This window comes from Haliotis rufescens, unplaced genomic scaffold (assembly GCF_023055435.1).
Source record: "Haliotis rufescens isolate VD_foot unplaced genomic scaffold, xgHalRufe1.0.p SCAF_5, whole genome shotgun sequence".
NCBI lineage: Eukaryota > Metazoa > Mollusca > Gastropoda > Lepetellida > Haliotidae > Haliotis > Haliotis rufescens.
In genome coordinates, this window is record NW_025964223.1 from 2844835 (window position 1) to 2989013 (window position 144179).

At 39.8% G+C, this 144179-nt stretch overlaps 4 protein-coding genes and 1 long non-coding RNA gene across 11 annotated transcripts; 2 read left to right on the forward strand and 3 right to left on the reverse strand.

Moving 5' to 3' along the window:
- The first annotated feature begins 2550 nt into the window (after positions 1-2550).
- LOC124133521 lies at positions 2551-6199 on the forward strand. Its single transcript, XR_006860954.2, has 2 exons — positions 2551-3042; positions 3102-6199. It is a non-coding gene; the product is annotated as an uncharacterized LOC124133521 (long non-coding RNA).
- Positions 6200-7509: 1310 nt separating this feature from the next.
- LOC124133522 (DNA-directed RNA polymerases I, II, and III subunit RPABC2-like) lies at positions 7510-14402 on the reverse strand. The gene is made up of 5 exons (XM_046497929.1): positions 14295-14402; positions 11581-11644; positions 9656-9789; positions 8547-8618; positions 7510-7886 (listed from the first exon to the last, which is right to left on the reverse strand). The coding sequence occupies exons 1-5, from the start codon at positions 14324-14326 to the stop codon at positions 7796-7798; spliced, it is 393 nt and encodes a 130-aa protein (XP_046353885.1). The 5' UTR covers positions 14327-14402; the 3' UTR covers positions 7510-7795.
- Positions 14403-18222: 3820 nt separating this feature from the next.
- LOC124133523 (serine/threonine-protein phosphatase 6 regulatory subunit 3-like) lies at positions 18223-60177 on the reverse strand. Of its 6 annotated transcripts, none has more exons than XM_046497935.2 (27): positions 59863-60177; positions 56197-56263; positions 54899-54978; positions 52097-52183; positions 51380-51566; positions 50624-50761; positions 48060-48125; positions 47240-47352; positions 46669-46782; positions 44809-44938; positions 43941-44099; positions 43334-43459; positions 42842-42906; positions 41782-41900; positions 41052-41137; positions 39943-40032; positions 38078-38157; positions 36964-37024; positions 36431-36561; positions 35859-35983; positions 34794-34953; positions 34437-34507; positions 33634-33820; positions 32411-32527; positions 31628-31678; positions 25516-25671; positions 18223-24742 (listed from the first exon to the last, which is right to left on the reverse strand). In XM_046497935.2, the coding sequence occupies exons 2-27, from the start codon at positions 56254-56256 to the stop codon at positions 24661-24663; spliced, it is 2841 nt and encodes a 946-aa protein (XP_046353891.2). In that variant the 5' UTR covers positions 56257-56263; positions 59863-60177; the 3' UTR covers positions 18223-24660. The 6 variants fall into 6 exon arrangements, with proteins under 6 accessions (XP_046353891.2, XP_046353889.2, XP_046353888.2 ...); XM_046497933.2 differs by having other exon boundaries at positions 38078-38175; XM_046497932.2 differs by having other exon boundaries at positions 51380-51587.
- A 5874-nt stretch (positions 60178-66051) lies between these two features.
- On the reverse strand, positions 66052-69189 carry LOC125372997 (translation initiation factor IF-2-like). Its single transcript, XM_048383778.1, has 2 exons — positions 69165-69189; positions 66052-67046 (listed from the first exon to the last, which is right to left on the reverse strand). The coding sequence occupies exons 1-2, from the start codon at positions 69187-69189 to the stop codon at positions 66052-66054; spliced, it is 1020 nt and encodes a 339-aa protein (XP_048239735.1).
- Positions 69190-80899: 11710 nt separating this feature from the next.
- Positions 80900-114236, forward strand: LOC124133525 (SIN3-HDAC complex-associated factor-like). Of its 2 annotated transcripts, none has more exons than XM_046497937.2 (5): positions 80900-81184; positions 82318-82572; positions 101744-101903; positions 104493-104667; positions 105582-114236. In XM_046497937.2, exons 2-5 carry the CDS (start codon positions 82345-82347, stop codon positions 105904-105906), a joined length of 888 nt encoding a protein of 295 aa, XP_046353893.1. In that variant the 5' UTR covers positions 80900-81184; positions 82318-82344; the 3' UTR covers positions 105907-114236. The 2 variants fall into 2 exon arrangements, with proteins under 2 accessions (XP_046353893.1, XP_046353892.1); XM_046497936.2 differs by lacking the exon at positions 80900-81184 and adding an exon at positions 81789-81933.
- Positions 114237-144179: the final 29943 nt, after the last annotated feature.

Consider the following 144179-nt stretch of genomic DNA (forward strand, 5'->3'; position numbering starts at 1 on the left):
CTGGTCCAGGCTCGATTATTTACACACTGAAGTCATATAGCTGGAATATTGCTGAGTGCAGCGTTAAACACAAACAAACAAATTATCCGGACAGCTAATTTTGATAGTTTCATTCAAAACTGACTCAAGTTAAGCCATGGTGGTGAATGGGTCCTGGGCCCCCGTTCCACAAAGCAATCTTAGCGCTAAGGTGATCGTAACTCCCATACTTTAACACTGGCTAACGATAGTCATAGCGCTAAGATCACTTTGTGGAAAGGGTCCCTGGGTATTTATCATGATAGATACTGGACAGTGGATGATCAAGGGTGTTATCCATCATTGATGGGGCACGGGCGACCCAGTCATGTAAGTGTCACAATTTGATGTGAAGAGTTACGTCCCTTAGACGTGCCAGAAACCTATGATCCTGATGGGTTCAAATTTTACATTTGCCTAGATTATATGGTCAGATTAGTCAGCACCATACCCATGCTCATGGGTTTCACCAATTTGTAAATGTCAAAGAGTACTGTTCCAAGTGGCATTAAACCAAACTCCCTCATTCTCACTTGTCAACTTTAAGTCATTTGTTTCAACAAGAATGTTCTCTTATCAACTGTTTCAGCATCTCGGTAACAACATGTTTAGTCACACGTGTCAGGAGCTAGACTTGGGCAGTCTCCATGTTGTTATCATATCACATAAGTAATGTGTCAGAGCTGTAAACAAACAAACAAACAATTATAATTTTAAACATTGTTTTGGGAGGTTTTCATGCATTCGGAACACACCAAGGAAGCGCAAAAAATATACCTCAGATTTTTTATTTTATCTTTTACTTCATATAAGAAACAGACTGGTTCCAGTCTAGTCTAATTCAAACACATCAGGGACGTGTGGCTAACTACTAGTCTCATGTTTTATCACATCTTTTTGTCCTAGATATTTTGAGAATGTGAAATAATAGTCTCTGATAGAATACTGATTCTGTGTTAAAATGTATTGACATTCTATCTGCTACGTAGTCGGGTGTGCTTTGCAAGAATCTTCATTCAGTGTTGAGGCAATGAGTAGTAAACATTATCTAGAAAGCAAATGAAAATGTGTACCGGTAATGATTTCTTTCAAACAACATCTTTCACAGAAGACTGTTTTAATATAATTGAACGTCAAACCCACCCACCCACACCCCTATAATAAGCGACCAGTCCCTAAGTTATTTCTTCACATGTTCACCGCGTCTCAGGCACTACAATTCACTGTGCAGAGTTGCCTCCCTTAGGCATAAAGATCATAATGGGTTCACGTCTCGGTCTGCCTGGATTTTGTTTCTAGGTTTGTCCTGTGCTCGTGGTCACCGAAGTGGTAAATGTCTTCCTCCCACATGACACTGACATACAGTGATATAACTGAAATACTGTTCAAAGAGGAATTACAAACTCCCACTTTCAAGTCTTGTGTCACTAGTACACCCCACATATACACGGTTGCTGTTTTGTAGATAGGCATTTCTAGTCCTCCACCATGTCCTGCTTTGCCAATCACATCATATAGATTTGAAAATTTATTGAAATTTCACAAATCACAGAAATATTTATGTTTAAGTAAATTGATGAAGCTTAGATTGTGGCATTAAGATTTGTTGTTAAAATGGTAAAAAATAGATTTGTTCATAAGAAAAATGTTTAGTTTTCAGTTAGTCTTTTCATGATATAATCAGATGTTATTTGATGTAATATTTTGGTAAAATCATTCATGTTTTTGTATTCTGCCATTAGTTTTGTGATGATACAGGGTTCACTATATTCACACTGCACAGATACTCAGGATGAAAGCATTGAGTCTTTGTGTGGACAGCTTGGAGTGGAATGTTTTGTCAGCACCAGGTTTCTGAGACCTGCATCACTTTGGGCTTACCGCTCACATTAAGCTGACATGCCGTGATATGACTGAAATACTGTTAAAAGCAGCAGTAAACCCAACTCACTCACTGAAGTGGAATCTGAGGGTAAGGGGACTAGCGGAAATGAAAATTCACAGTGGTGTTGCCATCAATTACGATGGCTTCAACTTGCAGTAGAGCAAATAAACCCTGCAGTCTCATCTCCAAGTTAACTTTTTGCCCCTGGGGGGATTCTGGGAGAAATTCCCAAACCTCATTCTGGCCTCCCTTTGGGATGCAGGGCATAACAGGCCCCCAGTACACAGCAGTACACGATGCTAGACACCCATGTAGATTCAAGGGCAGAATAGATCCCCTGTTCCCTTATCTTGCCTTGCATGTGGATTCAAGGGCAGAATAGGTCCCCACTACACAGTAACCACCATACTTGACAACCATGTGGATTCAAGGACAGAATAGATCCCCTGTTCCCTTATCTTGCCTTGCATGTGGATTCAAGGACAGAATAGGTCCCCTGTTCCCCTATCTTGCCTTGCATGTGGATTCAAGGGCAGAATAGATCCCCTGTTCCCCTATCTTGCCTTGCATGTGGATTCAAGGGCAGAATAGATCCCCTGTTCCCTTATCTTGCCTTGCATGTGGATTCAAGGACAGAATAGGTCCCCAGTTCACAGTAAGCACCATGATTGACAACCATGTGGATTCAAGGACAGAATAGATCCCCTGTTCCCTTATCTTGCCTTGCATGTGGATTCAAGGACAGAATAGGTCCCCTGTTCCCCTATCTTGCCTTGCATGTGGATTCAAGGGCAGAATAGATCCCCTGTTCCCCTATCTTGCCTTGCATGTGGATTCAAGGGCAGAATAGATCCCCTGTTCCCTTATCTTGCCTTGCATGTGGATTCAAGGACAGAATAGGTCCCCAGTTCACAGTAACCACCATACTTGACAACCATGTACACATGCTAGAACCCCATGTGGATTCAAGGGCAGAATAGGTCCCCTGTTCCCTTATCTTGCCTTGCATGTGGATTCAAGGACAGAATAGGTCCCCACTACACAGTAACCACCATGATTGACAACCATGTGGATTCAAGGACAGAATAGATCCCCTGTTCCCTTATCTTGCCTTGCATGTGGATTCAAGGACAGAATAGGTCCCCACTACACAGTAACCACCATGATTGACAACCATGTGGATTCAAGGGCAGAATAGGTCCCCTGTTCCCTTATCTTGCCTTGCATGTGGATTCAAGGACAGAATAGGTCCCCACTACACAGTAACCACCATGATTGACAACCATGTGGATTCAAGGGCAGAATAAGCCCCCAGTCAGTGAACCATGCTTATCCTACAAGCTGAGGATTGGGTCATTACTAGGGTCATGTGTAACCCTGCTGACAGCTGTCCTGTTATCCCGGCTGTGTGGAGTATTTGCTTTCAGAAGGATTTCCATCTCCATTCACTCACTCACTCACTCACTCACTCACTCACTCACTGGTTTATTGACTGATTGCAACCTGTACCACAATAATTCAATACTGACCCCTGCTGTTATCATAAAATGTCATATCCAATGTTTGTTTGCATCCATGAGCGTCTTTGAATTGCATTGAATTGAGTTGTTATGATGTTTAAAAGTGATGATAATCCAAAGCGTTGATGCAGTCAGTAAAAACAGTGAATGGGAATAACACCTTTAAATGCAATATTCCTTGATCAAGGATGGAGTTATCGAAAAATATTTTGATTGTAATCATGTTTCTTAACTTTAATAAGCCAGTTGTGAGCTCTGTGGCTACGTTAATACCAGGATGGCCACATTCCACAGTGGAGGGGAGTCAGTTTGTCTGTTATGCCAGACCCACCAATCCCAGCTGAAATAGGAAGTTGCGTATGCTTGTCCTAAGAGGTGACTAAACGATTGTGGTCAGGTATGGAGGCTTTGTTGAGTATGTCATCAGGGTCATCAACAACATGGGATGTTGCTGATTTGAATGGCGTCTTCGTCTGGTCAAGTCTTGATTATTCCGATTCCACCATGTTGCTGCGAGTACTGAATACAGGTATTCCTATACTTAGCGGATCACATTGGCCAAACAGGCTTACCGTATTGATGTATCTAGCTTCTTGCTCCTGTGAGCAATAAGTTCGTTTTCATGGCTATAGGGAACTAGGCAAGCCCACCCAGTGGTTAGAATTCACAATGCAGACTTGCATCTGTTGCAGTGTGCCATGAACCGTCACAAACCAGGAACTAGAGGCGATGAATTCACAATGCAAGCTTGCATCTCTTGCAGTGTGCCATGAACCGTCACAAACCAGGAACTAGAGGCGATGAATTCACAATGCAGACTTGCATCTCTTGCAGTGTGCCATGAACCGTCACAAACCAGGAACTAGAGGCGATGAATTCACAATGCAGACTTGCATCTGTTGCAGTGTGCCATGAACCGTCACAAACCAGGAACTAGAGGCGATGAATTCACAATGCAGACTTGCATCTGTTGCAGTGTGCCATGAACCGTCACAAACCAGGAACTAGAGGCGATGAATTCACAATGCAGACTTGCATCTCTTGCCGTGTGCCATGAACCATCACAAACCAGGAACTAGAGGCGATGAATTCACAATACAGACTTGCATCTCTTGCAGTGTGCCATGAACCGTCACAAACCAGGAACTAGAGGCGATGAATTCACAATGCAGACTTGCATCTCTTGCAGTGTGCCATGAACCGTCACAAACCAGCAGTTTGAGGCGGTGAATTCACAATGCAGACTTACATCTCTTGCAGTGTGCCATGAACCGTCACAAACCAGGAACTAGAGGCGATGAATTCACAATGCAGACTTGCATCTCTTGCAGTGTGCCATGAACTGTCACAAACCAGCAGTTTGAGGCGATGAATTCACAATGCAGACTTGCATCTCTTGCAGTGTGCCATGAACCGTCACAAACCAGGAACTAGAGGCGATGAATTCACAATGCAGACTTGCATCTCTTGCAGTGTGCCATGAACTGTCACAAACCAGGAACTAGAGGCGATGAATTCACAATGCAGACTTGCATCTCTTGCAGTGTGCCATGAACTGTTCGCTGGAGACCAAGGTGCGACCCAGTCATGACTGTAGGTCTACCAGCTGTCATTGCTAGTGTATCACAGAAGTAGAGTGGATACATCTGGGTGCTCAGCTATAGTGTCTGGTTTCTCTGACCTAGATTTGATAACTAACGGTACCTTTGTACAGCTGAAATACCGGCACTGCTTCAGTGTCAGTCACAAGTCTATATCCTTAACCACTATCCAAGGCCTAGTGAGATTTCTGTATGGCATGTACACTTACTTATTAAAACCTCAAATCTTTTACAAAATCCTTCAGGCTGGAACTGTTGTAACATTTGACCGACCAGAACTTACATTGACAGTCAATAACTTCTACTGAACAAATGTTATGTGTTATTTCATGAACACAAGTAAGGGACGTTGATCTTGATTACATTCAAATGTTTGTGAACCACAATTTCATGGATTCCGAGTATTCAGGTGATAAGCAAAGTCCCGAAAACATCACTCATCAACATTGTAAAGACAAAGTGTTATAGGTTAGTTTCCGTAGCACTCTTTCTGGACATAAACAGCTGAGGCGTCACTATGGTATGCTATGACATCACGACCTACGCCATTTGCTTCCCTGGCAATTGAATCAGCCACAAAGCACATCCATGTGAGTAGAAAGCTATGAAAAAATTATCCTTTCTCCTAAATAGTAATCAAATGCAGTATTTACTATAGTCATGTCGCAATACTAAATGCCATTTGTTGTTTTTTAAATTTGGTACATGACTTATCAAGAATTGTATTCAAAAACAGTGAAAAGTCTGCTAATATGATTGTGGCATACTCCAGTCATCTTACAATTGCAGGTGATCAAGTGCATGTGTTTAGTTCAGGCACCCTGTCATTGTACATTATACAGGTACAGCATCGTAGGCTGCTTGGAGAAGTTTTAATTCCTTAATCCTCGTGAAGTCACTTGGGATCCTAAATTCCTTTGTTAGTAACTGGCGATATCAGTGTGAAATTGGGATGCCGATTTGATGTGAATCTATGAGAAATATTTCTATTTTTCCTATCTATTTATTACTATGTGTAATATGTTATTGCTAGGAATAACTGACGTTTCCCGTGAGAATGAACCTCCAAGAATATGTTGTTGTGTAATAACTGTGTGAATTGTGGGGGCTAACCCACGTTATGTACATATGCTTTTTTTAAAAGCAGAAAAAAATAAAAAGTGTATAATATGTCAGTGACCTTGTTGTCCTTGATTCATTCAAGATGATGGAGAAGATCATTCTTGGGGATTTCCAGCAGTCTGCCGTATCAAAGCTAGACGTGAGTGAGTGAGTTTAACGCTGCTTTTAGCAGTATTCCAGTCATATCACAGCATTTCAGCTTAATGTGGGAGGAAAGCCTGAGGTGATGCAGGTCTCAGACATTTACCACTTCGGAGAAACCCATGAGCACGGGTATGGTGCTGACAAACCTAGAAACATAATCGTAGGTTTCTGGCGTGCCTAAGGGACGCAACTCTGCACAGTGAATCGCAGCACCTTAGACGACTGAGCCGCCGGTGGCCCCAGCTAGACTGGATAGTTTAAAAATAATCAAATAAAGCCTTATCACCAAAGTACTTCTCATACACAGATGAGGGTAAGACTTCATTCAGGTACATCTTCTCCAGGCAATGGACTGACTGTAAAAGTCAGTTTCCACCCTTGCCGAACTAGGCTGGAATTCCGGAGTAACAGTTTGGCTGGACTAACAAGTCCATGCATGGTCCAATCAAAATTGCATAACAAATAGACATCCGGTTTGTAAACATGGATTTCCTTGCACAAATTTCTGTCGACTGCAGGATTTGCAAAGCATGTTTACTGTGTATTTGACAGATATTTTCCAAGTCTGTCATGTTTTTAATCAAGGTGCTCAAATGATTTGATGCATTTCGTGAGGTGAGACCCGTTTATTACAACACAGATCTTTATTTTGGATCAGATTGTCTTGACTGGGTAACGCCATTTTGTTGGAAGCAAATGCAAGTTATATGAGAGGTGGAATCTGATTGGTTAATAGAAGGGCCATAACATAACTCATTATACCCACTGGTAGTGCTACCATCAAACCTGGAAATCCCAGCCTAGTTTGGCAAGGGTGGAAACTGGACTTTAGTAGTCCCTTGCCTCGGGAAGATGAAGTACTGCCAACACAGCTGGGACTAAGTCTTTCACCAAAGTTTTGTTTGTCAATTAATGCTGCACTCAGCAGTATTCCAGCAGTCTGTAAATACTCGGGTTTGGACTGGACAATCCAGTGATTGACATGAGCTGCGATCTGCGAAATTGGGATACGATGACATGCATCAACCAAGTCAGCGAGCCTGACCGCTCGATCCTGTAAGTCGCCTCTTTAGACAAGCATTGACTTCATCAAAGTACTACTAACACAACTGAGATTAAGTCCTCCACCAAAATACTTCTCATACACAGCTGAGGGTAAGACTTCCAGTCAGGTACGACTTGCAAAGAGCTGAGATTATACATAGTATACAACTACCTATTGGAGTTATTCTGTTTTATTACATAAAATTGATGATGAATTACATGATACTTAATGAAAATGGGTAAAAATGGTAAGACACATAATGCGTACCAAATCCATCTATCAAAGACATTTGACGACACTGATCCACTTCTGATCTTTGTCCTGAGGAAACAAAATCCACTGAATACAATGTTTGTGAAATGATACAGCTTAGATCAGAGATGAGTCTGTCATCATCATGTCCCCTTCTTCAGCAAATGTCGCTGTTCCTGCTGCTACCAGTAACACAGAGTTCACATGATCACTCTGTCATGATAAGTTCATCCAAAGCCCAATCTTCGTAGCTTCCATCTGGTAAATATCGGCGGATGATAAAGGGGATTTTTCTGGCCCTGAAATACCAAAAAGTGAGAGAGTGAGTGAATCTGTTTACTGCTGCAGGAAATATGCAGGTTTTGGCCATGCATACCATGGCATACCATTTGTTTGTTGTTTAATGCTGTTCTTAGCAATATTCCAGCTATAGGACGGCAGTCTGTAAAGAATCAAGTCAGGATCAGACAGTTTAGTGATTGACATACTGAGCATCGATCCATGCAATTGGGATTCGATGAAATACATCAACCAAGTCTTTTGGTATGACGTGGCCGAGGATTAAGCCCTGGACCTTCCGCTGTCTGGGCAGACCCTTTAACACTAGACCACGGAGGCTGTCCATTAGCTTGACATCATGTGGACTCAATCCTTCTTGGTGCCTAGCATATTCTTAAGTGAGTGAGTTCAGCTTTATGTCACTTTGAACAGTACTTCAGTCATACAACAGCATGTCAGCTGAAGGAAAGCCCTAAGAGACACACATCACAACATTTAACCTACATACAAGGGTATGGCACCAACAATCCAAGGACCATTAATGATTAAATCAGGATAAATCCCAAAATAGCTGATCCTGGCAACCAAAAAGGGAAGCAACCATGTACAGCAAATAGAGGCACCATAAACAACTGCGCCTTTTACACCATCTATCCTGCAAGCCTGGTGAAGCTACTCACTTGAGTTCCTTCATGGCGATCATAAGAGGATCGGTCTCTCCCTCCAGTTCCACCATCACAGGGGCACACATGCTGGAACACAATCAGACAATGAGTCAGTATAGTTTTATGCCACTTTTAGCAACATTCCAGCAATATCATGGAGGGGGACACCAGAAATGGGCATTACACGTTGTACCCATGTGGTGAATCGAACCCTGGTCTTCAGCGTGACGAGCGAACGCATTAACCACTAGGCCACCCCACCACCCCCAGACAATGATATCAGGGACACACATGCTGAAACACAAACGGACAAGTACATCATGCTGTCACACAGAAAATCAAAGATTACTACACCAGGGGCACACATGGTGAAACGTCCTACAATAATATCAGAGGCACACATGGTGAAACACAATCAGTCACTAAGGACGAGATCAAAAGTTTGATGCCGGATCAAAATCTTAATTCCTTAAGTTTCAAGACATACCCACCTCCTTCCCCAAAAAAATTAATACTTAAAATGTTGTATTTAATGACAACTCCTAACAGCATATGAATAAAAATAGGATTGCATTGGTCCATTAAACATCAGTGGGGTTTGTTTATTCAAAAGTAACAATTAGTGGATCCTGTCATAGATAAGGGATGCTACTCTGCATAGTGAATTGTAGTGCCCTCCAACAAATTAATAAATCATGTAGCGGCCAAAAATGTCCGAATCCTGTGATGGGATTTGAACTACGGATCTTCTGATACGAGGTCAGAAGCCATGTCCACATGACCAAAGAGATCCACATCCTGCTACACAATGATGCTTGTTGAAACACAGGGACACACATGCGGAATCTGCATCCCAGGTGTACTATTTGTGTTAAGGTGTAGAATGTAGATTTTATGAGACTGTGGCTATGAACGAGTCATGGATTGCACCCAAGACACAGCACAGCATCATAAAGGATGCAACAGTGCAAGAGCTACCCATGGTACCGATGCTGCACAACGGCATTGTTGATGACCTAAGTCAGGCCTGAGGTGCTTCCATTCCATTTGACTGCAAAACACTGACCTTGGTTAGTTAGCCAACTGCATAGTATCTGAAAATCCCATGCTTATTCTAAACTTACGCTATTTGTAAAGCTCTTGTTCCAAGAATCCTTGCCCTCTCGTATTTTGTCAAATATCGTGAGGTGATTCTCTTCATTGGTTCAACCTGACGAGGGGTGTCACTCGGCAAGACTTCTATCTGCTCTTGCCCAACCTGAAAACAACAGTACAACCTATACCAGACTTCAAAATGTTCAGTAGTAACAGTATCCACTAGAGTCATCAGGCTTCACTGACGTCGCGATGCATCACACATTTACACCTGGTGCTGACATGGCTACTCATGTACTGATTCATGGTTCAAACATGTTAAAGGTGGACTTCGCTTAGGTTAATTAGCAGGCCTACCAAGTTTGAACTGGGTCATTCAAACAACACTTTGCCGGTCTACCTTTATGTCTCATGTTTGAGATCAATCTACCAACCAATGATACCCTAATCATGTACACATATCTCACTTCTATAGATTCTATAGAAGGCAAGAATTATAACGTGTGAATATTAGGGCTGGGACGGGTAACTCGGGTAGGTACTGAGAAGGACCCGGGTACCCACAGGACAACCCAGACCCGTGGTAAGTCATGTGATATATTGTTTAATGACAAAAATTATCAAGAACTCTATGGTTACACTACAAGTCACTAATGTTCGCATTTTTTTCTAACTGTGCACCCGTCCCTTCCGATTTTTCATATGGTTGAATAAAGAAATAACTTAATTCAACTTCAGTGTATGAATGACCAGGTTGTTTAATACGTGTATCTAAATAGGTTTTGCCAGGGCTATGCTAAAAATGTTCCCAATCGGACATTTTGAGACATCTCTTGAGACCTACAGTGGGTACCCGGGTAGGATCGGGTAATAGAACGGTGGGTACCCGGGTAGTAAATTTGGACTCGTCTCAGCCCTAGTGAATATACACCACACAATCATGTGACATTTCAACCTGTAATGATTGTCAAAAAGAAGTATTAACGAAGTTCTACGATAACACGACATTACTAATCAGTATTACCTTACCACCTATGACAAAACAAAATGCTGTATCTGATTTACACTATTAGAACTGGACTAAATTTTCTTGTCATGTTAGATAAACACTAGTGCTGTTCGGTTCACATGCGTTTTTGGTGAATCGAATCGTATGCATGCATCAATTGAATTTGTTATTTGTAGTCACTAGAATCGAATATTTATAAATATGCAGTCATGTGCATTTACATACTCTGACCCTTAAAATATCCATAAGAACATATTATATGCATAGATTTCTTCAAAGACAACACTCTTTTATATTAAATTTGACAGATTGTGGTCACTGGTCATTGTTGCATTTGAGCAGATACTAGTTCCTGGATAAGTGCAGTATATAAATGTATAATATATTAATAATAAACAAACCATGTTAAATAGTTTAATTTGTTTTTGTTTCACTGAATATCATAAATAACACATCAACTGCTGACTTGTTATTGTATTTGTGAGTAAATATTCGTAATCATTATCCTATATTCATGACACAAATCGTAATCGCGCCATAGTGTATTCGTTGCAGCCCCAGTAAACACAGACAGTTGACATCGGTAACCCCTTGTTAGCCATGAAACTTTGAAATTTTATACAAAAATGATGCAAATCAAGTATTGTGAAACGTATCAATATGCAGGGTAGGGATATCGTGACACACTTAGTATCCACAGTTTTCAGGAAAACTAGTTTAGTAATTTTCCAGCAATATTATGATGGGGACACCAGAAATGGGCTTTACACATACCCCTGTGTGAATCGAATTTTGGTCTTCTGTGAGACGAGCAAAGGTTTTAACCACTAGGCTAACCCACTGACCTCCCCCACCCCCACCCCACCAAGCTTCATAAATTAATGGGGTTATTGCCCCAGAAAGTGTAGCAGAACTACCATATTTACACAAGTGTACAATAATTACCTCGGCATTCTCGGGTTCGTCCAGGACCTCATCATCATCCAGGTCATCAGGACCTTCATCAAAGCTGCAATCACACATAAAGTTAGCTATTATTTCAGCATAGAAAATCAAGACATAAAACATAAGTGAAAAAGTTCCAGTAAAATAATTTCTCAGCAACATTCCATGTGGAAAGTGTGACGGTCACCATGTTGGGGCGCTGGATGTGTATTACTGTGGACAGATATTACGAAATTATGCAAAGGCACCTAAACACATGCTAAAGGGATGTAACTATGAACTATCCATACCAACCATGGTCTTTTAGAGAAACAAATTACTTTACAATCAGGGGAACATTTCGAAGGTTATATTTGATATTTTAAATCACTTTATATTCCACACGTAAACATGGTAAACAAATAATATTGTCACCATAACTGGGCTGGTCATATATATCTACATTTGTATTAAATTATGCTGGAATAACCCACCAAGGAAGAGCCAAGTACTTGGCTGATTATTCAACACTTCAAACACCTGTTAGCAATGTTAGGACTAACCAAGTTTCCTTTACAGTGTACATTGTTAAATCGTTCATCATATGCACTGAAATACCAGTGGCTTACTAGACAAAGGCCGACCAGGTCAAACGGGCCCCCGGTGTGTTACCGTGATGACTGTCACTCCCGGACAGATCAGGAGGCATCACATGTATGTCTTGTGATACATATCCTTGGTAGAAATAACCGCAGTTTACTAGTACACCGCTTATACTGCACACCATAAATTAGAAACTATTTAGTTATGGGTAATGATAAAAATATGGCCGTGATCCAACAATAATGGTCATGAGAGTGTGTCCAAAATTCAGAATAACGCGAAAATAGAGTCTGGGAGTAGCGCACTTTACCGGGCGCACTGTTTCAGATCCAATTAGCGCTATGGGGGCTCAAACGCACTTCCCCAGCTCATCGTCTTGGCTAATTCATGAGTTAATTAGCCGACGCTCTACCACTGGACCACGAGCGCTATCACATGTAATCAGTGCTTGTTTAACGGGTCATTAGCACCCCATCAACACACATGCGTAATTCAGTAAACAATGAATTGTGCATTCGTGTGACGTCACAGTCCGCTCTCCCATTCATCTTTTCTTGAAACCACACCCGCCATTGTTTATGTAAACCTGACCGACAAATCGGATTAACTGGATTAACGCTTGAAAAGGTAAGAATTTATGGCTAACCCTTGCCATAAGCAAGCTAACACTTGCCATAAGCAAGCTAACCAAAAGGACAGAAAAGGGGTGTTGGATCGTAAAGACATGTAAGTTTCCCTAAGACCGAAAAGGAGTGTTGGATCCTGAAGCGAGAGTCACTGGACAGTGAGGCACGGTAACAAGGGTGCAGGCTAAAATGGCACCTCAGAAAAACGTCACCGATTTCTCTGGCGAAAACTGCACCGCATTTGGCGAAAACAGCTACTATGTGTTGGGCGAAAACGGCACCTCTATTTTTAATAACGATAACGATTTTTGTGGTAATATATATGTTTTATTTACATGGTATTTGATGTATAGAGTACATCTGAAGCCGTAATGTGAATTTCCGATAGGTTTGGTACTCTCATTTCTTCAGTATCTTCTGACTGGAAACTGACATCAAAGTTACCGATCACCTCTTCAATGACGGGAGCAACGCATTTCACACAGCGGAAAGGGAAGTCTTCTTCAGTCTGGCAATTTCTCTTTAATTGTCCGGTTCCACATACACAATGGGTCCACTTGTCACAGTTATCACAGGATACAGCATGTTGATTTTTTCTGACATTCGTCTCGCATGCAACACATCAAAAGGCCATTGTGAATAATTGTGATCTGACAGCACCATGTTTGGCCTCTTAAATACAGTTTCAGCTTAAATTGAGTAAAAGTACTTAAAACTTCAAAGCGTATAGTGTTTTCACAATAAGTTAAGCTAAGTTGGATTATAGTTGGAGCAGAGGCTAATATCTAATGTAAACTTGTTTTAACATCTCACAATTATTGGCCTTTGCAAGTTACAATGTAAGTTTAATATCATTTATTTGACCAAGGTAAAAAATAAATAAGGTGCCGTTTTCGCTCGAGTCGAGGTGCCGTTTTCGCCAATCGGTGCCGTTTTCGCTATAACCCCGGTAACAATATAGCGAGACTGCGGTCACACTATAGCACGGTAATTGAGCGGATGGTAGAGCTCAGGCTGTGCCTGGTAAACTGCGTTGTGGCCTTAGAGTCTGACAGTAGTCCAAATGAGGTACATATGCCGATCTGTTTAACCAGAACAAACTTATTTTTTGACCATGTTGAATGTTGATGCTTCGTCTGCGAAATGCGTTGATGGCGTAATCACTCTTACACAGGATGTGAAATACATAACCCTTCTATCACAGAGAACTATCGATAAACGTGGAAAGGTTATGAACCCGATATTGATTCAGTATTACTGTCATTATCAGCTGGTCATAAGCATGATACGCTTTCATTCATTCTAAACACGTGTTTCGATTCATAAACAATCATTGATACGCAATAACACAATTCTTGCATGTTTGGAAGGACATACCGGTATTTCTAGAATTATGACTAATACAAAACGACCCCCTTACATAAAATACAACCTTAGATGTACCAAAACTTGGTTACTCGTAACCAACACGAGATAATATAGCAAAATACAACAATATTTTCTTACTCTTCGCCATCGAAATCCCCATCGTCGGCCATGTTGACAGCAAGTGCCGTCTATCGGCGTTGTGACAGGTTATCTTCCCTTGTTTTACCCCCGCCTGGCCGTCTTTTGGCGTCACCGTTCATGCCGTTCGTGATTGGAGAACCATTATTTCTCGCGTTAACAAGAACTTCGAGAACAATTATTTATCGCGCTGACAAGAACATGGTAGAAGAACAATCTGATTCTTGAAATGTTAGAACCATTCATTGTCACCAGAGAATGTAATGTAAACGGGAAGGCTTAGTCAACTCGTTCACAACTTCTTTGGCTGACACGTTCACACCGACTCCGACATCGACTCGGAGATAAGCAAAAATAACCAATATTAAATCAGTTTCAACTTTAAATTTAAGTATTACTTTTAAAAACGAATTATATGGGGGTTTTCATCTTTGTTTGCGTGTTTTGTTGCTTTTTATTTCGTTGTTTGTTTTGTTTTGTTTTGTTTAGGTTTGTTTTGTTTTTTGTTGTTGTTTTAGTGGTTTGTTTATTTGTTTGTTTGTTGTTTGTTTTTTTTGGTTTTTTTTGGGGGGGTGCAACATAATTATACACTGAATTTGATAAGAAATTAATTTCTTTGTTTGAGTTTCCAGAAATATACATTGAGTGAGTATTGGAGTAGAAGATCTGATGTTACTGAGATTGTTGATCATAGCTGCGTAAGGGCCAACCGATCTTTGTTGTGATCGGGTCAGCCAAAAATTTCGAACGGGTCAGACTGCGTACAATCAATGTGTACAGGCAACGTGTTTGCCTCTTCGTCGTGTTTCATCTTTCAGAAAATATCAGCCTCTGACTTCCACACAAAACATTCCGACAGACACGCAGCACTCGCTAACAAACATTCACGTGTATTTCCGAAGACAACACGTACAATAGCACTAATCTCGAACGCGCTAAACCCAATTTCACCTCACCTTATTCAGCCCACGTGGGGATTCCGGGTAAGAATATGGGTCCCCAGCAACGTATGTTTGTAAGGGGCGATGAAATGAATCGGGTGGTCAGGCGCGTTGATGAGGAGGATTGCATCCAAATTGCGTGGATCGATGCTCATGATGTAAGTCACTGGATTATCTGGTCCAGACTCGATTATTTAGCTGGAATCATGCTGTAGGAGGTTTTGTTCGTCGTGCATTTATGAAACAAGCCGAATGGCGTTCCTGTTGCACGCGCACCAATATACCAACAGTCAGTGTCTTTTGGTCCCATGACGAAGCAATAAGCGCCCTTCCAGTTGAAAGGTGAAACTATGTGACTGTTATAAGTGGCAAGTCTAGGCATCGAATAACACAAGAATAAACATTGTAAGTGGCAGTATAGAAATTGTTGTGAATACGTTATCGTCTCACAGGATTGTCTAGTCCAACAGCTGATTAGCTTGTCAAGACGAGATTGTTTACAGTCCGTATGTCCGGAGGACTGCAGTGCGGCATCAGGCAACTAACATTTAGGTTATTTATGCAGATTGTGAGTGGCTGGTGCTACTGGTAGGGCAGGACATGCGTACCCTTTTCGCGAACACCTGGTATCATCAGCAATTTTCAAGGACCCATTCATTTAATTTTCACCGCTGTTTCTTCTTTGACTCCCATTGAATCTGAGTCTGCAGAGAATTACGACTGATTATATTCTCTGGCGTTGATGTAAAATTGTGAAGTAATTGTCGATGGCAGCAAATGATTGAAGTACCAGTAAAATATCCAGTGCTGGAAGCGACAGCCAGTGTTTGGATACATGCCCTTTGAACATGGCAGGCTTGGTCGTACAAGTTTCGGGATGGTGGTTTCGAGAGAGACGACTGTACCTATCTAAAAGCAACACAGGTCCTTCATCGACCTGACTTTCGTCTTATCTACATAGATCCCGGCTAGAAATGAATGCCGTAACAGGCGACTATGCTTGTCGGTGACTAACGGGTGGTCAGGCCTGTCAATTGCGTGGATCGATGCTCATGATGTCAATCACTGGATTGCCTGGTTCAGACACGATTATTTACAGACCTTCGTCATATAGCTGGATTATTGCTGAGTGCGGCGTTAAATAACGAACAAAATCTGATCTACTTGCCAAGTGCGGATTGGATATCTATTTGAAAACACCGAATTCCTGCCAGCTTCCAACAATATTCTGGAATCAAGAGAACGGAGAGGGACCCGTTTCAAGACATTCAACAGGGAGATTATTCAGAGTGAGTGATTGAGTTTTGTTTTACGCCGCTTTTAGCAATATTCAAGCAATATCAGGGCGGGGGACACCAGAAATGGGCTTCACACATTGTACCCATGTCGGGAATCGAACCGGTCCTCGGCGGGACTAGCGAACGCTTTAACCACTAGGCTGCCCGACCGCCCCGAGATTATTCTGAATAATCGTGAGTGGGGTTTGAAAATGGCCACAAACCCATAGTCAAAACGGCCACAAAAAAGTCATAAGGGCCACAACAAGTCAAAACGGCCACAACAAAGAATAATAATAATGTGAGCAGGATGTGTACAGAGTATATACATGTTAGATGAATACCCAATGTGAGCAGAACACAGCAACAAGAAGAAATCTTCGCGGCCTGGAGATTATACTATCGGGGCTTCTTAATACATGCGCGTCAAACCAAGGACCAAGGGTTTACATGTGTTTATGGGAGGTGTAGTTAGTGCTGAAGATCTGTGTATATACAATTTATTTGGTCAGATCTGAGTTATGAACTGTTATATAATGTATTTAATACAACTAATGTGCCACAATACTTGAGTTAGTCTTTCTTATTTTATGGGTGGCCGTTATGACTTTTTTAGTTGTGGTTGTTTTGACATTTTTCTGTGGCTGTTTTGTGTTTACCTTTTGAGGCCGTTCTGACAAGGGGCCGTTTTGACCCGCTCCCCGTTAGTGCACTTATCGGAATATTCTGAATATAGAATATTCTGGGACCCGTTGCTTGTTTGACCCAGTGTGTTTTGTTTACTGTTAACCTAAAACTGTGTATAAATATAATTTATTGATTATACATTGATCTTGTGTGGTCATTTACTGATTTCACAATGTAGTTCTCTGGAACTGATTTCTGGGTTAACCTTTGAATTGGAAATCACCTCGTAACAACATACAAAGGCCCAAAAAGCGTCCTTCGTTGTGTGGCTATCTGAAGTCGATACACAAGGATAGGAGTTACGATAGTACGATGTAGCGCAGAGGTTCTGTGGGCCCTGGTTATATAGATATATAACACATAATGGTTTTGATTTCGGCAAATCCACCCTGGTTGAATGTTTTTAATTCCAACAAGAAGCAAATGACACATCTACACTATAAAGATATCTCGAACAGTTTTCGAGTTCTGCTCCGGAAATGATACCCATTGTTTCTATTCAGTTCTGAGACTAAAGCTAACTTTGTTTGGGCGGGGATAAAATCAAATGGTAAACAAACTGCCGTTTTCTTGGTGGTCAGTATCTCCAAACATCTGTCTGCACTCACGTGGTTGGTAAACACTGGAGCTCTGATGGGCACTAGATGTGTACAATCCTGGGCATATTCACTTACTGACTATGTTTGATTCACAACACTCGACTCAGTAAGTTCAAGATCAAGTTTAAAAAATTAATTTTACATTCTTTGAGAATAAGAACTGGTAAGGGCTGTTTCAATGTTCATCTGGTCGAAGTCATTGTCAGGACGTTTTGTCTTAATTTTCAAGTACACCAAGTATATGATGTGTGATGACTCAGAACCTGAATGATACAAGCACAAATACTGTAAATATAATGCCTGCGAGCCAGCAGGGCTAGTGGCCTTCATTTCACTATCCCTTCAAACTCGTCAAACTATGCGAAAGCTGACCTGACTTTGCAGCATTTGGGCAAAAAAGGCTTACAAAAGAACAGAATTCGAATCAATTTTTATAATTTATTTATAAATACTGTCAATCAACAGCCTTTGTCTCTGTATCTCACACCCTGCACTGTTAGGGAATACACAAATGATTCTGTACACAAAGTCATTGTCCACAAACTACGAAGTGTTTTTCATGCAGCACTGTGAGAGTATGCCTCTACCTTCACCCTAAAATACACATCTCTTCACATAGAAAATTAGTTATTATGACTTACAATGAACTTACTGTGAACCACTGTACACCTCTGTACAGTATTTTAATATATATGTATCTATACAATATCATTAATCTGCATACATTAACAACAGCAGGGCTCGGGATGCGATTCACCTGGGCAAGGTAGAAAGTTCATTAACTGCATATCCTAGGTCTGAATGTGTCACCATGGAGACAGCTTCAGTCTTCATCATAAAATAGATATATAGCTTGTGAGTCAAAACGAAAATGTAAAGCAACTATGTTTTGGCACATATCAATGTACGTTATAGGCCTAATACATTTCCATAAACACAGATATGTCTCCAATCAAATCAATTATACATTTGTACATCTGGAATATTTACATCTAAAAATCACATTATCTAAAAGGTTTAAGTTTCCCACTGGATGGGAAACAAGCTTCTAAAAATACTATGACAGAATGTTGATCTGTGGATGGGGGAGCACTGGGCTTTAGGATGGAAGGGGACTTGGTGGACAAAGATGTAAAATGAACCATAAATTTTCAACTTTGCATCTATTGATCAACACAAATAAAATTGCATGTTACGCTTCACTTCCAGTAAAGCTATAAGCTTAGATTTTTATTTAATCAACTTGAATATTTAGTCTGAAATGCTGAAGTTTGTATTGTAGCATTACAGGAAGGTTTGGTCCCTATTTCAAGGTCAAAACTAAAATCGCTCACCACAAAATTATTACCATGTTGGACTAATACTTTGGCCTAATTTTATACTACTCAACTATGGTACTCTATGAACAACACTTCAAAAGAATATATTCTTGAATGAAGACCCACATTCTTGTAATTTGATTAGAAACTCGATAAGTAAAACATATAATAGAAACTACTTGTAACCTTACACAAAAATCCCTCAATGGTCATACAGCAGCTCATAAATGCACATCACACTTGGAATAGCAGCTCAGGGAAACAGAAGCATCTAAGGACAAACCTACACAAACTGGATCAGGTAACCGATTAATGTTGTATCCAAAATCAGACATGTTATAAGGACAGATCAGTTTCAGAATTGACAATATTTCATTTTTAGATATTCTTTGAGGTCAACAAAACTAGTGTGTGTATGGACTCTGCACAAATACATACAGGAGTGATGGGGACGTCATGAATGACAAAACAACAAACACTGAACAACAGCAGACAAAACAACACATCAATAAGGAGGGACAGGCCCCCATAATCTACAGCAGGTACTGGATCCATTGTGGCTATTTTGACGGACAGATTTCATAGGGAGAAGATCTAGGCAATCAGGTTCATCACTTAATACAGAATCAAAATACATGACTAGTCCATCTCAATGGTAAATGATATGGATTGATACTGAAGTCAAGATTCTTTCTGCCTTATTCCGGGGGTCCATGAGCAGATCTACTTCATCCAGCACACTTCAATTTCAAATCTTGTTATCGCCCATGGAGTGTGATCCTTAAAGGCAAATGAAGCCACATAAATTAGCTACTTCTGAGAAATGGTATGCTTCCATTGCAAATCAGAATCATTATGAAACGCAAATACTTCACAGGATCTTAACAATGTGGCAGTATCTGTGATATATTCTTTCCATTCATATTTTGAATTTCACAAATGACAACACCCAAAACAGATCAGAACGTGATTTCTCTACATATCCCCCCTGTAAATTGTCACATCAAGATCATAGCCAAGTAAACTTAGCAGGCAGTTTGATTTGTATCAAGTTATGATATAACAACATCCACAATGACATTCACAAGTTAACTGAACAAACTAAAAACTGTCTGTGTAATCGTTTAATGCATACAAGTTGCTGATTCTGTGAAGTCCTTATCAGCACATGTTACCGAGGAATGAGTTAGGTTAGCAAACGGCCTGAGACAGCCATGAGGATGCAATTACCGGTATACACATGTGAACTTACAAAGATTTCACTGGAGATCAAACTTCAATGATGCTTCTTATCGGAACAATTTGAGCATTGTATTCAAAGTCACAAAAATGTCTGATGCTGTTAATACATTAAATTGCTTCCCCCAGTGAAATGATTTAATGAGTATTTCCGTATCGGTTGTTTTACAAGATATCTGCGTTTTGAACACTGAGAAACATTCATAGATTTAGTGATGATATTTAAGGTACATTCCACTTCCAGTAATCTACAGAATAATCTAGACCTACTTCAGTGAACATGTTTATTGGGGATATAGAATAATAATGCCAGGAACAAAGTAGGCCACTAGCCCATGACTAGTCAAAAAAAAAGGATCCAAAGACTACTTATCTCTATCCTATCAATGCATAAAAATGCTCATCAAACTGAATTGTGAGATGGTAAAGACATTTTTGTCAGTCCTAGATTTGTTCACTGGCTATGTGCCGGAACACATTGAATGATGACAATAATTCACCCATTCAGCACATCTTTAGGCTAAGTACAACCATAGTACATACAGTACAACTCTGACTATGAGTAACTATTTCTATGCCAGAGCTACAAGCCTGGATAGGACCTCAATAACGCCTAGAATATTCAACCACTGTATTCCACTTGCAGTTTACGCCATGAACGGAACAAAAGAAAGACCTTCCCTTCTTGACATGTATTTATGGAAAGTAATTGGTATTGGAATATATTTCACAAGCATTTGCATCCTTCATAAACCCTATGTATTACATTTAACAGTTGCCTGTGAAACTGTTCCAGAGTGAAGTGTTCAATAAGATGTTTCTAGATGGTGTCGAAATTGTTCCTACTTGGCAGTGCAATCAGGGAACATAAGAGATATGTTCTTGTCAGCATTCTTGGGTGATTGACAGCATAGTTAAGACAACTGCACAGTGAATTCTGTGAGGTAGTAAACTATATGGGATGTATGACTTGATCCCTACTAGCACAACATCAATGGCAAGCTGGACCTGAAGAGGTTCACAAAAGCAAGAAAAGAATCAGTTCAAGTACAGTTATTGCCATGTTCCTTGAAGGCTAAACGGAAATTACAATAACATCAGCAAAGATTCATTTTCACATTTTAATATTAGCCATTTCTATTTTTGATATTATTTCCAAACAATATTAAACATTATCCCATACCATGTGCATGATGCTCTTCTACAGTGTGTTAGGACAACAATGTTTCAACGTGAGCTCGGGGTGGTCATTAAACATTACATTCTCTTCAAAACACATCAAGATGAATTAATTACATCGTTGTGAACCTTTTACGCTCACGTTACACTTCCTCCTTTTCACATACAATAGTGTAGTAAGAACAAATAGCCAATTGGTAGGTCATTGGAAAGCAAAGTGATACACATGTAGTGATTAAACTGCAATGCTTACAGTAATGGATGACAATGCTGTTAGAAAGCACCTTGGGGTATTTCGGTTGCTAGTTGTGGTTCCAGATGGCACTTCTACAGAAAAGCCTTCAAAGAGTGCATCAAGTCTGCAAGATGGTGATGCGCACATATAACCAAGATCCCATTTCAAAGAGCAATCACAGCTAATGTCTCAAGTCACTCTTAAGTCTAGCTGAGACAGCTTCATGAAACAGGCTTTTAGCATGAACAGAATTCAACTGAAAGTTTTATCACAATACATACGTAAAACTGGCAAGGATTCTTGTGTAGGAGCTACAGTAAAGAAAGAATGGAAAGACAGACATCTCCATGTAAACAATTCCCATCAATTACGGTAGCTACACACAGTCTCACCATTCAGGATTGACTATTACATGCCTTATAAGGGCAAGATTTCTTGCTTGTACAAAATGCACTGATTTGTATATAACAGTATGTACAAGTATCACAAAACAATTACCTAGTTAGTGTTCCACTGGAAACTTGCAAATTTGTTAGGATAATGTAAGTAATGTATTTTACATAAACTCTCCTTCTAAAACTTAGTAATATTTACAACATTATACAGATCAGCACTTGCATGATAAATGATTATCTATGAGCAGAGTGAGGGCATTGGTATAAAATACTTCAAAATCAAATTATCTAAGAAGATTCAAAGGCACAGAAACATTTTTCGAAGTATGTGCCAAAGTCTGTGGACATGAATATTCAGAACAAAACTTACAGCAATATTCCAGATTCATAAATAGGAAAAAATGAACAGGAGTAATCCATATATCTAAGATCCATAAGTAGTTTTGTGAAAAAAAGGAGAAGGAAAAACAGGTCTAGTCACGATAACAGGTCATGGCAATAATTTCAAAATTTGCCACTTGATCATTTGTTATAATTTGGTAAATGCTGTTCAACAAATACATTAGTTCCAGTTTTCACAGACAATGATTGGAATTACAAATGTAACTTACAGGAAAACTTGAGGGAAAATAAATGAGATTATGATGGACTGGTTACATTTCCAACATTGCAAATACAAACTTATTACATATACATCATTTGGTATCTTGTGAACATGTGCCTTATATACTGTTTAAACACAATAAATAAATTAGGAACATAAGTTTCTTAAAATATTGCTAGTTTGTGTGCAAAGGGAAGACTGTCTACCAAGTGAAAATTAAAACATGTGCCGGAGAATACAAAATGGAAATACGAGATCATGATTTAAGCATAACAAATATTTCTTCATCAAGAAAGAAATTTCACACCTTTATGAAAATTACCATCTTGAGCTGACTGACAATTACTGAGCATTATTGAATACAACACAAAAGTACAGACCATGAATGTCTCCATAATGTACATATTATTTATTTTCAATTACAGTGAAAAAATAATAGAGTTGTCTCCCCTAACACAGGCATGTGACTTGAGTCTTGGTGTTGACAAAAATCACGAAAATAAAATGTCTATCTGATACAATGTAAAATATTATCACAATTCAACTGCCCTCACAAAAAAATTACGTTAGAGATTGAGTGCCGTTTCTAAAATTCTAAAGGCATTATGGCAATTATGATTCATGAAGTGAATTAAATAGAATATTAAAATATACATGTCCTTATAAACGATGGATTACCCTTTGCTACCACTATCGATTAATGCATCTTCGGAGCACATAAATTCACTGTCAACAGAACATATGGCAATAAATAGGTGACACACATAACAAATTTGACCTTTCCATGTGTGTAAGTTTGTTTGTCAAGAAGCATACAAATACACAATATGGCTGTGGAAATCAGAATCACAAAACCTTCGTAAAGATAAACTTTCTGATATGATTTGACAAAAGGTTCCGTACAGATAACAAATATCAGCTACATTTTGATTTAATTGAAACCGTAGTAGATCCCCACCTAAAGTTAGGGAAATCAAGTATGCATACCATTTCTAAATACATGGGAAAAGAATCCGAAACCACTTGCATAAGCAGTAGAATGTGTTGTTCCATACACAGAAGTTGTACAGACTGGGGAACCAATTACAAAAAGCCAATCATTCAATCAAGATGATTTGCAAGAATTAATATCATTGATATGCATATTGGGAGTGCTCTAAATGTGCATAAATTGGCAGAACATAGTGAATATAAATTTACCAGTGACAAGCATTTTTGTAAAAAATCCATTCAGAACATTTTGTTTATAACGATGCTGACTTAGTGTGGTAGGTAAACACCACTAGGTCTGCCAGTGCTGAGTGCATCAACCAAGGTTGGTATAGAAGGGTAACTCTTGGACTGTGATTTTGCTGTGGTCTCGCCCCTGCCGATGCTGAGTTCCTGCATCTGCAGCAGGGAGGTCTGTTTATCATATCTAAAAAGCACCATGACAGCGTCGTGGCAGTCCTCCCTCCATCCACGCATTCTTGTTACACATTCATTCACTCTCTCACTCACATACATTGTGGCAGATGCTAGTCTTGGATGTCAACTGAAGACCAACAAATATCTGCATCTCTCGCTAGCACAACTAAAACATCACAGGAATCGCAAGTGCTGTATGCCCATCTGTAATCATACCGACGACGCCAACAAAGTTTTATCTGGAGGTTAAAATCAGAGTCCTTTGAGCTGGCCATTTGTCAATGAGGGGTCTACAAGAGTCGTCGCATGGTCATTTGGGTGGGAATCGGGACACACACTGGCTTGCCATTATGGACAAGATTAAAACTGTTAAAAGCCTGGCTGCTATCACAGGCATCCCTGTTTTTGATAAGGCATTATATACAGAAGCAGCTGCCTCATAGCATGTGTTCGTTTCCTTATTTATCTAACTTGGGCCACAGACTCAAACTGGGCCGTTGGGTACACTGGAAGATGAATCGGGCACACCTTTGTTATAGTTCTCTAGGGCTTCTTTGGCCATTGCTCTGCAAAAAAAAGAGAAAAGATGTTATTTAAGGCTCACTCTGATCATGTCATATTTATCAGGGCTACACACATCAAAACAATTCAATTTAGTTTAGTCACAATTATTTCGTTTGTTTCAATGCCGTATTCATAAATTTGTAACAAAAAAATTCATTGACCATGTCAACAACTGATAATAATGCCCCTAAAAACTATCAATGTTCACTTATCATGCTATGTTAATTAGAATATGACCTGTTAAACATATCTGCAACCACTCCCTGAAATAGAATTGTACTATGGGCCTGTGTCCTTTCAATGTGGAATAAAACTTATCCTTGTCCTTAAATATTCAAGTCATATGAAAATGTCTAGTAAATAAGAATTTGGATCAGACAATCCAGTGATTGATATTTTGAGCAATGTCCCATGCCGTTGATGTACGATGACACGTTATAACCAAATCTCTTGCGATCATAATTCTATATTTTGTTTCCTTCATTCTTTCTGATCTTTTTTCCTTTTTGATCTTTTACACAATTCAGATTGACTAAAACAGATTACGCTTATTACACAGAGTAAGTCTCAAGCTTGGTACTATAGTCACTAAGGTAACCTCCCAGCAAGTTGTTAGCTCAAAACATCATTTCCAGATGGATGGATGGATGCACAGCCAAGTTGCCACCTGTCATCTTAGATAGGTAATGGAACAACCCAGGTAGGGAATAATGTAACATCATATTAGGCTGTATCTTATTTAGTGTGTCAGATTTCTTAACTTCAACAATCATACCTTGCCTCCTCAACTTTTGTGTCTACATTATCTGTGCTTGGCTCTTGTGTGGGCCCGTTACCCTGCACCTCGTCTGTGGCTGGGGGTTGTGTGGCACTAGGGGGAGATGGGGAGGATGGAGTGGGGGACTTGATCAAACCAGAGGTTGCCAGGAAGCTGCAAGTAAACAATTTCAAGAAGGTTAAATGTTGCACAGAACTTCTACTTCAAAACATCTTACAACAAAGCCTACCCGTGGATGTTGGGTTGGTACGTAAGCTGAATATACACATAAACACAGTTTAACATGTACTATGGAGTCACATGACATTCTATAACAAATCGGTACTGTCTGTGTAATTCAGAGAACAACATATTTCTCTCTTCTTACTGTTCAAGACTCAGGACCAATGATTCTAATAATGGATCTATCAACACATGCAAAAATGTACAAATACTAATCATGCCTTCAAACTCAATCACAGACCATGAACAATATTGACAAGAACATTTCAAAAACAAATAAAACATCTTCACACCAAGGTTTTATACAAACAGGGATGAACGCTTTAAAAGAAATGCAAAAAAAATGGAAATACCATTAATAACATATCTTTGACAAAAGAATTGTTGGTAAACTAGATAAATATATTCAATCAAAACTTAATCTGGACAAGACAAGACAAGGTGTCAGGTCACCTGTTTTTGTTGTTGCACACTTAGGCGTAATGAACTTACTGCCCATCCCTCAAAGGCAAAACACTTACTGTCATACAAAAGTAGGTAAATACTGTTTTCAGCCAGAGTCAGCAACACTGAAGCTACGTCATGGCAGCAAGCAAACAGCCAGTGTGGATCAGACAAACCAGTGATTGATAGCATGAGCAACAAGCCAAATTATCAGGGTACCAAAACACGCAAGCACTTAAGTCACACGTTGTAACTACACTTAGAGTGAGTGAGTTGGATTTAACACCGCTTTTAACAGTATTCCAGTTATGTCGTGGCGTGTCAGCTTAATGTGGGAGGAAAGCCCAAAGTGATGCAGGTCTCAGACGTTTTCCACTTCAGGAAACCCACGAGCAAGGGTATGGTGCTGACATAGAAACATAATCGGGGCAAACTGGGATTCGAACCCACAATCATAGGTTTCTAGCGTGCCCAAGGGACACAACTCTGAAGTGGGAATCGCAGCGCCTTAGACGACTGGGCCACCCGTGCCCCCAACTGCACCTAGAGAGCTAATATAGGGTACTTGAGTCACAGTCTCAATTGGTTTGTAAAACAGTCAGTCATGATTCCTAAAGATTCATAATAGCAATATGACTGAGGACTGGTTACAAGGTCCAACCAGGTTCAAACACTTAGCACTGCCACTAACAGGGATGCAACTTAACCCAAAACATCTACTAACACTAATAGTGATAACATATATAGGCACACCCTGAACAACCAGAAATTATACTAGCCCTCAGGTACCTTTAACATTTGACAAAAGGACTCAGGCTAGTGGCAAGGTGCATCCCTGCACTTAATACTTCTTGGGACACAACAATCAGAAAATATACTGCTTCCAAGTCATGCCACACCAGTGCAGATATCTCATTATATTCATATTAAATGCACAGTAAGCTCTGACATCTAGCTCAAAACCACCACAGATGCACAGCTCACTTTCAACTAGTTTCTACATTGCTCATTCTTCAACTAAACACTGTACAACAGCCCATGCAAAAACACATACATTGATTTACTTTCACTTCACTAAAACACAGAACATGCTTTAGAAGTTTTTGCATTAGTTTTCAATATTCCTTATTATCCACATGAATACATCAACATTATTGAAACAATCATAGTATTCCACCATGTTATGCTATGACTAGGGCAGATTTCACTCCACTTAATTGCAGACATTTCCATATTGGAAAATGCAAAAATAGGCACTCTCCAAATGAGACACAGGGTTGTGTATCAAAACAAAAGCCATGATTACAATATCATTATGCCAATTCAGAATTTAACTACACACTGATCCACTGCCAAATGTATAGCTGTAAGCTGCAATTTGAATACTTATGTTGATAACATATTTTCCATTGGATTCTTAACTAACTTCTCAAGTACTATAAAAATATTCATAGGCTTGGCTCAATCTCTACAGTACTACAACAGTTGGAAGATCCGTGCTCGACTTGTCAGACCTGTTTGTAAATGATGTTTCACATTTCAGTTGTCCAAGACAAAAAATCTCAACACGCTACAACGAAATATTGCTTCTCAATGCTGTCCAGTTTTATCCCAAACTTTTATAAATTGTCTATTCATGTATAGTACATATGTTCCTTATGACTGATTTCCAAGGTGTGCAATTTGTGCACAGCAACTGGCACAACCAATCTTGGGCATAAGCATTTGTAGTATGTCATACTCGATTATCCAGAGTGTTTGAAAAATCTCCATTCTTAAGATAAATACCAGTATGCTCAAATGACAATACTAAAAATAGCCCTCTAATCAAATGTTACGTTCTTTAAGGATTGAAATATGAGGTAATGATATCACTATTCAACTTGTTGCATACCTTCTCAACTACATCTGGCAACATACTGCTCAGAAGGATTTTCTGTCATAATACTCGTGCAAACAATTTTTTCAAACTCAAGTTCTTTTATTACCAACTTCAGGGTTCATTTACTCTACCAAGGTGCTGACTTGAACGTAGATCGAAGCCAAATTCTCCCTTAGAAAAGTTATTTTGGTAGGTTGTTGAGAAGCTGATGAGCCAGAGAATCTTTTGTTTTAGTTAAGAAAGGTTGGTTGGTTGGTTTGTTGTTAAATGCCGCACTCAGCAATGTTCCAGCTATATGATGGCGGTCTGTAAATAATTAAGTCTGGACCAGACAATACAGTGATTGATATCATTAGCATCGATCCACGCAATTGGGATTAATGACATGCATCAACCAAGTCAGCGAACCTGACCAACCGATCCCGTTTACAACAAGCATAGTCACCTTTTACGACAAGCACAGTCACCTTTTACGGCAAGCAGTCACCTTTTACGGCAAGCACAGTCACCTTTTATGACAAGCATGGGTTGCTGAAGACCTATTCTAACCCGGATCTTCACAGGTCACGTAAGAAATGAATAGAGATGGTGAGAAAGTGACATCCCAAACAAACTATGGTGGTAAGTAGATCCAGGATTTGCCCTGATAAAATGGAGATAGAATACACTAGTAAATCAAGTATGTCATGCTAATCCTTGACAAGTAACCTTAAACTCTGGACAAAAACAATAGTTGCCAGACTTCAAGTTCAAAGTTAATTTTTACCTCTGAGCCTGATTATCACACTTATGACAAAACAAAACAAAACAAATAAATCAGTCATTTTCCCTGCCTGACCCTGACAATGAAACATGTATCATATTTGCCATTATAAGCAAGATCTATTATTAACATTATACATTTTTCAGAGACAGAAATGTTGATGAACCTAAAACATTTTTGATAAATTACAAGGCAACCATAAATGTTTGGTCAAAGCTTGATGACAAATATTACACGTAGCCACTAGTACTCCAAACAGTGTACTGCATTGATACCTTGTAAACATTTCATTAAGAATATCCCTGTCACAATTAATAAAATGACAAATAAATATAAAGAAATAAAAACGTAATAATTTCTCGCCCAACCAATCCTTTCATGATTTAATCTTGCCCTGCTCACAGACTAAAGTCTGCTGCAAATGTCACCAAATATTCCAGCACAGGTATTAGAATTTTCCCCAAGTCATGCTATATCTGATATTACTAATAGTACGGCTTAATTGCTGACTTGTATTTCACTGATAACAAGACCAAGAAGAATCAACAGGTGATGACATATGGTCCCAGTCTGGTGCAATTCGGAAATTGAGCATGGCTACTTATTCAACAGTTTTGGAGTTCTGCTCCAGAAACTAGCCCTATCCTCATTTTCAGTAAAGTCCAACTTGTTGTCATGGCAAACAAAAAAGAAGAAGAGATAAAAGAGAAATCCCGAATCATCAAAAGGCACCAGTTCCCCACTAGACTGATCTGTATAGCAAGTTTCAACAAGAAATATCTAACGGTTTCTGAGTTCTAACCTGGTAACACAAAACAACTTGTTTTCATCATGAAAAATCACCAAAACAAAACGAAAGAAACAGAAAAAACAAACATCCCAACTCAACAAAAGGCACCAGTTCACCACTCGACTGGTGTGTATAGTAAGTTTCATCTGGAAATATTCAACGGTTTGGGAGTCTGCTCGAGAAATAAGCACTACCCTCATTTTCAGTTAAAGTATAACTTCTTGCCATGGGAAAAAATAATAATAAGAGAAATCCCAAATCATGAAAAGGTTCCAGTTACCCACTAGTCTGATCTATATAGAATGTCTTAACAAGAAATAGTTAACAGTTTAGGAGTTCTCCTCTGGAAACCGAAAACAGACGACATGGGGATTGCCATATCCCCCATTTTTTCAAGCCGGGGGATAACAAAGAGGAAGAGGCCTTAATGTTTAGTTTTACAGTATTGGCTTGAACACAATGTAAACATAAAATGTTAAAATACCTGTGATTACAGGAAGAAAATCCTAATTTTGAACAAAATAATCATTCTTCTTCAGCCTCCCTCACAAATTTGCCTTCCAAGGGTACTTGTCTGGTATATTAGAAAAATCTGTCTATTTCTTTTAAACTGAGGATCTAATAACATTCATATTTTGACCACCGACCTCAAAGACTTTCCGAGAAAAATCTAAAACAACCAAACACATTTTTGAAGACAGAACTGACTAAAATCTGATCTGTCTTTCACAGGGAACACTTAACTTGTCAGGGATCAAGTACTGTACGCACAAGTTAATAAAGTTAGTATTATCTTTCTGTACCCTGTGAAATGATAACATATCAGTATTAGTCACAAAAGAACCATGAATGATGAAACATACAACCATGAATGACACGAAGCGCCGTCATAAAGGCATGACAGCACTCGGTTGAACACGTGAAGCTTAATGATATGCTCGTCAGAAAACAGGTCTCTGGATTATCCGAGCTGGCATCGAGTCAATCGATTATTGTCTGTGAAACTAAGCATAATAGTCACAGTCCAATCAGCATTAGAAATTGGCACTAGTCCTTCCAAACTGCCCAATAGTTAAAGTATCATAAGGACTAGTAGAAATTTGCCATTTTTATGGGTTTTGCTCTATGTTATCACAAAGACTAGTGGACTAAAACTATTAGTTTCTAACACTGTCCATGTTCAAAACTAAGGATGTCCTTTAAGTTTGCTGTAATTGAAATTTCAAAATTCTTTACATTAAACATTTGGGTTATGACAAACCTTTTACCTTCATTCTACCTTCAAAATACTCTTTCATCATGTTCAGTTAAACACAAATATCATAGAAATTCCAAAAGATTTCTCAAAGTGTCAAGACCTGAGTGAATTTCATAAACGGATCTAAATATGAGGTAAATAAATAATGACACTACTCTTCTTTCAGTCACAGCTGGAAATATTTACAGAAAGATGGGTCCTTGACCTACATCTAATGAGCAACCACAAAGCTATGACTCTAGTAAGGCAATGACCTCAAGACCAGCTCTGTAATCACATTCAACATGTTCACCGTAGAGCATCCACATCACAACCTTGATGATCCAGTATATATCTCCAATCTATCATGATAAATACACTGGACAATCCACATAGCCTTGTGTTGAGCCCCCTTCCAATAACACAACGTTAGAGACAGTGGATCATTGTCCAGGGTATTTACACAGTCAAATGGAAATATAATACCATGGAAAATCTAGGATGCTCACATCCAAGATGATACCAACACCGTAACAACATATGAAAGCCTGGCACTAAATAGTTCAAGAAAGGTATTAGAAATGTGCAGTTCATGCTAAATGTCCTCTTGTTAAGTTGGTCAATGTCTTCAGCGCTTCATGAGCAGCCACAGTATGCAAAGTGCAAAATTAGATGCTTGGTATAAGATTACCACACTGTAGGTACACTAAATAAGAGAAGCACTGGTGAATGAGCAGTGTCACCGACGACGACCATGAGAGCTGGACTCACTTATAGTTTGCATTCAGGTTGTCTTCTTCTTCAGATATTTCATTTTTTCTCCTTGACAGGCAGGTAGAAAAAGAAACGGTCCTTTCATATTGTGAAAAGTACAGGAATTGGTGGTGCAGAGGAAACTCCAAATGGATATTTCATTTTGCACTTGCAGAAAAATATGATACAGGCCTCAGAGATATCTCAGCATTACAAGAGTAACTCCAATTGTTCAACAAGGACTTATGATAGTCGATGCATGATTTATTTCTTTTTTTAAACCTAGGTCCATTTGCACAGATTACTATATCACATATAAGTTCAAACTGCAAACTAGGACATTCCCACAACTTTGTGCAAATAGACCTAAAGGATTTGCATGAGAATAGTTATTTCGAAGAATCAGCTGGAATACACTGAAATAACGTTTTTGTTTTCCTCCAGTTACAGCTTAAAAATTGTTTTAGAAACTATCACCTTTTACTGTCAAAAGGATATGAAAGCATTCAAAGAATTCCACATAATTAATCTGATCATATTCTATTATCAAAATAACAATCTCTGCAAATGACAATACAGAATGAAACAACGAAAATCGAAGAACTTGAATAAATCTTAATTTGATGCTACAACATTTTCAATGTGAACTAGATGATGTATGAAACTAATGATTCCTGTTATTTCGACACAATGTAAAATCATCTTCTTGAGTTACGTATGACAAGGACATCATCTAAACATCAGCATGAGCATACAGAACACTTACTAATACAGTAATGTACAGACAGTTACAATAATTACCTATCATCTTGTTTGCTCTTGTCCAGACTTGATTCTTCAGATATCACCTTATTGGGTGTGGGTTTGGAAGTTTCTTCAGGCCGAACACTTTCTTCAATATTATTTTCACGTGGGGGACTGCAAGAAACAAACAAAATTTAGCTTTCGGTATTAAAGAAGAAAAAGCATCAAAGGAAAAAAGAGGTCACGTCATTGTGAATGAGGGATAAAGTCTTCTGCTACTTTTCACAATATTCCAGCAATGACTGGGGCGGAGTGGGCGAACGGTCAAAAGCGCCATGCTAGCAAGCGCCAGGTGCTGAGATCGTATCCTGCCAGTGACGGTTGTTATTCAGCCTTGGGACAACAATGTTTACAGGCCTCTACAGTGTTGTCACTACCCCTAGTGTACAGTACGTGCACCCTGTGCACTCAAAAGAACCCACTTGTCCGATTGTAGATGACCAGATGGTGAAACATGAATACGTACATACACCCAAAACATGTGTGGTGTCACCCTGGGCAAGTGACTTAGTTCAAATGTGCCTCTGTTCACCGAGCAGGGAATGGGTACCCGACATGGGAGGTGGATGTAAAAACCTAGTGCCTCTGGGCAGATTGGGTTGTATACACCCTAGGGAGTTGAGAATGATAATTGGAATGCAAACGGATCCACTGGTCGGGGAACAAATAAAATCGCATTTGAGCAGATACTAGTACCTGGATATATGCGGTATAAATGTGTAGTTTAATTTTATTAAATATGACTGAGGAGGTCATTAAGAATGAGCTTGTATTGTTGCTTAATGCTGTACTCAGCAACTCAATCAATCGGGATCAGACAATGCAATGATTGATACTTTGCACAACAATCCCGACAGTGGTGTACTATGACATGCAAACCAACAAATAACCAAGCTACTTGATCGAAAAAGTTCCCTTTTATGACCTTATGTTGCTGGGGACAGATTCTAATCCCTATAGGGAAAACAGTCTTTTACTCATATTATTGGAAAAAATTCTTCAGCATGACAAATGAATTCAGTAACCACTCGCTGCCTAACCAGTCCCAAAACTTTATTGAAGTGGGACGATGCTCCACTGTTGCCACATCCACTCTGGACATCATGATTAGTGCATGGTGTAAATAAATCAGCCATTTGCTTAGAGTCATGAAGGGTGACAAGCAGAAGCAAGACAAAGAAAAGGAATCTGTCAACTTGTGCTGAGGGACTTTCACCTACCTTGTTGAAGGCGGAGGGGGCGGATTGTCCTGAGAGATATCGGATGATTGTGGTGATTGAGAAGTAGCAATAGGAGTTGAAGATTTGGTATCTGTTTTCTCCTCCTCATTCTCCACATCCTCAAGGTCAAGGTCAGTGTGTGGCGATTTCAGGGCAGATTCAAGGTCGCTTCCCCCTTGAGGCACCACTAGATAGTTAAAGGATATATCTTAAGATAAATGGAATTCTCCAAGTGCATGGTCTCAATAGTCAAAAACCTTAAAGTCTCAGTATTAGAGAGCTTTAAACTACCTTAGAAGACACTATGCTTCACAAATGAGATATTTGTTTGCAGTTATGTCAGTTATATCACAGTGTGTCAGCTTAATGTGGGAGGAAAGCCCAAAGTGATGCAGGTCTCAGACGTTTACCACTTCGTTGAAACCCTTAAGCACGGGTATGGTGCTAACCAACCTAGGAACATAATCGGTGGCAAGTTTTGTTTTCACGAGTTAGTATGATGTTTTGATGTACAAGGCAAAGTCATAGCTTGGATTAGCAATCCTTATTTTTCACTGGTAAGATTGGACAAGCAGCCTTTGCCAGTGTAACTTGGCCGCACTGACATGCAATGTATGACTATCGTCTGTACTTGATACATTTGCGTAGTCATTTCAAAAGTCATAGTGGGGGTGCTGACCTATATCCGGTGTTGGCCAATACCAGCTTATATACTGTATTTTCAAAGAAAATTTACATTTGACCATAAGAAACAAAAATCAATACATTTTTCACTGTACTTAATTTGAAATTTGATCACTAACCATAAGCACTACCTCTTGTGTTTTCTGATGTATCCATGGCAACTGGAGAAGAACTTCTTGGATTTACAGGTCTGAAATCAAGCAACATTTTAAATAATAAAGGTCCAAATTATTAGGTATTGAAACATACTCCCCATGAAATAGGATCCTTACCAAGTCCCACCTTTCACAAGGTCAACTATTATACTGGCAGAATTACACAGATCAGAAAGCCAGTGAGAAAATGTTGTTTAACCCCACAAAACACTATTCCTGATATATCAAAGTGGCTCAACCAACAGAACTTTGTGACGCCTGTTCGAGATATGAGAATGGTGTTCAATTTGCATATCAAAATAATAAAAATGGTGTCCATACTCTTTGTATTGACGTTGCACACTGGAAAAGTCTGCCCAATTGTCTCCATTGGCTTCTGCTGGTTTGGCTGGCTGTGCCCATCTGTCCTGACTCCAGGAAGCACCTGTCTCCATAGCATCACCAGACTCCATCGGCACATCATCAAAGTTAGCCCAGCCAGCTGCACACAGAGACAAGCAGTCGTGGTTAAGTTCAAATATTACGACATAATGAACAGCAACAGTTTCCGGCTCCTCTACCTTCAAATCTTAAAACAGCTTATATACCAACGCGAGTGAGTAAGTGAGTTGAGATTAATGCCATTTTGAACAGTATTCCAGTTATATCACAGCGTGTCGTCTTAATATGGGAGAAAAGCCCAAATTGATGCAGGTCTCAGATGTTTACCACCTTGGTGAAACCCACGAGGACGGGTATGATATACAAGACATAATCGGGATGATTTGAACCAAAGATCATAGGTTTCTTATGTGCCCAAGGGACCCAACTCTGCAGAGCTAACTGCGGCATCTCAGACAACAGGTACACCCGTGTCCCCTATTTATCATAGTGAGCATTAATTAAATGATTATTTCTATGAAGCATTTTTGCAACCCAATGAACAGTGTTTACTGTCATTACTATGAAACCATCACCTTTGATCTACACTTCAACAAAACTTGTGAAGTAAACATTTAATGGTTATTGCTTGCAAATAAAATGTTTATCTTTATTCGATATCCCATTAGAAACACCATACAAACTTGGAGAGTTTTAATTAATCAGCAAGTAAATGTGACAGGAAACCTGTGTCATAAGGATTAGAATGTTACAATATATTTTTGGAATTAGTGAGCGTGTGACCACTGTTTGACACTGCAGTCAGCAATATTCCAGCTAATCAGCAGTTAACCTTGCCTGGAGCAGGTAAACCATTGGTGGACAGTATGATCACCATCCCATGATGTCAAGGTATGATGACACAATCAGCCAATCAGATAATGACCACTAAAATGTCCGGATAATAAATTAGCCCTAGAATAGTCGCCCTTTAATTTATGATCACATATATTAACATAAAATTACCATCAACATCCATTTTCTCTGCTTGTTGGCACTGAGTGATCCTCTGTGGTGAGTTGATCTCTTCCTCGCTGTCTGTGCTATCCTCCTCGGAACTATCGTGGCGGGCTGTCTCCCCTGACAACCTACTGAAATGCATACAGAAGTTGAGCATGTCCTTCAGTGAGTAACAGTGGCTACTGCATACCACCGTCAGCAATATATCCGACCTTGCACGCTTACTGTATATTCTCTCACAATTAAGATACTGAGAACCACATGCGATGAAGATGTGCAGGGACGCATTTGTGAAAAGTGGGCACCACCCATGCAAGGGACAATCCCAACATGTTGTACAGGCAGCAAATACCAAGCTGTGTCCATGTGCATGATACGCCGACATGTGACAGCACAACTATCACCTCTGCAACTGTTTGGACCGTGACACTTATTCATATTCATACATCACTTACGAACCAAGAAATGGTGAACTGATGCAGCATATTAATAATATAATGGAGATAAAATACACTGGATAATTGGGGATGATCAACCCCCAAACATGGCCACTTTCTTGTACAAGGAAGAACTCTGACCTTGATCTGTTTTGCTGAGCAGTCTTATCGAAAGAAATAGGTTTCTCTTCCCAGATGTCCTCCTCACTGTCGTCATCAAACTGCTGGATCTTCTCCTGGGCAGCCTGCTCAAACATGGTGGAACTCGGATGCTGCAACAGGTTAAGTCAGGTGATTACTGCTCAGCCATGAGTAGTGTGATGGACGACAGACAGAAGAGGCATTGACTATATCCCACACCCCACCCCAACACACACACTACTACTGAAAATGATGCCAAGAGCTAGTAGACTAAAATGCTTTTGGTACAGACTACATAGGAAGTGTCTTTGATACCATGTCTACTATGCATGCTTAATGGTATCATTCAAGGGAAACTTTAATATCAACAGTGCAATTTTTTCCCATCCTCTTTCAAAAATTAATTTATTCAGATGTCTACATAGTGTTGCATTATATTAATAAGGGTTAATTCTTAACACTGACGGTTCTCACAAAGGAATTAGTTTCCAGGTGATTTATACGTTCTCTAGAGACAAGAATGTCAATCATACCGTTTCTTCATTTGCCCGAATATTGAAATCTATACTCGATATTCTCTCGTTGAACGGTGAACTGAAAGGCATAAAAGGAAATGTGTTATTTATCCTGAAATGTCTTCACACAAGCAACCTTTGCTCTATCCCCATACAGATCGATTGTGATGAATGAATACAAAGAACAGAAAATGATAATGAATGATGAGGGCAACATTTAATCCAAAAATGACTGATTGAAACCTTTGCCTTCAATATCGTTTTTTTTAATTTAGATTGAAAACGATTTTCCTTCCTTGGAAAGAAGGGGACAGACCTTCACACTTATTTCTGAAAAGATTTTGGACATAAAAAAACAGCTTACAGCATGTGTGGAAGAGAATACAACACAATATGCAATCTTGAAGGAAAATACCCAAAATCTCCTTAAAACTAAGTGGTACTCCACAAACGAAGGAAGAAAAATATGAGCAGACGGATGAAATTAGACTAAAAAAGGGCTAACTCTTGCATCTGCTAATAAACTGTTGATCTCTTTACAGAGTTCATGACATCTCATAAATTTAAAAAAAAAAAATTAAAACGCTTAAATCAATACACATGTATGCTCAAAGCGCAACAAAGGGATGTCATTTGAAATTAGTCAATTGAAAAGATAGGTCTTAGCTGACATTTGACCTGTACAAGGGAAGGCGAGAACATAGTTCCAATGCTGTACGTGACCGAATGACTGACATCCAAATGTGTTCAATGTTGAACTTAGGAACTTCAAGCTTGTACTGAGAACTTGACCTAAGGGATCTTGCTGGGCAGAACTCTCATTATCTTTTCTAATCATCATCATTTGAAGAGAGACATCTCAACAATCAGATCACAGTCAGCGTACTCAGATGATAACCAACTTTCTTAAAGAACCAAGATATTGGAGTCGAAATCTGACCAAAACACCAGCAAACCCATTTCCACAAGAAGCTCACTGATTCCCAGATATCAACATCCTAAAAAGAACCTTGCCCAAATCCAACGCCTTAAGGACTAACGCACAACAACATGTAAGTTATAAACGACGACACAAGCTTACCTAGTGCGCCATCAATCAAGGCATGCACACTAGAAATGGATGTCTACTTACTCAATCTTTTCCTCCTGTTCTATCAATTCCTCTTCATTAAAGCCAAACTGGTCTATGAAGTTGCTTGTCATCTGTTGCAGCTGGTAATCAGAGAAGGCCTGATGAATAAACCAGGCAATGAAGGTGTCAACAGCAAATAAAGACCGACCATCTGGTGGCAGCCTCTGCACTACAACACTGCAGCAGCCAACTAAAGCAACTCCACTACACACACAAAGCACCCACATTTACAAACACCAACAACAAAATCAAATTACTATTCAGGCATGAGAACAGAAATCAGAGTTTGGGTGTAAAACAATAATACTAAGAATACAAATAAAAATCAACAAGAAGACAGTCATCAATGTCCCCTGCAATGGTAAATATTTGTCGTAAAAACATCAACTAGTTATATATATATACTATATTTCAAACTATGAAAAGATGCCAGTACACCACTATATCTATGTGCCAGTTTAGTGAAGAAATATTGTACGGTTTTCAAGATCTACTCCAGAAACAACATCTTGTACGTACGGACTGACAAGTGTCCATTTTAATATGCCCCGCAAAATATGCTGCGTTGGATAAAAATTAGCAAATTTCCCATGCACAATTTCACCATGGGAGATTCAGGGCCCTGTTCTCCTATCATGCCACTATGAATGTCATAAGTCAATGTTAACGTACGGGAGTTACAATCCCCTTAGCGCTATGATTGATTTATGGAATACAGCCATGGATTTCATAAATAGGGATTATTATCCCTATTGTTTTAATTTAACTATGGTTAAGGGTTGGGTTCACCTAATGTTTTTTTTACAAAAGAGTTTTTGAGCCAATGACCCCTTTCCCTGAACAATGACAGTGGCCGAAGGCTTGTATCGGCTGTCCACACAGTCTCCTGGGAATAGTAAAATGATTCATAGAAACGCATCTAACTTGCTTTCAAGGTGTCAAAATTTGATAATGTGTTATATACTCGAGTATAAATATATACTATTTCACCATAGTTTTGTCTGTATCAGTGTCACATATACATGACCAGGATTTGACCTCTATTTGAACAGTGTATCCCATGCATTGCATCAGCCAATGTGATGTATTTTCCATTGAAAAGTAAATCCAATGCAGTGCCCAACAATTACTGACACAGCTCACTCCATTCCCCCCTCCACATTTTCCCTCCATCTAATCATCAGAGTAATATACATGCATAGATATTCAGAGCCATGCAATTCAATGCATGCATTTTTCATTACATCCGAGAGATGCCAATAGAATGCATAAGTTTCCTCTTCAATCAATTCCCAACTAGTCTTGCTGAAACTACACATTGCCATTTCAGGAGTTCCATGTGAAGTTTCAACAGAACACACTACTATATTGCTACGATATTGCTTACTGTAAACAGTTAATAGAAATATACATTTATTAAACATGCAGTTGAAACAAGGACACTTTAAATAAACAAATGGTCTGTTTAATCTCTACAATAGCTACAGGCAGAAGCTGGTGCAACAGCAAACTAAACAAATTAGCTTGTTGGGGAAAAAAAAGAAGACATTTATCTACGAACTGAAAATCCTCTACAAAAATTAAAACAAAACTTGACACCATTTACCGGTTTTAACAAGTTCAACTACTTGGCATTTCATGAAAAGATAATTAATAAACAGAAAATCTGAATATGATGGAAACTTGATATGTATTATTGTTAACTTTCATAAAAAATTCAATAATGTGCAATTTAGCTTGCAAAATGCAGATTGATTGCAAAATATTAAATTTAGCAAAAATAACATAACACTGATTCAGTTGTTGAGTATTACTCTTAGCAATGTTCTTGTGAACTACAGTAAGAAGTTCAGTGTAAACTTTACCTGTTGCATGGCAGTGTCCTGAGGGAAAGGAATGTCTTTGAAATCACCATCGTCTTCTTCACTGCTGGAAGCTAATGGGTGACCTCGTATCTGGAAATACAAATTGTATGTGAAAACTTGCATCTCCCAACCTTGAGCAACAGTCTAAGATGTGCGCACACGCATCACTCAGGGTACATGGGGTTTTATGAGTCCAGCGACAGGTTTTATACGGCTCGCTTCCGGGTCGTGGTATAGAACCTAATGAGGACAGAAAAAACAACCCATGTACCCTGAGTGATCCTGCTACAACGAATTTATCTTACCCACATGTTTTAATATGACATTGTAAAATAATTCAAATAAATTCCAAATCGATAGAAAACAGCTGCTTGATTGAGCTGAGGTTAGATTGCACTATGTGACATCAACTGGCTCGGAAAAAGCATGGGTCTTTTTGCTTGAAGTGGGGCATAAAGGATTGATTCCGTCTCTCAGAAATGCATGTGCAGCCTGTAGTGATCGTGGCAGGGTATAAAAGATTTACTCCCCCGCTGAGAAATTTATTTCCTTTCAAGGCAGACTACACAGTATTTGATCAAGATCAATTGGACAAATGCTGATACTCTTGTTTCGTTTAATGCGAGGCAGCAATATTTAAGCAGCATCATGGCAAAAAATCCAGTCTGGACCAGACATCCAGTGATTGAAGGCATGACCAACACTCCACATCATTCTCCATTGGGCAACATATCCTGTGTTTTTCTGATAAAAATGAGTTTGTTCTTTCGTAGATGGTGAAGAGTGTTTGAGGTTTGCTGCTGTAGCATTTGAATGAAGGGTCAATTGTAAACTAACATTAGTGAAAGACAAGCACCCTTTGACCTTCACGCTTAATATCGAACACTGCCGAACTAAACAACATAAATCAAACATTAAGATATCAGCTTTTCTCAGTTTTCACTGTTCACTGGCAGGATGAGCTTGCCTAACTCAAGCGTAATGCAACTTGAACAAGTGTCGGTGGTGTGTTATTCACTGGTTCTCGGCATCTCACATTAGTTTGAATTCTTAGATAATTCCCTGGATACCCTACAAGATTATACCATCATAAAGAACATCATGTTTACCAATTCTACTGTGTTCTTCTTATTTATTTCTGCTAACGTCCCCGACACAAATCTTTCCCACCTTTGTCGACAATCTTCTGGTGTTTCTGAAAAGATCATCAAATACAGTCAGAATTATCACAGTCCATTTGTAAATAAAATGGTCAGTTAAGTAAGATTTGACATTGTGACTGCCTAATCAGACTATATCTTTATATATGTAAGTGATAAGGTTTTTTGTTGCTTTTAGCAATATTCCAGTAATATCATGACAGGGGGCAAGTGGGCTTCACACATTGTACCCAAGTGGGGAATCAAACCCTATCTCCAGCTTCAACCGCTAGGCTACCAAACGGCCCCCATTGTGTAATCATGATAATATGAGTAATAAAACATGATATTCAACACGCTCGACAAACAACATGTTTTAATCTGGCAGACTGTAAATGATCAAGTCTGGACCAGACAATCCATTCATTGATATTATCAACAATAATCCATGCTGTCAGGGTGCATTGACACACCATCAACAAAGTCACTGAATCTGACCACCTGAGCCATTTAGTAACGTACTACAAACAGCACATATTGCTTGGGGCCATTTCTAACCCACAATAACCCACATTTGTGGGACATTACTTACTGTAAATGTATAAATGAAATGTACAAATCAGCTAGGGTCCTTAAGGTGAAAAGTTGAATAACACAAAGATATTTAAGAAGACAAGGAAAAAGTCAAAATACAACTCACCATTAAAACAATCTTTGACAAATTCTGCATTTTCTCCCTTTTCTAAACTTGATACTAGTGTGTTAGCCATTTTTGTTAAATGTCCCATAAAACCTCGCCTTCTACCGCCTTCTCGGGCTCTGCAAACATGAAATATACCATGTTTATGGATGTTCATCAAATCCTACTCAACTCAAAAACTATCATGCCAGAACACTTGCACATCACATTTCATAAATTTCACATATACAAAGAAGAAAATTCTTAATCATAACAAGACCATGATAAAAAAAAGTTTCAAAACATCTTGCAGGTCACTCAAAGTCAACACATTCTTAGAAGATTAGAAGATTGTTTACCAAGTTGTATTTTATTATTATTGTCAGATAAAACTTTGGTATCATGACTACTTCCATGAATGTCAGGGTTGTCTGGATTGAACAGAAAAGTTATCTACCCTTGCCTAAACTATCTCACCATGGGGCTGAGTGAGGAACGAAAAAGAAAAAATGTAACAAGAAAAGAAACAAGAGGACTAAGTCCTCGATATTCAAAGGATATTCGCAATGTTAAATAGTTGTTGTTAATATGTCAACTAGTTATATATATATATTGTTGCCATGGGAACTCATATCAATTGTCAAAAAATCTGAAACTATCAAAAAGCACCAGTTCACCACTAGACCTGTCTGTGTCAAGTAAGGTGAAGAAACATTATAACCTTTTCAAAATCTGCTCCAGAAACAAGCACTACCCCCATTTCCAGCGTAAGTTAAAGTTTTAGCAAACAGAAACTGTCGAAAATCCTAAACTATCAAAAGGCACCAGTTCACACCTAGACTTATCTATGCGCCTTGTTTGGTGAAGAAAACTTCTACGGTTTTCAAGATCTGCTCCAAAAACGACATCTTACATGGACAGACTGACGGTGTCTATTTTAATACCCCTCGCAAAACACGCCAGGATATTTATAAAATTTGCTTCGTTTGAGAATCATTTTTCCAATGGCTTCTTTACCCAGCTGATCAGAATTTTGGTCTACCTCTTACTGACTGACCCCTCAATGGTTTCTTATACTCACTGTTGTTGCTCATTTTCTTCCCACTCATCAAGTAATCTCTGAATTATTTTACAATCTGAAAATAGCTGTAAAAACAAAGACATTCAATTAACTCAATTGTATTTGGTTATACCTTTACATTTGACATTTCAATTACAAATATACATTTGCAAAACATTAACACAATATCAATGCTCATATAATAACAAAAAGAATAAAAATGACAGTAATGCTAAATATCTTTGGGCTTTTTTGTATCATATTTTGGGACGGCCCAAAAGATCAATAATCAGAATTATAGTTGATTGGAAGAAATAATAACGGTTATCGATATGAAAATGTTGTCATCAACAATAACTTACATAAACTATTGTGATTACATAAAGATAAGATTTACCCTAACAGACTTGTTAGTGTCAATCATGCCAATTGTCAACGACGGAAAGCAACAGGTTTTGTCAAATCCCCACATGGTAAATATCTGACAAATAAGATAGAACATATTTCACTCACTTGAACTAAGAGAGGATTTTCTTTCTTGTTTTCCACTTCTACAGGAACGTTATTGAGTATTGTGTTAATACACTGCTCCACTTGCGTGTGTAAGAAATTGTTCCACACATACTTAAAATAGAGATCCTGCAAAAAAAACCGTTTAGTGCTGTCAACCTACAGATGAAAGACAAGTAACATATAAAATAGTCTGATGCTAAAGGATCCCTAGGTAGAATAGTTTCAAACTTTCAGCAAGTTATTCTTATGTTATTGGTCCAGTTTTATGCCTTACTGGGGTTTGGTAGCCTGAGACAGGTAAATTTATCTTGAAATATATCTCCAATTCTCAAGTAACATTTTCTCCAAAAACATTTGTTGAAACAAATTAGTATTTCATATGTAAACATTACAACAACAACAATAAACAACCTTTATCGAAAAGTAATAACCTCAAGGATTTGCAAGAGAGCTGTCAATTATATGAGCAAAAAACTTACACAGCCTTGAAAATGTTTTAAAAAAAGCTTACATTGTAAGTATTCAATAGTTTGTAAAGATCATGCCTGGTATCGCAACCTTACCATGCTCATAAATAGTTTGTCATGTCACAACTAATCCTTCTTACCAGTAGAATTCTCGTGGTCCCGAGATTGGCTAGTTCTACATTGACAGAGTGTGTGTTTGTGGATACAAGAGCTGTGACCAGTTTGGCTATCTGGAGACGTGTGTTGCCGAGTGGGGGTTCAAGTGTCCCACACGTTGTTGGCATTGCACAGAAACGTTGCTGCAAGGAAATTATAGTTAGTTGAATTAAACATGCTTTCCACAGTATTTTAGTCATAGCATAGGGTGTCAGCTTGATGTTGGAGGAAAGCCAGAAGTGATGTAGTTCTGACATGTTTATCACTTCAGTGAAATCCTCAAGCACAGGTATGGCCCTGACAAACTAAAAACATAACCAGAGCAAATCTTGGATTCAAAACCATGATACCGTATTCGACGTAATAAGCGCCCAGGGCACTCTCAAAATTAGAAATAGGGGGCTCTTATTAGAATAGTAATGTTTTTAGCCTGAAATGTTTATATACAACAGATATATTTTTCCAGAATTGAATTGCCCATAATTAAGGGTGCATATAACACACGAGTGCGTATTATACACGAATAAATAAGTCTTGTGTACATTGATCAATCGAAAGGGGTGTTAATTGGGATTGTTCACTAGCCAATATATTAACAAATATCGCCGTGGGCGCTTATTACGTCGAATACAGTAATTGGTTTCTGCAGGCCAAAGGGAAACAACTCTCGACAACAAATTGCAGCGAGTTTTACAGCTAAATTTGACACATGTTGGCTCAATGCTTACTGGCCACAATAAACCTCTGCAAAACTTCAGCAGGCCTTCCAATTAGGAATATACTGAAGGCTTGCATTGTTTTGAATTCATTAATATTGAATGGTAGGAAAACACAAATCTCAATATACGTTACCTTTGGAGGCTCTAGCAAGAGTTGGTGAAAGTCTTTTAACCTTGGACTTATTGCTGCTAGCACACTGTTGACTCCCTGAGTGAGACGTTCGGTGTCAAAAGCGGCCATGTGTTCAGCTGCTCCCTCGGTCCTACCAGTCACATTAAGAAACATTTTACTCATCAGACTATAATTTTATAATGTGAGGTTTACACAATATACTGGACGAGAGGTCAGTCAAATGACAGCGAAACTGGAGTTTGTAAGTGTATGAATGACACATTTCGATGTTCATACGTTTTTCACGAGGCTGTATTCTTGAAATGATGGACTACTTCCACGTTACGTGTTACAGCTGGTTGTTGTATGGCCGTCAGTGTAAACATCACATCACACACTAAATAAAATCTGTATAGATCTCCATCCTTTGAGGTTGAAATAGTGACTTAGAAATAATAAGAATTGACATTCACTTTGTGCGAGATCACTGGAGTATGAACCTTCATGGAGTGAGGGCCAAATATTGCATGAACGTCATAACAAGCTCCAACATTCATACAGTTTGGCTCTCATTCTATGAAAGTTCATACTCCAATGAACTCCCACAAAGTGAACGTCAATTCTTAAATAAACAATCAACTGAGACATAATATACATACACTACAGTGCAACACCCTTCTGAAACCTGGATTTCTCTATAAGAACGCACACGGATATGCACGCACGCATATTATACTGACCCATGAATCAAATTGTGCTGCCTTTTACAACCAGAGCTCCAGATAAGCTTTTGGTGTTGTGGGTATTTTACCCATGCATTTTAAAATCATTGGGTATCAGTAATTCTATCTGCGTATTCAAATTTCTGTTACCCACTAGTTTTTACACATGTGGGTATTTAAGATAAATATTTAAAAACACTATTCATCTAGTCCCTGCAAACTGGTGTCGTGTGGGTTCGAGAGCTTTATAGGACTCAAAAATACCATGATACTTCCACAAGAAAGTGTGATGGCAAATGATCATGATGTGACTGTCATCGTGGAGTTTGGCAAGGTTGGCGGAATGCCCGTTTATAATTTCAAAATAAGTTGCTGATTTTCAAATCGAATACGCAGGGTTACTTTACAATATTTTGATGATACGCACAAGTTTTATTTTTGTAGCGTATCTGTAATGTTCGTTGCGTATTTGATACGCTTGGATTATATTTTACTGCGTATTTCTGCATTTCTGCTGCGTATTTCACACCGATACGCAGCTTATCTGGAGCTCTGACAACAAGCAATAGGATGCTGGGGTCCTGTCCTGTCCTAACCACGACATCTACCATGGGGGCATGAACATCCTGTACAGACAAGTGTCTTAGTGAGCATTGCCACAGTCAGCAGTATTTCAGCTGTGTCATTGTGACCTATAAATAAAGTCTGGACAAGGCAAACCAGTTGTTGACTGCATCAGCAACAACCCAAGCCTTCACGTTTGGATGACACAGAGGCATCCACTCCAGGTTATCCTGATTTTAGTTTTACAAGCATGGGTACTTGGGATCTATTCTGCCACAGAATACCCAGAAGGGACAAATTGTATCATTCTCCTATCCCAGTATCTCAAAGAAGACCCCCACATCATAATAAACAAGAAAGAAGTGAGCAAAGCTCACATACCCCCGTTATCGCTGCTGGTCAACAACAAATAGTAAATAGTTTGTTAATTAATGAAATATACCTGTTGCTTTAAGTCAGAGGAACTGCCCTTTCCTTTATAACCCCATGAGCTATACAAAACCAGTTATCAAAATTCGTAAACAGGGGTATAACAAGACTTTGGACATTGTCATGACATATACTTGATACAATGACAAACACTGTTTTCACTTACCCTTGCTTCCGAACCTCCAGAAGCGTGTGTATGACAAATAACCCATTCACCAACACAGACTCATTCTTTTCAGTGTCCAGAAGATTCTTTAACAACTGCGCCACAGTTTCCTCACTGTAATGAAACACAGAGACACATTAATGCTAAACAGTAACAATCAACTTACAGCACATTCAGTGGAAAGTGAAACTGAAAGACCTGGAAATATTCCTGAGTATGACACAGATTAATCATTATTCATAACCAGATACTGAGGGAGTGAGCGAATGTTGTTTGCAGTCAATATTCCAGTCAAATCTCAGCAGACTGCATATTATTAAGTCTGGGCCAGATAAACCAGTGGTGAAAGTTGTTTTATGGCATTCAAGCTAAATCACCATAACAGTCTGGATCAGACAAACCAGTGACTAAAAGCATGTGCAATAATCCACACTGTTTGAACAAGCACCAGCAACCTATTCTGCACCAGTATTTATAAATCTGAAATAGACCTCAACTTACTTAATTTCATCTCTCTGTATTTCTCGACAAATCTTTTTTTCAGAAATGAGTAGAAATAAATCAAACTTACAGCTCCATTGTAACCAACAAGGGATCTGGATCAGAGGAGTCCTGTAGTTGAATAATTTGTTCTCTTCCAAGACGTACAATATCACAGAGTGACTGGGCTGCATTGCAGTGAATCTACAGAATGGAGATCAGAAAGTGCTTTGTCACTCCTTGACAAAATAATAATTTCAGATACTACTTCTTCCAATCATTGCATGAAAATTCTTATAATATTATTGGATATTTTTTAACTGAATCACCTAGCTGACAGCTTATTTTATGAGACAAATACAGAGTGATCTGAATCTCTGCATATAAAACAATGTCTAGCAGTACAAGAAATACAATTGAAATGGTAAATCATCATGTCTAGTGATATTTTATTGCAATGTTATGTCGTTGTGTTGAAATCAAATATAATTGTGATATGTCAGTCAACATAAACTACCCGTACTGTATTTTTTATGCACTATTTTATAAAATTATGCATGAATTTCGCATCACACTTAACTTTCCCAATCACTGTGGATGGCAAAAAAATGCATGAGAATCTGGAGTTAAAGGTAACAGAATATTATCCAAAACCTTCAAAAATATATGATTGGATTGATTACCTGCAACAAAACAGGTTATTGATAATTTCTTTTCACACTCTACAATCTTTTGACACAATTCAGAAATATTATGTTGTCATTAGAAATAAATTCTGGCCTTTCACAAAAATTGACTTGAGCAGAATCTTGGAAAAAGGATGAGAACGTGTAAGAGAAATAAAACGACACACATTATGATCCATTAACATAATCAAAATCAGTACTCATAATAATCATCAATGTACTCACATCTTCATCTGTTGATGGGACTATGCTAGCTACAAGCCGCTCGACCACATGTTGGTCATTCAACCACTGAAAATAAGACACTTGTAATACTATTGGTAGAATTACTTGACCTTACATCAAATGAATATTCATGTGCATGAATTAAGGAAATATAACAAGAATGATAAAATATGTAACACTTGTGTAACAAAGCACCGATTAATCAAAACTCTAGTACACATTGCTGGATACATATAATGATAAAATACTACATACCATCTGTTGTTTGAGGCACTGACTTCAGAACAATGATCTGACTACTGCATATTAACAGGTATTTGCCGACACCGGATGTCAGCAGATAACCCAAGCACAACCCTTAAAATCACAAACTAAATGACATGCCTTGCAGAAAGGACAGCTCCAAAAATAGACAGGGTACAGCCAATATAAATACATTGTACAGTATTGTTCCTAGCCTCCATCAACCAAGGGTCCTTTGGGGCCCTTGGTGTCAATTAAAGGGGCCTTCTAAAATTTTGAAGGGCCTCATCCCTAATAAAGCAAAATTGATGATGATTTTTAAATGCTATGTACTGTCCTTCAATTTGATGGTCCTAATTCAACAAAATATGGTATAAACTGCAATAAACCTTTCAATTCAAAAGAAATGTTTTAATGTGTATTTGATTAATCTGTATGCAGTTTCAAATAACAGATTACACTATGCGACTTGAGCAACGCACATTATCATTAATGATTTATGGATCTGTGATTCAATTTCACCCTTTCAGTAAATGTTTAAACATCTTAACTCTGTAACAGTTATAATAAATTATTACAAAATGCATCAAAATTCATCCAAAGTTCATGTCGTCATTCTTTTGTTTTTTACCCAATGACGACACCAAAAATGTTTCCAAGCGCATTTGTCACTTCTTCAGTTTAGCAGACACCATGCTTTTCACTGCCGGCTATGACAGTATCTATTTAAAAACAATAAATCTGATTGGTCTGAAACAATATTCAGTGCCTTCCTACTGGCGTTAATTGTAAGTTTGCCTACAATTGGTAAAAAATATCACTATAGTAATCTCAAACATGGCGGACACATTTGGTTTAGAAACATGCTGATGTTTGACTGCAATGTTTACTTATAATACACAACCTTTCAGATTAAAATTATATTGAAGTAAGTGAAGGTGAAAAGTTTAGTGCGCCCAGCCTGACTCGTATTTTAATTGCGTCATGGACAGAAATGTTGTGGGAATCCCGCAAGGCCTCAGTCACAGAACACTGATTGTATATGTCAGCGATATTTCCATTCAAGAATAGACTTCCACTTTGTGGGAGTTCACTGGAGTATGAACCTTTATAGAGTGAGGTCCAAACTTGAACAGATATGCATTCTAACTCTCTGACTTATCCCAATGTATGAACGGATATGCATTCAAACTCTCTGACTTATCCCAATGTATGCTAAAACTCTAAGTTCAAGATTAAAGGGTCTAAATGATGTGAAATGCTTCTGCGTTTATTTGTGCTAGAGAATTCCCAGGGGTCCCCCAGGAATGTGGAAGTAATCTGTCAGTGTTTATGTCATTTCAAGAACACTGCCTCGTGAAAAACGTATGAACGTCAAATTGTTTCGTTCATACACTTACGTTAATTCCGGTCAGGTGACCGACCTCTCGTCCAATGGAAAATCCCTATATCGCGTAAACTTCAAATTAAAAGATTCTTCCAAGTTACACTGGAAAAACATGCTTGTTTAATCTTATCATTAAGACAATATAATATCATACTAACTCGTGAAACAACGCTTGTCGTGGAAGCTTTCGTCAATGCCAGTTGACCTGACCTGTCTCATTTGGATATACCTTATTTTTCATTTCCGACAATTGATTTCACGAAAACGAGAGAGTTATATGACAAGCAGGAGAAAATATGTTTGCTAGAAAAGTAGACCGACAAAATTAATCTTGCCAACGAATTACTTTCTATCCTTATCAAATGTAACTGTTTAAGATGGTTGATAGCTTTGTAAACAGGATTTAGAATCAAATTTCCTTCAAACATGATCTTCATCTCATAATGTGGAATACATAATCAATGCTCCCCAACACAACATGGCTAAGCAATGTCATCAATCATGTTACATTTTGTTACTTTCCATAGGTATATTTATCACAAACAATATTGAAAGTATATACAGTACTATGAGTTTTGTTAAAGGTTTGTAATGACATTTCTTTAATTTATGCACTGTGAGAATAATCAGTGGCAGATTTCTATTGATACTCGCTGTAGACTGCAAAATACTTTCAAAGAACATTGCTTCAGGGTATTCGCCGATCCTCATTTTATGCCATGGATCTTGTTCTCAAACACTTGGCCTATACCCAGTAATATACAGTACCCACTTTTTTAAAAGAGAAATATTGTGCCTGCATAGGGTGACTAGGAGATGAATAATAAATATATTTAAGCCTTAGTAACGGTATGGTAAGATGGTTCACCTTAAGCCGACTGCATTCAAATATTCTGGACATACATTACCACCACATCCAGCATATGATACGTACATCTATCACAGCTCTGCGCACGTCTGGCAGCTCTATACAAGTGATCAATCGCAGTAGTAAATCCATTATTGCTGAGGTGCCGATGTGATCTAACAAACTGCCCACAAAGTCTTTCTTACTCTTCAGGTATTCAAATATCTGTCAACAACAAAACATTTACAGGTAATCAGTAACAAGTCAACGAGGAAGTCTTTATAACCTAAACCATTATGAAACGACAGTTAAAGACTTCAAGATATAGCAGGTAGAGTTTAATGAAGTTTACAGATTGAGGAAAGTGATGAATGAATTGTGACTCATGAATAAAATGAACTGATTCTTGATGATAAACAGGGATGAATTAAGAGAAACAAAGACAAGGTAGGATAAGGGTTTTTCCCATCCTTGGTTCAAGGAGATGTAGATAAAAGCAGACATGGCAAGAAATTCAATTGGGTCACTGTCTTGCCCATATTGAGATTTTCTTTGGAAGTTAGAAAAATCTGCCTTTTCACAAATTTCAACTGGACTTATATCATGTATAAATTTGACCATGTCAAAATCGAAAGCTTTCAATTTAAGAAACCAAAAAGCTTGTTATTGCCATACCGAATTTATCCTACCATGTCCTTTTGGAACTGATGAAAACTAATGGAAAATGAGAAGACTCAAAGAAAGAGAACCAGAAACAGAACGTGAAACGTAGGACAAACAGATGGCATGCAGAAAGGAATCCTCCCCCAAAACGATGCCACATTGCTCTCCAATGATTCTCACCATTTCACTTTTCCGTGTAATTAATAAACCCATCACTTTACTGAAAAAGCTAGCGAGCAATGGGTTTAGCGGTTTCTCCCCCTCAAGAAAACCATAAAGTTTATCTATGAGTGCTTCATCCCCGGCCAACTTGTCATTTATTTGGGTAACATCGGATGTCAGCACCTCGCAGGCTGTGTTCGGGTATCTGAAACACAATGTGTCGGGCCTATTAAGGCCATCGTTTATAATACCTGTTTCTATATATACAAACATAATAACATTACTTAACTCAATTTTTCTTATATATTCATGTATTCTCTTCTTGTTTTTGTAACATCTTGCCCTATTTCTTGTCACTTTACAAACATCTTCCCAAGGAGTTATACAAGTTGTTTATGATCGATGTAACAAAATGTGGAAATTGGGGTATCAAATGCAGTATGGCTGAGGGAAAACATAACTGTTGGTAAACATAAGCTCAAAACAGTGAGCAAAAGACAATTGTCACGGCACATCAAGGTTTCGGACATGGAACCTAGAACCAATCAAATTAATTCTGGTGAATAAATGTTCACTGAATTCTAAAAAGCCTTAAGCGTAACTGGTATTTATCATATTAAACACCATCAATGCTTTTTTGACTTGTCAGTTTTAATGGGTTGATTGTAAACATGTATCTGGACAAGCTGTAAGTATTCATTGAAACTGAGGCCGAAGAAGTCACTGGCTACTTACTTGAATCTCATTTTCTCGTCCACATCGTCAGGGGGATCTTTTGTGATGAGCTGCACCATCTCCTCCATGTTCTCTGGCTGGATGATGCTAGAAACAGACAACACAGGTGACGAGTCTGTGGCCTCCTCCATGGGCGTTTCAAGTTAATAGGTACCAAGGAATCTTTGCTGGCAGCAAGAAGTGACTATGTTTGTTTTGTTGTTGTTTAACACCGCACTCAGCAATATTCCCTGCTATATGATGGCGGTCTGTAAATAACCGAGTCTTGACCAGACAGTCCAGTCACTGACATCATAAGCATCGATCCACGCAATTTGAATACGATGACATCCATCAGCCAAGTCAGTGAACCTGATCCCGTAAGTCGCCTCTTACGACAAGCATAGTCGCCTTTTGTGGCAAGTATGGGTTGTTGAAGACCTATTCTACCCCGGGTCTTCACAGGTTAGGTGACTTTATGAATAAGGTGAGAGGAGGTTTTGGAAAGAACATTTTCTGGTTTTAAGCTCATCTCACAGCTGGAATCTAAACATGGGTCCTTGGATGATAAGCCCATGCCTTACCCTCCAATCTATTATTCCACTCCATCCATAGTATACAACTTTAACTACTGCTCCAAATGCAAGCCTAATAAACTTGCTTTCAGTCAAGTCCACCTCATAAGACCACAATAAATTAATTACTAAATTATCATCCCCACCTACAATTCATTTGCCACTTCTGTCAACCTTAATTAACATCTACCGATGTTTATCAGTATTTGGATCAGCTACAAATAAAGAAATACGACTTGTTCTGAATGCAATTCCCAGTGTCAAACTGATATGGTATCAATGCTTCCTTTGGTTTGTGTTAAATCGTTGTTGAATTAACATACAACAGTGTCATAATTTAGAATGCCCAACTTTTGAAGTATGACAACTGCCAAACAGTGTTTCTGTTTGTGTCTGTATGTGTGGCTGTCAAAAGATATTAACAACTGTCTGTCCATTAAAATGTCTGGTTGTTATGAGTTCTGCTTTCGACCCATGAAGATCCGAGGTAGGATAGGTCTTCAGCAACCAATGCTTGCAGTAAAAGGCAACTAACGGAATCGGGTGGTCAGTCAATTGAGTGGATCGATGCTCATGATCTCAATCACTGGATTGTCTGGTCCAGATTTGATCATTTACACAGAAACTATCATATAGCTGGAATATTGCTGAGTGTGGTGTTAAACAACAAACAAACAAACAGTTCTGCTTTCTGAGGTAAATTTTGTAAACAGCTACCACATATGTAGCATTATGGATACATGTAAATATCCACCCATAAAACTAGTGTGTTTTCCGGGGTATGGTGGCTGTTGCTCAGATGAAATTGGTGAATAGTGAACATGGTGACTTTAAGTAGTTCTGTTTCACTATTTAGAGGGTGAAATTCGTCCTTAAAAATAAAACACACATCTCCTCTTTCCTTCTCAACAAGAGTCATCACAAGATGACCAAAAAACAGTCCAGTTTCCACCATTGCCGAAATAGGCTGGAATTACTCAGCTCGATCGTAGCACCACCAGTGGCTATTACCAGTTATGTCCCTTCAAAGCCTTTCCTATGGACCAATCAGATTCCACCTCTTGCATCTCATGCATCACTTGCGTTTGTTTCACACAAAATAGTGGCGCCGAGTCAGGACGATCTGATCGATAATCAAGATCTATATTGTGATAAAACGGGTCTTACATCGCGAAATGCATCAAATCATGTGAGCACCTTGATTAAAAACATGAAAAGATTTGGAAAATATCTGCTGACAACGAGTTGGCGGTGCACATGCTTTGCAAATCCTGCAATCGACTGAAATCTGCACGACAGTTTACGAACCGGATTTTGATTTCAGTGCGCGATTTTGATTGGACTATGCATAGACTCCGTAGTCCAGCCAAAATATAACTCCATAATACCAGCCTAGTTCGGCAAGGGTGAAACTGGACTTTTATAGTCAGTTAACTGTCTTGCCTCAGGAAGATGTATGATGGCGGAGAGATATGCTCCGGACAGACACACCAATATGAACAGAGTGGAAACAGAAAAAAAATTTTTTTTAAAAATCCTAAATAGCAAAAGGCATCAGTTGACAACCTAGCCTTTGTGTGTGAAGTTTCAAGAAAGAGTAGTTAGTTTTAGGCATATGGTCTGGACAAACACACCACTATAAACAGTCGACTTATTGCCATGGAAATGCAAAAAATAATTTAAGTAGCAAAAGTCACCATTTGACAACCTGGTGTGTGCAAAGTGTCTTGAAAGAATACCTATGAGTTGTAGAGATATAGTCCGGACACACACACACTAAAATGAACAGAGTAAAAGTCAAACTTGCTGCCATTGAAACAGGTCAATTCTTTTTTTTTTTAAATCCCTAAAGAGCAAAAGGCACCACTTCAGCCCCTGATCATTAATGTTGAACCGTCTTTTTCAGTTCTGCTCCTGAAACGACACCTAACTCCAGAAACGAAATTCACACACCCTTTTGAAACTAAGTCCAAATTGTTTCCATGGAAATCAAGAAAAATAAAAACGCAATAAATTCGCAAATAGCAAATGGCACCACTTCAGGATCTGTTTGATATATCATCCAATCTTTTGGAAAAATATTGAATGTTTTTTTAGTTGTGCTCCGGAAACAAAATGATTACTTACAGATGGACGACAGACAGAAGAGGCATTGACTAAAGAGTATTACAACCATAAAAAAATGGATGTTATCCTTTCATAGAAATGAACAGCTGAAGTGATTGCATTGTAGACTTGGCCAACTTACAATTCGATGAGCTTTCTGTTCTGAGCTTTGCATTCTTGTAGGATATCATCTTCATCCATAAGCTCTCGCAATGTAACATCCTGAAAACAGATACAGAAGTGAGTGAGTATGGTTTATGCTGCTTTTAGCAATATTCCATCAATATCCTGGCGAGGGACACCAGAAATGGGCTTCACACATTGTACCCATGTCGGGAATCGAACCCGGGTTTTCGGCGTGACGAGCAAATGCTTTAACCACTAGGCTACCCAACCCCCCTTACAGAGATAGAAACTAATAGTTTTAGACCACTAGTACTTATAATGATGCCATATAGCAAAACTCTTAATAATAGCAAATTTCTACTGGTCCCTATGATACCTTAAATATTGGGCAGTTTGGCAAGGATGACAGGACTTGTGCCAATTTTTAATGCTGACTGATATCATTTATCATGTCAACAAATCACCTTCCATATTTAATGTGAAGAGAAACAAATATCCCCTGACATTTAGAGCTATACATTAACACGTACCATCACCATGCTTGTAATTGTATACAGTGATGCTTCAAGCAAGAGTCATCAAATCAGGGCAATTCGGAAATAGAGTATGGCTACATATACTTATATCCCACTTTTGGTCCATTGCCATTGGATACTTTTAGTTCAGTGAAGAAAGAGACAATGCTGTTCAGTATATTTCAAAATCCGAAGTCACCAGTTCACCACTAGACTGATCTGTATTAGCAAGTTTCATATAAGAAAAATATTTAAGGTTTTTTATTTCGAGCACTACCTTTATTTTCAGTAAAGTCCAACTTGTCCATGAAAACATAAAAATAATTATAAAAAAAATCCCAAATCATCAAAAGGCACCAGTTTACCACTAGACTGATCTGCATTGCAAGTTTTATCCAGAAATATACAACAGTTTTAGAGTTCTGCTCGGAAAACGAGCATTACCCTCTTTATTCAGCATAAATCCAACTTGTCGTCATGAAAACATTAAAAAAAACACACAACAAAATCATCAAAGGTACAAGTTCACCACTAGACGGATCTGTATAGTAAGTCTCAAGAAATATTCAACAGCTTTGAAGTTTTGCCCCGAAAATGGAAAACGGACCAAACACTGATCACTATATCCTCCTGTTTTTCAAATAAGGGGGGGATAAGTAAATAAACAAATTCAACTGATTATTTGTTGCTTATGTCCGCACTCAGCAATATTTCAGCAATCTGAGCCAGTCACTGCTGATAACAAAGGCTTCATTTTGATTTCCCAGTCACAGAAGAGCAGTTTACTTTAGTCACATACCTCCTTGTCAAGCAGCGAGTCAATGTGAGAGGAAGTCAATATATTGAACTTCCAGAACATGGTTGATCTGAAAAAGAAAATACAAATTTGAAAAAATCATTCAACCCCAAAACACAAAGAGTGAAACAAAAAGTTCAAAGTAAAACAAGGTATTTACACTGAAAACTCTCTGGAAAGTGCCACGGGATACTCCTAAACATGTGTAGCTGTTTTGAATGAAGGAGTGCCAACTAAGAGAATAATATTGATTCATCAATAACACCATAAATGTCATTTCACCAAGGCTTGATAATGCAGTAATAATTGTTTGTCCCCTTCTCTTCACTGAGATTGGTAATACCCTTTTCCATTTCTGAATACACAAAAATATTTCTGGATCGTACTGTGTTTTAAGTGATCACATCTTCATAAAACAATTCCATGAGTTTGTCATGTTTATTTCTGATTTCATATAATAAACATTGTCACAGGTATTGTTTCAAAAGTAATTTCATTTCTAAGTGTCTCCTTCAGGCACCTTGAGCCTACATTGCGATTTTAATCATCCCATCAGACTAAAATACAACAAACTTCGAACCTTCAGCAGTAAACAATGAATTCTTTCAATATGTGTCCAACCCCCTCCTGTATTTGCAAATACATCTATTTAACAATGAGACACTTAAAACAATGAACGTTTATTTCTGTTATCAGTCAGCTGAAAATATATGTATCTAAAATTATCCAATCTGCAACATTAGCCATTCGTCAAAGGATGTGTGCCAGCATTAGCTGTATTCAGCAATTCAATGGCAGCCCAAAAGATAGTAACAGTAAAATCTACTGACCAATGGAAATAACACAGTTATGCATCATATACTTTTACAGTGAGTGAGTGAGTTTGGTTTTACGCCGCTTTTAGCAATATTCCAGCAATATCATGGCAGGGGACACCAGAAATGGGCTTCACACATTGTACCCATGTCGGGAATCGAACCCGGGTCTTCGGCGTGACGAGCAAACGCTTTAACCACTAGGCTACCCGCCCCTACTTTTACAGAAATGCATGCATGAAGTGAATTATGGCTTATCAATGTTGTATTTTCCAAAAAAACATAATTATTAAAATGACAACAAAACAGTACTGATAGCAAAACTGAACTTAATGTTTCCTGGTTTCCTGAACACCTTTTTGTGAAATAATTCAAGCTCAAGTCATGAGGAAATGTTTCATCCTTCATATTTTCACATAAAAATCTACTAATGTTATTTAAACTAGTCTGAACTGAGCAGTGAACTGTCCATATTAGATTTGTGGTGTTTATAATGAACCTGCTGGCTACAAACAAATGCTGCCAATAACAAAACAAGCTGTGCATCACTAGCCAGGGTAACTGCTTGACCTGTGCTATGGGTTGTGATTTTAAGTACCGGAACATTTTTCAGTGAAATATATACTAGGAAATATTTACTGAATATGTATGAGAGTCACAGATGAATTTAGAAGGGGAAGTAAAAAGATGTATGTTATTGTTGATTTATAGATTTATATATCCGAACTGTATATAACCGGTACACCAGTATATTGCAAAATGTCTGTTGGCAATACACATTTCGCAAAACAACCCTTTTGTATCAATATTTTCCAATACAGTCAAAGAAGAATTAATATATAAACATATAATATAATATATATTAGGGCTGCAATGAATACACTATGAGGCGAATTCGAATCGTATCACGAATATAGGGTAACGAATACGAATATTAATTTCTGAAATATTTGGATCAACTGGGTTCCTTTCTAAACAGCACACACTTCGTTCTGTATACATTAACATTCCATGTTGATGATGTTATAGGTAGCCTCATTTATCCTTACTGTCAAAACCCATCTCAGATTCTGATGTCTGGATTTTTGAGTGAAGCAGTACCATTTGAACAGTACAAATATATAACATTTGGTCCCCCAAACATATTGCAATATGTATCGCAATACAGCTCTCTGTATCAGTATTGCAATATATTGCAATAAAATTCATGTCCCAACCCTACTAAACTGACATTTGAATAACTTTGTGGAGTATAAATTTGCTTAAACAAGTGCTTAATCAACCCATTTACCACCAGTGACCTTGACATGAATGGTTTGGTGAATGACTAGGTCATCGTTAGAAATTAAAGATGTGGTCATTGATGTTTTCTGCTATAGTATTTGAATCAAGAAACCCCTAATACTTTCTTAAAAGGGATATCACAAGGACGCTTTGACTTTTATTATCAATTTAGTACAAGACAAGTATGAGAGATTATCTCAACCTAATCTATCTGCCCTGAATTCTGAGTGCTGACTAAGATTTTTAGATATGTCCACGTCTAGTGCAATAAACAAAGAATATCCACATCATAAAATGGTCAGTGATAAGTTGATGACCCAAGGCCATCTGTCACATGGAATTTTAGGCTTAGATAGGAACTTTCATCTAAACTTGGGTAGACAACATGAAACCAGCCCACAGCTTATTTCAGATGAGTAACTTAAGCAAAAACTAATCGATGATAACTGTATTAGGCAAAGACAAGAAGCCATGCTAGATTTTTAGCACGCAAGAGTACATACAGACTAAGTCCAACTAGTGTCAGCTGCTCAGTGTTTTATAGTCTGACTTATTCGAACATATTTTTCTGAGATTAATAAGAGTGACACTGAAACATGACTGTAATGATTGCATAGAGAAGAAACTCCAAATACCATATTCGCTGTAATAAGAACCCCCTGACCAACTTCCAAAGTTGTAAGTAATCATTATAAGACGCCCTCTATAAAGACCTAACATTTATAAGACAGTCTGTAATTTCCTGTGTACATTTGGGTTTTTTAACAGCAGCAGAGTATTGGATATGGTGCTGATAAAAGAAATCTAAATAAATATGGTTAAGCTAATCATATACAGCTAGGAACCTGCCAAAAGAATATGGACCTAATGCAGAAAATACGATATTAGTTGCAAGAACATAACATTGCTGTACATGGCTTTTGTGGTTATCAAAAGTTCATGCAGTAAAACCTCTGAACACCACAATATAGCAAGTGTCATCATGGTCACTGAATGTGGTGTCCATGGTTTAACACTAAATCAAACAAAATGTACAAAAAAAGGTTTAATCGCGTAATTAGATTAAATATTTAACTGGTGCAAAATAAAAGACAAATCGGATTTTGCACCAATGACCATGTGTTCCATTTATTTTTCTGAAAGATCAGGCAATGCACATATTTAAATAAATTAAATAATTATTTGATATAGGATCACGAAATATCCCGAAACATTATCATGTTTATCAACGTGGTTAATCGGGGTCATCCAGAATGAACCTTCACAGGTGATGTAATATACTTTTGATGGTCAGGAAAACTGTCAATCATTATGCAAGAAGGAAGTAGCACTTTAAAGGACAAAAAAAAACCGCTGTAACCTTCAAATAAAAACTTAAGACGTTCAGTGTTACAAGGGCATAACCTAATGTCACTCGACAGGGATGCAAAATAATTTCAGGTGCGGAATAACCGAGTAGGCGTTTCTGACAGACGACCCTCGACAATGTTTTGATCGGTGCATCATTGGTAAAATAGATCTCAAGCTCCAATCGCGCTACACACATGCACGACATAAATGACAAACTCACTCTTAGAGATGTCCGCAGTCTAAGGTTTTATGTAAGTTGTAGTTAGTTGAATTAGTTAGCAGCAATGATCCTATCTGTTCATGATTGCGTCGATGCAGGAAGGGTCAACAATCCAACGTCAAAAAGGGCACCATCGCAATGAAGGCGCGTGATGGAAGACGAGCTACATTCAGTAGTAGTTACATTGATATATTTCTGATCATATGATCAAATGTCACAACGCCAATTTATCAATTTACGGTGTAAATTGAAAAAGTTCTGCCTTTAGGCGGGAAATACCAGACACTTCCAATATGGCGTCCACTGAAAACGAAATTCACGCACAGCCCATAATTTTACGTTATCTCGCGAGATTTTACAGCAAGGTGCCCTTTACGTGACAACTGATTAAAAATGTGCATTACGTTTCGACAAAGCTACCACAATGTACGGTTTCGAGTCGGGGAGATGTAAATATGATTGTCAAAGATATTGACAAATACAGTTCCGACGCAGATACACTTTTCATCTTTGTCCTACATATGATAAATTGGAGTCACATGAGGAAAATGGTACGACATGTTCCAGTTTAGCCATGCGACATTGAGCACCTCACATAAGCTACTGACTGCCTTGATTATTTGAGATGTGTTGTTGTGCAAATTAACTCGTGCTCTTTGGCTGCGCAAGCCAAAATATAAAGATTTTTCCTTTTTGTACAGAGATAATCTTGGACGGTGGGAATCACAAATAAACCTACATCAAGTTCAGGGCGAGGGTCGTCGAAACGACCGACAGTCAGCCCAGTTCTAAATCAGTAGATCTACACGTGTGATTTTCACGGGAGAATTCAATATATTTGGTTGGTTGGTTGGTTGTTTAACGCCGCACTCAGCAATATTCCAGCTATATGACGGCGGCCTGTAAATAATCGAGTCTGGACCAGACAATCCAGTGATTAATATCACGAGCATCGATCCACGCAATTGGGATCGATGACATGCATCAACCAAGTCAGCGACCCTGACCACCCGATCCCGTTAGTCGCCTTTTACGACAAGCATGGGTTGCTGAAGACCTATTTTACCCCGGAATCTTCACGGGTCAGAATACATTTGGCATCCCACTAATTTAAGCGACAGCTAGGGGATATTGGATGTCAATGGGTTAAAAGAACTTATTTTTCATCTAACTCTATCTATCTATTACTTCAACTGAGGTACCATGCTTTGTAGTCTTGTGGCATGTGTGAGTATGTTTTTACGCCGCTTTTAGAAATGATCCAGTAATTGTCATGTCTTCACACACAATCAAACCCGGGCTTTCGGCGTGACGAAATGGTGGCCATTTTCAGTATAGTGAGTGAGTAGGTTGGGTTTTACGCTGCGTTTAACAGTATTCCAGTTATATCACGGCGTGTCAGCTTAATGTGGGAGGAAAGCCCGAAGTGATGCAGGTCTCAGACGTTTACCACTTCGGTGAAACCCACGAGCAAGGGTATGGTGCTGACAAACCTAGAAACATAATCGGGGCGAACCGGGATTCGAACCCACAATCATAGGTTTCTGACTTGCCCAAGGGACGTAACTCTGCCCTAGACGACTGGGCCACCCGTGCCTCCATTTTCAGAATAGGTTTAGATTTAGATGTATAGGTGGTACCTCGAGCGAAGCAGACACACATTTTGACTGTATGAGGGTAGATATCTAGATGTTGATATATGATATAAGCTTAGTTGTTAAAGTAAGAATTTTTAATTAGGTTACTTCACATGTATCACTTCAGACAAACGTTCAAACCACTGATAGATATCTAATCTACTTAATTTTAAAAAGGGGCGCCGTGTTCCGGATATCAATTAAATGGTCGTCGTTGTTACAATTAACGATGTGACACTGAGATCATTTCTTTTTGTGATTAAAGGGGTATGTAAATAGAGAATCTCACCAGAGTGTCTTTTGATATCAAATATATCAACACAAGTTGATAAAAGTGGAAAAATTCCAAGGCTTGCCGAGGATTTTTGCCACTTTTATCAACGAGTGTTGATATATTTGATATCAAAAGACACGAGGGTGAGGTTTTATTTATCATCCAACATCATTCTTTCAACTTTTTAAATTTGTAGACAGTAATTAGCAGCGTCTTCGGTGTAAAAAGTACTGCAAACAGCTTCAGTAGCAGAGCCATTAGTGATGTCATTTGATTGTGACGTCATGGTAACCAGTGACGTCACAATGGTCTGCAAAGCATTGTGATGTAATTTCATTGCAGCGATATCTACAGTGTAGATATCGCTTGATCTCATCCAAGCGATATCTCCTGTGGCAGCCAGTTTTGGATGATGAACATTGTTTAACGCTCAGTTAACACTATTTATAAGCTATACCAAGACGGCCTGTAAATTAACAGATCTGGCAAACCACGAGCAACGAATAGGGTAGGAAGACACACGATCAGCACACCATCCGACTTCAGTTTTTGAGAGCTCTCATACAAATTTATTTGTTGCTTGATACCGCAGGTCAGCTATGTGGCGGCGGTCTATAAATAATCCAGTCCGGCATAGATCTACCAATGTGGGATACGATCACATGCGAAGTCAGCGAAAGTGACCAACCGATCCCGTTTGTCGCCTCTTACGACAAACCTTAATCTAAAGCACTGATCTAAAGCAATATTCCCCGGGACTGGTTGTTGCCTTGGTTATTGTTTTTTCCCGTGAGTACCCGGATGATATAGCAGAAACCTAGACTAGTTCGCGACCTGTGCTGCGCAATTCGTAAGCGCATTTGTCACTTTTATTGATAGTATATGGGCGTATGGTCACATCTATCAACATAATGAAATACAGTTTTGGAAATAATAAGGAAATGTAGGTATCTTTGTGGGTAGCATCGGTAATGGTGACGAACTTTTGATAAGTCACTTGCTTGGTAATTGTGCGATTTTCGTTTACGCTATTTTGAGTTGCAACACAAAATAAATATTTCTCCTGAGCATTGCTTATTTTATCGTGTTTATATTTTTTACAGTAAAATTGTGCAAACTTTTCACTTAGGAAATTTATTAAAAGACTCAATATTCAGTTATTTTATAAATTGACTGGAAAATATGTCCATCTGTATTATTATGATCACGAATTCCAAACATTTTTATGTTTAATATCATCAACAAGAGACTGAAAATGTTACGATGAAAAGTACATTTCTATATTGTTTGGCTTCTAATCATACATAATAATCTATTGTGATATTTATAGGCCCTTTTGATCGTCTTAATCAGTTTTAGTCAATCTGTTAAAGAAATGGACAAATTTTTCAGTCAAAATGACTAAAATATTTACACATTTTATAAATTGCCTGAGAAAATCACATTTTACAAATTGACTGTAATATATACACGCTTACAAAGGAAAAGACTTGTGAAAACAACGTCTATCGCGCATCGAAGAATTTCCCAAACAAGACGTAGAAGAACAGGAATGAATCTGTCCAATGCTACAGCAAATGAAGGAAAACAAAATGAAATATCATAATTACAACCTACCAAATTTATGTGTATAATTTTAGGCAGCTTCCTTCTTCGAGGAATGTATCCGTGAATATCCACACGAAGGAACAATATTCAACGCGTCTGCAGCTGTACAAGAAACTTATTCGATGCCACGTGTCTCTGTAACAATCGAATATTAAAAAAAAAATATATCGTTTCGGGATATTATAACCCGTGTTCGTGGGTCCTACTATTAACGTCTGAGGACGTCCGGGGGCGTCCGGAAACGTTCGAGAGGTTTCATCAGACGTCCGGAAACGTCCGGGAGTTTAAAAATACAGTGCTGTCAATAAAACATGTCTTTCTCAGTTTGGTAAGATCGTGAGAATATCAACTGGCGTACGTGTTTGCCATGTGCAGCGGCCAGAAACTTCCGGTTACTGGTACTTCCATTTTCTGGCCGCTGCACAAGGCAAACACGTACGCCAGTTGATATTCTCACGATCTTACCAAACTGAGAAAGACATGTTTTATTGACTGCACTGTATTTTTAAACTCCCAAACGTCTGATGAAACCTCCCGGACGTTTCCGGATGTATGATGAAACCTCCCGGACGCTCCCACCAAATGCTCCCCGACGTTGCCCGGACGCTATAGTACCGGACGTTTTACACTCAGTGAACCATTCTGGGGCCACGCATGAACTATTGAAAACGTCTGTGTTTCAGTATTAGTTATGGAATAGTATACAGAATATGACTCTATAAAAGAACATTATTTTTGTTTCATAAGCAAATTTACATTGTATCCTTCAAAGCCTTCGTTACGAATACCTCGTCAGTTCGAATAAAATCAAATCGTATTTGCTTCGCAGATTCACCATTTAAAAAGAATAGGGGTGTATGTAATTTTTTTTCCAGCTATATGTTATTTTGTATAATTAATACAAGAACACAATTATATAGAATACACTTTATTTTTTAGTATCATTCGCCCGGACGTTTCCGGACGTTTCCGGACGTTTCCGGACGCCCCCGGGCGTTATTTAGTAGGACGGTGTTCGTTTCTCAACTGATCACTTAGATTGTTTCAGGTGTTTCACATAGGTGTCATGTCTCAAAGGTCGGCTGAGAAAGCCCATGTGACGACTATTTTCATAACGTCCACGGTTCCTAAAACAATCCATTGAGTTAGATAACAATGAGCAATCAATCAATATATTATCGGTTAACCCTTTGAACAAAGTATGTTGTTTTTACATCGGCACTTCACGCCATGATATGAGTGTATTCCCTTTGTTTTAGTAAACCTAGACATGTAAACACTCACACATATCCACTGTGAAAGATAACAGTGATTAATCAATCAATGTATTTTCTGTTAATCCTTTGATGACTAGGAACGAGCCGTTGATTTACAAAAAAAAGTTAATCAACTGATCATTCATCTCTTGCTGGGCTGCCACGTGCATATTACATAACACACATTTCACCTCACTTGAAACCTGGATTTAGATCAAATGAATACTCCAGACACAATAAATGCCAAATGTGAACCTTTGTCAGGTATTCTGAGCGGTGCTACCACTAATTATACCTGTAATAAATTCATTAACTGAGCATCAAGCGAATGACGACAAATACACACAAGTGTAGGGTTATACGAGAAAACGTGGATGACAACAAGGGAGTAGTAATCATATTATCGATGCAATCCGAAATCCTAAATTGCTTTTACTGCATGGATACCTTTTTATTATTAAACTATAACAATCATTTATCATTTAACTTAAGCATTTATCCATGACATAAGCTTATGACATAAAAACATGTATGTCATACCCCAATGACATAAGTATGCAAATTAGATAACCGGAAGAGCGAGCGGTTTGATTTGAAACTATATATTATAAGTGAAGTTACACCAGAGATATAATCAGATAACACAGAATCGTTGTTGTTACCGTTATTAAAGTTTCAATTATTCTGCAAAAGTCTGTTCAAGTATTTTGTTTCAAATAATCCGAGGAACTTTTTTTCTCAGCGAATTGTTTATTTTGGTTTACATGGCTATGGAAAACATGTATCACTACGCACGATCTATACGTAAGATTTCGACAAGTTGCTGATGTTAATGTTTAATGCAATTATTCCTTAATTTGGAAGCAAAAATGTGAAAATGATAAATAGAATTCATCACTCGTGTTTTTTAATATGGGAAATATCAACCTCGTCCCGTTAATCGGTATTTGCCTCGCCAAAGGCGAGGCAAATACCGATTAACTAAGACTCGGTAGATATTTCCCATATTAAAAAACACGAGTGATGAATCCTCTATATAATTATTTCCAAATGACGACATCCGATGAGCTTCTTTTTGTCTGTTTGTTTAGGCTAAATAAATTAATTAACATGCGCCCTTTGTCGAAATCTTTATAGATCACAGTTAACAATCAGTGTTTAAAAATGAGTAAAACAATTATTGCCTCCAAGTTTTTTCAGCTGTCCTTGCAGACGGTAGCCCAGTCTCTTGTCACGCTCAGTTGCGTTGCGTATCATCCGGGCACTCACGAGGAAAAAACAATAACAGAGGCAACCACCAGTCCCGGCGAATTGCTTTAGATCAGTGCCCCTTTAACCGGATCTTCTCTGATGATCGGCCCTTCCATTGCAGATACAAGTTAGTGTTCTCCGGTCCCGCATGGATCAGACATATCTATATATAGTTAGTCTTCCCTGATGGTCGGCCAGGCCACAGATGAGAGTTAGTCTTCCCTGACGGTCGGCCAGGCCACAGATGAGAGTTAGTCTTCCCTGATGGTCGGCCAGGCCACAGATGAGAGTTAGTCTTCCCTGATGGTCGGCCAGGCCACAGATGAGAGTTAGTCTTCCCTGACGGTCGGCCAGGCCACAGATGAGAGTTAGTCTTCCCTGACGGTCGGCCAGGCCACAGATGAGAGTTAGTCTTCCCTGATGGTCGGCCAGGCCACAGATGAGGGTTAGTCTTCCCTGATGGTCGGCCAGGCCACAGATGAGAGTTAGTCTTCCCTGATGGTCGGCCAGGCCACAGATGAGAGTTAGTCTTCCCTGATGGTCGGCCAGGCCACAGATGAGAGTTAGTCTTCCCTGACGGTCGGCCAGGCCACAGATGAGAGTTAGTCTTCCCTGACGGTCGGCCAGGCCACAGATGAGAGTTAGTCTTCCCTGATGGTCGGCCAGGCCACAGATGAGAGTTAGTCTTCCCTGATGGTCGGCCAGGCCACAGATGAGAGTTAGTCTTCCCTGATGGTCGGCCAGGCCACAGATGAGAGTTAGTCTTCCCTGACGGTCGGCCTAGCCACAGATGAGAGTTAGTCTTCCCTGACGGTCGGCCAGGCCACAGATGAGAGTTAGTCTTCCCTGACGGTCGGCCAGGCCACAGATGAGAGTTAGTCTTCCCTGACGGTCGGCCAGGCCACAGATGAGAGTTAGTCTTCCCTGACGGTCGGCCAGGCCACAGATGAGAGTTAGTCTTCCCTGACGGTCGGCCAGGCCACAGATGAGGGTTAGTCTTCCCTGATGGTCGGCCAGGCCACAGATGAGGGTTAGTCTTCCCTGACGGTCGGCCTAGCCACAGATGAGGGTTAGTCTTCCCTGATGGTCGGCCAGGCCACAGATGAGAGTTAGTCTTCCCTGATGGTCGGCCAGGCCACAGATGAGAGTTAGTCTTCCCTGATGGTCGGCCAGATCATAATCAGGTTAATGGGCTTTCCTAACCAGTGACTTTCAAAATGGGGAACCCAGTTAAGATCATGACACGTGACCATTTAATACCGTGAAGACCAGTGAAGATCCGGGGTAGAATAGGTCTCCAGCAGCCCATGCTTGCTGTAAAAGGCGAATATGCTTGTCTAAGAGACGACTAACGGGATCGGGTGGTTAGGCTCGCTGACTTGGTTGATGCATGTCATCGATCCTAGTTGCGTGGGTCGATGCTCATGATATCAATCACTGGATTTTGTGGTCCAGACTCGATTATTTACAGACCGCCGTCATATAGCTGGAATATTGCTGAGTGCGGCGTTAAACAAACAAACAAAACGTTAATAGCAAGTCTTCAGTGACGCCATCGACTTGAAGGGGAAACCTACACTCATAAAAATGGACTGGATCATGAAATATAAATGTTAAGACCAAGTCTTGACGACAAACATCCAACGCAAGAACGCACGTTCATTCCTGATTTTGATACTTTCAAGGAAGGTCGATTGATCTCTGTGGACCATTATTTCTGTCAATCTTATTGATTCTACTTACCATACAGTTGTGATTGACTTACTTGCTTTCATTCATTGTTTGTGTATTAATGAAGCTTCTACGGGCTATTGGCATGCTGACAACTGGCAGAGGTGAGATGATATAGGGTTTAACATCGCGTCCAAGATTATTACACTTGTATAATGACGTGCATGTATGCGTGTGTGGCTGTTTGTACAAGCCCACTGAGATACCAAGCCGCATGAATACCCCACTCAGACACAGTATACTGACTCCGTGCCGACCAGTCCTTGTTTTAGCCCCATAATCGAGCGCAAGACAGGGTAACAACAGGTGCCATCTTTTAACGTCTTTTGGTATGACGCGGCCGGGGATGGAACCCAGGACCTTCCGCTCTCCGGGCGGACGCTCTACCATTAAACCATAGAGGCGGTCGGCAACTGGCAGAAGGCAGTGGCCAATACGTTCTGTGTTCCACCGTTTGTGATTAGCAGACTATAGAACAGGTACCAACAAACCAATGTTGACGGTCGACTCCGTTCAGAGCGTCCCAGGTCAACGACAAGAGTACAGAAACGACTGATCCAAAACCAGGCTCTACGAAATCGAGCTCAATCGGCGAATCAATTTGCTGCGAACTTTCATCAGGGTATACTGGAGTACGGGTCAGACGACTAGAAATCGTGTACATGCAGGGTATCCCCATGCTCGGCGTCCCTTAAAAATAGTCATATTGCCAACAGACGTCAGTGGTGTAAACGACGTCGAAACTGGGGTAATCGACGCTGGCCACATGTCATGTTTTCATACGAGTCCCGATTTATTTTGCACTTCCTTGAAAGGCAGGGTCGTGTCTGGCGCCGTCAGATGAACGCCAAGCCAATGTTAACCTGAGACCTCACGCCAGATTTGGCGGTGGTGGTTATGGTGTAGGGTGGAATCACTATGACTGACCTAAGCCCACTCCATATTGGGCAAGGAAGAGTCACTGGACTGTACTGTCGGGATAACACACTGACACCCTTTGTTGTGCCGTTTGCAACGCGTGTGGGTCGACGTTTTGTCATTCAGGAGGAGACCCGTGAAGATCCGGGTTAGAATTGGTCTTCAGCAACTCATGCTTGTCGTAAGAGGCGACCAACGGGATCGGGTGGTCAGGCTCGCTGACTTGGTTGATGCATGTCATCGTATCCCTATTGCGTCGATTGATGCTCATGATGTGAATTACTGGATTGTCTGGTCCAGACTTAATTATTTACAGACTGCTGTCATATAGCTGGAATACTGGAGAGTGCGGCGTTAAACAACAAACAAAAAACTAACTTGTTCATTATTATCATACAACTATTAGTAGAAACTAATATATTTTACAATTTTGGAAATTTTAAGTTTTATCCGCGTATTGCTTTTTTAAGAGTGTATACATATTCATTAAACGGATTTTGCGAGAGGCACAATTATGTGAATGATGACTCAGAAATCGTGTGAACTGAGTTTAAATCCGCTCTTACATACAGCCTTATTACGAGGGACACCATACCCTGGACATTGTAAAATGTTGGTGGATCGAACCTGGGTTCTCGGCGTGAGGAGCCATCGCGTTAATCACTAGGCTAGCCAGCCGCCCCAGATATCATTTGGAAGGTTGTAAAATGTGTAAATAGGAATAGGAATAAGGTTTTGTTCTTTTCGCCATTCCACGTTCTGGTGATGAAGTACTTAATGCGCCATGTCAAAAGGCTGATTTACGAGGGTTTTGGTTTCGTCTATACTGCACGTGGTCCTGTGCACAGCGAACACATCAGGGAAACCGAGATCGAGTCTGGACCAGATAACCCAGTGATTGACATCATGCGCATCGATCCACGCAAATGGGATACGATGACATCCATCAACCACTTCAGGACCCGTGAGGATTCCGGGTTAGAACTGATCTTCAGCAACCCATGCTTGTCGTAAGAGGCGATTGACGGGTGGCCAGGATCGCTGAAGTGGTTGTTTGTTTGTTTGTTTGTTTGTTGTTTAACGCCGCACTCAGCATTATTCAGCTATATGACGGCGGTCTGTAAATAATCGAGTCTGGGTCAGACAATCCAGTGATTGACATCATGAGCATCGATCCACGCAATTGGGATCGATGACATGCATCAACCAAGTCAGCGAGCCTGACCATCCGATCCCGTTAGTCGCCTTTTACGACAATAATGTCATAATGTATCATGTCTTTAACTGTCATAATATACAATGTCTTTAACTGTCATAATGTACAATGTCTTTAACTGTCATAATGTACAATGTGTTGAATTGTTTCTGTGTGACGGACCCCAACGCAAATAGTATCCTTTCTTTATGTAAACACACACCTGTATTCCAGTCATTATCCCAGTTGGTACAACTATACGGCATTGTTGCCGTCTCTGGAAAATCATGGAGAGATTATGTAACTTTTTTTTTTCTTTCTTTTTTTTGACATCATTTATTCATGTTAATTGTCCACGATTTTACATGGCCCTATTCATTGCCACGTGGACTGGCATACCAGGGTTTATATTTGGCTAATGAAGATGTTATTAAATGGATAATCTTAAAGGACATGAGAATTGGAAACAAGTATAAGCAACTGCAATTCAAAATTCTACACTCAATCATTCCTTGTAATCAGTATTTAAATAGAATTAACATTAAAGAAAGTAATGTATGTGAACATTGTGGTAGTATAGATACTGTTAGACGTTACATGTTTTACTGTTCAAATGTATTACCCTTTTGGAGATTGTGTAACTTGAGGACATGCGTTCACTTGAGTGTAACCACGACACACCAGCCGTCCTTGAGCGTCACAGGCCAGACAACAATGGCTTCAGGGTCGTGACCTCAATGTAGGCAGCACTGTTGTTTTGCTTTTCATTTTGTTCTTGAGGAATAAGTGAGGTGAGGTGAAATTGGGTTTAACGTCGCGTCCAAGATTATTTCACTTATATAGCGACGTGCATGCACGTGTATGTGTGTGTGTGGCTGCTTGTACTAGTCCGGACTGATGCCGATTTATAGTGCTAGCTCACTGAGATACCATGCCGCAGTTTAACATGAATACCCCACTCAGACACAGTATACTGACTCCGAGCCGACCAGTCCTTGTTTTAGCCCCTTAATGCCGAGCGCCAGACAGGGTAACAACAAGTACAATCTTTTAACGTCTTTTTGTATGACGCGGCCCGGGATCGAACCCTGGACCTTCCGCTCTCCGGGCGGACGCTCTACCACAAGACCACGGAGGCGGTCTGAGGAATAAGTACAACAGGCCATTCCACACTGGTATAACTTATTATCTCTCTTTCGCGGAATGAATCTGTAAGTGGACCGCGAGATAGTGAACTGTTATTGCATATGCTTTTATTGGCATAGTCATCGATTTGCAGGGTTCGACAAATACGTCGACCAACTAGACAAATGCTAGTGAAACTTGATCTGGGCCAGTAATTTTATATTATATATCTGACCAGCTGGATATTGAAATAATATGGTGTACCAATTGCTTTAACAGGTTAAAACTCACTCGATCTTTTATTCAGTCAACAAAAGCCGTACATCAACTTGTCTCTGCCAACTACCAATCTTAGTTACCTCCCTTACCGAGACCGTAACACGATGTTTAAAATATCTGTAAACTGGCTATTTATGCTATAACAACTCTACATAAGAAAGTGAGAGACCAGTTGTTAATAACCAATAAATTCCATCGTAGCAAACAGGAAGTGATTAATGTGACCAATCAAATTAATGCTACTTTCTACGCTTCACATACCGGTATTCTCATTAGGTAAAGTATGTTTACTCAAACATGTCTGTACGACTGCAAAACTTTTAACTAACTGTGATACCTGGTTTATCTACCGTAGCAAACCTTTATATCTTCACAGATGTTTAGAGAAGAAATTACAATTTTATCAACAAGTAAAGAATTTTTATTATCTTGGATATATCTTTTTAGAAATGAAACCCGTACTATGGTGTAGAGTTAACATTTTGGGGAGTAATATACAATGTAGCGTAGCGCATCTGAGACCGGGGACCAGGTTTGTTGTGTAGGAAATTAATAGACCAACCACCGTTCGCGTCTCACGGCGGAGAAGGGAGTTTTCCAGTCGTGTATATTGCACAGCATTGGTCCACTATTTGCACGATATCGTGTATTTAGACGGTCCGGTATTTCTGTAATGGCCGTCACGGCCGGAACCGCTTCGTGAATTTTTTTAAAGCCACTGCGGCAAATTGAAAAGCCCTGTGAACCAACACAAAGTGCAAGAAAGAGGGGAAGGACACTCCAACAGTCGTGGAAGGTCAAATTTCCATGGATAGAAGTGCATGAAACCAGAGACCATATAATAGATTATATGGTCTCTGATGAAACAAAGAAAGTCAGTAAAGTCATGAATAAAATGACTTTAACTATATTGACAAGTGTTTGCTCTCTTAAATTTCTGCTTTCCTGTTGGACTTGTTACTTAATATCTGGGCTAGTAGTTTTTATTTCTTACTGGACCAGTGGGCTAGTGTGTAGATAAGACCCTGAGTGTCAAACCCTGATTTGCTTGAGGCGACAGGTCCGCATATGTTTATTTATTTGCCGGGCACTGTCAACGTTCTTGTTGGTGAAGATAAATTAGAATCCATTATCCAATCTGATCAATTTTTACAAGAGTATATCGTGCATGATAGCCATCGGTGCGTTTTATTCCCCGATGTTTAAGCTCGCAAGATGGCACACGGACCTATGTTCCATGAACATATACGGGACCGGAACCAGCTCGTGCACGTGACTACCACGTAGGGCTGGGACGGGTAATTCGGGTACTCGGGTCGGGTGGTTCCTGAGAAGGACCCGGATACACACAGGACTACCCGGACCCGTGGTTAGTCACGTGATATATTGTTTAATGGCAAAACGTATCTAGAACTTCCACGGTTACTCTATACGTGACATATGCACGCATTCCTTCTGTGTTTTATATGTTTGAATAAAGATAAAACTTCAGTCAACTTCAGTGTATGCATGACCAGATCGGTTTATATAAGTATCTAAATACATTTTGCCAGGGCTACGGTCAAACTATTCCCAATCGGGCATTAGTACCCATCTCTTGAAACCAACAGCGGGTACCCGGGTACGGTCGGGTAATAGTGGGGTGGGTACCCGGGTAGTAAAATTTGGACTCGTTCCAGACCTAAAGTACCACGTGACACCTAACAGAGATATTCCAGCAATACTCGGACGGCGGACTGTAAATAATAGAGCCTGGACCAGACAACCCAGTGATTGATATCATGAGAATCGAATACGATGCATCAACCAATTCAGCGAGCCTGACCACCCGTTATAGTCGTCTCTTACGACAAGCATAGTCGCCTTTTACGGCAAGCATCCCCGGAGGTGAAGTTATAGTTATAGGTTTTAAAAAAGACACTTCTAAGTGTTGTCCGAGAATTTATTCTGCGTTTAAAAAACAGTAAATTTCTCTGCTTTTTATCGTACACTGACAAAAGTACTGTGCGACGATATTTTTTATTTAGAAGTTTTACGGAAACTGTGCGCGAACAAAATACTGCCTAATATCTGAACGACATAACTATGTATCAAATATGCCAAAAAAAGCATGACGAAAACTGATTTTTCTCTATGACGTCAAAAGGCGACAGAGAGGTTACACACGTACGAAGAAAAGGGGGCATAACTCCGCTATGCTTAGCATTAGTTTATTGTAACTCAGGTCACTTGGTGAGAATTCGCTGTGGATGAGGACAATATATTTTCGTGGTGTTTTTTTCACAAGGAAACAAACTATTCCAACACAAATATCGATATTGAAACTGTATACGTTTAGTTATAAAAAAAACCCCAAAAAACATAAGAAATGATGAAATTGTACTTCATGGGTAATAGAGAGGTAATAGAGAAATGGATGGCCCTATCTAACCTATAACTTAGTCCTAAGATTCCAACATTCTCCTGAATGTGTAAGTGTAATTTGACTAATGTTGCACTATTATTAATGGAGCACTACTAGCCTTATCATCAAATGTAATGAAATACAAAGAAAATAACACCATTCTAGTTGACGTCACGGCTGGTTTTATGTCTTTTATAATGTCGGAGAAAGACGACACTGGTATTTTGATTAATATATATCTCCCCTAATTTTCGTTTATGGTATGGGAAATCTCGATGTGTAAAACTGAATTTGATGCTTTTTCGACACAACATAAATGACTGCTTTCACCTAGTAAATAATGTATTGAATATATAAACAATTAGTAAGTTTATCGTGTATCTTCATTGGACAAGACACGCACCGGTTTGGCATCAATTTACGTAATGAAATACCCAAAAGTATATTTCAAAACAACCAAAATTATATTCAATATTGGACATATATTTGTTCATTATTACGTTATTATTTCTCTTCATCTCGTCTCAGAATTACACAATAAAAAGATGCGAAGAAAGCTGAACCAACGGGGTACATGGCATGAGTTTTATTTTTTAACTTTTACAATTCCTGGAGAAATATAGTAAACAGTTTAATATCCTGTGATCACAATATTGAAGAATGAATGAACCCATTGATTATTTAATGCAAAGCGTGAGGAATAATTCGTAAATTGTTTGTGACAAACGCGCACCTGGCGAATCGTTAGATATCACTGTTCTGTGTATCAAACGACATAAAAAAAACAATTCCAAGATCAAGACAATTCTTTATTGTGTACATATATTTGAACGAAAAATATCCATTTTGTTTAAAGTAATATATTCAGTTTCAGTGATGAAATAAAATGAAACGGCTATGCGTGGACATTGGTTATATGAACTTATAATATTGACTATTACACATCCCAAGAAATACGTACATGCTGCAGTTACATTTACATTTCATCTTGTAACACTTGACCAAAGGCAAGAAATACCGTATTCGACACTATAAACCTATCAATTCTAATGTAAACAATGTTCAAACAAACAGGAGATTATCAAAGGTTCGCTCATGATCAATCCAAAACGTCGCCAATAACCCTAGAATCGTTTAGAATGTTTTGGAAGATACGCAAACACGAACGCCCAAGTGAACTTTCAGCCATATTGGATAGTGTTTACAAAATCACATTTCGTGTATACCGGTTATTAGACGCCTGTAACATGACGTACATTTCAACCTCAGCTGCGATACATACATCCTCCTATTCCTCATACATTTTAGAATCAAATGACAAATGGTCTTTGTCACTTATACAAAGTGTCTCGATGAAATCAAGCAAAATAAATTAGGTCTGAAAACGAAAGCTGTGCTCGAAAAACTGCAATTGTTTGAAATGTAAACAAAGCAAATTCAGATTTTACAGTGTAGCATTTTCTCCCATTTTGAACTATTCGTCTATTCGTTGAATACATTGGCTCAACAATTCCAGAATATACATAGGAAGAGAATCGTAGGAAAAAATAAAAATAGATACATTGCAATGATAGGATATTTTCAACAGAAATTGTCAAAGTTTCCGTCCTGTGTGACGCCATGACTGACGCAAAATTGCACACAACGACAACGGTATTTATCGGAATTTCTGACTATTTCCGTTGGTTTGAATCAAAACTATAACAACATATAACAGTACATAGATTGTGAGAATGTTTCTGATTACTTACATGTCACATTTATGTATATACAATCCCTGAATCAACGAAAGTCCCCTCGTAAAGTCCCGCGTACTGTTGACAGTGAACACGCCATTTCGTAAAAGTCGGTCACCGGTAGTGATGTCATACGTCAACATTGTTGTACATGTTTGGTAATTTCTTTGAGGTGAACTTTCACTTTTGATATTTGTTCAATGTAATATCATACGTAGATATAGGCCACAACATGTATGAACCTTTGATAATCTCTTGTTTGTTTGAACATTGTTTACATATGTATTTGATAAGATTATAGTGTCGTATACGATATTTCTTTAATTTGGACAAGTGTTACAATATGAAATGTAAATGTAACTGCAACATGTACGTATTTTTGGGGGGCGTAATAGTCAATGTTATAAGTTCATATAAACAGTGTCCATGAATTGCCGTTTCATTTTATTTTATACCTAAAACTGAATAGATCTATATTACTATAACAAAATGGATACTATTTTTCGTTAAAATATATGCACACATTTCTAGAATTGTCTCGGTCTTGGATTTGCTTATTTTTTTATGTCGTTTGAGACACAGAACAGTGATATCTAACGATTCTCTAATTTTAACGATTATTTATTACTTGCCCGTGAAGAGATCACTCGTTTAATAAACGTACAGCTGTATTACACATTGTATAATACCAAAACGCGTGCTGATGTACTCTCGGAATGATAGATCACTTATGCACACTCGATGACCCCAGCAACCTTGTTGCTAGGCTGACGTCACATGGCATTGTTTCGCCGATGGATCTTGCAACAAAATTCCACAAATTACGTCATCGAGTACAGTGACGTGATTGTAAACTTTGAGGCGCAAGGCCCCGTTCCACAAGGCGATCGTATTGTAGCGCAACGACAGTCGTTCTAAGTTAAAGTATGTGAGTTGCGATAACCTTAGTCTACGATAGTTTTTAGAACGGACGCCTGAATTCTGAAGATAGACCGTTGTATGGTATTAAGTTCAAACGTTTCAACTTTTGACGTGTTTGAAGTATTATTATGTTGAACTCAATTGGATTATGCCGTGGGTCGTGTAGGTGTCAGCCTATTCACACTCAACAGCATAATTCTAAAAAACGTTATAAATGGCAAGTAATAAATAAAATACTAAACTCGCTCCCGTGTAAAACAAATTGTATGAAACTCGTGAATAGTTGTGGTATTTGACTCGCTTTCGCTCGTCAGATACCACAACTATTCACTCGATCGTTTCATAAAATTGGTATTACACGGAATATCGTTTAGTATTCTATATATAATCAATGGGTTCATCGTTGTTTATGCATTGTGACCACAGGATATTGAACTGTTTACTTTATTTCTCCAAGAATTGTAAAAAGTATAAAAATATAACCGTGTCATGTACTGAATGTACTGAAATGTTTGGGCGTTTTGTAAGTATCCTATGTGAAGATTTCAGTTATTTTATACTCTGGCTGTAATATATATAGGGTAATTTTATATAGAAATCTAGAAGTGACGTTGCATGCGTAAATACTACAACGACTGGAAGTGTCTAGCGTCATCAGCATACAGTGCTGTCAAGCAAAATTCTAAGAAAAAACAGAATTGTCTAGAAGACATAATTAATGCACTTTCACAATATCTATTTACAGAAACATAATCTATATAGGAAACAACGCAAATCTAGTCTTTTAAAGGCATTTTGAAGTGATACACATCATAAGGAAGAGAATTTATGGATGTGAACTTTTTCATAATTCACATGAAGGAGTAAGTAAGTATATACTCCGAAACGTTGTGTTCCTCATAAAAAAGAAGTTGACATCCATAAATTCTAATCTTGATTTTTAACAAAGAACCGTCGTATTTCCTGCATTATGCGTCGCGCGTGGTCGGGAAATAGTCACAGTGAAGGCTTCATTAAGCCTAGAGTTCGTGACCAACTGCATGGCAGGTTCTGCAGGAGGGTTATTTTGATGTTTATATTTTCTGACAAGTAGAAGGTGGACGAGGGATTGGTGCAAGCGGTTTGATGCTCGGAATACAAACAACGTTAACGCGCAGGAGAATGACGTCAGTTACCGTATTTCCTCTAATCGGGGTTAGAATAGGTTCGCAGCAGCCTATGGCGACTAACTGGAGCGAGTGGCTTGATGGAAAGTGTGTCATATCATAGTATACCCCCCCCCCCCCCCCCCCTCTCTCTCTCTCTCTCTAGCAACCCATGCTTGTCGTAAGAAGCGACTAACGGGATCGGATGGGGAGGCTCGCAGACTAGGTTGATGCATGTCATCGTATCCAAACTACGTGGATCGATGCTCATGATGTCAGTCACTGGATTGTCTGGCCCTGACTCGATTATTTCCAGACCGCTGTCATACCTGAAATATTGCTGAGTGCGCCGTTAAACAACAAACAAACAAATAAGTATATATCCATCAAAATGTTTTTGTTCCTGACTGATTCAATAAATGAAACTATAGTTCTATGCCGATGACGTCACTCGGAGGCTGCGAACTGGAGGACCGCACCCCCGGGGTTCCGTGGGTAAGGGCAACTTAGGGCAACCGAAGTGTGACGAAATCAGTTAACACGTTCTAACACTGGTCAGCCAAGGTGACCTTGCGTCATGGCTTGGTCAACACAGGTACCGTTGGGTCGGCAGGGCTTAGAAAAAGAACGCAAGCACTATCTAGCATAAAAGACCTGCGGAACCTGTTTCTTGCTGCGCATACTTCCGTAACCACGCGTGAGTGGATGTGAATATTGTTTTACGCCGTTTTTTAAGCAATATTCCAGCAATATCACGGCGGGGGACACCAGAAATGGGCTTCACACATTGTACCCATGTGGGGTATCGAACCCGGGCTTTCGAGCTGACACTTTCACCACTAGACTACCGCACCGTCCCTTGTCCACGCGGAGAATAAGCCGCTCACATCATTGTGGCTTTGTATTTTACGTCAAATATTTCTTTGTTTGTTCTTCATGATAGTTGCAGATCGGATTTCTCTCCCACAGTTTGGAAGCATACATGACATCTATACATTCGGAAATGTTATAGGTGACCGGGTACACTACAGGTACACGTATTATAACACGAGGAACTCATTTGGTGACTTTTCAATACAGTTACACGATTCCTGAACGCAGACAGACAAGATTGTTTAAGTATAATTCCAATTACAAATTTAAAAATGGTAGACAAAATATGTAAAACGGAGGGATAAGAGCTTTGAATAAATCAGAGACCATACACCGGTATATGATCTCTGAGTAAGTTTTACATGATTATATAAGATGTACACACATGTTAAATAAGAAAAAATAGATAAGTTGTAATGCTTATATTAAAAAAGATTATGAAGGACTTACTTCCTCTGTTTCAAAATAACACAGCAGGTTTTGGCCGTTACAGTATACATATCGCATGATGATAAAATAAAACAAACGTTTTGAATATCACAGATCATTAAAAAAAATGTTTGCCATGTCAAATTTTCAAATGAGCTCTTCGCGTGCCCCGCTGTAGACGGGACAATATAGCAAGACATGAATTTCGTCCTCAACAGTTTCGGTGGGACGCATGTCAATCGTCGGCGGCATATACATTTTTAAAATTACATTACGATCTGATTTTATTGCCGCCATGACGTGCACTACCATTAGGTGGTGCAATAGCCCGGTTCCACTCGTTTATACATCAAAAAGTGAAACTCTGACCTAATAAAAATAGTATTATAACTCGCAAATCCCTTTGCCAAAAAAGATGTGCCCCCGCTTGTCATTTGTCAAGTGATTTTTTCTTTCTTTTTTGATTATTTTTTTCGTATGAACACCTGTGAAGAATTCAAATGAAAATACATCCCTGTCCTCCATGCTTGTCGTGAGAACTGACTTGAAATGGGAACGAGGGTAATCTTTCATGCGCATGGTTTTCGTACATTGCGTGCTTGTTAGATGTAAATGACCGCACTTTTAACATTAAAAACGAAATAAGCGTGCTACATCAATGGGCCCGGGTTAAAATTATTTCATTCAGGTGTTTATATATGAAAATCTTGTATTTGTGTCGTTGGAATATTGTTTTATTAATTTTATCATAATTTTTATTAATATCCCAAATGTTTAAAAAGTATAAATAGCACCATGCAGTTTCAGTATGTTTGGTATCACGAGACAAATGGAGGATCTGATTGATTGGTATAGGTTCTGTGGTTATCTGTTGATTATCTCCCTTCCTCCGTAAGCAGTTCGCTGGTGACTCGTTTCGAGCTGGTTTTTGCCATGAGTTGACATTAGGCACTCGTCAACTTGATGTTATCACATGGACATCGCACAGATACTACCACGTGACAAGAAAAAGACACGTATATGAACGGGTAGCTACTTTCAATAACGGCAGCGGTAAAATATACACGTATTGATCTACTAAATATCATATAACTCTCAACCTATATAATATCCGTCATCCTCAACCTTACTTAACAAGATAGAACATAGTTCAACGTTTTAATGTTGAATGGTTGGAGGAGGGGTGGTGTGGGAGTGGTTGAGAGAAAAGGTGGTGGTGTGGGGGTGTGGGGGTGTGTGTGACTGGAATATGAACACATTATTATTTAAAAATACATTTCGTCGTTTAGTCTGTAAGAACCGTGTGTGTATGGTTAGACGTTTCTCTTTCCTTATTTGGAAAACCAAAATAATTTTTTGTATGCTCACGGGTTCGAAACGAGCATTTGTTGTGTATATTTTCAAGGGAAACAACTCTTTCTGCTCTAAAGAGGCATTCGCTCTAATGTCACTTTGATTATGCCTTTTCTTTAAATAAAATAATAATTTAAATAATATGTAGTGTATATATGCAGAAAATGAATTATTAACTTACGAAAGCAATTCAGATTATCTTATTCGATAACATTGTTAACGACAGCTAATAAACATCGAGTCAGCAAGCATCAGTTTCAATTGCCCACACAAATACGTCTATCTGAAAGTATGTTGCTTACAAATATATGGTAAATCAGTTAATTTTCAATATAACTTATACTATAGCACTGTCGCAATTCAAAGCAGTAATTTGATAATCAGATATATTCTGACGAGTAATTTAGGCGATATTTACCTTAACTATTTTCACCCAGTGGTGCATTTATGTTTCTAAATTCATATTGGAGTTCGATTTTAAGCTACAATACCTAAACCTATTAGTATAAAGAAGTATATATTTGCGTCAAAGTGGATCGAACATGGATATTAATATAGTGTATTCTCTAAATGTGCGCAAGCCGAAACTGATAAAACGATACGAGTTGTTTCCCTTTACATGACATGTAGCCACGCCTCCCTAAATATATTGTCAAAATGAGCAATTTACACGATAATTAGATGTTGGTTGACCATGGACAGCTTTGATATAAATGTAAATATATTTTATAAATGTGTATTGGAAGTTGTCATCTTTGTAATTTAATCAGATATGTCGTAACCGCTGTCGGTGTGTCTATTTCGTAGGAGGATTTCGGCCATTTAGTGATTGTTCGGCTGCTCATATCAGTTGTAAGGAAAAGTGAACATGACCATATAAGGCGCAGAGCCTATCAACACGCGGCGAAAGAGGTCACGTTTATATCAAAAACGGCATATTTATATTGTCTAACAACGTTTGGAATAACATTCATTTGGTAAGAAAAGTGTGTGGTAGAAGTCTGATCAAGTGACATCGTGTATTTTCATATTTTTCATGTCTGTCAGGGCGTGAGTGTGGGAAGTCGTAATTTGCATTACAAAAGCCCCGCACATGCGCATTCATTGAACAGCTGAGAAGCGAGGGTCGTGGCAACTTGAAATAAGACAGAGAAAAAATCTGTGATCCCAGTTCAGTCGTCAAATCGGTAAGTGACAACATTCATTCGGGATATATTTGTCAGTTTACAACATATTTTCATTTATTGAAACGATCTGTATCTTTGGTAGGTGAAGTTACAGCAAATTTTTGAACTGCGTATGTTGACCTTGTTTGATCGTTAGCTCACTTCAAAAAGTTTTTCCCGTTACTGAAAGTGGGTGTGGAACGCGAAAATAATGGATGATATTAGAATTTTTGATTGAAAATAGTGTGAAAAACAACTTTCAAACAAGTGTCAATGAAAATGGGTGACTGTCATAACTTTTGAACGTGGGTGAGAAGCCTCGTGGCACAAGCATGTACACGATTTGAGCTGCGCGTCACAAAGACGGTCCTTTGTTCGTCTTTTCGGCGGTAAAATGTACCCTTTCATCAACATGACATCACCCTCATGAGATTCAGAGTGAAAGAACAATCATTTATTCTATCAGTAACATATTTTGTTGATATATTTTGTGGTCCAGATTGTAGGATGTCGGCTTCTAAACAACCGAGACCTTTCTCGGCGGATGCATTTGCTGTGACCCAGTGACGGCTGCATAAATCATGAAAATGAGATGGTGTATAAATTTAGCCGGAATCTCCTAAGCTAGGTCAGTTTAAGTTCATCCTTACCAGCGCAGCAGTTGGGTTTTGCGTAACTCTTCAGTTTGGATGTAGTTAGTCTGTGTTATTGACAAATGTCAATTTGAAATAGACAAATTACTGACCATCGAATTATCATACATTGTTACGGTAAGTGTGTTAGAACGGGTGTTGTTTGTCGAGCACACTTTGGGCTCATGATTTTATCGCGAGCGTACCAGGTGAACTTACTTAGGGCGTTGAACTCGAAGTCTCAGATACTAATTGTACTAAGAGGTGACTTGTCAGTGGCGATACTGTCAATATCTGCAGATGGACAGACGAAATGTGTTATGTGAAGTAGAATGCCTGGGAATGTGAATTTCATTATGATAGTGCTGCTCGACGCGTGAGCCGGTGGTGTGAGTAACCCAAATCTGTGGGCGTTTGATTCATTTTGTGAATCATAATGAACTACAAGTGTCATTTCACCACTTCGATGTAGTATTTTAGTTGGATGAGGCTGTGTCTAAGGCTGTGCATTGTAAATTTCAGGTGTGGAAATTACCATAGGCAAGCATCATGTTTAGTTTCCACAAGCCAAAAATCTACCGCAGCATCAATGGATGTTGCATTTGTAGAGCAAAATCATCTAGCTCCCGATTCACTGACAGTAACAAGTATGAAGCAGAGTTTGAGAAATGCTTCCGAATTCGTGAAGAGAGAAGTGGCGAAATCTGCAATGCTTGTGTATTGTTAGTGAAAAGATGGAAAAAGTTACCTGAGGGCACCAATCGTCATTGGAATCACGTAAGTTTATTCACATTTGACAAATATTTATTTCCACCTCAGACGTGCCACTATGACAATATGTTGATACAATGATATTGATATCAGTAGATCTACATGTATATTATTCACAATAATATTGATATTTCATCTGTTGTGGTCAGTACCATGAAGGACATTTGACCGTTCAGTGGACGCTATTCATGCATTGTTTGAAAATGTTACACTTGTAAGAATGTTTATGAAAAATCACATACCATAACAAGTACCATTGCACTTGCTATTCAGCAGTAGTGTAAACAAAGCAGGGTATTTGACATGTTTAGATTTCAAATTGGTTGGTTGTTTTACCAAGGTAAGTAAATCAGGTCAGTAATTAGTTGTCACTTGTCTATATTTTGACAACTAACAAGCTTAAGTAACAGTAATGGTTGACTTAATGCTGTGTGACCCCTTGGCAATCCTACTGAGGGATAAAATGAGTCATTGTTTGTCATGGGTAGATTCACCCGGATGACACTACCTTTGTTGATGTGGAACAAAGCCAGTTCGGTCGTCAAGTTCATCAAATTTATAGTTACATTTACTGCTGTATTAATTTATGACATAACTGCATTTTATATTTCGGCATGTCATAGTTGTCAGGTTGTTGAACTATACTTCCCTCATTAGGCCATTAGACTTATGTTCTAGTGTCGTATTTCATGTAATGGTATCGTAAATGATTTCTTGTTTACCTGAGTTATGACAATAGAATTGTCCAAGATCTGGGATTTATTGCTTTCTCTGTTTCGAAGGGTCATGACATTATCATTGTTTGCTGTTTGTAGCCAGGGAATTTTGCGATTGGATTGGCCTCCTCAAACATTTCTTAAACTTTTTCTTCCTTTTTTTTAAATAGTTTTTGGCCGAAATGTAAATCTTATTTTTGCCCCATCTGCTAAGGAATGTCAATGATTGAAGGCAAAATATTTTTACTGAAGTCAAATACATTGCTTCAAACAATAATTCAGAGGCAGGTTTCATTAAAGTTAAAATGATTTCTATGTATTTACTGTAAATTTATTAATGTCATGTCTTATTTTGCCAGCAGTGGTTGTTGTGGGGTCCTGACTGTTTTTTCATTTCATCTCTTTGGCAATACATGACATATTTCCCTTTTTGGTGCCACTTTACTTGCTGGTCTATCAGCTAAAATTTATGAAATTCCTGCTAAAAATAGAACGGTAAACCGTTGCATCAAATCATGTGCATGTTTCATCACCAATCTGTTGTGAAGAAAATGCCATTATTTTCATAGCCTTCCTAGCAACAATTCCCTGTTGCATATTCTGAATTTGCAAGAATTTAATTTGAAAATTCAAATATCAACACAGTTGCAGAAATTGTAACAACGTTCGATATCTCTTGGAATTTCACATCTTTCTACTTGATGCTGTGAAGTGACACTTTGACCTGGTGTCAGAGGCAAGTCAGGCGAAGAATCAAGAGATAATGCTTCAAGTAGCTAATGCAGTAAATACTACGAACTATGTAACCTACATACTTCTAAGCCATGTTGGTTGGTGGAGTGTAGGCTAGAGTCGGTCATGTGGAAACCACTACTGAACCTTCCACTGTGACCTGGGATGGGCCGGGGAAAGGGTCTGTTGGCTGTGGCTTATCATTAGGAAAACAGCATCTATAGAAATGTATGTTATGATGCACTCGGCAAGTATTTTGACATGTACTTATGTGACACCCACGTGTTATAACATGACTGGAATTTTTTGTTCGGAATTTTGCGGTCAACAAGTAAACATCTGAGAGGCGTATTTTTCTAAACATGTGCATCGGATGTGATAAACAAAAGATTATTGTTACAGAACTAATCACTAATCACAATCCTGTCGAATGAGACCTGATATATATATATATATGTCATTAAAGTGTCATTTAATGTAATTAAGGGTCATTATCTCATAATTAATGGTAGCAGTCTTATTCAGTTTGTTTCATTCCCTGAATGGTATTTTGAAATGTTGGAACAGATTATGTTTGATAAGCTAAGATGTCTGCCAGCATAACAGCCACAGTATATCAGATATGACAAATGTTGATGCACACCACGCATGAATCCATGTTATATGTTTAGCTAGCCTGGGGCTATTACATTAGATGTACATGTAGATACGCAGTATACCACGTGTAGCTTAGTGGAATTCCAACCCGGCACACTCCTCAATGTCTACACAGCCTTCACAGGAGGTGTAACCCAACACCACCCTCATCAGTAGATAGCCCTCTCTCACATGGCAGAAATGCCATACATATACATGCATATAGCAACTCCTCCTGCTCCATAAAACGTCAGGTTTTGTGACGGCCAGCTCAACATTTAATGCACTTTTATACAAACAATCAACAATTTTGGAGCGAGACTTTGAGTCGCTGTGAATTGGTTACTCCCACCAACACTAAATCATTTTTGATACCCAATTTATAAGTTATAAATGTGATGCTTTGTTGAAGGAACTGTTTTTGTGTTAAGTGTTTTCAAGGATCATGAGGGTTAAGTTAAAATTTTGTGTTCTTTGTTTCTCAAGTTTATGTATATCTTAATGAGATGGTAAACATGTTTTGAAGCTGAGGGCGTCAATTTCGACACCCTAGAGTATGCAGCTTGTATAACGGAAGTAACTGTGAGACGTAGTCAAAGGGTTTTCATTGGTTGTGTAGGAGTGATACTCGGTAAACAGCACTTGTCATTCAATGTAGGTCACAACAGCTGGACGTTATGACAGTCAATTTTGATATTACGAACAACTGAATACGTCATTGTCAGCGAAGTAGCAACATGGTATTGCCAATAACAATAACATTCAGCGAAAAACCTCTTCTTGGAAAATTCCACGGCTTGGTAATCATTCAATATTTGTATATGTATTACAATTGTATTGATAAGATTGAAGCTTTATAATGTTTATTTAGATAAGACTTTACCTGACAGGAAAATATTTTCAGTAGTTTGTATGAGTGAAAATAATTGCCTCCATGGCTTCACTGGCCGAGTGAGTTGTTCAAATATTAATTATTTCTTGGTCAGGTTTGTGTACAAGAATTTACAGAAAGACAATGTGGAAATTCTTTGAATGGATTATGACTGCATCGGTCATTGACACTGCTACTGCAATGGTATTTTAAACCGATAATGGCTTCTTAATTATTGATCATCAGGTCAGAGACTGCTCTTTTTGCCAGTTTGTTCACACAGAAGCCATCTGTTAGGATTTTCGTTGTCTCGACAAGGATTGTTCACATTAGTCACTATCTTTCAGCTGAGATTGATAACTTGATACAAAATAGGTTTTATCAAGTTTATACTGATAAAAACATTGATGAATTTTTTTTCTCTTGTGCATGATTAATAAATGTACCGGTATGTGATCTAGGGCCCCTAGAATGAAATAAGAGTGATTTGAGATTGATTTCTTTATTGAAAAGGGTACCAATATTTTCATGTCAATAGATGTGATTGTTTGAATAATTACTGAAGATTGTATGAGATAGGAAGAGCTGGTTTGTTGCTTGTAAGAAACAAATAAGGAAAACTGATTAAGATTTATCGATGTTTAAATATAACGTAACAAGACATCCCTATCTACACTGATCATAGCTGATGGTGCCAACTGGCTCTCCAGCAACTTCTAAACTGGATTGAAAGTTATTTCAAGCGAACATATCCTTGACTGAAAAAAGACACTTCTGCCTTCCTACCAACCCTCATTTTCTGTGCCATGAATACGGAACCACAACATTTAGTTTTTCTGGGCTTAAAGATTGCATGGCACTAACTGTCACTTAGGATTTAATTTAGGCAACAACCTGCTTTTCAACATGCACACTAGCGATACGGCGAAGTCTGTTTGAAAATGGCGGTGTATGGAGCCGTTTGCTTTTCCAGCCCTAGTCATACTGTGGGTATTTATCGAGCAAATGAGAAAGGCACTCGGTGAATGCAGAGGTCATGCCCTCTGTGAATGAAAAAGAAAAGCTTGATTATTGTGGAATATGTCAGTACTTGATTTGGTGTTCATGTCATTGGCTGGGCTTGGTGACAGATGAACATTATCTATGCATAATTTTGACGGCTATGAATGTCTTTTTACTAATGATCGTCATTGATTGGTGGAATCTGTATTTGACCTGTCAGTTGACATTGTGTGTCTACCATGTTGATTACATCCATACGTAACATGCTGGTGGGCTGTCAGCCTGTCTGAAATCTCGGTGTGTTGACACTGAAATTGATGACTTGGAGTCAAGACCACTTGTCAAATACTTGTAGCTAGGTAATTGGGATTTACAACTCGCCATTCAGTCTGTGTACATTTCATTTTCAGATAAATATTGGTTTTATCTTTCGACAATTAAGTAAGTGTTAATGATCAAGCTTGTTAGAGTTAATGTCATCAAAGCAAAGAAGTGTTTTTTAGCAATTCCCTTTGAAGATGTTCCTGAAGACTGTAGGTACTTTTGTCATGTATATTATCTGTTTTGAACAGTGTCTCTAAAAGTTTTTGGATCTTGTCAGCGTTAGAAATTGGCACTAGTCCCATAGTCCTTGCCAAACAGCAAGTAGAAATTTTTCCTTTTTAAGGGTTTTGCCATGTGTTATCATTATGAGGACTAGTGGGCTAAAATTGTTAGTGGGTGAAAACATTGAATTTTGGTGGAAATCTGTATTTCAATGATTCCTCCAGATATGGAATTCATGATCGTCATCTAATTTTCTGATGACACTTCCTTGTAACGTAGGCATGAACGAAGGATAAACTCTCCTAGACCTGTCGGCCATTTCGGCTGTTATCGCTTCGAGACATTCAGGCAGCCTAACCTAATCTGTCTCTGGTCAGTTGATGTTTCAATCAGTCAAAATCTCAGTGGGCATCTGCATAACCAATTGGCTTCAACCACCAGGAGATAGGGAAGCACAATTGCAGCTTTCAGACCAAATCACTGTATCGCATGTGCAAGTTTCGAGTATCGCCTTGTATCATAACACTGTCAGGCAGGTTTGATGGATGATACCCAACTGCCACTCTGGACTGTCCACTTTATTGTGGCCAAAGTCTATGGGTGGACGTCTAATTTCACATTATAATGAACAATAGCCGCTAATCAGGGGTTTGACCATATCCTGCTTTGCACTGGGCTGTGCCAATCAGTCGCATGGCCTCGAAACACCATAGATGGGGTCACAGTTAGTGAAGATGGCCCCAGAAGGTCAGAGGTCATGTCTGCCTTGAAAGGTTAGAGCAGTGTATTATGGAATGTGAGAAGTCTGTAGCTGGGATAATGGGAAGGGGGACCTGGGGTGGTGGAAAGAGGGGGAGACAGACAGATGATGCTGAGGATGATTACAGAGGGGCAGGATGGGGCTAAGATTAGTTTGGCTTTAGAATCTTCTGAGACCGGGCAGCAGGAAATAGAGATTGGTCTTTTGCTGCCTGCAATTACAGATAGTCCCAGTTTTAGTCTGTGGTGCAGTGTGATTAAATTCCCAGAGCAGAGATACCAAGTCAGGAGCAAATGAAAAGAGTTACTAGTTGAGCTTGCCAAAAAATGTCATGAAAATTAGGCAGTGTTGATCAGTGATTTTGTTTTTTACGATGATTATATCATCATTGCTATGAAATCCGATGACTTTCTGACTTATCAGAGGGATTCGTGACTAATGGCCACTATTTGTGTGCAGGCAGACTGATTGAATTGGTAAAAGTGTCTTTTTCTGTGCAGTCAGCAATTTTGCCGTTAGTTTGTGTGCTTGAGAGAACATTTATTTCTGAATTCCAGAAGTAAATGGGATCTGTCTGGGTGAAAATGAAACTGTAACATGTAAGTTGGAGTGCTCTAGAATTATGTTTCACTGTTATACCATCACAAAGTAGAAATGGAAAATGGATTTGTTTTAGCATGAAAGTCATTCTTTGCAAGTAATGGAATGAAATAGGTCTGTTATGATAACTAAAACAATATAGATAGAAGAACATCCTCATATCTTCAGGTAAAAGTGCCATGTAATTTGATAACCTGGTAGGCTCATGCTTGTATTGGCATGAATTCTTGAAGGTAGCAAGCATGGTCACACAAGTGATGTGGACACTCCTAATGGCTATTTGTACAGCTTGTCTGAAGGAATACTTGTAATGGTGGCTGTGATAGTTTCCAGATGGGCAGCCACTGACCCACAATGGTCATCCTAGCTAAGTAGTAGATGGGTCGTTATGCCAGAACCTTTGTACATGCTTATGGTAATGTAGCTGCAGTTATGGTTGATAACACTAATGGATTTATGCCATTCAATAATGGAAACTATCATGTGGGAATGTGTCTAGTAATGATCAAGGCAGTTAGTACAGAGGTTCATTTGTCACAAATTGTTAGTGACCAATGGCCAACTGAAACTCATATGCAGGCTTGCGAGTGGAACTTAACACTAGATCATTCTGTGTTACTAATTAGGAAGGAATTCCTACAACCAACCTGATGCCAGAATTGAAGTTCGGTCTCCAGCAACCCATACTTGCCGTAAAAGGCGACTTTGCTTGTCGTAAGAGGCTCCGGCGGTCAGGTTCGCTGACTTGGTTGATGCATGTCATCATATCCCATTTGCGTGGGTCGATGCTCATGATGTTGATTACTGGATTGCCTGGTCCAGGCTCGATTATTTACAGACTGCCGTCATATTGCTGGAATATTGCTGAGCTTGGCGTTAAATAACAAACAATATTATGTATTTTCTTATTTTAAAGATATTCCATTTAGTCGTGGTTCAATCCCTGTGCTCTCATTCAATGCCTGGTAATGTTCAAATTAATTAATTTCACAGCTTGATGGGAAATAGCCAGTGATGGATGAGATTGTTATATTGTTGGTTGGTGTTTGGCTTGGGGGTAGTTACATATTCAAGATGGCTGCTGACTGTCATCTATCTTGATGACCATCTGTGACCCCCCCACCACCACCCCAGCTCCACCACCACTGATCCTTATCAACCATACAGGCGTGCTGATACCAGCAGCCAGTATGGTCTGCATGGCACAACTCCCCAAATAATTCAGCTGTCCACATCTTTGAAATGAAGACAGGACACAAACTGTCACTATGAACGAACACACTAAATATGTATCCAGAGGAAAGTTGATGATTAAATATGATCCATGTTGAAATGTCAAGGTAGTTTACTGTACCAGGAAGATAGCGGTATGGTATCTGTTGTGACCTGAGTGCATGGATATCAGTGTAGCTGAATTTCTTTAAATAAATTTCTTGCACCTATTGGTATTGGTTCAATCTCTAAAAAATGTTGCTTGGTTTGTTGTTTAATGCCGCACTCAGCAATATTCCAGCTATATGACAGCAGTCTGTAAATAATCAAGTCTGGACCAGACAATCCAGTGATTGATATCATGAGCATAGATCCACGCAAATGGGATTGATGACATGCATCAACTAAGTCAGCGAGCCTGACCACCCAATCCCGTTAGTCGCCTCTTACGACAAGCATAGTCGCCTTTTTAGGCAAGCATGGGTTGCTGAAGACCTATTCTACCCCGGATCTTCATGGGTCCTCTAAAAAAGTATGTATGCTATGAGTAAGTTTCCAAAAATTAAGTCAAGGGGTCCTTGTAGGTTTCTACATTCAAATGCCATAGGAGCAAACACGAGGACCCCCTTGATTTCTAAAACTGTTGTTTATAGATTTAATAGTATATTACTGGTTCTGGATGAGCACGTTTACGATTTAAGTTGAGCTAGTCCACTGCTCAATTCAGACAAGGAGAAAACAAGTTGTCCTTCAATTTGACACCAAATATCAGGACAGTGGCCTGTCTGACCCTGGATGGCAATGGTGGGAATGTTTCATCATCATTAGCAAAACTTTATTATAAAAGATGGTTTGGTTTAGTTAAATAAATTTACTAATTTGTCTGTAATCTTAATAACCATCTTTATCATGTCACTAAGGATGTCTTTAAGGAGAGCCCAAACACGCCTAAAACTTGAGACAGTTACATACTTGGTGTGATAACACCTATATCTCATGTCCACATCCATACAAGGAAGTGACCTGTAATTGGAGTAAATTGGCATCAAATTTGGCAGCTGGTGATACATGGGGGAGGATGTCTGATTATGCCTCATAAAACTGACATATGCAGCAAGCGATTATGGCCAGGCCAGGCCAGGCCTCAATTCTCTCTCTGTCCCCTTAACATAATAAAGGTTTAGGGAGAGCCAGTGGCCACATGGCTGGCAGATGGCAGGGTCAGGGTTTAGCTTTAGGGATCTACATTACATAATAAACCAACCCCCTTTACCACTCCCACCCTTGAAGTAATGTGGCATCCCTGGACTAATTAGCAGTGCTTGGCTGATTGCTTTAGGCTTCGGTGTCTTTAGTTCATGTTTCAGTAACTGAATAGGTCTTCATTAGTATTGTGATGTAACACAACACGGGTCATTGTGTCTTAATTGTCTATTGTTCCCACTGGTGTTTTGTTGTTGTGTTAATCTTTGTACTGTGCATCTGCATGTGTACCCATCTGGTACAGGCTGGTACAGAAATCTCGTGATACTGGCTTGTCAGTCAGCATTTATTGTAGACATGACTTTGCCTATTGCAGCACCACTTGGGTACAGCTTTGTGTCATATTTACATGAGATGAAACCTATACGAACTTGTACAGAAATTGCTTATGACATACTGATATTGGTATGTGGAAATTGCAATTTTCAAAAATTCTGAACAAGCTCTTAAAAGGAAGTGTAGTCATATTTAAAAATAAGGTTGATGGTCATGGGTCGTACTATTGCACAATAATAATAACAAAATATTAAAAAGGTCCTTGGATTAAAATACTACACCACAAACCGGAAGAAAATACTGTCTTCAGTTTGAAGACTGAATGCCGATTGTAAATTTAAGTTTTGGGGAACAAAGAGATAGCTATCAGTCTGAATCCTATTCATCTAAATTCATTCATCGTGGTAGCATTTGCCAACAGTTGCATATTGCATGCATATGCACTACAGCGAGGGACAGTGACCGGCGCATCACTGCACGCCTGTTCACTCTCTAGTGCATAAGTACTACTGCCTCTAGTACTGTCTGCCTGTTGAGTTTATTGAGTACCAAGTCGATCGATGTGTTTATTCAGTGCCTCACTGACTGGTAGATTGCCGTCAATGGATCTGGCATCGATTTATTCAAAATACTATGTGGGATGCTGATAGGGCAGTGAGTCTCATGCGCTTAACATTCATGGTGGCTGAACAGGACTAAGACTGGCTTGTGAAGGCGGTTGCTTTTGTGCACCGCCTGTGTTTTGCAGCATTGTCGATAATTTTCAATTAAGAAGATTCCCTGCAAGTCTTGAGTGATCCCAGTTTTCCCCATGGCTTTACGGTTTTCAAACTGTTGTATTGATCTGAAAGCAGCATAATGATATTGTCACGATTCATATTCATGCATGCTTCAGGTAGAGCAAACCACACATCTTACCATTCTCATTTCATGTATGGCTTCTGGCCAGTGAGTTGAAGAAGTAACTGAGGAACAAAAGGCCATTTTACCTGCTCTGTTAGTCTGTCATACAGACCCTGAAACAAAAACAAATATATCCAATACAGCCCATGCAAGTCTAAAATGTTTGGCAAGTCTAGATTACTGCAGTACCTGAAAATAAGGAAAGTCTCTGTGCTCCTTTTTATTATATTTTATAACTATAATTTAACAACTGTTTTTTCTTTAAAATATGTTCATTTCAGAGACTAGATGTTAGTCTCCTTCTCTGTTAAAGCAATCTCGACTTGATCTGTTCGCTGACACTTTCCAAACCATTAATTGCTGAAATTTGCCTTTTTATGAGAAATGTCTCAATAGTCCTACTCAAGCAAGGTTGATGGTTTTGTAAGGCTCTGCACATGCATGCATTTTGATGCACAAGAAGTTAAAATCCATATTTCCATGTGACAAACAGCAAAACATTAATAATGGCATTGAGAGCAATGACCCACATGAAACAGATGTCTATGACACTTTGTAATAGAGAACCTTCTGGCTGTTGTCTTCCAGTATGAGCACGAGACCCTCACAGTGAATTCTTTATTCTCTAATGGGTATAAAAATCAATGTAAGGAGGAGGCTTCCTGCTTGGATGTGTGTCACTGTGCTATGGGCTTAGCTTCAAGAAAACCCTGCTATCGAGCCAAGATGCATGTAGCCATCGTAATTTGACGTTGCATTGCCAATTTGTGGATGTTTTCGAGGCAATATTATTATTAGAATACTACAAGCTGCTTTTGTCTCGTCTACAGTTATTACACCTAAGGCAATTTCAGGCCATGTTCTTGCCAGGACAAGGAAATTGTGTAGCTATGGATATAGGGTTGTGCATTTTCTTCATTAAAATTGTAAGAAAACTGTGATATTAAATGATGACATTCAGTGTCATTTAGGACCTGTAGTATCAACGAGTGTATTGATGTCAACTTCAGTGTTTCGGTATAGAAGCTCGTACATTTATCAAACAAAAACTGAAACATTGCAGAAGGGAACAATGAAGTTGAAATCCGTAAGTCAACTTGGTCTCCATTAAATGATCTTCAACTTGATGAGGGTGACATTTTATATGCACATTTCATTTCCTACCATGATAACAATTTGATTTGGTGTTTAAAGTAAAATTATTAATACTGGTTTACATATAGTGATTGTGATATAGGGGGTAGGCTTTTGGATGGGAAACACCCTGAAGTTAGCACTGGCAAAAATGGAACCTCCCCAACCCTCCCCTCCTTTTTAAAAAAAATATTTTGTTGAAAATCCTGGATCCACAGTTGAGTTGTGTTTAAAAACAAACCCTGATAGCCTTGAAACCAAGCCACTGGGTGATCAACATGGAGGAAATTGAATTCATCAATATTCTAGAATTATGTCTGAATAGTCTGCCTAGGTTTGAAAGAGTTGAAAATCAATACTTCTAGCCTGGTATCTGGACCAGGAATACAGGCCTACTCAACCCTCCATGTGGCTGAAATTTCCCCTTTTGTTTAGTCTGGCCACTGGTCAGTGGGTATTGAAAACACTGACCAAGAAAAAGCTGTGTTAATCAAACAAGGCTGACCATGTGTCCAATTGAGGGGGAAACATGACCTAAATAGGGTCAAAAAGCAAGGGCCAGGAAACTTCAAGATGGCTGCTAGCTAAGGTTGATGAAGAAGCGAGCATGTGAACTCCTGACCTTCCTCAGTTGTCTTGACTGGCCTTGATTGGCAGGCCAGCCTGTCACCTGAAGGAATCCTCAAATGGCTTTTCAACCTGCAAAATTGAATAATCCTCTTTCTTTGGTTTCTTGCCTTGGTTAAATCCATCTGGTTTGAAAATTGAGTTAAGTTGAGTATTAGCTTGGATGAAACATAAACATAGGTAATTAGGATGTTTAACAGAATATAACTTAAATGAACTTTGAAAAAAATTATTTATTGTGTAAATTTGTAAACGAACACTTGATAATTCTTTGCTAACAATGATATTCTTTCTTTTGGATTGGCTTTACAGAAATATTTTTAGCTTAGAAACTTCCCTTAATGCTATGCCTATGTCTTTTATACACATTATGAGAACACCCCAAAGGTACATGAAAGGTACAAAAAGATACAAGCTTTATTGTGCCAAAGTTAGATGTAGAAACAGTGACAACAGTCTATCAACTATATAAACAGATACATGATAAGTCAGGATTACAACACTAAATACCAATACAAAATATTATGTTATGACCTGGGATAATCTATGATAAATATTTCAGATTGCATGTCAACTTCATTCAACGATTGGAAAAAAACTTAGTAATTTCGTATGATCTACTACATAATCAGGCTAATGAATACAAATGAGGGTGAGATGGAGGTTCCCTGGAGAACAAAAGCAAAGATTCCTTTCTCTTTCATTTCCTGTGTTGTCCCCTTGTTTGACCAACTGATAGATGACCCCTTCCCCTCCCTCTCCCTCTCCCCCTCTGTCCTGAGCAACTGACCGACCTTTCCTAGGTGTCAGCCAGTGTTCACTCTCCCAAGTGAACCCACGCTACTAGTTCTAGTTCGCCAGTGACCAGTGCTGGTGTACGTGAAACAACACAGGTTCACCCTAGGCCTGCCATTTTGCTGGGTTGATGGTGTGTGAACAGATTGACCATTTGTCATTAGACATGATATGGGGTGGCCATCATATTCAATATTAATATCAGTATTATTGACAAGTATTTCAAGCTTAATTTGCACCTGCATGAGATTATTAAAATCTCTATCGAGGACATCCCTCATCTTGGCCAAGCCAGCATGGTGGGAAGCACTATTGTCAATATTTCATACGATGTTCTTCTGGATTATGTGTGGCACAGTTGGAGGACTTTCATGATAGTCCCTGACATGCAAAGTCAGCTAGACCAGTAGAGATGTCGTTTAAGAACATCCTCCCCGTGAAGTCTGAAATTGATGCAGTCCTAGGAAGTGTTAGAAATTTATGATGGAGGTTAAGAATCCTTGTCAGTGATAGAAAGTATGTGGTCTCTTCAGGGTTACCCTAAACTCACTCGCTCACTCCTGTATTGGGTTGTGCGGAGTTAGGCCACGTTTCACATGGCCATGTAGTCATCATTTTATAATTCAGATATTCTGAAAGCATATTCAAAGTACCCAGTTCTATTAATCACCCCAAGGGATCCCAGTGCAGAATATCACAAAATGGCTGCTCAATTCAAATAAGAGAAATCGCCTCAACTCAGACTGGCTGTTCGTGTGTCATCATCGTACCCTGATGTGCCACTGACGTGTATTTACTCAAATATAAGTCCATGGTTGTTTGTATTGCTATCCTTATAATTGGCAAGTCTAGATATATGCGAACAGTCCAATGATGCCAGTCTTTTATGGGGAGAAGTTGTTCTTATATAATCTAGAAATAAGTATATAAACTAGTAATCATTGCCTTAGATACTTGTGCATGTCCAGGTGACAGACCACTGTGACACAGCTGTAGTATTGCAGATAGACTTGCACAAGTCTCTAAGGCGATAAATATTAGTTTAAATCATAATTTCAAGATTATGTAAATAATAAGAACAAGTTGTTCCTAAAAGAAACTGGAGTCCTTACTGTTGACCTATGTACACTTGCCTATTAGGAGGATAGAATTACTACACTTCCATGGACGTATCTTTCAGTACTGCTTCAGTTGGAGCAAGGCTATGTTGCAGACTACCAACAGAATTATACTCATTCATGGTCCCAAACCAGGTGTTTCTGTAGACACAGAATACATACATTTTGTATGCATGTACATGTGAGAGTTTATCACGGCAGACAAGCAGTATTCAAGCTGCATCACATCAGCATGTTATTAGGTCTGGGTCAGGCACACCTGGTGCCGGACAGCATAAGCCCTGATCCAGATTCAGTTGCCCATACCTTATCCAACGTATTAACCTCCAGGCTCCAATAGGCACCCCCTTACCAACTGCAAGGCATAGATACAAGATCTTATTGCACAAACTTTTCATGTAGTGACATAGACAATATTCTATAAACTATATGAACAGATACATAATTTGTCAGGATAACAATACAATGTGTTATGTTATGACCTAGGATTATCAATAAGTATTTCAGATTTATATGAGGTGTACATGAAAGCAGATTATTTTTATGTTACCTGGTTCATTAGTTTAAAAAAGTAGACTAAATATTTCTCTGTGACGGTTTTTGAAATAATCATTTATCAGATTAATTTAGATTTAAACAAGAAGTGCCTTACATCTGAATATTTATTACAAATCAGTAAGTAATCTTTTATAAGCGACCCCGACTAAGACCGAAAATTTACATGACAGTCAATATTTTCTTGTTTGTTTAACCAATTGTTTTCACAACAAATAACAGTGTTGAAGGGTTTTATCACCGCCTTGAAACTATTATCCAAAAGGTTTAAGTTTTCATCAAAGTTTATACTACGTTTGTTCCCTACTGCTCGATCTTGGGCAATAATTTAACCCAATGTGTATGGTTCTAATAAATGCCCCCTATTGTAAACTTTCAAAGTGCTTGAGGTGCTAAGTACGGTGAATACGGTATGTAAGAAGTTAAGAACTCTTTTCCGTGTGTTTCCAGGCTTGATATTGCTTTAATGAGGCCAAAAGGCCAAATAGTTTCACCTGCTCTGTTAAACTTGTATTATTGTATTTGGTGTAATAAGCGCCTAGGGCGATATTTGCTAATATATTGGCTAGTGAACAATCCTAGTGAACAATCCTAGTTAGCACCCCTTCCGATTGATCAATGTACGCTTATCTATTCGTGTATAATACAAACTCGTGTGTTATATGCATTAAGCACCCTTAATTATGGGCAATTCAATTCTGGGAAATATATCTGTCGTTTATAATGTGCACAGACTTTTCTTTTGTATCATTTCAAGCTGTCAGGATAAGCCACGAAACTTACAATCTTTCTACTTTGTTTTTTCTCCCACCAAAATTATATTCTAATAACAGCCCCGTATTTGTAATTTTGAGAGTGCCCTGGGCGCTTACTACGTCGAATACGGTATCAGCAATCATCACATCACACAATGATGGAATAGAAAGGTGTATGATCATGGGTGTCAGAATCGCGGCTTTATGCTTCCTGTTATGAAGATTGGGACACCTCTGCTTTGTCCTATCCGCAGGTGAACTAGGTCTGACAAAGGTGATAAAGATGCCCGGAATGACAAACGTAAAATATGCTAACATGACAACAAGGTGTTACTGTGGCCGATGAAAGCTGTGGGGCAGACAATCTACCAAAGTCCCATCACTGATATCCAACAGGTTCTGGTTATGGGGGCATTCCCTTCCTGTCTCGTTTATTTTGAAAATAAATAGCACCAGTCACATTTATCAACTGATGGAAAGAATTTTCCACTTTTGTCATTTCATTACCAGTTCAATTTAGGTAGGAATTTATGGATGTCCACACAACACAGCATGCCGGGGCCCAGGCCGAAGCTACATGCTTGGCAGGTAATTGGCAAAGATGACTAATTGGCTATGAATTGAATGTGGCATGTTGACAGGAAAGTAGCATCCCTTGATAGGATGGTCAGTTGCCACACGCAGCCGTTCAGCTCAATAATATTGACATCTGCTGTTTGAGACTACATTGTGATTGAACTCAGCAGCACCCAAGATAACCTTTCTGTAATGTTCATACCCAATGAAAAACAATGTGAAGGAATTTAAAACATGTTTCGTAAACAGATTGTTGTCAATGGTATTTCAAGTTTTCTGTTCTACTCCAGTTGAAAACTGAATTCCTTCAGTTAAGACATTTGTCTAAAGATGTTGACAAGCGGTAAATATAGTACCAAGTTCAGTCCAGTTCAGCTGCATCTTCTGGAACTGGGAAACTCATCACAGTTGTACATTCCTTTGAATACAGTAACAAATATTTCTTGCATACTGAAAAAACTCTCCTGACCTGGTAAGATCTATTTTGGGTAAAGAATCCTCATTATGAGTGGAGCATGTCTACTCCAACTTTTCCTTCTGCCAGGTGTCGCTAAGCAGATGGCGTACATGACTATCACCACCTATTTCGACTTACTCTTCAGCTAATCTATTTCTGAAGCAACATCGCCATCAGGGCCAACGACCTGCAGCATAGGCAGTTGCCTTATGTCCGTTCGGCCCAGTCCACCAGACTAACACCTCTGCTCTGAGGTGTTTGATTTAGGCTAATATATGCATGGTGGAATTCGGTCAAAAGATGCAGGTTGCTTGCTTTGTTGGATTGACCTGATGGATGCTGTATTGGCAGGAAGCAATTCGGTCAAATTATGACTAGTGGCAGGGCTTAAGGATAGCCATGTAAAATGATCCGATGGGGGACTGCTGTACAAACAAACCGATGGTGAATTCCCTGACTGGTTTGGGGCACTGGGTCTTTTATGGTTGTTGTTGAAGCATCTGCTGTTGATGTTTCTTTGATCTGGCCAGTATGGATTGTCGTTTAGATCAGATATAAGGAGGTTTGGATACAACATTAACATTTGTGCTGGTTTAAATAGATCACATCTCAAGCCTGTTACAACTTAAATGTAGGTGTTTCAAAATGTATATATCCCATTCGTCTGCTTTGTCAGCATAGTACACACATTTGAATATGTTCGGGTTGATAGTGGAACAAACGAATTGCGACTGTCAACACCTTCAAGATCATTTTACTTCTTGCCAGGTTTCACATTGTTCACTTAGAGATGGTAGAATGGTTAGGCTGTCTAAAGCTGTAAAAACAATGGAAAAAGTTTCCAAAAATCAATGTTTTCTTGTTTCCCTCTCAAGCAGTGGAGTTTTTGCTGCGGCAATATTTACATGCAGTGATGCAAGTGTTTAATTCAATGTCAGTCGGTGGACTAGGTTAAACCAAGTATTTGTGTACATGGTGTACAGTAAGAAACAGAATATCAGCCGGCCAATACTTGACACTACAGATTTCATGCTTGTTCAAAGCCAGCCCTCGAGTCTGCCAAGCCACCATTCTGAATATGCGAGACCCCAAATTAGGTTGCGTCTGCCGACAGTGGGAGAAGAGAGCCATCAGATCAGAGGGTGAATGCCCTCCAATGCTGCATTATAATTTCCTATGCAGCTCAACTCGTCTGCCTCGCACAGAGGGCTGTCAGCGGATTAGGGGCCATGTCTGCAAACATCGATGCATGCTCCAACCATACTAATGCATTTTGTGAAGAAATTTGCTGTTATGCTGAAATGATCTCGGTGTAGCTGCATAGGTATCTGTGAGCTAGTGTTACCGCCAGTTTTAGTGTCCGACAGTCTATTAATAGCCCAGCCACTACTGTGGTCAAACTATTCTGAGGCAGGACAGATCAATACTAGCTGGTAATTGATTCTGTGGAAGCATGCAGACTGAAAACTGTAATTTTGTCAGATGTAACTTGCGCTGTGATAAAAAGCACATTGCTGTCTAATTTTCTTGTACAAGGAAGAGCATAATTCATCAATAGATCATCCAAGCCTATCATTACCTGTCAATTTCAAAGGAATATATATTTAGAAATTATTAGTTTTGCATTTCATGTGTGGTGAGATGGTTTCTTTGTCAGGCATTAGAGTATCTACAAACAGGCAGAAAATGAGATATTTTCTGGATAAATTTTGAAGGCCACTTTGGGCTGTTCAAGGATGCCATGTGACATTCCGGATTGAAATTGCCAGGCTCAAAGTTACAATGTGGAATAAATTATCATTAACATAATGTATGAAGTTGAGAGGTGAGGTGTAACATTAATAGCAGGATTCATAGGAGTGAATAACTGGGAGCCGACTCTCGGGGAAAGCGTGACCTTCACCTCTTCAATACACATGCAAAATATTCAGCCGTTTGTGTCTGAGCAAAGGAGAGGAGTTGGTTGGGATGCTGACTGCAAACAGGGCACCTGTTTTGACAGTGGGTAAATGTCTGCGCAGATGCAGCAGCAAGCCGTCAGTTGCAGCACCACGTGTTGCAGCAGCACCACCAGCGGCAGCCACCTCGCATGCACGCTCAGCCTTACATGTGCACTGCACTTGCTCATGTTACTGTTTCTTCAACTGCTGCATTCTTTATAAACATTGACTCATAGGGAGCTGGTTAAAACGTAACTTGAGTGGCTGCCGCTTGACATGAACAATGAGTTTTGTAAGCGTGATAAATCTGCAAATCTTTGACTGTACATAGTGGCAGTGGGGCAGACACAGTGGGTCAGTGTGTTAGTATGTCGGTCTCACCGGCCTGCCCCACGGCTGGCCGGCCGGCGGGCATGTAACGGTACTGTAATATAGGATCGCTTGCATTGCATGGGGGTGAATCTGTTTCCTGTCAGGCCCCTCCCCACAACTGTTTACCCCCTGCCCACAGTAACACCGGAGACACCTTGCCACCTTTGTTGCTCTTCAAACCACTGATAGAGGTCAATCATGGCAGGTCAAGGGGTCCTTGTAGTCGTCCCTCTTTCAAAGTATTCTATGATTCAAACATGCTTACGTCAGATTCATGATTCCAGGTTTTTATTGGATTCTCCTTCTTTATTCATTTCTTTCTATTTCGTCTTTTCCGTTTCGTCTGCCTTTACCTCGTCCCAATTGTGTCTGGGACTGTTTTAGTGTTCCTTTCTTCTCGACCCCTAGTAGGCATAGACACGGCCACTAGTAGTTACAGTCTAGACAGATTTGGTGTTCAATCCCCAAATCTAGTTTTTACATACCCACTAGTTCGAAATGAGCTTTGGACTTGTTGTATATGAACAGTGGTATCTGCTTCATAGTTGTTGCCTTGGTACAATATGTGAAGCCCATTCATGAGGTTGAATGTGTGATATGGCTTGATTATTACTTATGCCATACTCATTACTCACTCACTCACCCAACATTGTTGGTGTCCACTCCTCCCCTCTGCCCCTCCATCCCTTACAACTTCCTCCACCCCTTCCTCCATCAAAACAGTGCCGTGCGCACACTACAAACTCTTTGTTCAACGTATATTTCATGCCAGTCATCACAGGTCTAATTAGAAAACTACTCCTGGCACAATGTCAGATTGTGGAGTTTCCATTCAGTGATTTTTCTGGATCGTTTTTAACGGGACCCAAGTTATCCAAGACAAACCCCATCACAGAAGAGATAGTGTTTACAACCTTCACTCATTCACAACTTCTTGTGTTGGACCCAGTCCAGTGGTAGCGTCACAATTGCCAACAAACTGTTTGTGTCTTGTCTAGAAACGGAACTTTTTCCCTTGTTTCCTGCCAACTATGTGATTGATACTGATGTTGTAATAAAAGTAATATATGTTTTCAGGAAATTGTTATGTAGTACAAATTCTATGAATGATAACTGAATCTTTGCAAGAGTAATGTGGTTACATTTTTTGGTGAGTGAGAAATTTGTATAACATGACACCTAGGCAGTTCTCACATCCTCCAAGACGTACAAACACATGATGCGGGCTAGTGCACACAGAACATTTGTCTGCAGTGAAAGTAAACAAGTTCGCTTGACAAACTTGCATGTACCTTTGAGGTTACCTAGCAATATTTGTTGTGTGTTTACAGGTAGTGGATGCTCGAGCAGGTCCTGGCACTAAGTCAGCCCTCAAGATCAAGAATAAGAGTCCACTCAAGTTCAAGAAACACAAGAAGATCAAGAAAAACAAAGAGAAAAGAAAAACTTACAGCATTCCTAGTCCCAGCCAACTCTCAGATGAATTCTCAGGTGAAGATTTGGGTTAAGGAAGTCTGGCCCCTATTTGATCTGGATTATTTAGGGGTGGTGGGGTAGCCTAGTGGGTGAATATTTGTGCTTTTAATGACAACCACAATTGTACAAATCTTTGTTTCCCTGTGGCATGAACAGTCGCTCACTGATCTATATTAAATATATTTTGTATTTTGTTAATAAAATAAGGTTGGGTTACATGGAAAAGGAAAGATATGATTAAAATCTCTTCTTATGCATCACATGGATTTTTTCTCCGAAACATTTTTTTCTAGTAATAACAAGTGAGTGCAGCGTTATATGAGGGAATGTGGTCCTGTCGATTTGGCCAAACTGATGGTGTCACATGATACGTCTGGGTGATAATTCCATCACAGCATGTGCTAAAGTAATTTTCCATTAGCGTAACCCCCAACCAGAAGACATAGATGGTCATGAAAGTTCAAACAAGCAGAGAGCCATCCTCCCCTTGGGAATGTGTTAAGAAAGCCTCATGTTTCAAGGAGCTGGTGTTCTCAGATTATTCCCACAGCCCCACACACACCTTCCACAAAATAACACTTCTCGGTGTAACCTACTGTTGAATATAAGGCTTATGTTGGAATTTACACCAGAGACCCTGGGACCCCTTGAAATGCAATAAGACAGTGACGATGGTGTGTAAGGGTTTGTCATCTCCCTGCAGGCCTGTGCTTGTTTGTAAGTTAGTGGATTTTTATTGCCGTTGAGTACATTCAGTGAATGTTTACTTGTCTAAAGACCAAGCACTGCTACTTTAATGCATGCTTTTTGTTTCTCTGTGCTAAGCTAATGATAAATGTATTCATTTTATCATCTCTATATAAAATCTGAAATTATGTTGATTTTTTTACATAACGGTTATCACAAGTCTGTTTATCAGCTGACAGTTTTCTATGGGTTGCTAGGCAACAAGGGAAGTCAAAAGCCAAACAGATGTCGGGACAGTTTGCAATATTAATATTAAAATGCTATCGCATACATATTACCACACATGCAGATAAGACAGAACACCCACTCCTGATACAGCCTGAGGTATCATGACATTGCAAGTGACATGTGCATGAACATGTTAGGAGGGGGAACCAACCCATCAATGCAGGATGGAGCAGCAGGTTATAACATGCCTCGTCATCCACTCCCACCATATCATAACAATAACCCAGTAACCTCACGCAGCTATCAACAGGGTTGTGGATGAAGCCTCTCTGGGCTAAATATGCAGGACGGGGGTCGGTAGAGCTGCTTGCTGCACTAGCTCCATAGAAACCAGACCACACCCTTTCTGCATATTTCAGTGGTGACTGGGACTCAGTGGGGGCAGAGTGCTACCCACGGTTACTGTTCTCTGTGCTCAATGAGGGTGGTTGAGGGACAGCTGTTGGGAAATCGGAAACTCATCTGCCGTTGTCTGTTCGTTAGTGTTACCACTGATGATCGTAAAAATGTTGGTTTGAACACAGCTATGCTTCAGGGAATAGCAGCATTCATGCTTAATTTTGACATTGAGACTTTTTTTTAACCTGTTGTCTGTCATATTCCCTCTATATCCTCAACGTAAGATGTCCATGAAAATAAATAAAGGAAATATAGTTACAGTCAAAAGCCTTCTGGGTGATTTCTGTTAAGTGGGAAGGTTGATGTAATGGAGCCATTCACTACCGTACGCCCATGATTCTCATTAATCCGGACATTTCACTGTGAACAGTCTGGAATAATAGGGTTTCATTGTGCATGTATTACAAAGCCCATTGTTGTCACATGTTTGAAAACACTGAAGGCAGTTTTAAACTGAAATATTGAGGCTTTCTCCAGCTGGTTGACGCCAACTAGGCAGTTTCAGTTTGGAATTCTGGCTGAGTTTACTAAAAATGAACATGGGTCAGGTCAATTTGTGAGTGATAATAGAAACAACATGTGTCGGCTCCAGTGGAATGTGTGCCCAGATAAGTGGTGAAGTGTATGAGGCTGTGTGGATTATAGTCTATACCTGCTCTCTTGATTTTGGGAGAGTGTTTGTCCTGCTATTCAGAGGTCCTGTGGATACTCATGAATGTAGATGAACAAGAGTTTTATACCCTTCCACTGGCCCAGATCTGACTAGATTTATCAAATAGGTGTCTCGGGATAGATCTATTATTTACTTTCTGCTTGTATTATTTGTGGCCAGATGTGTTATTTGTGTCAAGTGTGTGACTGAAATAGCTCAAGAAATCTGATTCTTGATTCTTGATTCTTGATTGAAAGAAGGTTTACGTTTAGTGACAATGCAAAGTGAAATACCCAGGTCCTAATCCTTAGAGCCTGGGGCATTAATCCTTATTGTCCGTTCGACCTTTCTACACTTCCTGTAATGATTACTAAACGAAATACCTATTATAAAACAAAGTCATCAGGAATTCTCATGAAATTATAATGAACATATACTAATTATTTATGTAACAAAAGATGATATAGAACAGCTTGTACAATTGTAGGTTCAGTTCATGCTCTTTGTGAAAAAGCATTTCAATCAAATGTCAGGAAATTATGAAGTTTGTTTTGACCACTTTTTCTTTGTGTCAGCAGGTGATGAGACATTGAGTCAAAACGTCTCATTTCCTCGAAAGCGTTCCCTGAGTCTGAGTGACGAGTCCGACAATGAGGATTCACGGGATAGCAGCAGCTCCAAACACAGGAAGAGATCTCCCAGTCTGGCTCGTCCTCGAGTCAGCTCCTTCCTAGATCTCAGTTACTGGAAAAAGTGAGAAGGCGGCCATTTAGAATGGTTTATTTTTTATCCTTGTACCCAAATGTAGTCATAAAATTTGTTGTTCAATGAGTTGATATCTGTTTGAATAAATGGATAGTAGTACGTAACTAAATTCCTTTTGAGTTTCAGTTATGGATTAAACTTTTGAATTTCAAAATTATATTTTGTCACATTACATTAATGGAGTGATGAGGGGTAGTTAAGTGGTTGAAGTATTAGCTCATTACCTTTGTGTAATTCCCAGCATAGATAGCTACAATATGTGACACGCTTGCTTGGCGTTCCCAGCATGGATAGGTACAATATGTGAGGCCCTTGCTTGGCGTTCCCAGCATGGATAGGTACAATATGTAACGCCCTTGCTTGGCGTTCCAAGCATAGATAGGTACACTATGTGAAGCCCTTGCTTGGCGTTCCCATCATGGATAGGTACAATATGTGAGGCCCTTGCTTGGCGTTCCCAGCATAGATAGGTACAATATGTGACACCCTTGCTTGGCGTTCCCAGCATAGATAGGTACAATATGTGACCATCTTGCTTGGCGTTCCCAGCATAGATATGTACAATATGTGACACCCTTGCTTGGCGTTCCCAGCATAGATAGGTACAATATGTGACACCCTTGCTTGGCGTTCCCAGCATAGATAGGCAAAATATGTGACACTCATGCTTGGCATTCCCAGCATAGATAGGTACAATATGTGAAACCCTTGCTTGGCATTTCCAGCATAGATAGGTACAATATGTGACCATCTTGCTTGGTGTTCCAAGCACAGATAGATACAATATGTGAAGCCCTTGCTTTGTGTAGCTAACATAGATAGATACAATATGTTTCAAACTGTTTCAATACTTAGAATGTCTGTTTTGTTTAGGTTGTATATGACATTTTTTTGTGTTGTAGAACTCAAGTGTGTTGTGGAATCATCTTCAAGGGATTAAATGGAGAAGTTTTACTGGACCCCAAATTGTTGAGGCCCTGTTTCTCCTGTCGAGGAAACAAAGTGACCACGAAGACAGAAATACATCGCAGCCAATCAGTTGAGACTGAGAGCAACGCAAGTAGCCAGAGCTACGGCGACAATGACTTCCTGGATGCTCGTGTGACAGCAGACCAAGACTGTTCTGCATCCTCCATGACACCCAACTTCTCTCTAGAGAGACTCACTTGTGCTGCTTCGAAACTGGAGGCTGGCTTTACACACAGAGCATTGGCAATGGAATGTTGAAGCCAACAGTGATCTGATTCAACGTGAGGAAAACATCTCAGGAAATCCTTCCACTTCTGCACAAAGAATCTGCCATTTGCCATTTTCTTTTGTAAAAAAAAACAAAAAAAAATCAAACCATTGTCTGCTTACAGTGTGAGAGTCTTGGATAGTACGCGTGTGCAAGTTTCTGAATGGATTATGATGACTTGTGTTTGCTCAACTGCCTTGTTGCAACGTAGAACTAAACAGTACCTCTGTAGGTTTGCCACGAGAAGTTTCAGTTGGAAGAATAAGGGTTGTGAACTGTTACTCTCCTCTGTCAGTTAGCCAGTGAAGCTGATGACCCTAGTGGATACGTACAAAGTTCACAGCTGCGGAAATATTCCTACTGGCGCTGAGGGGGATGATGCCTAATGGTCTATTCCATCCTCGTGTACCGTACACCGAAAACTTGTGGATCCAAAGCCTGCCTTCCCCAAACTTGCTGCCATTGAAGGGTTGTGTACATTGTTCCATTCATCAACGATCCACTCTTGTCAACTACCAACCCTATATCAAACTTTGCAATTTTGTAACAGTCTTCATTTACAGTTCACAACCAGCCAGTAGTGGCATTATAATTATTTTTTTGTCGGAGCCTTTTCCGTGCAACGACTCATGGATCAAAACTGGATGTTGACTCTGTGTATTCGCTGCTGATGCTAGCTATTCAGTTGACGAAACAGTTTGGTGCTTTCAACATATATTCCTGTGCATCAGTGTGGCACTTTCTTTTGTCCCCTCTGACTGGGGTGCTGATGATGTACAGCCCAAAGCCCTTTTTTTTAATTTTTTTTTTTTTACAATATTCATTTACATGATCTCGACCCCAAGGGTATGAGATTACTGCTCACAAGGCGTTCTCGGTCAAACCAAATATAAGAAGCAGTTGTCCAAATATCATCGAAATATTTATAACGAACCATCATTTCATCTTAGCTAGGGCAGTGTTAACGATGAGGCCAGTTTAATTTATTCCGGAACTGTATTCCCTGACATTGTCATAATATTGCAAAGACTACATATCAGCTTCATCTGAGTGCATTCTTCGTCACCCATGGACAACGTGCTGTTGAAGCAATGGTGGTGTCTGTACAGACTTCCATGAAGGATTTCCCTTCACTCCCAACAAACTCTCTCTCTTGAAGGACCAATATTCACCACGACATAACTTAAAGCTATCTCCATGATAAGCACAAGCAAGATTTAAATGCCCTATTCCTAATTGTAAAATAGTATACATATTGTTATGTTACAAATGTGTGTTCTGAGTTTGTTATACTTTCATTTGGTGGTTCGGTGACAGTGTGGACCATCAGGATTTCTTAGGCCTAAAAAGAAAACTGTTGAAATGGTTTTCAGGAAAATGAAATGTTTCTTCAGGAAAGTGCAAATTAAACCAGCATGTCATGTGACATTTCATCTGAAAATGCATGTAAAATTATCTCTAAATGTTTTAGTTAATTGCCTTTTATTTGAAAATATAAATAATATCTTTATGATTGACCCCAAAATTAGGTCAATCTGGTGATTGGAACTATTTGTTATTCTTTACATCTTTCCGAAAGAAGTACTAATTATCTGAAGAGCATTCAATTTCTTTCTTCAGCACACTACCACACACGAGTAGTCTGTCTATTGTTTACATGTTTGTATGTATATAGTTATTTGGTTCTCTGCCAACCCAAGGAAGATCCCATTCTTAGATTTATCAACAATATTTGCTTAAATTGCTGTATTACTGAAAATATTTTGATGCAGCACAAAACATTTGATCTTAAATAAATATTATATTATCATAATAATTTTAATTATTTGTGACAACAGTAACCATGACAACAGAAGTATTTTAACACATTTTAATAAATTGTCAATGTTCTAGAGGATTATTTTCTGTGCATGATTAGGATGGGATTTTTCTTGATGCTGTTTTGACAGAGGAGGTCATCTATTACGTTTGTCTATTTCAGTTGATCAAGAGTCAAGGTTTGTTTATATGACATTCAGCCTAAACAAACAACCTTTATTTAAAATTTCTAAATTATCCATCACGTATATGTTGATTCTATTTGTTGATATGTCTTTTTTTTTAAAAAGAAAATGCACCAAATCTGTCTTCTTTCGAGAGGATTGTTTGAAATTGGACTAAATTGTACAAAGTTTAGCTTTTTCTCCAGGTTTGATTTAACCAGGGGCTGTGTGTCCTATGTGGTTGGGGGCGGTCGGGTAGCCTAGTGGTTAAGGCGTTCGCTCGTCACGCCGAAGACCCGGGTTCGAATCCAAACTCACTCACTCACTCACTCCTATGTGGTTGGTTTACTCTGTATGTCTGTATGATTCCCTTGACTTCCTGGAAAGTTATTTCCCTGCACAATGAGTAGTTTTCCCATAGATATCGAAATGAGTCTGTATGTCTTGAGAGTAGAAACATGTACATCTCGGTGATTAGGTTGTCAAACTTCGACTTATATTTTACACATACCCTGTGAAAATTATTGAGTGGTTCACTTGCCAAATTGTATTAATTGAGCTTCTATTATTGTATTTTATGGAAAAGTTCCCCTGTACCTTAAGTGCTTAGCTTTCATACAATGATACTCATCAAATATCCAGTTATACATATTTCGTAGATATCTAGAAATTGGCGTATGGTGCATACATATGATCTAACTTCTTACGTCTAGAAACGGACTGTAAATATACCTCCCAAGTCAATACTTTGAATCAAAGAAGACACAATCACTTTGAAATGCTTGTTCATAAAAGTGCTTTGTCCAAATAAGATTTTGTAAAAATTGACGCTGTGACACAGACACTGAGATCACTTCCTTGTTCATTGTGAACACACTTTCAACCTCAGAGGAAGAATTTCATGCTTTTGATTCAAAATATGTGTTAGAGTAAGTTTCAATGCAGTATGCTCTTCCCGGGCTGATTACTCCAAGGTAATCTCACATACATAGCGGCTGAACCTTTTCGTATACTGACAACATATATCAATATTGGAATCTCTCATCAGTCCGTGACTGTTAGAAGTGTAGTCCAAGGCCTGCGTATTTATGGGTCTGTGTTGTAAGGCTTCAGGTGTGAAAACTACTCAGTGCGACAGGTGATCCAAGGTGTAGTCTGAAATGTGCCCTCTTCCAGAATGAACAGAATTATGATATTGTTGACTTAATATGCCTTGAAATTAACTTTCAAGTAAATCCACCGTTATTCAAGACGAGGACAAATCGCTTTTGAGTCCATTGACCACTTTAATCATGTATCGTCAAGTTCTGGAAACACAGGCATGGACAGTTTTGTCATGTAAGTTATTGTATTATATTTTTATGAGATTATTTTACAGGTTATCGTTACAAATGTTAAAAGAAAACGAGTGTCTAAACTTTGATAGTTTCTAAATTTTAAGTCTTGAATCACCCCCATTTTCAGTTTGGACATCACTGTACTTGTTTGGAAAGTGTTGAAAATTCTCCAATATTTGCCCAAACCTTAATGCAATAAGAGATTTGTCACATCAAGTAACTGATTGTTTCCAGGTTTGTTGATATGGGTTTAATTAATTTATTAGTTGTGCATGTGTCTTTCAAGTATTTGCTTTATTTCGACGGGCACAGAGAATTGTAGATTTATTTAATGAGTACTGTGCCCACGAAATCAAAACACTAATCTTGAATATACCAGGTATTTAACTTATTTCAAGCGTCAGTGGATTCATATTTGGTTTGTCCCTTGGGCAAAGAGACTAATATATACTATTGAATTTTGTGCCCATTAATTGTATATAGATCTGTGTAAAATTGCCCCGGATTCCTAACTTATTAAGGTGCGATGCCACCATGTTGGGTGCGATGACATGTCGTGTGTTATGTGCATGCTTGATTGTATATAGATATCTAGATAGTCTGTTGTTTCACTTACAAGGCATCATCTAGTCATAAATATGATGCACAATCATAAGTTGATCAATATTTGTCGTACTTAGATAGAATGAACAGTTCTTGGAGGTTTCATTCAGTTGGAACACTGGTTCAAATGTTTCGCTCAGGGTTATATTAAATAGTTATGAAACAAAGAGTTGATATATTGACTGGCTTGTTTTAACAGTCGTTGCATGGGAATGACTGACTTTGAAAATCTTTAAAATTGTATATAGCAACTTACGGAAGCATGCTACATGAAATGTCAGTCAACAAGAGTAAATTATGAATGCTACGTCTGTTAAAAGAAGCCTGTAAAAAGTCTCTAATTACTGTTGAATGCTCTTAGATGCTCTCTTGCGGTAGAGCCTGACATGCCTGTTTTAAAACTTCATTCAATGTTTGGCCATCCCAACACTACAGTATTTACATGTGGAAACAAGTTGCGAACAAGATCCCAAATTGTTATTGTTTTTAATGAAATTTTAAAATATGCATGTTTGAACACAAGATGACTTCTTTGTGACATGGTAGATATCTTCTTGCTGTGCAAGGCTGAAGAGGTGAATACACTGTGTACAAGTTCCTGTATGGGTAGAGGAATTTATCATACCATTAAGAAATCTTGTTACTTTTTCTGTCAGAATCATTGTTAAGATAAAGCTCTGTTCTTGCAGAATATACACAGGTCTTCTTTTTCAACTCACTTGATACCTAGCATATGTCCATTAATATGAAAAATTCCCCGTCACTGAGAAGTCGTTGACAGGTGGTCACTTCATTTCTTACGACTGTTTCTTATGCAGGATCAACTCTGTTAAAAAATGAGACTTCGCTACCAGAAAATTGTATATCTTTATGATCTGTTGTCGTGTTTATCAAATGAAATGAATTCATGGTGATTTCTATGTGTCCGTGTGCATCATTCCCTTCCGCTTAAACTCTCACATGATCATTGCATAAGTCTGTTACTGGCCGTTTCTCTGGATATCAATGATTCCCTAATGACCACAGTATCACTGATCAAATCATTGTCTGAAGACAACTTTCAAATGCATATCACTCATAAGGTTACAGCGCATAGCAAGAGTGTTTGTCACAAAACTTGTTATCATAACAAGAAATTCTCATGAACCTGAGCTGCCAAATCTGTTTGAAAAGTGTCTGCTCTATGAGTCATGTATTTTGGTTGATATTCATACACTGTTAATTGATTCCAAATGAACCACAATTGACCTTTGTTTAAATTCCTATGATTTTGATAAGGGCATTCCCAGATTGACATTAGAAATATGAATGTACTTTTCGAGTTTGTATTGTTTATTTTTAACAAATCATCAGAACGAGGTGTATGCTAAGGGCATATATCACCATATCTTCATTTAACATAGACTGTGCAATGCCTCAATTCATGAAAAAAAAACCTTGCCAGTTATGTTTTTTTTCATTATTTATTTGCTCCACATTAGGCATTTCATTGTCACGGAGAAATGTCTGAATTATTTTTTGTATTGAAAATATTGAGAGAAAAAAATATAAAAAAATACTCCAGAATTGTCATGTTTGACACATTGTCAGAAGATGTCATAAATTTTAAAGTATTCCTACATCACCATGGTATTTATTGACATTATTTATTTATTTAACTTAATGCTGTTGTTGTCATGACTGGACCCAGTTTACCTCACTAGCGATCTGTTAGATCTCTTGACGTGGTCCCTATACTCTGGACACATGGCAGCCAGCTTCCGCAACAATACACCAGTACATGGGCACTCATTCTTTGGATGTCATCAGACATATAGAAACCTATACAGTGCATGATGTTCTTGTGTGATGACACCCTAGATTTGAGGAAAGTGATGACGCCCAAGTTTGTGTCCGAATGATGTCACTGTTTGATGAGCTAGGAAGCTAATGAGGACATCAGCTGACAATACGATGTGATTAGTTTCAAAGTTTCGTCACCAGATGATAGACTTTACTCCATGTTTGCTACAGTGTCATATATATATATATATAGCGCCGTAAACACGTAAATTCCTTGCTCCCTCTGAGTGAAGTCAGACCAACATCAAGCTGTATCCATGACAACACAAACAAAAATAGGAATTCAATGAGAAGTGTCATTATTTTCACTGCCGCCCTTGAATTAGTGCTACTCCCGAGCTACAAGTTATGACAGGGATAGACAAGGCCACTGGTCTGTTAGTCCAAGACTAGTGAAAATCCAGGGTGACGTTGTTTCTACCAAAACTAAGCTATTTTACACAAACCACTAGTCTGAAGTGACCTGGGGACTAGTTCGACTTGACCAACCGGAGTACTGGTATATTGTTGTAGGGTCATGGCTGGCCTGTGTTGTGAACCACTTCCGGAGATCTGAACGTTTTAGTGATGCAGTCCTAAAACATGTGTTATTAGTCGTGTGTTGATGCATCCTCCCGTAGTCTCCATGTTCTGTGTTGCAGGCCTATCCAAATGATATTTTCCCATGTTGCAAATGTTTATTTCCATTATAAACAAGGAGTGAAATATGTTCTGTTGCATGTTATTATGTTCTATTGTACAAAGTGTAATGGAGAAAATATTTGCCACATGTGTGATGTTTTAGTCGAGAACCAAGGGACATTTGTCAGTGTGGAAAGTGATCCAGTTTCCCTCGGTTCTGTTGAAATACATGAATGAATGTTCTGTTGTAAGTGTGATGGTCAGAACAAACGGTTATTTTAGCACCGTTGGGTCCTGTTCCACAAAGCCATCTTAATGCGAAGACCAACTCTATAGAGCCGAGACTATCGTAACTCTGTGACTTAGTCGTAGAGCTGAGACTATCGTAACTCTGTGACTTAGTTGTAGAGCTGAGACTATCGTAACTCTGTGACTTAGTCGTAGAGCTGAGACTATCGTAACTCTGTGACTTAGCCGTAGAGCTGAGACTATCGCAACTATATGACTGAGTCGTAGTGCTAAGATTGCTTTGTGGAACAAGGCCTTGTGTGCCACATTTTGTGCCTGTTTGTCAGTAATTTAACTGAATGTTAATGAATGCTAATCAATTGATTTCTAAATGCTAATCAAATAGGTAGTCCCGCCAAGAAGTTCAAAAGGTCAACAAACATGACAATAGCTCAAAAACTGTATACTTGACATGGCACTGTAAAGGAAAATTGTTATTAGTTTGTCCCTTTTTGTAATGTATCATTCAATAAGCAGCAGATACTGGCCCAATTTGTTTTGTCTTTGAGTTACTTGTTCTGAAAATAATTGAGTAGTCTTCAAAATGAGCCCTGGAAGTAAAGTTATTGTGTTGCGTGGTTCGTGTCCCTGTTTGTCCCATACAGATGAGGTCTGTCAAGACGTACCACTAGCTCCAGTCACTATCCATTACTGAACTTGGTTGTCAATGAAATGCAATAATATCTATGCACCAAGCAAGATTTTTATACTCAAAATATAGCTGTGCTTATTTTTGCAACCAATTGCATATCAGACCAACTTTATTTATTGTCTTTCTATATCTGTCACATCCATCAGCCATGAAATGGAGACAATCATGACATTGTTCCATCAGTCATCCATGAGCAAGCGGACAATTTCATTGGTGGAAATTTGAAATATACAAATTCATTAGTGAACATGTTTGTGTGTGTGTGACTGTGATCCTCGAGGCATTAGCTAACTTACGATTTCTAGTATCATCATGTGTCAGCGGTGGCTGGAGCTAGTGAATGAAACTGTCAAGTCGATGTCCTCATTCCCACTGCATCTCCCTGATGATCGGTTAGGGCAGTCCAAATCTTCAATACTCCCGATCAGAATCGATAAATCTAATTCTGCTGAATTTTTAACTATTTTCGGGTGCTAAAAATGATCAAGTTACCTTAGTGTCAAAATTGTCCTAAACGTTTCATTGGTATGTGCGAGTGAACAATTCGACTGTTTTACACCAGATCGGCTTCCATGTGAATTCTGCAATTTGTGCCTACAATAGATCTCTTTAAGATATTTCGCTTCCAAGTCATTGTCATGTTAATCTGTCTTGCCTTGACCAGGTTATTCAATTGTCTTAGATATTCTCTTTTGTAATTTAATTTCTTTCCCACCCAAAAAGGGTTATCTCCCCTGAGATCATGCTGCCACCTGGTGGTGGCCTCATGACCTAAGGGGAGACTACTGTCTGTCCCACCATGGTCTAGGCTGGTCAATGTTTGTTCCACCTGTCATTATAGCATCAATAGAACATTCCTTAGAGGAACAATACATTATTGTATTCATTTGTTCATAAGAAATTCATTTGTTCATTTATTCATAATTCATTTTTCGCCATTGTTTTCTACTCCTTGGTCATTCAGGGTTTTGTATCAATAAACGTTTGCAAAACTATTACAATCTTTGTGTTCTCTTCAATGAAGCAGACAAATGGAGGTCATTGAAGTTGCATGTCGAGGTGTCACCAGAGTCCTACCCCAGACACACTCATGACACAGATATGTTTCCAGCCATGATTATCTTTTAAAGTGTAAGAATCCATGGGGTTTCTGGATTAGAATAGACCCCCAGCAACTTGTACTTGTAGATAGACTGGATGGTCTGGCTTGTGACGTGATTGTAGACCTCCAGTAACTTGTACTTGATAGACTGGATGGTCTGGCTTGTGACGTGATTGTAGACCTCCAGCAACCTGTACTTGTTGATAGACTGGATGGTCTGGCTAGTGACGTGATTGTAGACCTCCAGCAACTTGTACTTGTTGATAGACTGGATGGTCTGGCTTGTGACGTGATTGTAGACCTCCAGCAACTTGTACTTGTTGATAGACTGGATGGTCTGGCTTGTGACGTGATTGTAGACCTCCAGTAACTTGTACTTGTTGATAGACTGGATGGTCTGGCTTGTGACATGATTGTAGACCTCCAGCAACTTGTACTTGTTGATAGACTGGATGGTCTGGCTTGTGACGTGATTGTAGACCTCCAGCAACTTGTACTTGTTGATAGACTGGATGGTCTGGCTTGTGACGTGATTGTAGACCTCCAGCAACTTGTACTCGTTGATAGACTGGATGGTCTGGCTTGTGACATGATTGTAGACCTCCAGTAACTTGTACTCGTTGATAGACTGGATGGTCTGGCTTGTGACGTGATTGTAGACCTCCAGCAACTTGTACTTGATAGACTGGATGGTCTGGCTTGTGACGTGATTGTAGACCTCCAGTAACTTGTACTTGTTGATAGACTGGATGGTCTGGCTTGTGACATGATTGTCGACCTCCAGCAACTTGTACTCGTTGAAAGACTGGATGGTCTGGCTTGTGACATGATTGTAGACCTCCAGTAACTTGTACTTGTTGATAGACTGGATGGTCTGGCTTGTGACATGATTGTAGACCTCCAGCAACTTGTACTTGTTGATAGACTGGATGGTCTGGCTTGTGACGTGATTGTAGACCTCCAGCAACTTGTACTTGTTGACAGACTGGATGGTCTGGCTTGTGACATGATTGTAGACCTCCAGCAACTTGTACTTGTTGATAGACTGGATGGTCTGGCTTGTGACATGATTGTAGACCTCCAGCAACTTGTACTTGTAGATAGACTGGATGGTCTGGCTTGTGACGTGATTGTAGACCTCCAGCAACATGTACTTGTTGATAGACTGGATGGTCTGGCTTGTGACGTGATTGTAGACCTCCAGCAACTTGTACTCGTTCATAGACTGGATGGTCTGGCTTGTGACGTGATTGTAGACCTCCAGCAACTTGTACTTGTTGATAGACTGGATGGTCTGGCTCGTGACGTGATTGTAGACCTCCAGCAACTTGTACTTGTTGACAGACTGGATGGTCTGGCTTGTGACGTGATTGTAGACCTCCAGCAACTTGTACTTGTAGATAGACTGGATGGTCTGGCTTGTGACGTGATTGTAGACCTCCAGTAACTTGTACTTGTAGATAGACTGGATGGTCTGGCTTGTGACGTGATTGTAGACCTCCAGTAACTTGTACTTGACAGACTGGATGGTCTGGCTTGTGACATGATTGTAGACCTCCAGCAACTTGTACTTGTAGATAGACTGGATGGTCTGGCTTGTGACATGATTGTAGACCTCCAGCAACTTGTACTTGTTGATAGACTGGATGGTCTGGCTTGTGACGTGATTGTAGACCTCCAGTAACTTGTACTTGACAGACTGGATGGTCTGGCTTGTGACGTGATTGTAGACCTCCAGCAACTTGTACTTGTTGATAGACTGGATGGTCTGGCTTGTGACATGATTGTAGACCTCCAGCAACTTGTACTTGTTGACAGACTGGATGGTCTGGCTCGTGAATTGATTGTTTTCATTGTCATTTTACTCCTATGCTGCTCATAATATCAAACACTGGTTTGTCAGGTCCACACTTTTCTATAGCTGGAACATTGCTGAGTAGGGAGTTAAACAACAAACACACATGAAGAAGGGTTATGTCACGGACGGACAACTGATGGTCTATGACTAGTCATTAAGGAGCTGTTGTCTCCTGTGGCCTGAAGGGCAGGACAAATGTCCATACCAGTACTCTGTGGCCAGTAGACATTGTAGAGGGTCTGTCAGTGTGGCCTGAAGGGCAGGACAAATGTCTATACCAGTACTCTGTCGCCAGTAGACATTGTAGAGGGTCTGTCAGTGTGGCCTGAAGGGCAGGACAAATGTCTATACCAGTACTCTGTCGCCAGTAGACATTGTAGAGGGTCTGTCAGTGTGGCCTGAAGGGCAGGACAAATGTCCATACCAGTACTCTGTGGCCAGTAGACATTGTAGAGGGTCTGTCAGTGTGGCCTGAAGGGCATGACAAATGTCTATACCAGTACTCTGTGGCCAGTAGACATTGTAGAGGGCTGCTGTCTGTGTGGTCTGAAGGGCATGACAAATGTCCATACCAGTACTCTGTGGCCAGTAGACATTGTAGAGGGCTGATGTCTGTGTGGCCTGAAGGGCAGGACAAATGTCTATACCAGTACTCTGTCGCCAGTAGACATTGTAGAGGGTCTGTCAGTGTGGTCTGAAGGGCAGGACAAATGTCTATACCAGTACTCTGTCGCCAGTAGACCAAGACCAGTAGTCCAATATGGACAATAAATTGTGTCTTCCTCACTCTTCCCACCAGTTTGTTTGTTTGTTTGTTGTTTAACGTGGCACTCAGCAATATTCCAGCCATGTGACGGCGGTCTGTAAATAATTGAGTCTGGACCAGATGTGATTAACATCATGAGCATCGATCTACTCAACTGGAATACGATGACATACATCAACTAAGTCATCGAGTCTGACCACCCGACCCCGTTAGTCGCCCCTTACAACAAGCATAGTCGCCTTTTACGGCAAGCATGGGGTCCCACCAGTATTTCTCCATAATACCAATAACCCAAATGCGTGTCCCGCAGAGCGTGTTGACTACATTAGTAAATACATACCATGTGGTTGAAACAATATCAGTTCATAGTCATGTCCATAGTTGACTGACCAGTAGAATGCGCCAAGCAAGGTTTAGATACAAAAAAAATTAATACAATAATTCACACAAGAGATGTGACTTTGGTGTCCCATATGCTGTTACTTCATGTTGATGACCGCTACAAGTTGGGGTCTTCCTTTACGGCCTATTAGCGGTGCAAAAATCTGGTCTATTTCGATTGTCTGGACATACGGCAGCAGTGCAAGTTGGGTTCATATACGGTCTATAGTGGGTGGGAGGCTATTGAGATTGTCAGGATACAGGGTAGCCTTGCTCCAAGACTGTACTGATAGATAGGTGATGTACTGATAGACAGGTCCATGAATGTGTAGTAATTCTATCCTCATAACAGACAAGTCAAGATATGTGGACATCACGCCAGTCTCTTACAGGGATGACTTGTTCTTATTATTTACATAATCTAGAAATTATGATTTAAGCTGATAATTATTTCCTTAAAGACTTGTACAAGTCTAGATAAAGGACAGCAGCGCAAGTTGAGGTCTTCATACATACGACCTGTTAGCGGGTGTGAGACTAGACCAGTGAGACTGACTGGACAAAGGGCAGCCCTGCAAGTTGAGATCTTCATATACGTCCTGTTAGCGGGTGTGAGGCTAGACCGGTGAGACTGACTGGACAAAGGGCAGCCCTGCAAGATGGTGTCTTCATATACGGCCTGTTAGCGGGTGTGAGACCAGACCAGTGAGATTGACTGGACAAAGGGCAGCAGTACATGTTGCAGAAACATGAGACCTGCCTAAGCTGTGGAACGATTGTGTCCAGAACGACCAGCTTCAAGGAGATATAATTATATACACAGTAACCGCATGTTTTGACTGTGCCCATCAGACCATGTGTGTATTGTATATCTAGTTCCAACACTGATTCTTCAAGCTTGTAGTTTGCTACGACATAAAGTTCGAACCGACTTGAAAATTCCGTAAATTCAAATCTGCCTTGAAAGGTTGCTTAATCAGTTTCGTGTTTATCTTATTTATAAACAACACTGAGAGAGGGAGGATATCAGTTGCTCGGCTTGGACTTCATCTACATTTCAGGGTGTAGTGTGATGGTCCCTTAATAGTACCAGTTCCAAAAATGGTTCAAATGGAAGATAATGATCCTTCGATTCTCTACAGGATAGGATGTGCTGAGTTTCACCACGGTGATCAAGATCTGTGGAACTTGGGGCTTTTCTCCCACATTTAAGCTGATGGTGTAATTTATTGTTTGTTTGTTTGTTGATTAACGCTTCACTCGGAAATATTCCAGTTACATGACGGCGGTCTGTAAACAATCGAGTCTGGACCAGACAATCCAGTGATTTACACTATGAACATCGATCCACGCAATTGGAATCGATGACATGCATCAACCAAGTCAGCCGATCCCCTTAGTCGCCTCTTACGACAAGCATGGTCGTCTTTTACGGCAAGCATGGCCGAAGATATATTCTACCCTCACGAGTCGTGTAATTTATTTCAAAGCTAGCTCATTCAGGTTTTTACATAGTGTGGTTCGAACCAAGATTCGCCCAATAATGATGGTCAATACTATCCTGCTTCAGTACCTACCTTGCAATGTTTAACTCACTTTGAGCTTTTTCTCCAATATTTTGGCTGACACCAAGTGAAATATCAGCCCAACCTATTCATATCACATACAGTTACTACCAAACAGCCAGGGCAGCCACCCACACAGTTTGGGTTGCTTTTTCCCAGTGCAAGGAGTGAGTCTTGCTGGTTGTTTAACACCTATCTCAGCAACAGTGCAGTTATATGACGGCGGTCTGTTAATAATCGAGTCCGGACCTGACAATTCAGTGATTGATATGAGCATCGATCTACGCAATTAGGATACGATGACATACATCAACCAAGTCAGCGAGCCTCCCAACCATGCTGAAGACCTATTCTAACCCGGATCTTCACGGATCTCCTCTTGAAGTCAGCGAGTCTGACCACCGATGTCGTTAGTCGGGATCCTGTTACGACAAGCATGGGTCGTTGAACATCAATTGTAACCCGGATCTTCACGGGGAACATGTGTTGCTGAAACCCAATTCTAACCCGGGTCTTCAAGGGGAGCGTGGCACGAGTACCAGTGTGTGGCAGGTTGTTCAAACTGGTGTACATATTGCAAGGAAATTCACATCAGGAAGAATTAGAGCATTAATTGGCATACAAGAGTTCCATATGGAATATCGGCATGACTCACTTCCGGGTCGAGACACCCAACTTTTGCACCTGACACCTTGTGTCCTGAGGGCCGAGTATAGCTGCATAATGGCTGATGCGGGATTCAGCAATAAACACCAACTCACTCGTCTCATCTCATGTCCTTTTGGTCTCTTAGTAATTTGGGTATAGTGTGCAGCTTCTTTTTCTCCAGATCCCAGATTCCCCTCTGACGTTCATGTTTTTATCACTTTGCCCACGTGGTCGCGTGTCTATGGTTAACGTCTTTTCTTTCTCCTCTAGGGGGCACGGGTGGCCCAGTTGTCTAAGGCGCGGCGATTCGCTGTGCAGAGATGCGTCCCTTGGGCATCCCTTAGAAACCTATGATTGTGGGTTCGAATTCCGGTTCGCCCCGATTATGTTTCTAGGTTTGTCAGCACCATACCCGTGCTGGTGGGTTTCACCGAAGTGGTAAACGTCTGAGACCTGCATCACTTCGGGCTTTCCTCCCACATTAAGCTGACACGCCGTGATATAACTGGAATACTGTTAAAAGCGGCGTAAAACCCAACTCACTCACTCACTCACTCTCCTCGATATCTCCAAGTGGTTGTAGTCTGTGACTCATGTTGTCCACAAGGCAATGTGCAGTACTTAACACTAACAGGTAACCCGGGGTCACCATGTATCACATTGGAGGGCCATCTGTCTCTGGGGAGAGACTTCATGTCCAGATGATTTACACCCTAACACTTGTCAGCGGAAAACAAGGTCCGCTTTGTATCGGGAAATAATGTTGTTTGTTGACACATGGTGGTGGAGCAATCGAGATGAACCATGGCCTCATCCGGGGATTACACCACGTGCACAAGCACGAGCACAAAGGCACCTACACATTTCCTGAAAGCCGCTTTCAGATAGCAGATCTTGTCTTCCAGTTTCGTGTCTAGCCTACAGTTGCCAAACTACGGGAGACACTTATTTGTGAGCATATTTAATAGACTGGCATCGACTATCTCTTTGCTTTAAGATATGTTGGTGTAACCCTCGACCCTTTAACCAAGAGATTGAGTGAGTCTGGTTTTACGTCTCTTTTAGTAGTATTCCAGAAATGCCAGGTAGGGTACACCAGAAATGGGTTTTATACATTTTACCATGTGGGGAATCGAACCCTGAACGTTGGCGTGAAGTGCGAACACTTTCCAACTAGGCTACTTCCCATGCCCAAAGAAAAATCAAGAAAGAATCCAAAAGGATAATAAATTGATATCTTCATACCGTTCAACAATGAATATTCCATTGATGGATGGTTTCCATGCAAAATGATTTCCTGGTATTTTTGTCAAATGGAGGTCGAGTTTAGGGACGGGCCCAGGATTTTAAAACAGTGTGTGTGTGTGTGTGTTTGGGGTTTGGGTTGGGTTGGGTTGGGTCCACCCATGGATTTGTAACAATACGTCACTGGTTCACTGGGGTGTCGTGCCTCGACAAAGCGAAAGATTGTTCAACAATATTTGTTAGTTTGTTTGTTTCTTGTTTAACGCCTTACTCTGCAATATTCCACCTATATGACGGCAGTCTGTGATTAATCGAGTCTGGACCACACAATCCAGTAACTGACAGCATCGATCCACGCAATTGGGATACGACGACATGCATCAACCAAGTCAGCGAGCCTGACCACCCGAACCCGTAAGTCGCCTCTCACGACAAGCAAAGTCGCCTTTTACGCCAAGCATGGGTTGTTGAAGACCTATTCTACCCCTGATTTTCAAGGCTTGCTCAACAATGAGATTGTAAGTGACTAAGTATAAGGTTTATATCTCAGTATTGCCATCTGGTATGGATGCTTGTTAGATTGAAATCCAGAATTCTAAAAACTTTTATTGTTAGTTTTAGAACCAGACTTCTCTGGCACCGATATAAAATACTTATTTACATCTTTAACACCTTCGGTTTTTGCGTGACAAGATACAGTTTGTGGATTACTAACTTTAGCACGCACATGTAGATTCATGGGATTCCGCATGCTAATTTAGTCATGGGGAAACTGAGGCAGGTATTGGTTGTCGAGATCGATACCAGCCTTCATTACAACTGCACATGCCCAATCAGGGCCAGATCCTTTGTCTACCATGCCCGAAACTGTATATCAATCATCACACCCTTGCAGTCCAACTTTCTGGTTCTAACTGAAAAAAACGTTTTTAATCACGACACAACACTCTCGACATCTGACTAAAGAGTCTTGAAACTGTTAATTTCATGACTGGAATATGAATCAAATAAAAATGTCATTTGTTTGTTTTTATGTCTGTTGTGATGTGTCTTGGAACATCACGTGGGCAGCAGGCAGATGTGGATTTGATAAAATTACAATTTATTACTCTGTCTGAATGGGGTTGTTTTGTTACAAGGGAAAAGCAATTACTCCTTTTAAACTGGAGTAATATTTCTCACGCTTATAATTCCGGACGTTCTATTTCGAGATAAGTATAATCAAAATGGAGGCCTGATTTAATACCAGAACTTTACAGTATCAAGTCTTGCACGAAAATCTGACCGGTCCATTTCAGATTTGGTGAGGACCGGATGTTGATTGGGGATTGTTTGTTTGTTTAACGCCGCACTCCAGCTATATGACGGCGGTCTGTAAATAATTGAGTCTGGACCAGACAATCCAGTGATTGACATCAAGAGCTGTGTTTGTTTGTTTGTTTGTTGTTTAACGCCGCACTCAGCAATATTCCACCTATATGACGGCGGTCTGTAAATAATCGAGTCTGGACCAGACAATCCAGTGATTTACATCATGAGCGTCGATCCTCGCAATTGGGATACGATGACATGCATCAACCATCAACCAAGTCAGCGAGAATGAACACCCGGCCCCATTAGTCGCTTACGACAAGCATCTATAGTCGGATCTTCACGGAGTCGACATCATGGGCATCGATCTGCCTCTTACAAGCATGTGTTGCTGAACACCAATTCTATCCCTGCTGTTCACGGGGGTTGTAGTGAGTGATGAAATGTTGTTTGAAGCCACAAAAGTCAATGTTATAGCTTCATCATGGCAGTCGGTTGATTATGGAGACTGAGTCAGGCAAACCAGTGGTTGATAGCATGAGCAATGAGACTCATCGTCCGGTAACGGTAACGTCCAAATAAATAATTGCAACCACCCGATCCTTAGAGTTGGCTCCTGAAGACAAGTGAATGAATGAATGAATGAGTGAGTGAGTGAGTATGGCTTAACGCCGATTTTAGCAATATTCCAGCAACATCACGGCGGGGGGACACAAGAAATGGGTTCCCCCAATTGTACAAATGTTGGGAATCCAACCAGGGTATTTGGCGTGACGAGCGATCGCTTTAACCAATAGGCTACCCCACTGCATTGGGTACTTGGGTCATATTGTGTCCAGGGCGTTATTCAGATAAAACTTGGAAATATGTTTGCAACTTTTATAATCCACACGATTGCGCTTCATGTCACCGTCAGGCGCCCTCGGAGTGTCGGGGCGTGACGATGATCAAACTATCTCTACTTGTTTCTGTAAACTTTTACATTCATTATTTTTTCATACGTTAAATTCCCATCATCGAAAGAAGTAGACCCTCCCTCGGACAAGTGGTAGAGCGTCCGCGTAGAGCAGGAGGTCCGGGGTTCGATCCCCGGCCGCGTCATACCTAAAGACGTGAAAAGACAGGTTATTGCCATGCCTGGCGCTCGGCATGAAGGGGCGAAAACAAGGACTTGTCGGCTCGGAGTCAGTATACTGCGTGTGGGGTATTCATGTTAAACTGCGGCATGGTGTCTCAGTGAGCCAGCACTATAAAATCGGCATAAGTCCGGACTAGTACAAGCAGCCACACACACACAGACAGACACAGACACAGAAACACACACAGACACAGACACAGACGCACACGCTCACGCACACGCACACGCACACGCACACGCACATGCATATGCACGTCGCTATATAAGTGCAATAATCTTGGAAATGTCACCTTCCTGAAAGAAGCAAAATTCAAAAGCCACTGTTAAATGTTCTCACGGTGTTTGTCAAGTCACTGGGCCGTTGAGAACTGAACATGCCCAAATGTCTTAACACGTGAGTCAAACGTTTGTGACCCCATTTTGGCAGTGCACGTGCACTGAGAACCACGACTACCAAACCGTAACGCAGCATTCGTTTCAAGTCGCACGGTACAGTCACGTGCGCTGGTAATCAATTTTATTTTATCATCCTTCGAGTCATAGAGGCCAACGTGATTAACCCCGTTTAATGTCTTTGTCTACTGTGTGAAAAAAACCCGTTGACCATAAGAGTTTGTTTGGTGGCGGGGAGGGTAGCCGAGAGAAGCCGAGAGTAGCCGAGTTCAACCGTGACTACGAATTCGAAAAGACTGATTGCCTGGGGGCTTCCGTGAAACAAAGATGGCATTTGTTTCGTTCGATCACTACATTTCAGGATTCACAGATTCCTTCTTCACCCCTGAACAGCCCATGATGATGATGATGAAAATAATAATAATAATAATAATGATGATGATGATGATGATGATGATAATATGAAAGTTATCGTCGACTTGTTAAACAGCATATTAATCAGTGATACATTTTTTTATGCAAAAAGCAGATCAAAGATCAATGAACGTCCTTTTCGTTCATCTTATACGTGCGTGCATGCGTGCACGACGACGTAGTTTGTAAAATCCAACGTTGGACAAAATGGTTGACGTCGTACGTAAATCACTTGGGGGTGTCGTTATGTGTCACGTGACACCAGATCAGGACGGAAGGCATACGATATCAAGGAGACAGGAAGCGGAAATATGAAGCCAGTATGTGTTTTATACGCACCCAGCTCATCATCGACACCCATGGGCATATGTTCCAGGTAACAGGATCCGTGGAACTCATCGATCTGGCCGTTGAGGATCACACAGCCATTCGCCGACCACTTACCATCGTCCATTTGACAAGCGCTGGATCGCACAATCTTTCCTGTACTGATGGACACAAATACAGTTGGCAGTTGTTCTTACTCGGCATTCAATATGTACACGATAAGACACGACAGTGACATATCAGGAGTATTTGGTTGATGTTTGTGAAAGCATCTTATTATATAAACTGAACATGGGAATAAACTTGCTTTTTGCTATATCGGCATGTGTTCCTTTACTACTTTCCGTCAGTATATGTGCCTCTGATTTCCGACCGTTTATTTATCCTTAAACTCTAATCACACACACACACACACACACACACACACACACACACACACACTTTCAATAAAAAGTCTACATTGTAATGTGTACTAAAATACTTCCTAGACTATACGGATCCGTCTTCTTGGAACAATAGTCCGGAATAGCAAGGTTCAATTATATCTACGTTCTGTGACACTCTATCCATACCACGTGTGTCAGGTTGCATTTACACGCCACGCCATCCATTGTCCCGCCCACGATCTATACACAACTTTCGTTGGTTTTTAGAGATGAGCAAATATTAATATTGGAGAAAAACAAAACAAAGCCAGTCTGAGGCATTTTCTATTTATTCGATAGACTGATATCATTTTGTAGAAGGTAGAAGTGTCATCCCAATCAATATTAACAGTTAAACGGACCGAATTAGTCATCATCTAATCAGGTCAATTGCTGTAATATATTAGGCAGGAAAAGTAGGTCACAGTCGTGAATGTAGGCCACAGAGCTGTCGGGCTTCTCTGGGGAGACAATCCCATAAAACAGTTCTTGATCGTAGTATTATCGGGCGTTTGTTTAAATACGGCCAGCTACTGGACAACCGAGATTGTGAAACCAGTGGATGTATTCAACCTGCGTTCTACAAACATGGCTGACCTCTAATGGAAATTAGGTCAAGATAGCATGGCGCTCGCCATTCTGAAGGGACGCGGCATGAACATGTTCGAGATCGATAGAGAACACTAGAGTTCCGTCTGCCCACGTTGTGAACTTCATTTGGCACCTCGACGCTGCATGCCACTCAGACAAATGTAAATTTAAGCCTCCGCAAACCAAACTCAAGTTGGAAGATTTTCGACAAAAACCTCGCTTCACTCTCAGCAATTAGGCGACCATCAGATCAGTTAAATAGTATTAAACCGATGTTACATCCTACTTATCAGCACGGCTATGAAGCGACTGCGGTTAATGTATAATGTTGCGTAACGCGTCAACTGCATATTATTAAAGGTGAAACGTTGATAACGTAATTATTATTTCTGGGGAAACGCAATAAGGGCACAGTAAAGGAAAGAATATATATTATTTATATTAATGTTGTTATACTGAAGGGTGTGTTATTAGACTTTGAGGGTTTGTGTCGTAGTACTCTAGAACCCATGGGTTTGCATGGCCCGTATCCCCGGTTGACCTAGTTACCAGCACGCGACCGCTATCAGCCGGACTCCATCCCAAAGTACACGTGTACCTCCTTAGTCTGGAATCCAGTTCATGATCTACATACATGTTGTATACTCTGGATACGATTCAGAGGGTTGGGGGAGACGGGAGGGGACATGATGACATTAGGGCGGCATGTGGGTGGGGTGGTGGTGGTTGAAAGACGAGGGTTGTGGACGGCCGGCGGGTAGGAGGGGGAGTGGGTGCGGCAGAAAGAGGATGGGGGGGGGGGGGGGGGGGGGCTGAAAGAAGAAAATGGACGGACTGAGGGTAGGGTCGAGTTAGAAGGGAGTGAAAAAGGACAAGGATAAGTGTCGTTGCGAGGAGTGGGAAGACACAGTAGTTTATAAGGACAGGGGGAGGGTAGTGGCGTGGGAGAGGTCACAGAATAAGGTGGGGGTGGAGGAGTGCATAAACAGAAAAAAAAAACACGAAGGGGAGGGGGCAGCTAGAGGGTAAGGTCGGACGGTGTAGCGTGGTGAATATTGACAGAGCGGAGGGTCGAGGGGCAAGGGGGAATTTAATCAATGTTTTTCATCAATGTCGAACATCAACTCATATAAAACGTATTTCTTACGCATTTCGGGTTTGTAATGTACGATCTCTCTTTTATAACATATCACATTTACATTTCCCCCAGGCGGGGCCAGGAATCCCGCTCCACGGCAACAGGCATGACCTACCGTCTGACCCGCTCTGAAACTCGGATAGGAAGATCGCACTGACGTCATGTCTGCCCTGACGTCACCAGATAGTCAAATTAATGCTCGTCGCGTTCTGCCTGCCACGCGACATCAACAGATTTCCTGTCTCCCTTTGAAGGAATTTTGCAATAACACTTTAGGATGTTAGGGGAAGAAAACGACTTCATCACATTTTTAATTCTTTCTTTTAAGCCTCAAGATGCCGCTTCTCTGTGAATGATCATTCCCTAGACTTTGGTAACAGAAAGGCTGGATCGTCTATCTTCAAAAACGCGATCGTGTCGAGCTTAAATCGACGCAGAAAAATCAATAACCGTGTCTCCCCGATATATTTGGCTTGAAGTCGGAGCCACTTGTTTAGGCAAGGTCGGCTGCATAAGGCGATTTTCGGAGTGACGCAATGCGGCGTCTTTACGCAAGCAAGGGCATCCGCAAGAGACTAGTTCACTTCGTCAAAACAATCACTCTGACATAAAGGGCAGGCATTGTCCCATTCGGGGCGGGGCGACTATTAGTGTTGGAAATACACGCGGGTTCGTAGGGTCCCCAAACATTGACGGAAGACGGTGTTTAAGTTGAGGATATTTCACAGTTATCGGGGTTGTGAGCGCCACTGTGGACGTATGGTTGCCCATCAACAGAAACGCTCCATTGTTTGTTTGAACATCGAGCCAAAGATGTGGAGTCTTACGTCCCACTCCTACATCCCATTGTTATGTAAGCCAAGGCGGGATTCACTTATATGAACACCAGTCTTGTCTGGGAGTTATTTATTGTTTGCGTATTGATTTAAGATCAAGTATATTGCTAATTACGGAGGAATATGTATTCAAAGAGGAGCAATGTCATCTCTGGTAATTATAGACGTAAGGTGATTGGGAAACCAGTCACGCCTATATGAAAGAGGCCTAGGACTGCGATATTAATAGTGCACGCCTTGCAGTTTGCCTCCGTGTAAGTGGCCTGCACATGTTTGTTGTATAGGAAGGTGAACTTGCCGAGGGGCGTGTACATATTGAGGGTGAGTCTGTGAGTGAACGTTCCCCACACAAAGTTCCAGCAATCCTCACGGCGACCTGGAAATGTGACACGCAATCAGCTACATACGGATATTAGTATTAGTCTACGCCTTGCAGTTGTCTGGAGTCTGCCTCCGTATGCGTACGTATATCACTGTGAACATACACTACGGCATATGCAGGAACGCTTGGACTGATTGTGAAACCTAGATTGTGACTTCGAATCACAGTTCGCCTCGAATATATCAATTTCTAAGTTTGCTCGTGCTCGTGACTTCACCAAAGTGGTAAAAGTCTGAAACCTGCATCACGTCGGGCTTTCCTCAAGTTGAGTTGACATGAGTTGACAACACATTGTTTGTTTGTTGTTTAACGCCACACTCAGCTATATTCCAGCTATATGACGGCAGTCTGAGAATAATCAAATCTGGACCATACAATCCAGTGATTAACATCATGAGCATCGATCCACGCATTTGGGATACGATGATATTCATCAACCAAGTCAGTGAGCCTGACCACCCATTCCCGTTAGTCGCCTCTTACGACAAGCATAGTCGCCTTTTACGCCAAGCATGGGTTGCTGAAGACCTATTCTACCCCGATATCCTTGGACTGAAGAAACGGTATATCGAGTGAGTGAGTGAACACCATTAACACCAACAACATGACATCACCACGGACACCATAATGACATCAACACCAACACCATAATGACATTAACATGGACACCATAATGACATCAACACCAACACCATAATGACATTAACACGGACACCATACTGACATCAACACCAACACCATAATGACATTAACACCAACACCATAATGACATTAACATGGACACCATAATGACATCAACACCAACACCATAATGACATTAACACGGACACCATACTGACATCAACACCAACACCATAATGACATTAACGTGGACACCATAATGACATCAACACCAACACCATAATGACATTAACACGGACACCATACTGACATCAACACCAACACCATAATGACATTAACACCAACACCATGATGACATTAACATGGACACCATAATGACATCAACACCAACACCATAATGACATTAACACGGACACCATACTGACATCAACACCAACACCAAAATGACATTAACATGGACACCATAATGACATCAACACGGACACCATAATGACATTAACACAGACACCATAATGACATCAACACGGACACCATAATGACATCAACACCGACACCATAATAACATAACACCGACACCATAATGACATCAACACGGACACCATAATGCCATTAACATCAACACCATTATGACATCAACACCAACAACATAATGACATCAACACGGACACCATAATGAAATCAACACCAATAACATAATGACATCAACACCAACAACATAATGACATCAACACCAACATGACACTAACATCAATAAATAAAACAAACATCAATTGTTATATAAATATAAACATTACCATTTAAATTAAATAAACATGAACCACAACAACATTATCACCATGAGTATCAACACAAATAAAAACAAACCATCACCATCGACACGTAGTACCCCCAGAAAATCAATATTCCTCTCTGCCTCACAAAGAGGAAGAACACAACGGCGTGAAACCATTATTTAAGAAATACCTTTGTCCAAGCTCCGACCTTGACCTTGCGTAACATATGCAACACTTTCACATGTCGCCATATGATGTCAAATGGCGCGTGGAAGCCGCGAATGCAAAACCTACCAGCAGTGGTATAATGTGGTATTCTTAATATTCATATTCATTTGAATACATCTCTTGTACAGCTGGCCTCTCTTGATATTCAAATATCTTCATCATTTAAAATTAGAAACGAATTTATATTTATCGATCAGACATTAAACTAAGTGCACTTATACCAGCCTGCCTAGAATAGACTAAGAAACTTGTAGACGCGCTTCGCAAACATGTAAACAGATTTTCCACAAACCACGATATTGGTAATCATCGAAGTCAAAGGCGTCATTGAAGGTATCGATTTCAGATTTCTTTCTCACTTGCTGATTTTTTTTCAAAATGCAGTTACAACCACTTCACATTAGGCTATATACGTCTCCTGTCGTATAATTAATTCATACATTTTTGACACATCCTGTGTGAAGCATCTTTGTCACAGAGATCCGCATGGTTGACCAAGGAAGCAAATAAAGAAGTCGGACAATGAGGGACTTTCATCTTTTGTTAGTTTCAAGCCTTTTCCGTTTATTAATACATTATCCCGATTGAGTGTTAGACAATTGGTATTATTATTACGATGTGAGGTGGTTGGAGGCGTGACGCCATGGCAGGAATAATGGCGGAATGATCATGCAAATATTCTGACAGCTGGCAGCCGCTCGACCATCATATGATAGAACCCCGGGACAGGAAATAAACTGTATGTGGGCCTGTTCAGTTTGGATTTGAAAGCAATCAATATTTATGTGTGGAAATGATCAATTACATTGCGCAGAGCCAAAACATCAGCGGAAGACTGATGACGTCGGTTTTGGCCTTGAGCGACATTTTTGCAGACTGTCCATCTGTTTGGGTTGGGTTTTCATTCTCTATTGGTGACACTTCTGATGAAGTATGTACAGCATGGGACCCCAGTGTCGCTTGACCAGTTGTGGATATGGGTGTAGTTGATCACCATGTCACAGGTGGGATCTGGACTGGTGTTACAGGACTAACCTGACCCACTGACCTCAGTCACGTGACAATAAATTTTCGGCCCAGAACCATCCTCAATATGCGTCATATAACAATAAAGTGCAGGAGATTCCGTGTCATTTGATTGGTTAAACAAGCATTTTTTTGCGTTTATATTTCCATAAGCCGAAAACAATGGGCCACAAAAACTATTCAACGGATGACAGTCTCTTGATTAGCTGACAATAGAATGGTTGGATTTTTGTGTGCGATTATTTCCTTTTGAAAATGATTAATTGAAATACACAACTGTAATGTTCGGAAGTAGTACGTAGCTCCACGTTTTACACCTGCTCTGCCCCTGGTATATGTAACTTTATATTTCCAGCATTTTACCCTGCACTCTGACAGTTAATTACCATAATCTATTTATAGCGTTCAACGCTCGCATGAGCGAGGACCCGTCACGCATCCCCACCCAGCCTTGTATAGTATATCACTATTGTCTACAGTTTTTTTCGTTAATGATTCCATCAACAATCAGTGAAGTTATTATTTTTAACGTATTTATTTTTAAGAAATGACTTCAATACGTTTTTTACGTTTATCGAGTTATGGCCGCAAAAAAAGCGATATACACTTTGCCTAAATCCGCTATGCGCATGAACACAGTGTATCCATTGTTTTTCACGTTTATCCCTCCATAAACTCAAAATATGTTTAAGTCAATTCTAAAGTATGTTGACACATATGTGTAAAACAGTTTGGAAAAATATAAAACAAACATACAATGGTCCTATTTCTGTAAATGTAAACAGAATGTTATAGAAAATTATCATTTCGTTCAAGGATACCACGATATCTCGTAATTGTTATAATAAAATTTTGATGATATTAATGATGTCATTAAAAACACCAAAGTAGTGTATTCCCCACTTCGCCTGAAACGATCAGTGGCGTTAATGAGCACGTTAGTCAATAACAGGTCTAACACATTACAAGATGGTGGCCGTTTGCATAACAAATATAGCACTGCATATATGAACATTGAACAGAGTGAAATATGATTTCATCGAATTCTTCACCATCAGACCTCAGATCCCCTCACCATTAGCCTCGCTGGCTGCTGGAAATTGGGCAACGAACCCATACAACGGGACGAGCAGTCAAATCTCTAGGCCATCACCAAGCGGCTGTAGTCGTTATTTGGGGATTCTAACTTCCAAAAATCGATACACGCAACAAAACAAATCCATCTGACTGGGGATTATTTGCACGTGCCGATCTGTTGCTTCAGTATTACAAAGAAAAACTAATAATCTATTTCCCGCAATTTAAGTCAACGCCTTGAGCCAGTTTTTTCAAAATCAATTCAGGTTTTACCAATGCAGCAAGTGTCGAGAAGCGAATCAATTTCCGACAGGAAAACATTGCAGCAATGCACGTGATTGCTTAGTGTGTAATCTCGCGGCAAATGCACGTGCTGCACGCTTCCCTCGGGACTGCTGTCGAGGTTAGGTAGCCATGGCAATACCGTCAGTCCGTCTATTGCGGAATTCACAGAAGTAGCATGCAAAGAAAACAATGTGGTTTGTTTTAAACGTTGGATGGATGAAACTTTAAGTGCCTTGGCAACAGGCGGGTATTTCGTTTAGACGTTTTATACTTCTTACTCCTTTGATCTCAATCTTTTTCATTTTTTTTGTCATTGCGATCTTTAAAATGAATTGTGAACGCCGAATCCTCCATCGCTCTATCCTTTGCGCGTAATATCTTTTTAAGAGGTTGTCGATGGGAGACGGGATAGTTTTATGCGAAACAGGCGGAGAAGGGCCATTTCAATGGCGATGACAAATTAAGACTCTTTTTAGTTTTCTGGGCAAATTATATGAAACAGATTTTCCAGCCATGATAACAAGACACTTATCATTGCTAAGCCATCGTTGTGTATTAAAAACATACCTTACGACTTCGCTGACATGGTATGTCTTGTTTTAAAATTGTTTTCATCTTTTGTCTTGGAGAAGCTATGAATAGTTGTTTTAATACATTGTAAGCGCTAATTTCTCAACGCCAAGGTTGTCAAAAGATGGGTTTTTCGAAACTGACACATAAAGTGGATCAAAGTTAATATAAACGATTAATTTTCAATTTGAAACTTTTTATGCGAGTTGAACTACACAGAAGATAACCTTCTGTGCCATATCCTCGTTGGCATCACTCTCGCACGAAGAGATAAAGCGTGAAAACGCGAGACTCAATAATATCAAACAGAGTGTATGATGTTCATTAGTTCCGAATCCCTTTGATGTTGGCCGCCATTACTGTATTAAACCTCCCGCCGGTGAACCATGACATGGCGTTCGGTTTTGCAAACACTCCCTCAACTAACCCTCACATGGCAGCGTTCTTAATTCGTTTAAACATTAAATGTTCATGCCAGACATTTTCCCTTCTGCACGCTTCTCTTGGTCTCCGCTGTCATCTTAATATTTCTTCATCATAGTGTTGACTGCAACGTTGATGGCGCACTCTGAATGTCAAAGGTGCATTTTGAAAATCTAGAACAATCTAACACTTTTATTTCAGCAAATGATTTCAGAAATGTCGATCTAAAAAACTAATGAAACTTCTTTTTAAGACACAATTTTTGCTGTGCAAAGCAGCAATCTGGTTATTTAGAAAGGAATATTCGACCCCGTGAAGATCCGGGGTAAAATAGGTCTTCAGCAACCCATGCTTGCCGTAAAAGGCGACTAACGGGATCGTGTTGTCAGGCTCGGTGACTTGGTTGATGCATATCATCGTATCCAAAATGCGTGTGGATCGATGCTCATGATGTCAATCACTTGATTGTGTGGTCCAGACTCGATTATTTCCAGACCACTTGCATATAGCTGGAATACTGTTGAGTGCGGCGTGAAACAAAAAACAAACAAACAAACAATATGTTGTCAACTCATGTCAACTCAACTTGTCAACTTAGTTGGGTAAAACACCCCTGGAAACGGTGTTCCCGTTATATCTCGGAGTGTGTGTGTGGGGGGGGGGGGGGGGGGGTGCGACGTGATGCAGGTCTCAGACGTTTACAACCTAGGTTCTCACAAACCTAGAAACATATTCGAACTTACAATCATAGGTTGCTGGCGTGCCCAAGGGACGCAACTCTGCACAGCGATTCGCTCGTGGTCAAATGGAACTCTCTTTCTGAAAATATCACATGAACAAGTTGATTTCTAGAACTAGCAGTGACGTGAATGACACAGGTATCCTCGCCGACATTCCAGTTATTCCAGCATCTGTCATTAAACCAGGACCAGGGAGATTAGTGGTTGATGTCATGAGCAACCACGACACCATCGGTGCGACTTGACACACAATCAACCAGGCAAAGTGAAACATTAACAGATATTAAGTCCCAGGAATATTATTTAAAATTTTATATCTACAAAATAGAAAAATGAAATCCAAAATGGAGCCCATTCTAATTTCAGGAGCTGAGGCAATCTAGACTTGCCAAATTATTCTAGACTTGAGTTGGACTCCTTTTGTAATGTATTCTCTAGGGTCTGCAAGACAGGCAAAGAGAAACATAATTGTCCCCGAACCTAAGATTGCTCTTACGACAAACATTAGCTGCCGTGGACCCAACCACCGACAACCCCGTGAGGTCCGGTCCAACCCCTACGGACCCGTTCACAAAGCCTTCTTAGCGTTAAAACAGTCATAAAGTTACGTTATACATAGCACGAACTCGTGTGTATCGTGCCTCGTTTACTTGGCGATCGTCATGATCTTAGCGCCAAGAAGAGGATGGTCCATGTTAAATTGTACGATAGTTGCGGGCCTAAGATCGCTTTGAGGAATGAGGACCTGCAGGACGTGCTGGTGGCGACTGATACCGCCTTTTGATAAACCAGTCGCCATTCACCTAAATTCACGCAACAGCGCACAAGGCGTAGCAAACACCAGGGGCCAGTTGAATAATTGGAAGTTGAAGCTGGACACCCTTCTTTTCCTTTAATAACAGATACTACTTTATTTAGTAATACGTGTCGGTGTGTTTGCAACTGTCAAATTGGTAAATTGATACCTCATCACTGACAAAAGGGTACCAGCAACAAATGGTTGTGGTCACAATATCCAGCATTTCGGCGTATTTACTGTCCTCGGTCCACTTGTTTCAAGCGACGGTTGAGCCTGCCCGATGTTTTATGCGCCGCCTTTCACTGAAAGTTTCCCATTAATCGGGCGTAAATGTCAGGAATCCTAAGGATGTGCTGTAAGCATTGTTGAAAAGAAAATACAAACATTTAATAACAACATTAATATGTCATATTTATTACTTTTTAAATTTATAATTAATATTCATTGATTAAGTAAGCCCATTTCAGGTTACCCCGCGGATATGACTGGAACAAAGCGTACAACGCGGCGTAAAACTCACCTCACTCGCACACTTGATGTCAGCTTCAGGACCTTTGGGGGGCCGGGCGGCGTCGGGTAGCCTAGTGGTTAAAGCGATCGCTCGTCACGCCGAAGACCCGGGTTCGATTCCCGACATGGGTACAATGTGTGAAGCCCACTTCTAGTGTCCCCCACCGTGATATTGCTGGAATATTTGCTAAAATCGGCGTAAAACCAGACTCACTCACTCACTCAGGACCTTTTGCCTAACGTCGGACTCAGGTATTGTCTTCCCTTGTTGTAGTGCCACCTTTCGTCCAATGGAAACTATGGCATTATAACAAGGGGGGTGAAAACCGGACCTTACTGACATATATAGAAGACTGTATGTCTTCAGTGATATAAGTCCCCGTGGGACCCTAGTGTTCCCAGTACTCCACTGCTAGGCGACTAACTTGGGCTACCCGCGACGATCTTCAACAACCCATGCTTGTCGTAAGAGACGCGGTCAGGCTCGTTGATTTGGTTGATGCGTGTCTTATCTCAATTGCAGTTGCGAATCCAATGGTTGTAACGTGGTTGGTTTGGTTGTAACATGGTTGTAACATGGTTGTAACGTGGTTGGTTTGGTTGTAACATGGTTGTAACATGGTTGTAGTATGGTTGTAACACGGATGTAACATGGTTGGTTTGGTTGTAACACGGTTGTAACATGGTTGTAACGTGGTTGGTTTGGTTGTAACCTGGTTGTTACATGGTTGTAACATGATTGTAACATGTTTGTGCTATGGTTGTAGTATGGTTGTAACACGGATGTAACATGGTTGTAACATGTTTGTAACATGTTTGTAGTGTGGTTGTAACATGATTGTAACATGTTTGTAGTATGGTTGTAACACGGATGTAATATGGTTGTAACATGTTTGTAGTGTGGTTGTAACATGATTGTAACACGGTTGTAATATGGTTGTAACATGTTTGTAGTGTGGTTGTAACATGATTGTAACACGGTTGTAACATGGTTGTAACCTGGTTGTTACATGGATGTAACATGATTGTAACATGGTTGTAACGTGGTTGTAACATGGTTGTAACATGATTGTAACATGGTTGTAACATGGTTGTAGTATGGTTGTAACACGGATGTAACATGGGTGTGACATGGTTGTCAAATGGTTGTAGTATGGTTGCAACACGGTTGTACCATGGTTGTAACGTGGTTGTGACATGGTTGTAACACGGTTGTAACATGGGTGTGACATGGTTGTAACATGTTTGTAACATGTTTGTAGTGTGGTTGTAACATGATTGTAACACGGTTGTAACATGGTTGTGACATGGTTGTCACATGGTTGTAGTATGGTTGTAACACGGATGTAACATGGTTGTAACGTGGTTGTGACATGGTTGTAACAAGGTTGTAACATGGGTGTGACATGGTTGTAACATGTTTGTAACATGTTTGTAGTGTGGTTGTAACATGATTGTAACATGGTTGTAACATGGTTGTGACATGGTTGTCACATGGTTGTAGTATGGTTGTAACACGGATGTAACATGGTTGGTTTGGTTGTAACATGGTTGTAACACGGTTGTACCATGGTTGTAACGTGGTTGTGACATGGTTGTAACATGTTTGTAGTATGGTTGCAACACGGTTGTACCATGGTTGTAACATAGTTGTAACATGGTTGGTTTGGTTGTAACATGGTTGTAACACGGTTGCACCATGGTTGTAACGTGGTTGTGACATGGTTGTAACACGGTTGTAACATGGGTGTAACATGGTTATGACGTGGTTGTAACATGGTTGTAACATGGGTGTGACATGGTTGTAACATGGTTGTAACATGGTTGTCACATGGTTGTAGTATGGTTGTAACACGGATGTAACATGGTTGGTTTGGTTGTAACATGGTTGGTTTGGTTGTAACATGGTTGTAACACGGTTGTACCATGGTTGTAACGTGGTTGTGACATGGCTGTAACATGTTTGTAGTATGGTTGCAACACGGTTGTACCATGGTTGTAACGTGGTTGTGACATGGTTGTAACATGTTTGTAGTATGGTTGCAACACGGTTGTACCATGGTTGTAACGTGGTTGTGACATGGTTGTAACACGGTTGTTACATGGTTGTAACGTGGTTGGTTTGGTTGTTACATGGTTGGTTTGGTTGTTACATGGTTGGTTTGGTTGTAACATGGTTGTAACATGGTTATGACGTAGTTGTAACATGGTTGTAACATGGGTGTAACATGGTTGGTTTGGTTGTAACATGGTTATGACGTGGTTGTAACATGGTTGTGACATGGTTGTAACATGGTTATGACGTAGTTGTAACATGGTTGTAACATGGGTGTGACGTGGTTGTAACATGGTTGTAACATGGGTGTGACATGGTTGTAACATGGGTGTGACATGGTTGTAACATGGTTGTAACATGGTTGTAACATGGTTGTAAAACGGTTGTAACATGGTTGTAACATGGTTGGTTTGGTTGTAACATGGTTATGACGTGGTTGTAACATGGTTGTGACATGGTTGTAACATGGGTGTGACATGGTTGTGACATGGTTGTGACATGGTTGTAACATAGTTGTGACATGGTTGTAACATGGTTGGTTTGGTTGTAACATGGTTGTGACATGGTTATGACATGGTTGTGACATGGTTATGACATGGTTGTGACATGGTTATGACATGGTTGTAACATAGTTGTGACATGGTTGTAACATGGTTGTAACATGGTTGTAACATGGTTGTAGCATGGTTGTAACGTGGATGGTTTGTTTTTCAAACAAGAAACCAGGCAACATCCGGTCCTCACCAACTCTGAAATGGACCGGTCAGATTTTCGTGCATGACTTGATACTGTCAAGTTCTAGTATTAAATCAGGCCTCCATTTTGATTATACTTATCTCGAAATAGAACGTCCGGAATTATAAGCGTGAGAAATATCCATCACGCTTGTTCATCGGTTTAAAAGGAGTAATTGCTTTTCCCATGTAACAAAACAACCCCATTCAGACAGAGTAATAAATTGTAATTTTATCAAATCCACATCTGCCTGCTGCCCACGTGATGTTCCAAGACACATCACGACAGACATAAAAACAAATAGATGACATTTATATATGATTCTTAGTCCCGTCATGAATATAACAGTTTCAAGACTCTTTAGTCAGATGTCGAGAGTTTTGTGTCGTGATTAAAAACGTTGTTTTTTTCAGTTAGACCAGGAAGTTGGACTGCTAGGTGTAATGATTGATATACAGTTTCGGGGCATGGTAGACAAAGGATCTGGCCCTGATTGGGCATGTGCAGTTGTAATGAAGGCTAGTATCGATCTCGACAACCAATACCTGCCTCAGTTTCCCCATGACTAAATTAGCATGCGGAATCCCATGAATCTACATGTGCGTGCTAAAGTTAGTAATCCATAAACTGTATCTTGTCACGCAAAAACCGAAGGTGTTAAAGATGTAAATAAGTATTTTATATCGGTGCCAAAGAAGTCTGGATTTCAAACTAACAAGCTTCAATGCCGTAGTTGTCAACCACTGGATTGCCTGGTCAAGACTCAATTGTTTACCAGCCGCCGTCATATAGCTGTAATATTGCGAAGTGGGGCGTTAAACAACAAACAAACACGCCGGGAGACAGCGAAGTTGGACTTCGCATATTGTAAGACTATGAGGATTCAAATGAGTGAGTTGGGTTTATCGCCGCTTTAACAATATATATTCCAGTTATATCACGGCATGTCAGCTTGATGTGGGAGGAAAGCTCGAAGCGATGCAGGTCTTACTACAACGGTGAAACCCACGAGCACGGGTACGGTGCTGACAAACCTAGAAACATAATCGGGGCGAAACGGGATTCGAACCCAGAATCATAGGTTTCTGGCGTGCCCAAGGGACGCAACTCTACACAGCGAATCGCGGCGCCTTAGACAACTTGGCCACCCGTGCCCCCTGAGGATATATATATTTATACCCCGAATGTTAAATCTATATTCATATCATAGGTTACTTGTTATAAATGCAATTGAATACTTTTTTTCAACCATTATTCTCACATATTCCTTTTCTGAAATCAAATTATCCACACCTACTCGAAATGTCTTGTATTGCAACATCGAACAAATTCAACCAGACACATTTCCCCTTAAAATCAATATCCTCAAAACACAACCGAAGCCCTAATGTGAAAATAACGTTGCGTTGCAAGGACTAACCGTTAATTACGACATGCGTGTTTTCGGCAGCCCGTTTACGGCAGCCTTGCGATTGATATCCGGTTAAGGACTATGTTGTACTTGGGTCATTTAGGCGTAGGAGAGCATTAACACATCGTCCGATTCATCACTCAAAATAATGATGCTGGACACAAATTAGTCTAGGTGAAGTTATTGTCATTCTGCACGCCCTCTAAAAATACTGTAACCAGTTTGATCCTAGTGCAACTGACGACATACACCCAGAGAATCGTCATTGGCGGATGAAGAGGTTGCAGAGGGCGAGTTGGAAGGAGAGGGGGGGGGGGGGGGGGGGGGGGGGGGGGGACTGTTACCCCCAAGTAACATAATATCTCATAGATTTTACACCCCTCCCTTTTAACAATGTCGGATCCGCCCTTCATGGTGAGCGAGTTTTTCATGTTTAATGCCACATTGGGCAATATTCCAGTTATATCGCGGCGGAGGAAGAAGTCGCTCGTGACACAGGTTTCTGACGTTTACCATCTTGGTGAAACCAACGAGAACATGTATACTTCTGGCAGCACAAGAATCATCCGGACGAATCTGAGAATCGAACCAGAGATCGGAGATTCTGGCCCTCCTTGGGGAAGCAACTCTTAACAGTCAAATGTCACGTACCAAATTATATATACACAACGTCATTATCGAGGGGTCATGCAGATAACAAGAAATAAAATAATTAAGTTTATTTGCATTTTCAACTTCCAAGAGAGCAGTCCAGTGGCATCTGGAATGAACCATTTTATACCCATACTGACTGTTACTTGTCATGTATTGCACTTGCATGGGCTTAAGCTTGGTTGCGTTCTGGCGTGTATTTTGGTAGCTTTTTCCATCACCTTCAATCTTGCATTTTTCATTGTTTTTAAATCGTCCTTTTTTCAAGTTTCATAAAAAACATCCAATCAGTGTGACATAGGTATAAATATGTTCTTCAACTGTTAACCACATTACCAACATTACCAACATACTCTGTTGACGCTTGCAGGCATATGTTCATGTTTCATACCCTACATACCTAGGTGACCCTTCAATAAAGACGCTGGATATATACATCAGTTACAAGTACTTAAATTGTCAGACAGAAAGACGCAGAAATAAGCCATTAAAACAAACACCCCAGTTTACCAAATAAACATGTCCGAGTGGGTTTCTACACGGATGGGGAATCGAGATGAATGTGAATTTATTTCATACTTAATTTAAGGACACAAATATCTTAATTAAACCATATCTGAAAGTAACCCTCATTTGAACACCGCAAACAGTTACAAGGCTAAGACTCAGTGCTCACGATCTTCAAATTGAGAGAGAAAGATACTTTAACACTGCAACAGAAGAAAGATTATGTACCTTCTGTGATATTGATGGAATAGAAGATGAGGAACACTTCCTGTTGCGATGCCCTCTGTACAAAGACCTGAGACAGGTGCTATATTCATCACCGATCTTGGCCATGCACCCAATATCGCTTAAAATACTATTAAATCTACCAGAGCATTTTGAAAAAAATATCTCCAATTTCATTCACAAAATTTTCAGGCAAAGAAAATCTGCATCTCCTCTCTAGCAATATAATCATAGCAATATTTGTATTCTATTGTGTATGTCAATGTTTTAATTAGGCATGTTCATGTTTTCTACCCTGCCCCCTGTGGGTGTTTATGTACAATAAATGTTCTTCTTCTTCTCCTTCATATCCTCCATTTTGATCGATGTATTTTAACACTAAACATGCGTATGACGTGAACACTATCAGTTTTCTTGAGCACGATCTTGGAAGTACTTCTCCTCAGAGACATATAAATACTGTTCACTGTATCCTATTTCCCAGCATCTCATCAGATATCTACTTCAATACAACTGACGTCCCGAGTGACTCTAATTACGCCACGCCAGTTGTTTGTGTCGTCTGCCCATTGCAGCAGACGACATGACAAACACCTTGCCCGAAGGTCACAGCGGAGTTGTAAACATGTGAATTCACCAATAGACATCAATGTATTAGTCCGCTCCCTTAATGTGACCTATTTACTGTTATCCATCTTCTCCACACCTTGTTTGCCGGATACGAGCGGAAGATGACCTTTGACCTATAAGAGTCGGTCAATCCATCAGAAATGGACACGCAGAATATAAATTTATTGGCATCGATTAATCGACGTCTGCACAGGTACTAAAAGAACTGTTGTTGTAATTCATGGGATTTCAGGAGTCTAACACGGCAGCCACGCGAGAAGTACAGGTCTCAGATTTAAAGGAGCACTCTCTATTTCCAAACATGTTAATTTTCAAGAGTTTTTTGTCGACATTTGTCAACAGTTGTTATGTGGTAAAACCTTTTGTTTGGGCAATGTTATTAAATAAAAGTTTTTGTTAAAAATGTTTGTGTCCAAAAATGTCGAAAGGTGTTTTGACTATTTCCAGATTTGCTATTTGGTAAAAATGTTTAGTTTTTAAGTTGTATTTACAATAGCCATGTAGCAAGATGTTTTGTTTCCACACTTAACATGGTCATTTTGTTCAACGGATGTCACGTGACAGCGTGTTTTATTTCAACAGTTATCACGTTGCAAGTTGTGGTAAAAACGATTTCATTGGATCGGGGGCCTGAAATTTTGTTTGGAGACAACTACATCTGCAAAACCAGATATTTGTTTAATTAAAAACTAAGAGCCTAAATATATTTTCACAACAATGCATTTTTACCTTACCAATTTCTATGTTTTCAACTGTCTCTCTCTCCCCCCCCCCCCCCCCCCCCCACACACACACACAAAATGGCCGGTCCCTAAACGCCGTGGTGTCTTGGGGAGGGTATTTGAAACTGATCCGTGTAGACTCTGAGAAGCATATCTCGGTCCATTCACAAAGTTAGGCGAGGCCCATTCACGGTGTCGTCTGCTTCCCTGCCGCCGCGGGGTAGAGTGGACGGGCCGGACTGACTACACCTGATGAAATGTTAATCTTTGTCGTGAGACCCGACAGGGGCTATTGTATGGCGGATGTGTAGTAGAGATACCTTCTTTCCGAATGGATTGTTAGTTGAAGACAGTTTCACTCAACAACCAGTCAACCATGACTTGAATTCACTCTCTATACGAAAACGGGTCTGACAATTAGAAAAAGCTTATTGGGACATAGTCTGTCTCTAGAGTATAAACTAAAAAAGAGTCTGGAATGATTTGGCAAGTCTAGAATTCCCCAGCTCTAATTTCAGCATTGTTCAGTGCTCCATTGGGATTTTATTTTGTAGATGTATCATTTTTGATACTTTATTTCTGGGACTAATATATCTCGTAATGATCAGACATATAAATATCCATCAACGAAATGAATACTCCCATACAAGTTAACCCCCAATATCACACACTTTGGACCTACATGTTTACGACACCTTTCCAATCGCAACCCCGACCAAACTGCAAGAGTCATTGCCCTCCCTCAATAACCTTTATCCATCAATGTCAACGAAAGTCGCCTGCAGCAAGAGTCACTACCAGTTGGATCACGTTATGGACTATCGTTGTTCTTCAATCAGAAGTCTCTGGACACCGATGTGTCATGGGTAATACGAATACGCAGTATCATTTGTTAGACGATATGCTCCGTTTCCCACGACTGGACTGGAGTCACGTGATCTTGCGCAGAAAGTGACGTGCGCGCAGACAGTGAACTAGTTAAAAGAACCGTGGCGTTGAGTGATAGACGTGTAAGCAACTGTGAATGAACTTGTCTCAAGTCTCGGTGTAATGCATTACGTGCACTCCAGGGTATCTAAGTACTCTTAACTTGACGGCATGTGCAAAGGTCGGCTTTTACACGTGTCAATTGTAGGAGTAGGAGTTACTGGTAGTATTGGTAGCAGAAGAAGAAGCAAATGTTGTAGCAGTAGTAGTAGTAGTAGTAGCAGCAGCAGCAGCAGCACCAGTAGTAGTAGTAGTAGTAGTAGGTAGATCCATGTGTGTCATGTTTCCAATTATTGTTTAGTTGAAGCAATTAAATTTGCAATCGGCAACATTGTTATTAATTGCGGTTGTATAAATAGTATTATTAGAGTGAGCGAGTGAGTGCTTGTTTAAAGCTGTTTTTAATAGCCTTGCTGTCATGTCACAGAGTGTCAGCTGATATGGGAAAAGTCCTCAATGTGATGCAGGCCTTGTGATTGCACCCAAAAATATGTTTTAAACAAGTACCCACTGAGGTGGACATATATTAAACATGGGAATCAAAATATAGTTTGTTGTTCCTGAAATTGATAGGATGGACAGATGCACAGATGCACAACAGTGCTCCGCTTGATCCATTTGCATTGCTTGAAGCAACATATGTGCTGCAGTCTCTCCTCCCACATGTTCATACCAGTCGACCTGAAGTGGAGCAGTAAAATGAAAAAAATAATTGCTTTTAAAAAAAAAAAATTCCCCCTACCGACAGGTATTTTTCCTGTTAAAAATCTGTACAGGAAGTTAAAGAAAGTGTAGCCTTAGAAAAGTAGGCCACCCGTGACTCCTAGTAGCAGAAGTAGAACTGTGATCAACCAGCAGCGATATCTGTGTATTGGAAATTCTGAAACAGAATTAGCTAAACCGAGTTGGGTTGAACTTTGTACAGTAAGTGAATATTGTTTTACGGCGTTCTTGGGACACCAGAATAGGGCCTCACCTATGTTACCCATGTGTGGAGTTGAACCCTGGTCTTCGATGTGACGAGCGAACGATTTAACCACAAGGCCATCACACCTCATCTTTAACTTTGTACAGTATTTCAGTAATAGTACGATGCGGAGGCTAGAGTGACATTACTTTACAGAAGTGCACTCACATTAAAGTGCACTCCAGTGGTCATACAGTGAACCTCTTCACTTCCGGTTACCCCGGAAATGACGAATGCGCAGCAGTTGTGTTCGGGGTAACGGGGAAAATGCTCCAGAACTTGAAGCATCTTTTGAATAAATGTTTTACATAATGGAATCATAAATCTTCAGAAATGGCATGTTCCTCTTTCATTTTGTTTGTTTGTTGTTTAACGCTGCACTCAGCAATATTCCAGCCATGACAGCGGTCTGTGAATAATCGAGTCTTGACCAGACAATCCATTGATTGTAATCTTGAGCATAGTCCCCTTTTTA

Excerpts from the sequence above, each read along its gene's own strand:
- LOC124133525 (XM_046497937.2), top strand. The coding sequence starts at position 82,345 with ATGTTTAGTTTCCACAAGCCAAAAATCTACCGCAGCATCAATGGATGT. Across the intron at positions 82,573-101,743 it reads CCAATCGTCATTGGAATCAC|GTAGTGGATGCTCGAGCAGG; the intron begins GTAAGTTTATTC and ends GTGTGTTTACAG. Across the intron at positions 101,904-104,492 it reads ACTCTCAGATGAATTCTCAG|GTGATGAGACATTGAGTCAA; the intron begins GTGAAGATTTGG and ends TTGTGTCAGCAG.
- LOC125372997 (XM_048383778.1), bottom strand. The coding sequence starts at position 69,189 with ATGGCTCCTCACGCCGAGAACCCAG. Across the intron at positions 67,047-69,164 it reads TCCTCACGCCGAGAACCCAG|GGAAGACTAACTCTCATCTG; the intron begins GTTCGATCCACC and ends GCCGACCATCAG.
- LOC124133523 (XM_046497930.2), bottom strand. The coding sequence starts at position 56,256 with ATGTTCTGGAAGTTCAATATATTGACTTCCTCTCACATTGACTCGCTG. Across the intron at positions 44,100-44,808 it reads TCTTGCTAGAGCCTCCAAAG|CAACGTTTCTGTGCAATGCC; the intron begins GTAACGTATATT and ends ATTTCCTTGCAG. Across the intron at positions 24,743-25,515 it reads ACAAAAGTTGAGGAGGCAAG|AGCAATGGCCAAAGAAGCCC; the intron begins GTATGATTGTTG and ends TTTTTTTTGCAG.
- LOC124133522 (XM_046497929.1), bottom strand. The coding sequence starts at position 14,326 with ATGGCCGACGATGGGGATTTCGATGGCGAAGA. Across the intron at positions 11,645-14,294 it reads GGGGATTTCGATGGCGAAGA|CTTTGATGAAGGTCCTGATG; the intron begins GTAAGAAAATAT and ends GTGTGATTGCAG. Across the intron at positions 7,887-8,546 it reads ATCGCCATGAAGGAACTCAA|GGCCAGAAAAATCCCCTTTA; the intron begins GTGAGTAGCTTC and ends TTGGTATTTCAG.